At 43.8% G+C, this 143,726-nt stretch overlaps 3 protein-coding genes, 1 long non-coding RNA gene and 1 pseudogene across 11 annotated transcripts in view; 4 read left to right on the top strand and 1 right to left on the bottom strand.

Moving 5' to 3' along the window:
• LOC138915525 (ral guanine nucleotide dissociation stimulator-like) overlaps window positions 1-1,281 on the bottom strand; it is a 9,998-nt gene extending 8,717 nt beyond the window's left edge. For all 5 annotated transcript variants that reach the window (XM_070222231.1, XM_070222234.1, XM_070222235.1 and 2 more), the window contains exons 1-2: window positions 1,083-1,281; window positions 528-644 (exon numbers count right to left, since the gene is read on the bottom strand). In XM_070222231.1, coding sequence (XP_070078332.1) covers window positions 528-644; window positions 1,083-1,217 — 252 coding nt within the window. In that variant the 5' untranslated portion in view covers window positions 1,218-1,281. The remainder of the gene's footprint in view (window positions 1-527; window positions 645-1,082) is intronic.
• A 14,101-nt stretch (window positions 1,282-15,382) lies between these two features.
• On the top strand, window positions 15,383-25,472 carry LOC138915526 (ral guanine nucleotide dissociation stimulator-like). The gene is made up of 14 exons (XM_070222236.1): window positions 15,383-15,581; window positions 16,020-16,136; window positions 17,001-17,191; window positions 18,644-18,756; window positions 18,890-19,251; window positions 20,034-20,249; window positions 20,609-20,712; window positions 21,190-21,256; window positions 22,788-22,841; window positions 23,260-23,334; window positions 23,899-23,931; window positions 24,297-24,418; window positions 24,625-24,728; window positions 25,054-25,472. The coding sequence occupies exons 1-14, from the start codon at window positions 15,447-15,449 to the stop codon at window positions 25,209-25,211; spliced, it is 1,851 nt and encodes a 616-aa protein (XP_070078337.1). The 5' UTR covers window positions 15,383-15,446; the 3' UTR covers window positions 25,212-25,472.
• A 20,129-nt stretch (window positions 25,473-45,601) lies between these two features.
• On the top strand, window positions 45,602-124,988 carry LOC138915533 (large ribosomal subunit protein uL15m-like). 4 transcript variants are annotated; one of them, XM_070222241.1, is made up of 7 exons: window positions 45,602-45,686; window positions 48,500-48,687; window positions 60,912-61,037; window positions 119,003-119,161; window positions 119,762-119,927; window positions 122,414-122,537; window positions 123,037-124,988. In XM_070222241.1, exons 2-7 carry the CDS (start codon window positions 48,641-48,643, stop codon window positions 123,369-123,371), a joined length of 957 nt encoding a protein of 318 aa, XP_070078342.1. In that variant the 5' UTR covers window positions 45,602-45,686; window positions 48,500-48,640; the 3' UTR covers window positions 123,372-124,988. The 4 variants fall into 4 exon arrangements, 2 of the variants coding, with proteins under 2 accessions (XP_070078342.1, XP_070078343.1); XM_070222242.1 differs by lacking the exon at window positions 60,912-61,037; XR_011421586.1 differs by lacking the exons at window positions 48,500-48,687; window positions 60,912-61,037; window positions 119,003-119,161; ... (1 more) ...; window positions 122,414-122,537; window positions 123,037-124,988 and adding exons at window positions 92,591-92,659; window positions 117,673-118,450 and having other exon boundaries at window positions 45,617-45,686.
• Window positions 78,714-81,282, top strand: LOC138915539 (uncharacterized). The gene is made up of 2 exons (XR_011421590.1): window positions 78,714-78,921; window positions 81,037-81,282. It is a non-coding gene; the product is annotated as an uncharacterized lncRNA (long non-coding RNA).
• LOC138915530 (ligand-dependent nuclear receptor corepressor-like protein pseudogene) lies at window positions 110,200-114,191 on the top strand (annotated as a pseudogene).
• Window positions 124,989-143,726: the final 18,738 nt, after the last annotated feature.

Below are 143,726 nucleotides of genomic sequence, written 5' to 3'. Positions count from 1 at the left end.
TGCTCAGGGTCCTGTGGGTCGGAACTGAGAACCGCCCTAAGCCAGGGCTGCAGGACTCCCCCGCTCCCCCACCTGAGGCTTCATGTGCTCCTGACATGAAGGGAAATGTCTGGTGGGAACCTCAGCCCTCCCCAGTCGGGAGACAGTGCACGGGCAGACAGACGCTGTGAGGATCTGGCTGACTACAAGAAAGGACGCTGGTTTTTCTTTCTTTTACACGAAAGGGAGGTTTGAGACCCTCGTTACAGAGGTTTCAGATTCAGAAAATGGCAGATTTCAAAGATGCCCCTGGCCGAGTGTGAAGCGCAAACATCAGTGTTTTGTCTACTCCGCCTAGGGTTAGGAAAGAGCGACTTCCCACCCTCCTAGGTAGCTGGTGAGGAGGCGTGGAAGTCCAGATTCCTTTGGGACTGGGCCCTTGGGACACTCCAGTGGGAAAGCCCTGGGCGGGTCCAGGGGAGGGCTCCAGATTTGACTCTGGATTGTGGACACACCCCGGTGATCTCAGGGCCCCGGGTGTCACTCACTCTCCCCTCAGTCCAGCCCCGGGCAAGGTCGGTGGTCTGCTGCACTTGCCCCCTGTCCAGGGAGATGGAGCCGTAGGACCCATGCGCCAGCTCCTGGACCATCTCCTGGGTGGAGCTCTGCAAAGACAGCGTCCGGTGGCCGCGGCGGCAGGTAGCAGGGGCCTGCCTGCACTTGCCCACAGGGGGAAAACTCTCCCGCACACCGAGCACAGACAGAGGGGCATCCGCATAGACCTCCAGACAGGGAGCGAATGAGATGACACCTCACGGGCTTGGGATTCACCTACGGGTAGGGCGGCTTGGCTCCCAGCACTCACCTTCCATCCTGCCAGCCACCACCTGGGATATGAACACGACATACCGCCAGGCTTCCAAGCCCTAACCGTCTGCTCCCGTCCAGGGTAGCTCCACGCTCATCCCTGCCTTCCGTCACTCCATGCCCGCCAACACACACACACAATAAGGGTCAAGGGGTGTGGGGCTGCCCGCATGGGAGGGTGGGATCACACTTGTGGCCTGACCCGGAGTGGCCCGCCCTGGGCTGCCTTGTGTTACCTGAGGGTTCCTTCTTCCGAATGGCCTGAGGTCTTGGAGGTGCGGTCTCAGCCAGTGTCGACAGCGCTGGAGAAGACTGTCATTGTTGGCTCTCTGTGCGCCAGAGCCTCGCAAAGAGGGGATACATGAACACATCCTCCTGTGTCGAGTGTCTCTGGTCAAATGGGCTATGTGTACAAAATGGCTGCCTGGTGACCAGAGTTCTAAGCTCTGTTGGGGTCGGTCGCCAAGGAAGTGAGGTCATGTCTCCAAGGTTCCAGGATGGGGGGCCCTTCCCTCCATCAGACCCACCCAAAGCCCCCTCGGGGCTGTTGACCGCTCACCCTCCTTGCCCGTGTCATCTCCCGAGCTGTACAGAAAGTTCCATCACAGCCCTCCCCACAGCTCCTTGGGATCGGAACCAGCGCCCCAGCTTTGAAGAGAGAGCGCCCAGTTCGGATCTCCTTTTTCCTAGCAGTTCTGTGTCCTGGAAAAGCCACTGTGCCTCTCAGGGCCTCCCCAGTCTCCCAACCTGCACGATGGGATGGCGCTAGAAACACATTCCCAGGGACGTCTTCGGGTGGACATGTGATAACGCCTCCCATATCTGGGAGGTGGTGCCGCCTGGGTCTGGTCCCCGAACTTAGAGGTGGAAGAATTACAAGAAGGGGTGGATGCAGTCGGGAATACCTCTCCAAACAGGCCTGGATTCCAGCCGTGTGATTTGGGAAAAGTCACTGCCCCTTGGGGGCTCCTTGTCAGGTCTCTGCACCTTCAAGGGTTGGAAGTTCGAGGAAATTCAGATATTGTCATTCACTAGCATTCAACCTTTCCCAGTCTCCTGTTGGCCTTAGAACCAGACCCAAGCGCCTCATTGTCGGCCTATGTGGTGGGCAGCCTCCACCAAGGCTCCCAGCGCTCCCTCCCTCCTGCTGTGCACATCCTTGTGGAACCACTACATCCTGAGTAACTGGTTTCTGAGCAATAGAATACAGCCCAGCTGATGGAATGTCACATCCAAGTTTTAATTACAAAAACTCTGTCACTTCCCTCTTGCTTGCTTTCCTGAGTTCCCTCCCTTTATCTCCCCCTCTGTTTCCATCTCTTGCGCTCTCTCTCTGTCACATTTCTGGAAATGAGATAGCAAGTGGCGATGATTTCAGTTGCCCTATGTAGAGGCCAAGGGAGGCGAGATCTGAGGGAGCGCCCAGCCAACAGTCACATGGAGACTCAGACTCTCAGTCCCAATGACTCCTGACACCACCCGTGTGAGTGACTTGGGAGCAAATCCTCCCCTAGTCTAGCCTCAGTTGAGACTGAAGGTCCTGCTTCACGGAGACCTGGAGGCAGAGGCTCCCAGCTAAGCCGTGCCCAATGCCTAGACCACGGAAACCGGGAGAAGTTCAATATTCGTACTTCAGAGGTGCAACTTTTGGGAGCAGTGTTGTGAGAGAGAAACCCAAATGAACGCAGACTACCGGGTTCCCCGGTCTGGCCCCATTAACCGCCGCCCCTGCCGCAGCTCCTGTTGCTTCTCAGGCTCCCTCCAGCCGCCTGGGCAGCTTTCTGACCTCCTCTGCTCACGCTCACTTCTGCCCCAGAGTCTCAGCACCAACAGCGCCTTTCCCCCGACTCCCTGTTCCCGGACCTACGCAGGCGTGGCTCAGTCTTGTCCTTCTGGTCACAGCCTAGGTCACTTCAGTGAGGCCTTTCAGAATCTCCCAGGCACAGTCTCTGCCACCACACATCTCACATCTGGAAGCGTCTTCAATTGTTTCCTCCTTCTTGCTCCCATTTGGATAAAGTGAGCCCAGGACGAGGGGCTGTCTGCTTTGGCTGAAGGAGACGTAATTCCTTCTGGTTACCCCGGGCACACGGCTGTCTCCTCCAGGCTGAGTTTTTCCCACCACCAGTCCGTCGGGAAGGCGCACTAGCCTTCCCTCTCTCCCGTGGGGCTGGTGTCCCAGGAACACGGTGAGCCGTCCTCTCTCCCTGTCATGCAGCACCAGCCCCTCACCCCACGGCCAGAGAACTAGCACCCGGTCTGAGACTCCACCACATCCTGAATTCAGTTACTGCTGAGACCCTCCCATCCATTTGGGGATTCCCTGGTACCTCCTGAGGGCGTCTTTCCCTGAGACCCCACTCCCAGCCTGCCCTTGCTTATTCCAGTAACAATGGCCTTTCCTCAGAGCCCCCCCAGTCTGGAGAAGAAAGGTGTTGAAAGGTTCTCCGTGTTAATTTTCAGGGCCGGGGGAAATTGGTAGAAGTAATTTGGGTGTTTCTGTGCAATAGTTCCCAGGAAGAAGATTCAGCCCTAAAAAGAAATGAACTTCTGACACATGGTACAACGTGGATGAACCTTGCAAACCTTACGCTCAGTGAAATAAACGCAACCCAGAAAGACACCTATGATACGGTTCCCCTTACATGACGTGCCGAGCACAGGCAAATTCATCGAGATGGAAGGAAGAATAGAAGTTCACAGGGGCTGGAGCTGAGGGTCATGGGGAGGCAGTGTTTAATGGGGACAGAGTTTCTGTTTGAGATGATGAAAAGAAGTCTTGGAAATGAACACGGTGATGGTTGCGCAGTATTGTGAATGCATTTGATGCCACTGAATTGTCCACGGAAAAATGGTTCAAATGGCCAAGTCTAGGTTATGCATACTTTGCCACAATCAAAAGGCACTTAAAAATGCAGCGGGGGGTCAAGATGCAGGTTCTGGGGCCCTCAAGTCAGCATATGGGCCAGGTAGGTGTCCAGGGTCTGAGATCTTGGACCCTGGTGAGGCTCTGGAGTGGTCCTGATTGATGCTAGTTTACAAGTTCAAAGTAACAGGATTGGAGCAATTTCACCGATTGGGGGATAAGAAAGGAAACAACTGCATTCAGTCCCATCCAACGTGGAAGAGACCTTTTTCTTAATGGGAAGCAAATGTCAGTCCTTCAAGGAAGTCACTTCTCAACGTCTCTACCCCTCCCCAACCCCACCCGCTACTCCCAGAAAGACGCCGCAGTGCAGAGCTCGGGTACCGTGGTTGTGGCCTCATCCGTGAGTCATGTTTGGGGTCAGATCCCCTGTTTTCCTTCCCCAGCCGTGTGACCCTGGGCATGTCACTCAACATGACTGAACCTCCATTTCTTCAACCGTAAAATGGGGAGAATCATCCTGGTAGGGAAATTATGAAGGTCACAAGACTTTCTCAGAGGAGGTAGCACATGGCAGAGGCATTATGCTGAGAGCCGCGCCCCACAGGTCACACGTTTTCTGATTCTGTTGATACGACCTTCTCAAAACAACAGCATTATAAAGATGGAGAACAGATGAGTGAAGGCCAGGGGCTGGCCGGGCAGATGTGACTACGAAAGAGCAGCACGAGGGAGGGCTTGTGGGGATGGGACAGTTCTGTGTGTGGATTGCAGTGGTGGTGGCGCAAATCTGCATGTGTCATAAAATGGCATTGAACCGCGCGCGCGTGCATACACGCACACGCACACACACACACACCCCCCAGTGAGCTCACGTCAAACTAGCGACATCAGAAGTCTGCGGTCTGTGGGTTTAACACTGCCAATTCATGTCCTGGTCGTGACACTGTACTAGAGTCCCGCAAGATGTTAACCCCCGGCGGAAGCTGGTGGAAGGGTCCAAGGCACTCTGTACTATTTTTGTTGCAACTTCATGTGCTTTCATATTTATTCAAAGGGAAAAGTTAACAGTGAAAGACACAACAGGACACAGCCTGGCACGTAGTAAGTGGCAAACAACACGGTTCTCGGTGACAATTCTTTGCGATTGTAATTGCATGTTCATTTCCAGTCTCTCTCCATACACAGTGACCTTGGTGAGGGACGGACACACCTCACTAACGTCGTCTGCCCTCTGCCCAGCACAGAGCATGCGCCCACTCAATATTTGTCCACTAAATCCCCCGTGGTCCCTGCGCCAGGTGTTCTTACGTCCACGTTCACGGACCCTCCACGACAACCTTAGGCAGTGTTATTCTTCGTGCTGGGCAGGTGAGGAAACTGAGGCACAGAGAGGGAAAGTAAATTGTTCCAGGTCAACACACTGGACCGACGAGGAGGTGCCATGCCCTGCTCTGGAGGAGAGCAGAGGCTGTCCATGGCAGCTCCAGGGTCCCTCACGGCGGCTCCTCTCTGCGACTGCCAGGTCCTAACTTTGAGGCCAAATAGCTTGACTTCCTAGAGGGAGCTGGAGAGAGAAGTCACCTACCTGTGGCGCTGGGGGGGGGGGGGGTCGGTGGCACCAGTGGGTTCTGTGGGAGGAGCATGGAGGTCACAGCAGCTGAGGAGAAATGGTCTGGAGTGAGACCGGGGACTCCGAGGGGGGCATGGAGGCCACCGCGTGCATCTTTCCTATCCAGCCTGAGCCACTGATTGCGGGTCCTCTGGCTTCTTCTCCCGTGGGTGCCCTGGGATGAGGAGATCAGTCGCTCTCCCTAAGGGGCCTGCAGCACACGGTCATCAGAGCCCTGAGGACTCACCGCGGGGAGTGAGGGCTGAGGTCCGATGTGTAACCTGCTGTGAGAAAAGGAGACAGAATTGGCATGCAAGAGGGGCACGAATGTCCAAAATACAGCCCGAGGACCACCAGCCCCACCCACAACTGACACTTCCAGTCTACACGGTTCCACATTAGGATTTAGGAGCAACTATCTCTTATTCCTAAAAGGCTGACAAATCAAAGATCCAGTCCCTGTTTTCATGAGTTTGCAATTTATGTGTGAGATCAATGCGCTAACCTTGCTCGAACATGGGTTTGCAAATTGTGCTCTTCAGGTTCCAGAGGTATTTAGAGGTGCTGGCAGGGAGAGAGAGGAATAGCCAGACTCTTGAATGCCCATTGGCTTCAGAGGGATACTCTCTTTCATCTGACTGGAGAAAGGCTTCTGTGCCTCAGGCAAGGGGACGAATCACAGCCCCAGAGCGCAGAGCTGCAAAGGGAAGAGAAGGATTCACAAAGTGCAGGGCCTTGGGGTCCCTGAGCCTTGAGGGAGGTTGCTCAGCTGGAAGACTAGACACACAGGATGGCTCCTGAGGAACACTGGAGAGTGCACATCCTCCTGGGGCCCGTCCTTAGCTTCAGTATGGGGTTACCAAATAGATGCTCCCCAACGACGTAGAGGCTGTCGCTGTCCAGGATGAAGGAGCCCAGCTGAGTGCCCCCACAGGTCTCATGTCTCAGCTTCCGTGACAGCCCCTCTTTTTCCAGCTTAAGGCCCACAGTGTCAGGATGGTGAGTGAGGACAGTATCATCTCCGCCGGCTGTTGCAGTTTTCTCAGGCCTGGAGCTGGAGGGACACAGGCATGGGGAGGTGGGGACTCCAGGCAGGGGCGCTGAAACGCCTCCCTGAGGGAGGGGACAGAGACAGCAGGAAGACTGACGGGCAGCTTGGAACAGCCTTGGTGCTGGGGGAGGGTTGTAAGTGAATAGGACAGCCAAGGTCCCTGAACACAGAGGACGTAGCACCTCCAAATGTTGGTGTAGGTGCTCAACTCTGAAAGGACGTTCATGATACGGCAACGCACACCCTAACAACAAAGCATGCGGCAGCGAGCGGAGGAGGACTCTGGGCACAGGACCAGGTGAAGCAAGGCAACATCAAGTTGCTTAAATTGCAGCTCTGCCACTCACTTTCTGCATGCCTCTGGGTAAGTCTCCCAACCCCTCTGGCTCCTTTTCTTCATCTGTCCAGTGAGGTGAGAGTTCAGACCTCACAGCACTTAGCACTAGTAACTGTTCGATGAAAAGCGGCCATTTTCCTTAGGTATTAATAGGGCCCGCATTCTTGGTGTCAATGGACCTGGCAGGGAGAGAGACTGAGCCTTTTGAAGGCAACACTTAGGGCAAGCAGCCGTCCTGGGATGGAGGCGGCGATTGGGCTGTGTGGGATCTCAGAGCCAGAAACATCTCAGGGCCAGTGGAAAGGGAAGACACGCTGCATCACGGCTGCAGGACAATGGCGAGGACCTTTGGAGCTGGGTCGTTTCATCCTCAGACAAACGGGTTCACGACTGGGAGGTTCACACGAGGGCTGAGGCCACCCAAGTGCTCCTGCGGGGGTTCCCACGTTGAAACAATAGATAATGCTTCTAAAAGATTGATCAACATGCTCTTGTCCTGAGAAGAGTGGGGAGAGGCTCAGTAGCTGTGCACTGTTTCCTCATGAGATGCCTCTGTCCTTCGTAGTCCTTTTGGGGTTGCTTAACACTTGTCGTTTCAGCAGGTGCCCTTGCCCTGGAGGGAAGAGATAGCAGGGCTGCTGAGCGTTGGGCTAGAGTTTCAGTCTAGGGGGCCGGCCCCGTGGCCAAGTGGCTGAGTTTATGTGGTTTGCTTTAGTGGCCCAGGGTTTCACCCGTTTGGATCCTGGGTGCGGACCTGGCACCACTCATCAGGCCACGCTGAGGCCGTGTCTCACATAGTGCAACTAGAAGGATCTGCAACTAGAATAGACAGCTATGTACTGGGAGGCACTGGGGAGAAGAAGAAGAGGAGGAAAGAAAACAACGTTTAGCAAAAGAATTTCAGTCTTGTCTCTCCTGTGTGTGAGGACCTCCACATTCCCAATCTTTGTTCCTCATAGCTGTCTCATTTCATCTTTTCTCTCGGTTTCTTTCTGTCGTTAACCACTTCAGACACTTGTCTGTTCTACTAATGTCCTAACCTCTATCAGGCCTTTATCCTGCCTCTTCCTGCAGAGCAGCTATGCCTGGCACCTCACTGCCGTTCAAATCTCAGCTCAACCATCAGCTGCTCTGAAAGACCTTGCCAGACCACCTTCTATGAAGTAGCACTTCTGAATACACACCTGGCCCTCAGGTTTTCTCTTCCCATATCACCCTGAGTATTTCTTTCATGGAATTTACTATCATTTGCTGTATTCAGTCTTTATGCATTTGTCACCTTGGCGCCGAGTACCTAGTTGACACTCACTTTATGCTGCTTGCTGGAATGAATGCATGAATGTAGCAATGTCTGTACGTGTCCACATTTGTGGGTTCTATTTGAACAGACAGAAAATCTTTCTGGATCTTAGTCATGACTTTGACTCTAGCCCTGTCTCCTCATCTGGCCCCAATGTGGATCTGAGAGCCCCTGAGTTTCCAGGAACCTGATATAGAGGCTTGATTGATGCCGTGGAACCTGTCGTACCCCAGCTCTGAAGATTCATTTTTAAAATTGAGTCCATGGGGGCTGGCCCGGTGGCGTAGCAGTTAAGTGTGCACACTCTGCTTCAGCGGTCTGTGGTTCCGGTGAACTGGCCCACTCAGCTCCCAGGCGTGGACCTATGTACCACTTCTCAAGCCACGCTTTGGCAGGCATCCCACGTATAAAATAGAGGAAGATCAGCACAGATGTTAGCTCAGGGCAAATCTTCCTCAGCACACAAGGAGGATTGGCAGTGCATGTTAGCTCAGGGTTAATCTTCCTCAAAAAAAAGAAGAAAAAAGTCAAGTCTATGAGTCTTTTTCATGCTTGTGTCCTGACCCAGGCTGGGCCTCCCCATCCCTTAATCCTGCCATGTGAGTCTGGAGTCATGGGATATAAACTGGAGTCCTGAAATTTGAATTCCGCCTTCAGGAATTCTTTGTTTCGTGAGTCAAGACCCTGCACATTTTCTACATGCTGTAGACATGATGCACACTCTCCACTTCCTCACCGCTCCGTCCTGACCAGCTCAACCATTTGTGTAACATGCCTAGTTCCAGCAGAATGTTAAATATGTGACATGTGCTACAGACCAAGTTATGTCTGCGCGCCCCCAGAAGGATTCCTGAGCAGTAGAGCACAGTGGTCACATGGTTTTTGGGGGGTCTGACAGGCCTGTGTTCCGATCCTAGTTCCCTGCTTCAAGACTGTGTGTCCCTGACCAGTTGCTAAACATCTCTGTGCCTCGGCCACCTCATCGGTCAATCGGAAGGGCTCAGTTTGCTTTTCTGCAGAACCAATTTAGCCCACATTCTGCTGGATAGTGATTTGTTCTGAATGCTGCTGGGAAGTTCTCCTGCCGGGGCTGGCTCAGCTGATCTCAGCTGAGGCTCACTGATGTGCCTGCGGTCGGCCGCTGGCTGGCGGACCTCGGGTCTCCCGCACATTCTCTCATCCCCCAGTGGGCACCTTGGGCTCATTGAGCTGCTCCGAGTTCCAGGAGCAGCAAGAAATGGCAAGCCCTAGTGTACACGTGCTTCCCAAGCCTCTGCTTCCGTCACATTCACTAACATCCATTAGCCAAGGCCTGTCATGTGGCCGAGCCCAGATTCAAGAGATGGGGAAGTAGACTCTGCTTCTCACTGGGGAGAGGAATTTGTGTGAGGATGAAAATGAAAAGTGCTTAGCAAAGGTCCCGACATGTAGACAACAAGCGGTAAAGGACTCGCACCCTTTCTTACACCCAACTGTGAGAAGGACCCCAGCACGTGGGAACCCCCGCAGGAGCACTTGGGTGGCCTCAGCCCTCGTGTGAACCTCCCAGTCGTGAACCCGTTTGTCTGAGGATGAAACGACCCAGCTCCAAAGGTCCTCGCCATTGTCCTGCAGCCGTGATGCAGCGTGTCTTCCCTTTCCACTGGCCCTGAGATGTTTCTGGCTCTGAGATCCCACACAGCCCAATCGCCGCCTCCATCCCAGGACGGCTGCTTGCCCTAAGTGTTGCCTTCAAAAGGCTCAGTCTCTCTCCCTGCCAGGTCCATTGACACCAAGAATGCGGGCCCTATTAATACCTAAGGAAAATGGCCGCTTTTCATCGAACAGTTACTAGTGCTAAGTGCTCTGAGGTCTGAACTCTCACCTCACTGGACAGATGAAGAAAAGGAGCCAGAGGGGTTGGGAGACTTACCCAGAGGCATGCAGAAAGTGAGTGGCAGAGCTGCAATTTAAGCAACTTGATGTTGCCTTGCTTCACCTGGTCCTGTGCCCAGAGTCCTCCTCCGCTCGCTGCCGCATGCTTTGTTGTTAGGGTGTGCGTTGCCGTATCATGAACGTCCTTTCAGAGTTGAGCACCTACACCAACATTTGGAGGTGCTACGTCCTCTGTGTTCAGGGACCTTGGCTGTCCTATTCACTTACAACCCTCCCCCAGCACCAAGGCTGTTCCAAGCTGCCCGTCAGTCTTCCTGCTGTCTCTGTCCCCTCCCTCAGGGAGGCGTTTCAGCGCCCCTGCCTGGAGTCCCCACCTCCCCATGCCTGTGTCCCTCCAGCTCCAGGCCTGAGAAAACTGCAACAGCCGGCGGAGATGATACTGTCCTCACTCACCATCCTGACACTGTGGGCCTTAAGCTGGAAAAAGAGGGGCTGTCACGGAAGCTGAGACATGAGACCTGTGGGGGCACTCAGCTGGGCTCCTTCATCCTGGACAGCGACAGCCTCTACGTCGTTGGGGAGCATCTATTTGGTAACCCCATACTGAAGCTAAGGACGGGCCCCAGGAGGATGTGCACTCTCCAGTGTTCCTCAGGAGCCATCCTGTGTGTCTAGTCTTCCAGCTGAGCAACCTCCCTCAAGGCTCAGGGACCCCAAGGCCCTGCACTTTGTGAATCCTTCTCTTCCCTTTGCAGCTCTGCGCTCTGGGGCTGTGATTCGTCCCCTTGCCTGAGGCACAGAAGCCTTTCTCCAGTCAGATGAAAGAGAGTATCCCTCTGAAGCCAATGGGCATTCAAGAGTCTGGCTATTCCTCTCTCTCCCTGCCAGCACCTCTAAATACCTCTGGAACCTGAAGAGCACAATTTGCAAACCCATGTTCGAGCAAGGTTAGCGCATTGATCTCACACATAAATTGCAAACTCATGAAAACAGGGACTGGATCTTTGATTTGTCAGCCTTTTAGGAATAAGAGATAGTTGCTCCTAAATCCTAATGTGGAACCGTGTAGACTGGAAGTGTCAGTTGTGGGTGGGGCTGGTGGTCCTCGGGCTGTATTTTGGACATTCGTGCCCCTCTTGCATGCCAATTCTGTCTCCTTTTCTCACAGCAGGTTACACATCGGACCTCAGCCCTCACTCCCCGCGGTGAGTCCTCAGGGCTCTGATGACCGTGTGCTGCAGGCCCCTTAGGGAGAGCGACTGATCTCCTCATCCCAGGGCACCCACGGGAGAAGAAGCCAGAGGACCCGCAATCAGTGGCTCAGGCTGGATAGGAAAGATGCACGCGGTGGCCTCCATGCCCCCCTCGGAGTCCCCGGTCTCACTCCAGACCATTTCTCCTCAGCTGCTGTGACCTCCATGCTCCTCCCACAGAACCCACTGGTGCCACCGACCCCCCCCCCCCCCAGCGCCACAGGTAGGTGACTTCTCTCTCCAGCTCCCTCTAGGAAGTCAAGCTATTTGGCCTCAAAGTTAGGACCTGGCAGTCGCAGAGAGGAGCCGCCGTGAGGGACCCTGGAGCTGCCATGGACAGCCTCTGCTCTCCTCCAGAGCAGGGCATGGCACCTCCTCGTCGGTCCAGTGTGTTGACCTGGAACAATTTACTTTCCCTCTCTGTGCCTCAGTTTCCTCACCTGCCCAGCACGAAGAATAACACTGCCTAAGGTTGTCGTGGAGGGTCCGTGAACGTGGACGTAAGAACACCTGGCGCAGGGACCACGGGGGATTTAGTGGACAAATATTGAGTGGGCGCATGCTCTGTGCTGGGCAGAGGGCAGACGACGTTAGTGAGGTGTGTCCGTCCCTCACCAAGGTCACTGTGTATGGAGAGAGACTGGAAATGAACATGCAATTACAATCGCAAAGAATTGTCACCGAGAACCGTGTTGTTTGCCACTTACTACGTGCCAGGCTGTGTCCTGTTGTGTCTTTCACTGTTAACTTTTCCCTTTGAATAAATATGAAAGCACATGAAGTTGCAACAAAAATAGTACAGAGTGCCTTGGACCCTTCCACCAGCTTCCGCCGGGGGTTAACATCTTGCGGGACTCTAGTACAGTGTCACGACCAGGACATGAATTGGCAGTGTTAAACCCACAGACCGCAGACTTCTGATGTCGCTAGTTTGACGTGAGCTCACTGGGGGGTGTGTGTGTGTGTGCGTGTGCGTGTATGCACGCGCGCGCGGTTCAATGCCATTTTATGACACATGCAGATTTGCGCCACCACCACTGCAATCCACACACAGAACTGTCCCATCCCCACAAGCCCTCCCTCGTGCTGCTCTTTCGTAGTCACATCTGCCCGGCCAGCCCCTGGCCTTCACTCATCTGTTCTCCATCTTTATAATGCTGTTGTTTTGAGAAGGTCGTATCAACAGAATCAGAAAACGTGTGACCTGTGGGGCGCGGCTCTCAGCATAATGCCTCTGCCATGTGCTACCTCCTCTGAGAAAGTCTTGTGACCTTCATAATTTCCCTACCAGGATGATTCTCCCCATTTTACGGTTGAAGAAATGGAGGTTCAGTCATGTTGAGTGACATGCCCAGGGTCACACGGCTGGGGAAGGAAAACAGGGGATCTGACCCCAAACATGACTCACGGATGAGGCCACAACCACGGTACCCGAGCTCTGCACTGCGGCGTCTTTCTGGGAGTAGCGGGTGGGGTTGGGGAGGGGTAGAGACGTTGAGAAGTGACTTCCTTGAAGGACTGACATTTGCTTCCCATTAAGAAAAAGGTCTCTTCCACGTTGGATGGGACTGAATGCAGTTGTTTCCTTTCTTATCCCCCAATCGGTGAAATTGCTCCAATCCTGTTACTTTGAACTTGTAAACTAGCATCAATCAGGACCACTCCAGAGCCTCACCAGGGTCCAAGATCTCAGACCCTGGACACCTACCTGGCCCATATGCTGACTTGAGGGCCCCAGAACCTGCATCTTGACCCCCCGCTGCATTTTTAAGTGCCTTTTGATTGTGGCAAAGTATGCATAACCTAGACTTGGCCATTTGAACCATTTTTCCGTGGACAATTCAGTGGCATCAAATGCATTCACAATACTGCGCAACCATCACCGTGTTCATTTCCAAGACTTCTTTTCATCATCTCAAACAGAAACTCTGTCCCCATTAAACACTGCCTCCCCATGACCCTCAGCTCCAGCCCCTGTGAACTTCTATTCTTCCTTCCATCTCGATGAATTTGCCTGTGCTCGGCACGTCATGTAAGGGGAACCGTATCATAGGTGTCTTTCTGGGTTGCGTTTATTTCACTGAGCGTAAGGTTTGCAAGGTTCATCCACGTTGTACCATGTGTCAGAAGTTCATTTCTTTTTAGGGCTGAATCTTCTTCCTGGGAACTATTGCACAGAAACACCCAAATTACTTCTACCAATTTCCCCCGGCCCTGAAAATTAACACGGAGAACCTTTCAACACCTTTCTTCTCCAGACTGGGGGGGCTCTGAGGAAAGGCCATTGTTACTGGAATAAGCAAGGGCAGGCTGGGAGTGGGGTCTCAGGGAAAGACGCCCTCAGGAGGTACCAGGGAATCCCCAAATGGATGGGAGGGTCTCAGCAGTAACTGAATTCAGGATGTGGTGGAGTCTCAGACCGGGTGCTAGTTCTCTGGCCGTGGGGTGAGGGGCTGGTGCTGCATGACAGGGAGAGAGGACGGCTCACCGTGTTCCTGGGACACCAGCCCCACGGGAGAGAGGGAAGGCTAGTGCGCCTTCCCGACGGACTGGTGGTGGGAAAAACTCAGCCTGGAGGAGACAGCCGTGTGCCCGGGGTAACCAGAAGGAATTACGTCTCCTTCAGCCAAAGCAGACAGCCCCTCGTCCTGGGCTCACTTTATCCAAATGGGAGCAAGAAGGAGGAAACAATTGAAGACGCTTCCAGATGTGAGATGTGTGGTGGCAGAGACTGTGCCTGGGAGATTCTGAAAGGCCTCACTGAAGTGACCTAGGCTGTGACCAGAAGGACAAGACTGAGCCACGCCTGCGTAGGTCCGGGAACAGGGAGTCGGGGGAAAGGCGCTGTTGGTGCTGAGACTCTGGGGCAGAAGTGAGCGTGAGCAGAGGAGGTCAGAAAGCTGCCCAGGCGGCTGGAGGGAGCCTGAGAAGCAACAGGAGCTGCGGCAGGGGCGGCGGTTAATGGGGCCAGACCGGGGAACCCGGTAGTCTGCGTTCATTTGGGTTTCTCTCTCACAACACTGCTCCCAAAAGTTGCACCTCTGAAGTACGAATATTGAACTTCTCCCGGTTTCCGTGGTCTAGGCATTGGGCACGGCTTAGCTGGGAGCCTCTGCCTCCAGGTCTCCGTGAAGCAGGACCTTCAGTCTCAACTGAGGCTAGACTAGGGGAGGATTTGCTCCCAAGTCACTCACACGGGTGGTGTCAGGAGTCATTGGGACTGAGAGTCTGAGTCTCCATGTGACTGTTGGCTGGGCGCTCCCTCAGATCTCGCCTCCCTTGGCCTCTACATAGGGCAACTGAAATCATCGCCACTTGCTATCTCATTTCCAGAAATGTGACAGAGAGAGAGCGCAAGAGATGGAAACAGAGGGGGAGATAAAGGGAGGGAACTCAGGAAAGCAAGCAAGAGGGAAGTGACAGAGTTTTTGTAATTAAAACTTGGATGTGACATTCCATCAGCTGGGCTGTATTCTATTGCTCAGAAACCAGTTACTCAGGATGTAGTGGTTCCACAAGGATGTGCACAGCAGGAGGGAGGGAGCGCTGGGAGCCTTGGTGGAGGCTGCCCACCACATAGGCCGACAATGAGGCGCTTGGGTCTGGTTCTAAGGCCAACAGGAGACTGGGAAAGGTTGAATGCTAGTGAATGACAATATCTGAATTTCCTCGAACTTCCAACCCTTGAAGGTGCAGAGACCTGACAAGGAGCCCCCAAGGGGCAGTGACTTTTCCCAAATCACACGGCTGGAATCCAGGCCTGTTTGGAGAGGTATTCCCGACTGCATCCACCCCTTCTTGTAATTCTTCCACCTCTAAGTTCGGGGACCAGACCCAGGCGGCACCACCTCCCAGATATGGGAGGCGTTATCACATGTCCACCCGAAGACGTCCCTGGGAATGTGTTTCTAGCGCCATCCCATCGTGCAGGTTGGGAGACTGGGGAGGCCCTGAGAGGCACAGTGGCTTTTCCAGGACACAGAACTGCTAGGAAAAAGGAGATCCGAACTGGGCGCTCTCTCTTCAAAGCTGGGGCGCTGGTTCCGATCCCAAGGAGCTGTGGGGAGGGCTGTGATGGAACTTTCTGTACAGCTCGGGAGATGACACGGGCAAGGAGGGTGAGCGGTCAACAGCCCCGAGGGGGCTTTGGGTGGGTCTGATGGAGGGAAGGGCCCCCCATCCTGGAACCTTGGAGACATGACCTCACTTCCTTGGCGACCGACCCCAACAGAGCTTAGAACTCTGGTCACCAGGCAGCCATTTTGTACACATAGCCCATTTGACCAGAGACACTCGACACAGGAGGATGTGTTCATGTATCCCCTCTTTGCGAGGCTCTGGCGCACAGAGAGCCAACAATGACAGTCTTCTCCAGCGCTGTCGACACTGGCTGAGACCGCACCTCCAAGACCTCAGGCCATTCGGAAGAAGGAACCCTCAGGTAACACAAGGCAGCCCAGGGCGGGCCACTCCGGGTCAGGCCACAAGTGTGATCCCACCCTCCCATGCGGGCAGCCCCACACCCCTTGACCCTTATTGTGTGTGTGTGTTGGCGGGCATGGAGTGACGGAAGGCAGGGATGAGCGTGGAGCTACCCTGGACGGGAGCAGACGGTTAGGGCTTGGAAGCCTGGCGGTATGTCGTGTTCATATCCCAGGTGGTGGCTGGCAGGATGGAAGGTGAGTGCTGGGAGCCAAGCCGCCCTACCCGTAGGTGAATCCCAAGCCCGTGAGGTGTCATCTCATTCGCTCCCTGTCTGGAGGTCTATGCGGATGCCCCTCTGTCTGTGCTCGGTGTGCGGGAGAGTTTTCCCCCTGTGGGCAAGTGCAGGCAGGCCCCTGCTACCTGCCGCCGCGGCCACCGGACGCTGTCTTTGCAGAGCTCCACCCAGGAGATGGTCCAGGAGCTGGCGCATGGGTCCTACGGCTCCATCTCCCTGGACAGGGGGCAAGTGCAGCAGACCACCGACCTTGCCCGGGGCTGGACTGAGGGGAGAGTGAGTGACACCCGGGGCCCTGAGATCACCGGGGTGTGTCCACAATCCAGAGTCAAATCTGGAGCCCTCCCCTGGACCCGCCCAGGGCTTTCCCACTGGAGTGTCCCAAGGGCCCAGTCCCAAAGGAATCTGGACTTCCACGCCTCCTCACCAGCTACCTAGGAGGGTGGGAAGTCGCTCTTTCCTAACCCTAGGCGGAGTAGACAAAACACTGATGTTTGCGCTTCACACTCGGCCAGGGGCATCTTTGAAATCTGCCATTTTCTGAATCTGAAACCTCTGTAACGAGGGTCTCAAACCTCCCTTTCGTGTAAAAGAAAGAAAAACCAGCGTCCTTTCTTGTAGTCAGCCAGATCCTCACAGCGTCTGTCTGCCCGTGCACTGTCTCCCGACTGGGGAGGGCTGAGGTTCCCACCAGACATTTCCCTTCATGTCAGGAGCACATGAAGCCTCAGGTGGGGGAGCGGGGGAGTCCTGCAGCCCTGGCTTAGGGCGGTTCTCAGTTCCGACCCACAGGACCCTGAGCAGCCACTTGGCAGCCCGAAGCTTCCGTCCTCTCATCTCTAGAATGGGGATGTTTGTGTTGGATTCGCTGGTCAGTGCTCTTAATGCACGCTTTGGTGCGGGGCGGTCTGTCCTTGCCAAGCCAGCCAAGTGTCCTGAGGAACTCATCGTATAATCCTCCCCCCGCCCAAACTCAAATTGGACTTTTCAAGCCTGGAAACCGGTTGGCTGTGGGCAATCCTGTCCCTCCTCTGCACACATCCCTGAGGGGCTCACAGTTCCTGGGGGACCTCCAGACCTTGACTTCCTGGAGGTTCACGCTGGTGCTGGTGACTCTGTGTCCTTCCTCATCTCACCCAGCGCGGAGAGTCACTCGGGCAGCGGAATGAGGCCTGCAGGATGCGGGCCCTCCAGGCAGGCCTGCTGGAGAGGCTGCCGCCGTCCATAGGACCAGCCTTGGCGCCTCGAAACATGGCCAACGTCACCACCATCGTGTTTGACTGCACGGCTGTCCTCACCTCCCACGGGGTCCTGGACCACCTACTTGCTACGTGAGTGCCCAGCCCCTCCTCAGCACAGTGGTGACTCTGCCCACTGCCAGCTGTGTGTCTTGGAAACGGCCCTCCATCTCTCTGAGCTTCGATTGCTCCTCTGCAAAGTGGAGTGGGAGAGGATAAACTTCATCGGGTTCTGGTGGGCACGAATGGGATGAGCCACGGCAGGTGCTTCCCTGGGGCCTGGCTCTACAGAAGGGGCTGAGAGACGTGCCGTGGTTGTTCCTGGTTATTCTTTCCCTCTCCCCGATGAAGAGCAGTCTGCTCCCCCATCGCTGGGATGGGGCCTTTCTGAGTTTGCAAAGGCACACGGAAAGCACTCTGGCAGGGAGTGTGGGATTCCATCCAGCTGGTCGTGGGGCGGGTCCTTGGAGTAGCCAAGGAGGGGTCTCCGGGGCCGCAGAGGGGCCCCAGGCCCACTCAGCTACCGGGGATGCTTCTGGTTGGAGTTCATTCGAGAACACTGTATATTAAGCACCTGTGACATGCGGGAGCTTTAGAGACACTTGGCACAACGCAGTGAATGAAGCAGACACAGCCCCTGGACCCCCGCAGCAGCCTGAGACTCAGATAGTCACACACCATATCATCCACAGATCCTGTCCCCCGCCTGTCCCAGGGGATGCCCTCCTATGCTCCTTTACGACTGGAGGCCTCTTCCCACGTTCTCATGCATGATGGACCCCAGCGCCAACTAAAGACCTGAGTGTTCTTTGAGTGCCAGACGAGGGCCTCCTGTCTCCACAGAACAGGGCTGGGGGAGAACAAGAGGACAGAGGACTGTGGCTGGGGCGGGCCCGGCACAACTCTGATCTCACTCATCTTTTGATTCCTCTGGGAGGGCTGAGGTCTGATGGCTTCTACTGCAAGGGGATAGGAGTGAAAGAGAGCTGTGGGTGGGGTCCCAGAGCCCCTGGGAACCAGAGGGGAGGCTGGCTTGAGCTGTTCCCTGGCGACCCATCCCCACCACAGTCCCGTCTCCCTCCGCTTCCCCTTCTCCATATCCACCCCTTCTGACCACCACCAGCAGGCCCAGAAGAGAAGGGGTGTTAGCGAGCCGCTCACACATCGGCCTCAGTCCTCAGTCCACTTGCACAAGGGCGTGGAGGGCTGGGCTGGACTGTGTCCAGCCTCTTTGCGAGAAGAGTGGCAGTGGGAAGAAGAGACTCACACAAACCCCGTGTTCCACCTGCTGGATGAGCAGGCCTGCCACTGCCAGGATGGCCACACAGGAGTCAGCGCCGGGGTGGGACTCCCCCCTGGTGGAAAGGGGCAGGCACAGGGCCCAGACCCAAAGCAGGGTGCCTTGGGAGGACAGTGTGGAAGCGACGGCCAGGCCTCTGGCTCTGTGGCCCAACTGCTTCCGCCCAGTACCGCGTCTTCTATGGTGGGAACCTGGCTGGACCCAATGCAGGATTTCTGGGAGCCCACGCCCTTTCCCTCTTTCAGGATGCGGCTGGCCTCTCTGCGTGTCATCTGGCCTGGGTCGCACCTGGGAGGCCCTGCCTACCTTCCCCAGGTCCAGCTGCAACATCTGGGGCCCAGGAGGGCAGAGCTGGAAGGTGAGGGCACAGCAGTCTGGGAAGACTGTCTGCGGTGGGGTTCACGGGCTGGGGTTCCCTTCAAGACAGCGGAGTCTCTCCTGTCTTGTAAAGTCGGGTACGTAGGTGAAACTTTCTCTTTCTCCCGCTGCAGCGCCAGTTCCAGAGCTCCTGCCGGCTCTAGAGCCAGAGCAAGGGCCAGCTCCGGGGCCAGAGGCAGCTCCAGCTGTAGTTCCACCGTCCGCGCCGGAGCTGGAGGCGGCCTCACCACCAGCAGCCTCACCTCCAGCAGCCTCACCTCCATCGGCCTCTCCAGGGCCGGAGCGAGCGCCATCAGCTTCAGCCCCAGTGCCAGCTTCTGAGCTGGAGCAAGATGCGCCATTGACTTTTGGACGATCTCTGCCTCCAGCTGCCGAAGTCACCGCAGAAGCGAGCGCCGAGCTGAGAGAGGAGAGGCCTAAGCTGCTGGACTTCCCTCCGAAGCTGGTGGCCGAGCAGCTGACCCGGATGGATGCGGTGAGCAGCGGGGCTCTTGGGCTAGGTGGGGCCCGCCTTGGTGGGCCATCAGCTGCCCCAGACCTCCTGTTCCCTCAGCCGCAATCCAACGATGTGGGTGCAAGTCACAGCTCCCCCACTTACCCACCGGGTGACCTGGGCCACCTTCTGGCCCCCAAGTCCTTGCTGTCCCCACATGGACAGTAGAGAGCACACCAAGGGCGGGCACCTGCTGGGCAGAGTGGCTGTGCGGATGGATGAGGTCGAACAGAGAGGAAGCGGGGCAGAGAATAGCCCTCTGGTGGGGGAGGGAAGCTCACTGGAGTGCTGCCAAGTCCTGGGTCACTCACCCATCGGCCCAGGAGGCCTCAACAGCCTCCGTACTTATTAGACACCTAGTGCGTCCTTACCTACATGGAAGACAGGCAAACAAAGCCCATGGTTGTTGCTGCCTCGGGGGAACGTGCAGCTGAAAGGGGAGTGGGACCAGGGGGTGATGAGAACGGGTGGAAGATGCCCCTTGAGATGGGCAGGTGTGAGCCGTGTTCTGGTGCTTGGGGGAAGCAAGACTGGGCTGCGAGCCAATGGGACTTCTCTTCCCCGCCCCTAGTGGGTCCTCGGTCATCCTGCGCTGGGCGGCCTCAGCGGACACAGACAAAACCCAGAGACTCCCAGAAGCTTCAGGCCACCTCCTCAGGTTCCTGAGCTGCAGCTGACCAGTGCCTCCTGCCTGGGGCTGCGGGGGCCTGCAGACTCTGAGCTCGGGTGTGGCAGGGTCAGGTGACAGTCCCCATCCTCCCCAGGAGCTGTTCAAGAAGGTGGAGCCCCGCCACTGCCTGGGTTTTGTGTGGTGCCAGCGGCCCAATGGGAGCAAGGAGTACCTGGCTCCCACGGTTCGGGCCACTATCAACCAGTTTCTTCACGTGTCCGGCTGCGTCATCACGACGTGCCTTGGGGACCTCAGCATGACGGCCCAGGACAGGGCCAGAGTCGTCGAGCTGTGGATTCAGGTGGCCAAGGTCAGTAGTGGCAGGGCCCAGGGAGCCCCTCCCTGGAGTCAGGGGGACTGCCCCTTCTCCTCTCGCAGCTTTCAGCCTTGAAGTCGGTGGTCTGGGCCTCGGCAAAGTCCTAGGCCCCTTGCTGCCAAGGGCCTGCTGACCTTGAGTGCTGGTCCCAGTGGTGGGAAGCTCCCTTCCCGCCCTGGGTTGAGCTAAAATCTTCCTGCCCGCGAGCGTTACTCATCAGCTCCCAGGTGTGCCCTCCCTCGCTTCCCTGGGCATCTGCCTCATCCAGGACAGCAGAAGCCCACGAGGGGACACAAGCCAGAGGAAGCAGGGCTCCAGCCCGCCGTCGCAGCTCATTCCCTTCCCTTCCTCAGGAGTGCCGAGTCCTTGGAAATTATGCGTCCCTGCGTGCCATCGTGTCTGCTCTGCAGAGCCCCTCCATCAGCCGTCTGCAAAAGACATGGGGACGAGTTGCCAGGTGGGTAGGCCGTGCTCCATCCAAGCACCACCAGGGCGGACCAGACATCCCCCGTGCGACTGCCATGGACCCCTCATTCAGCTAGGACCATCTGGGAGGCAGCGGACCCTAGGGATGGGGACTGGCCTCCTTGCTCGGGTCTCTGAGACTCTCTGAGACCCTAGGCAGTGGCTCCCCCCTTGTCACATCCTGGATTGAGCCACACTGGAGATTTCCAAGGGTGTACTTCGCAGCAACGGAGCCCTCATCGGCAACCAACGCTGTTAGAAACAATGTGCTCAGTCGGAGTGGGAATGGAGGCCCCAGGTGACCGCAGGAGAGCCTCCACCCGAGTCCCACGGTGACCTCAGAGCTCCGAAGAACCCGGGGAAAACCCTCGTCCAGGCCCCAGGCCCTTTGAACCTTCCGGGTTCTCAGCCAAAGGCATTTCGCCTTCAACCGCCCCGGGTTTTCTTTCCTCCTTTCCTCTCCCCTCAGGAAGAGCTCTCGAAAGTTGAAGAGGTTCATCAAAGACCAGTGGGTGAGCAGGAGGCAGCTGGTGAAGGTAAGACGGAGGCTGCACATCTGGAAGGAGGGGGAGCGAGAGGGGAGGGGACCCGGCAGGATGAGCTTTGGTTCTCCTGTCACGTGAAGTTGGTCAGGAAAAGATGGACAGGAAGAGGGATGTGCTAGCTCCATGGGCAGGTGGGGGCAGTTTGGGACAGGAGGCCAGGGGCATGGGATAGAATGGTGCGGGCTGGACTGTTCCAGGAGGCTGAGGACCTGGCAGAAGGTGCCGGTGTCTGGCTTCCATGCTGCTCCATCAGCTGCCCTGCATCTTCCTCCTGGCCACTGGCTGGAGCGAGTGGGCGGGCTTCCTTTCTTCCGAAGTCAGCCCAGTCTGTGCTCAGGAAGCCAGGGCCCCACTGCTCCTTCTGTCTTCACTGTGCCTCGCAAGAAGGGCACCCTGCCTGCCTGAGGGATGGGCACTGCCGGATCCCACGGGCCGGGGGCACTCAGGGGCTTCCCAGCCTTGGGACGGACACTGGACCTGGGACAGATCTGTGTCCCCTCGGTGACTCCCCACTCTGGCCCCTAAAGTGGGCGCTGCAGACAGTCCCAGTGGGATGCTCACCCAGGTCCTTGTTGGCGATGACATGTGCCCCGGAGGGCAAGGGCAAGTGCCCAGGGAACTGATGGCTTCTTCAGGGATCCTTCCCGCCCAGACGTCAGAAGTTTCCTCGTAAAACAGAAAGGAAATGCCACCCCGCAGTGCCCTGGTCGCCCCCTCCCCTGCTAGTCAGACGTGGCATTCGGGGTCCCCATCCTGAGCGCATGAAGAAAGAATTCTGTGCAGGGGAACTCCCTGAGGGGATCCTAGGGAGCTGAGGGCTTTAGCAAGGCCTTGGCCTCGGCCTGGGATCAGAGACTCCTGGGCGTTGGGGCTGGCAGAAGCCACTTGACCAGGCCTCCTGAGACACCTCATCTCCCTCCATCCGTGGCTCGGCCCAGCTGGGGGCCCGAACACAGCCTGAGAGTCCCGAGGACAGCACTGTGGTCAGCGGCTGGGCAGAGGGTGGTGTGAAGGCAGAGGAGACAGGGGCCTGTGGCTGGGAGGGGGAGCAGCCTCTCCTCTGGGGCCCCCTGAGCAAGTCCCTGCCCCTGTGTGGGCCTTGGTCTCCTCATCTGGGAGCCAGAGGGAGATGAGCCGTGGTGCAGGCCTCACAGTGGGTGCCGAGGCTCAAGGGTGGGGAGGAATGTGGGGAGCTTGGACCTGGCTCCAGAGGCAGGCTTGAGCGGAGAGCAGTGATGACGGTCAGATGACGCTTGGGCCTCAGGAGACTGTGGGAGGCAGACAGAGTTCGTCAAACCTTCCAGACGAGGTAACAGGTTCAGGGAGGCCTGGGCGGGCCCAAGGTCACACAGGAGTGAGTGTTGGAGCTGGGATGGCTCTGGAATCAGAGCACCCTGGAGGCGGGAGCCGCAGGGGCACCAGGTGACTGGGGCCACATGTCCAGGGTCCCCGATCTGGGAGGGGTCTGGGAGGACACTTGGAGGGGAGCGTCGGCTCACTGGCCCTGTCAACACCCTGGCAGGAGGCGACCTCTATGTTGACCAGCCTGGAGACGGGCCCCACAGGTGCCCAGAAGGTAAGGGTGCCTGTGGAGGAGGGGCCCAGGAGTCGCAGGAGAGGGGACTCCCCTTCCTAGCCGGAGGTCTCTACCAGCAGAGAGGGAGCCTTTCTCCTCCAGCCCTGCTCCTGGTGCCACAGACCTGAAATGCCTGCATTGGAAGTGACCAGGAGGAGGCCTGGAACGGATGGGCGCACAACGGATTTGGGACAGGGAGGGGCGGGGACCACGTACCCTGGGTTTTGCCAGAGCCGGCTGCTGGGAGGTGCCTGGAGGAGTTTGGGGTTCCTGGAGGAGAGAAGAGGAGGAAATTGGGGGGAGGCCGCCTAGGTGGGTAGCTTGGGCTGGGCAGGAGGCTGGGGTGAGGAGTGGAGGAGAGGTCTTTGACGGCTCCTGAGAGCGGGATCTCATCACCGTCTCCACCCCGCTGGCACAGGGGCTCATCCCCTTCCTTGGCACATTCCTCAATTACCTACTGCTGCTGGACACCAACATGGAGGATTACCTGGAGGTGAGTGAGCCTGGAGGTGGAGCTGGGGATCAGGATTCGGAGATTTGGGAGGAGAGACTTGCACTGAGGCCTGAGCTCACAACCCTTGGCAGAGTCCTCTCGTGAGGGCCTCACAGCCACCCCGGGAGCTGGGTGTCATGGCCATCTTAGTGATGAGTGAATATAGGATCCAGGTGAGCCGCCAGTCCAGGCTGCCTGACTGCGGAGCTGCTGGAGGGTGTGTCTGAGCTGGACTCAGCCTCTCCCTCAGGCCCCGCCCCTGCAGGGAGTGAAGCCAGGCCCCTCCAAGGCAGGAAGCACACGAGTGGCTGAGCATCCCTTCCTGCCTGAGGCCTCAGTCTGTCTGTCTGTCAGAGAGGGCTGTCTTAGAATGTCCCTGAGCCATAGCCCCGTGGCCTCCTTGCTCTGGAGCTCAGAGTCTTGCCCGGGACCCATTCCCGTTTCTGGTAGCGCCTGCTCCCTGGTCGACCCTGCTGGTAGTGCAACCTGAGAAAGGGTGGAGACGGGGGCTAGCTATGGGCTAAGGGGGCTGTTGCTCATGGGCTTTGGCTCTCTGCCTTCCAGGGAAATGAGATCAATTTTGAGAAAAGGAGTGAGGTGAGCAGCTGTGGCCTCCCCGTGCGGAGGGTGGGGCTGTGGCAATCAGAGACTCCTCCGGGGAAGACCTTCTCTGGCCCGATGCCTTGGGCCTTGCTTTTCTTGGGAGAGTTCGGCACCCAGAGCTGGGAAAGGCGTCCCATTGGTGCGTGGGGGAAGGGGCTGGCACCAAGGACACCTTCCTGCAGGAGGAGCTATTTCAAGCCAACTGTGAGAACGAGCAAGTCCTGCACGGAATTGGAGGGAAGGAGGGTTCCCATGTGGGCCAAGACCCCAGACCAGCTCCTTGACCCTCTTCTCACCTGTCTGAGTCCCCAGCACGGTCCCCCACCCAGGCCCCGTCTGCATCATGTCCTTTCTCCCAGGAATTCAAAGTCACTGAGCAGATCTTCCTGCTCCAGGAGGCAGTCCATCTTTACCACATTGAGGCTGAGGAGCGATTTGGGGCCTGGTTCGAGGCCATGGAGCCCCTCAGCGAGGATGAGAGGTGAGGCGGGGCAGGAGTTGGTGAGGGCAAGGCGGACTCTCTCTGATGGCCAGCTCCAGGGAGCCCGTGCCCGTGGCTTCCGGGTCAGTCCCGGGGCTTGTCGCATGGTCACCCGTGGGGCCCTGGGACTCCAACTGCTGGCCGTCTCTGGGAGGGTCACCTGAGGTGTGGCTCCCGGTAGCTGAAAAGTCCCCTCTGTCCTTTAGCTACAGCCTGTCCTGCCACCTGGAGCCCCCACAGGAGAGGGCCGGCAAGATGCGCCGGTTTTTCCTGCCCAAGAAGAACCGCGCGTCTCTCAGCTCAGGGCTCGGTGAGTGTCCAGACAGGCAGGGACTGAAGCCAGGGGCTCCGGAAAGCTTCGGGCTAAGCACGGGCCTAGGGAGATGGACAGCCGGCACGGGGATCCCAGCTCCACTGCTGACCAGGCCTGTGAGGGACAATTCCCTTGACCTTTGTGGGACTCAGCTTCCTCTTCTGTGAAATGGGTGAAGCGAAATGCCAGCTCCCATGTCAGGGACAATGGGGTAGTGTTGACTGAACACTCAGGACAAGGTTTGGAGCAGAATGCAGTGGGGCTGAGGTGTTGGGCTGGGATACTGGTGTGACCCCCCCAATCATCAGTGTCTTCTCTTCAGTCACCAGACCCCTGACGCAGAACCCAGCAACAGTGGCAGATCCCGGTCCTTCCAACAGCTCGAGTGCAGCCTGCTCTTCAGCGGCGGGGACGCGGCTGGGAAACACGCGGGGCCCCAGGCCGGCTCCTCCCATGCTGATGGGGAGAAGAACATTCTAAGCCTTTTCCTGGGAGCCCTGGAGCCCAAGAGGGAGGGGACGACCCCACCCCACAGGCCTGGCAGCTCCACCCCAGCGCCTGTTTACCACTTGGGAAGGGGCCGTATTTCTTTCGTGTTAGTAGTTAGTGCTAGTTTTGAATTTGATGTTAAAATCCTGTTTCTGTTCCAGCCTGCGAGTCACGGTCTGGTTCTTTCCCCTCCTGTGCTCGTGTCAAGGAGACACAGACTCTCGCGTTCCTCCTGGAATGAAGAAATCTTGCAGGGTCTCGGCTTATTGTATGTGAGAGAAGGGAGAAGGGCCAGGCCCCTCCCTGGATACTGAGGGACACCTCCGCGCCCCCCCTTACTCAGAGGACGGCTTCATTTCAGTGTGGTTCACGTGGGCCAGGAGCAGAGACAGCACCCAGAGCTCCTGGCATTTAGAGGGTGGAGGTACTTTCACAGGCAGAGCAACAACCACTGGAATGCGGGTGTCTTTAAAATGGCACGGGCCAGCACCACGACCTGCCCCAGGACAGTGGCTGCTTTTCCACCCCTTTGGAGGAGAGGCCACGTTTTCGGCTTCTCTTGTGGAGGTTCCTCTTCACCAGATGTTAGGAACTTGTCGTTTTCTAATGAGGCTCTGGACAGCAGCAGCTCTAAGTGCAGAGAACGATGTAAAAGCTCAAAACGTGCATGTGGAGGGTCAAGGCCGGAGAAGGTCATGTGCAGATGGACTAAGGGCAGGCAGGACCCTCCCTCCCCCGGCCCCTCTGGGGGCTCCATGTTCACCCTTCACCTGGATTGGAATCCTCTGGGATCCTGGTCCACGGCTCTGAATTCCTTTCCCTGCAAGTTTGGTATCCAGGGGGACAGATCTGTGATGCAGCTTTGAAGGCTACATCTGGGCATCCTTCCCGACGCATCACTGCTCCTTGTCCACCAGGATTTCCTGCCTCCGTGCACTTCCTTCTGCAATTCTTGGAAGGGCAGAAATTCCCTCGAATGCCTCGGCCTCTCTGTCCCGTACCTCGTGGCCACTCCTCCCTGGCAGGGTCTGACGGATCACGGGTGGAGTCTGCTTTGCAAACATTAGATACCCTAATCCTGGCCAAAGAATGACCTATACTCTCCCTCGCTGCCCAGGGTGACATCTGGGCCCCTGTGGTTCTGAGGTGTGTGGTCTCAGGCAATCACCTGTTCACACACTCAGGCATGTTGTTTCTGACTCATCCTAACGGGGCAGGAGGACCTGAGCCTATAAACCATGCAGCCCCTCGGAGGGCTGTGTTCTCTTGCCCAGCCTTATGCTCCGTTTATGGTGTGGGTGTGAACCTTTCCCGTTGGAAGCTTTCAGAGATGAGTCGTGAGAGGAGGGTGGTTGAGGGGTCCAGCAGGGAACGCAAGCAAACGGATGACGGGTAAACACAGCCTGACAAAATTAAAACACTTAAATGGTTCCAGTCTGGTGGTGAGCAGACACTGCTCCGAGCTCACTCCAAGAACCCACCCGGTGACCAGGAGCTAGAGGGTTACCACCTGGCATTTTGAACGCCCCCCCCCCCACCCCACCCCGGGAAAGACCCTGTAAGACTAGGACCACAGGAAGTGCTTGGCCCTTCTGAGTTCTCCCCTCCTTTCTGATGGCTGCAAGTGTCACCCAGACACACAGCAGCGTGAACCCTGCCAGGGAGGCCTCCTCAGTACGGCCAGCAGCTGAGGAGAAATGCTGGTTCCCAGCAGCCCAGGCCCTTCTTGGTATGGCACAGCCATCCAGGAAGGTGACTTTCTAAATGGAAGCCGGAGCCGGCTGTACCTTCCCGCCACAGAGAAAGAGAAGTGCCAAGTCCCAAGGCTAGTCCAGGCCCAGGAGGAAGACACCGTGTCCAAGGGGTTTCCCTCACAGGGCCGTGAGGCTCCTGAGAGCCGACCCTTTGGTTGCAGTGCTTTGTTTGTCATGAGCCTACCAGACGGCAGAGGACAATAACTCGCTGCCTCTTTGGGCTTCCAATGGCCAAAAATGAACTGATCGCCAGCAAAAAGAGGCCCACATGTGCAGCACCTGTATCTCATCAGTCTTTATGTTACTTTGATATAAATTTTAGAGAGAGAGCTATATATATATGTTCACTCACACACAAATATATCATGCACTCTAACTTATTCCAAACAGAATCAAGAAATAATACTCATACTCCTCAAATGCACGGTTTTGCAGCTGGTTCCCTCTCGGTAGCTGGTATTTATAAGCACCTTCTTCCAGGACCCATTTCATCTTCCCTTCGCCCTCCACAAACCCCGCGGCTGGTCATGGTGCTCTGCCTGGTTAGGGGACCATAACCTGCCTTCCTGAAGGGTCTGGGTCATGGCAGTCCTACCTGGATTGGATTCTGCTCATTCCCTGGGGACTTCAAGCCCAGGACGTGCTAGCCCACAAAACTCGGTCAGGAATCTCCTGAAGTCCACACGTGGGCTTCCTCCTCTCCAGGCTGAGGAGCAGAGGGAAGCCCGAGTCCCAGAGGAACACGAGGGCTCCAGACAGTGTCTGCTTTGCATGTCAAGATGGAGAAAACTCAGGGGAAACTCTGAGGGTGAAGCAAGGCAGTCCGTTGTCATCATTCGCTGCACTGAATCCACCCAGACGGTTCCAGCAGAGGCTCCACAACAAGCAGCCCCAAGCACCCAGGCGGGAGGCCGGCTGCGCTGTCCTGCCTGGGCTTGCCCAGTACATGCATGGTCTACATATTTTGCAAATGACCACAGCTGAAGATGCCCAAGGGCTAAGATTCACCCTGAGCTAACATCCATTGCCAATCTTCCTCGGTTTTTTTTTTTTTTCCCTTGAGGAAGACTAGCCTTGGGCTAAGATCTGTGCCCATCTTCCTCTATTTAACACGTGGGATGTCTGCCACAGCATGGCCCGATAAGCGGTGTGAATGTCCACAACCGTGACCCGAACGTGCCAATGCCGGGCCTCCAAAGTGGAGTGGGCCAGTTTAAGCCCTGCGCCACCCTAGGTTATTTTAACACATCACTCTCAGAAACTGATAAATCTGTCACGTGAAGGTAAGCAATTCTAAAGAGGATTTCCATAATACTGCAAGCTCCATCCCTCCAATAGACAATCAAGTCCTAACAAGCAGCGGTTTATTGTCACGTTGCTGATGCCGGAAAAGGTCTCTGTTGACAGCACGATCCCTCAAAGGCCTTGTCCATTTCTGTGAATCCCATTTCCAGCACATAGAGATCTAAAGATTGAGGCAAATGTGGTCTTTCCTCCTTGCAACTCTGAATTAACATGCAATAAAGAGCAGAAAAATGGAGACCTGGAAGCAGACCTCTTATTTGAGAACAGAGATATACCAGCGCTTTTGAAATGATCTTTGGAGTCTACCGGAGTATTGCACAGAAGGAATGATCCATTCCGACTAGGTAGGTTTTACTGTGTCGCTGTGAGGGCGACAACGGAATCATCCCGCGAATCGGTAACTCTCTGTGACTTTCAAGCGCAGATAAATAATATACTTCGGAAAGGAAAATGCGAGAGCACCGTGAAACGGAAAGCCCTCCTTGCTCTACTCAGCTGAAATCCAGTCTCTCCTCCACAAGAAATCCCTGTCTATGCTTCCTATGTCCCACAGAGGAGTTTAATAAAAGAAAAGGATTGGTATGTCTTGAAGTTGCAAGAGCTCAAGCAAGAAAACGTGGGACCCTTCAAGGAGACGTCAGTGAAGTGCCGGGCTCCATCTCAGGGGCACCAGCGTCTCCTCTCTTTCCTGGTGCTGTCAGCACATCCTTCTTGGGCGCTCACTTTCTCTGCCTGGCTGCTGAGCCTGTCCACAATCGCTCTCTCCCGCCCTCTTCCCCGTCCCCTCCTGTTTGCTCAGATCTTCCACAGTCACCAGCAATTGTTGGCCGTGGAGCTATGGGATGCCCAGACCAGTTCCCAGAATCATCTCTGCCAAATCTGAGGAAGGGCAGGGGTGTGTATGGGACTGGACGGGGCACCCCATGCGAGCGCACCCCGCAGGAATTCACCTCTGCTGCAAGGTGCAATTTTGCAAGGCTACGGCAAGTTCCAAAGGGCTTGCCACTTCTCTCCTGCCAGCAGACCTGTTGGGGCTGGTGCCACGTGCTCTCCCAGTGACCCCTCACTGCTGGGTGGGATGGCATTCTAGTAACTGGCCTTCTGAATATGTAACTGCGCATCCTCAAAGAGATGGGAATTCTTAATCCGGGCTTTGGTTTGGGTTGATTCCCACGATCACGCAGCTTCCTCTGCGAAGACTTGACCATCATCACTTCTTTTCCTCTCGTCCTGTAAAAGTAATCATGAAACTGGACCCAAATGAGAAATGAAGCATGGCTTCTTAGGACAATTATCTCAGTTTCCCTGTACTTCCACCCTTCCTCTCTCCCTCTGGAGCTCTTCTGACCTGTGTCCCAGGACATCGTCAAGCAGATTTGGGTCAAGGACAGAAAGCTCAAGGTCAAAACTCAGGACTGCTCCAGATCAGTTTTCCTCCCCCGTCTCGTAACACCCCCTCCTTGTTTCAGTGTGATTTTATTCTCTTTTATTGCTCTTGCCATTCTCATCTGTGCAAGTCCTGGCACTCTCTCTGAGGACACGTGATCCCCCAGCTTACTATAGATCCCAATTCCCATCCTTTCTGTGTTTTCTGACTATTCCTTTGGTTAACCCATTGGCCAGTTGTTGCTCTTAGCCTCTTTAGGGTCTAAATCAATTGTGACATTATCAACTACCCCACTCTTAGCGACTCACTCCCAGGTCCTGACATTTACATAACCCAAACGATCATGTTCACAACTAAATAAGTTAGAGTCCAGCCCCATGGCTGAGTGGTTAAAGTTGCGTGTGTTCTGCTTCAGGGGCCTGAGGTTTGCGGGTTCAGATCCCAGGTGCAGACCTACTCCACTCATCGGCCACGCTGTGGAGGCATCCCACGGACAAAGGAGAGGAAGACTGGCACAGATGTTAGCTCAGGGTAATCTTCCTCCTAAATAAAGAAATAAACCCTTCAGAAAATGTATTCATCCACCACAAATTCCTGATTTCCAATATGTCTTCAAACATTCATACAGAAGATACCTGTTCCTTCAGATCGGAAGTGATGCCAGATCACCATGTCCTCACTTTAATTTCCTCGTGGACCTGTCAGTCCTACATTCCACGGACTGTGATCTCAATAATTTCCTTGAAATAATCAAAAATTCCTTACCACTCGTCTTATTTGTGTTGTAAAACTGGAAACCCGGGAGATCCTGATTATCTGCTTTGCCATTCTACTGCTAGTCTTATGATAACTGCTGAAGAAAAAGCACACAACACGATATTTTGTCATCACCATAAAGACAAAATCATCTGCATCAACTGGGAAGCATCCATAATGCCTGGACATTTTTTTTCTTTTTTCATCTCTCGGGTCAATAGCAAAAACACCAAGGCACTCAGTTAACAAATGGGCAAAGGAGTACAATAGCCATTTTTCCAAAGAAGACACACAAATGGCCAACAGCCACATGAAAAGGTGCTCAGCATCACTAATCTTTAGGGAAATGCAAATCAAAACCACAAGGAGATATCACTTGACACCGGTTAGGGCGGCTATTATCAAAAAAAGTAGAGGTGACAAATGTTGGTGAGGTTGTGGAGGAAAAGGAAGCCTTGCAACTGTTGATGGGAACGTAAACTAATACTGTAATGATGGAAAATAGTCTGGAGGTTCCTCTAAAAATTAAACCTAGCGTATAATGTAGCAATCTCACGGTATTGTGTTTTGTACTTCGAATTTCTAACAGAGTATATATTCTGTTAAGTGTTCTTAAAGCAAAATAATGATAATAGTAAAGGGGGTGGGAGAAAACTTTGGTAGATGATGGATATGTTTATGGCCTCGATGGTGGTGATGGTCTCATGGGTGGACACTTATGTTCAAATTCATCAAGTTGCATACGGAAAAGTATGACATCATTACCGATTCTTCTGCACCTTAAAACACAACATGTCCTCATCCAGAAAATGAATATTGACTACGTCTGGGGACAGACGTTAGTTAGACTTATCGTGGTGATTATTTCACGATACATGCAAATCATTATATTGTACAAATGAAACTAATATAAAGTATATGTCAATTATACCTCAATTAACAAGCGCACACATCATACAAGACTATTTGAACACTGTAAACGAGTTCAGTGAATCCCTGAAACTATCCCATCCCCAAATGTCACAGGAAGCAAGGAGGATGAAGTAAGATGGAAAGTTGTTGTGCAAAGCTGCATGCAAATTAAAATCCTTTAAGTTGCGTTCAGCTGCTGTCACTGCAAACCAAGACAAGCATGGACAGTCCTTGGTGAGTCAGCTTCCGGTCAGCTCTTCCCCAAGGCCCGGCAGTCATGCGCCCCTCCCCTAGTGGGTCACTCTGCTCTGTCCTCCAAAGTGGCCAGCAGGAAACCCTGGTAAGATTCTGGAGGACAGCCGCTTTCTATCCTAGATACTCACGTTTTAACAGACACTCGAGATGAAATGTCAAGACTTAAAAGCATAAGTGTCTATTTGTGTAGTGTAGGGTATAAGGGAAACCATAGGAGGTCTTTTCAGCATCTCTCAACTCATAATGCAAACATAGCCCTGTCTTCAGAAGGACTGTCCTTGGTCTTTGGTGCAGAGTAGGGCATGTCGCAGGTGGCACGAAGGACAGGTTGTAGCAGCACTATCCTCACTCCAACAGAACTATCTCACTGGACATGACCCCGTGGGTCTCCAAAATAAGTTACTGAACATAAAGAAAAAAACCTTTCTTGAGAGGGGCAATTTTACCGATCAAGGGAAAACTTCTGAATTTTCGCATCTTATAACAAATAAATGATATGTCCTATTCTATCCTAATGAGGTAGCATGGGTACTTCCATAATAAATACTTTTCATTTTCAGTTCAAACATGCTCAGCTGCTTTCAAAAACCAAAAAACCAAAACAGAAACCCAGGCATGTAAAATTAAGTGTTTTAACTTGATAAAGTACTAACACAGCAGTGGCTTCTAAGGGAAGAGCTTTCAAACGAAATGATCATTTTTGGTAATGACCGTAGAAGATGGTGCTATCGCTGTGAAAGGATGGAACCAATCCAGAACGAGCCAGCTTTTGATTAAGGACAACGGAATTGAATCAGATGCCAGAAATACTCACTTGGAAATCAAAGTCCCATCATCATCCCTGGAAGCATTTCTGGAACTTTCCCTTTGGACACAAATTTTTGTCTTCCAAAGGAGCAGACATAATACAGAGCAAATAGCAGACAGAGGAAGATGAGTCCCAGTTTGCCAGGCACCAAAAGGGAATTAGTGGCCCTGAGTCACATCTCTAGGAGCCCCACTGGGTGAGGGCTTTCACCAGGACCACACATGTCCACTCAGCAAGGGGAGTCCTCAGGGATGTTCACCTTACTCCCCAGCCCATCGAAACTGAAACAAGACAACCCAGAGAGAGAGAGAGAGAGAGCACATGTTAAATTCAATGAGTTGGGGGGCCAGCCCCACGGCCACGTGGTGGAGTTCCCGTGCCCCGCTTCAGCAGCCCAGGGTTCGGATCCTGGGCAGGGACATGGCACGGCTCATCAGGCCATGCTGAGAGGGCATCCCACATGGCACAACCAGAAGGTCCTACAACTAGGATACACAACTATGAACTGGGGAGGGGAGGTTGGGGAGAAGAAGAAGGGGAAGAAGAAGAAAAAGATTGGCAACAGATGTTGGTTCAGGCGCCAATCTGGAAAAGAAACAAAAAAAATCAAATGAATTGCTCACGTAGGGCACGCAAAGCGTCTAACTGTGAGGTGAAACAATGGAAAAACAAACTTACTGGCCTCCTGGCAGGAACCTTGTTCTTTAATGAGCACAGGCCTCGTGCTTCACTGTCTCATCCCCTGGGATGATGCTGTTTGGTGCGACAGAGGATGAACTTTCCCTGCAGAGGTCAACATGCATTTGTTTTTATAAAATCAGGATTCTGCTCTCTACTTTCATATCTCGGTTGTCAAATATCCACTGTGATTATAATCATTTTACAATTATTTGAGACAATTTCAAAGGTTACACAATATGCAATCAAAAGAATGTCCTAATTTGTTCCACAGTGGCCTGAAGGGAAAGTCACCAGACAACAGGCGGGGAGGGAAGGCTTACTTCAGCAGCAGTTTGAACAAAGGGATCTCGGAGGACCTGACGTTTTGAACTGAAACGGAGTATAGAGTAGGAATACGAGTGTGGATCCTGGGGCGGAGATGAAGGGTGACTGCTCAGTGTGCTCGCAGCAGCAGTGCTTGTTCTGTCAGGTGGTTCTGAGAGTTTGCGTTAAACATCACTCCCTGGATGTCAACTGTAGTCATCAGACGAGATCGGAGACTGAGAGGTGAAGGGGTGTCTAGTTGGCGAGGGGGAGTTAACAGCTTCCGTTGGAAATATGTTTGCTTAAGGTGCCTATAACATACACCTGGAGCATTATAGCTCAGAAATAAGATCTGGACGTGGTTTTTAGACATCGTCATCATAGAGATAACAGTGGAAGGCATTGAAGCAATAGAAGAAATGCACAAGAGTACTGAGACAACGTAGGGTCAATGGAGAGAATAGGGCTCACATTGAGTCCTGAGCTTTCGCAATAGTGCTGTGTGAGAAGGACCCTGTGAAGGACACCAGGGAGTGTGAGCTGGTTCACAGGCAGTCAGGAGCCTGAGATGTCGAGAAACGGAGGACAGGGAATCATTCCAAAAGAAAATCGTGGCCCGGTTCTGCGTTTGTTCCAAGTAATAGAAAGATGCAGAAACACTCTTTGGATTTAATTATGGGGAGATAGCTGTGATATTATCAAGATTGATTAATACACAGACCATTGTCTGAAGTGTGGGGGAGTGAGGAGCTGGTAATTCCATGAACACTGATCTTTCAGCTTCATTGTGAAGGGGAAGGAAGACGTGGGGCGAGAACTAGAGAGAAATGGGTTCAGGAGAGGCTGTTGTTTCAACAATGAAGAGATTGAATGAGTGAAAGGAATTCGATGGGGGAGGGGAGGGGAGATTGCTAGCAGAGAACATGACGTTTGGAATCAATAATAAAACTTCTCTAGAGAGGAGGAAGAAGGGAGACAATTAGGCTAAACCAAGGATCAAGATGAATTTTCAATGGAATCAGGAGAGGAGTCATTGATGGTTAAGAATGGTGGGATATTTGTAGACTTTGCGGCAGTGAGCTCAAGTATTTCTTGTAATGATCTAACTCATCAACATAGCAGGAGATGACCCCCTTGGTGGAAAGTGAGGGGAAAGGCAAGAAGTTTTTAGATTGGAAAGGCTCGGTGAAGGTCTGAACTGTTTCTGAAGCCCGGAAGGACGCACCAACTATCACGGCGCCGTAGGATGTAAAGGGAAGGAAAAGGAGGACATGTCGCTTCTCTCCTGTCAGGATGCGTGTCTGCTGGCACAGCCTGAGCCAGCAGCTGGGATGGCTGCTTTGTGTCCTGAGAAAACAGGGTCCGAGGTGGAAACCTACACCGAGGACCGGGCCGGGCAGTTCTACGGGAGATGTGCAGTGACATGTGGAGAGCCCGCGCTGCTCAAATCACAGCCTAATTTGCTAATGACATCTGAATCCCCCAATACACAAACACGCACTGTGGTAATGTCTGGTAACACCAGCTAAATTGACAGGAAAAATGTCACAGCTCAGTGTCATAAGATGGACACTGAGCATCCTGGCTGCTAGAGTATTTCGGGTCTTCGTTGTTGTCAATCTGGATGTTTCAGACATGCATCTCTCTTCTCACCACTGAGACTGTGCCTGTCGCCTCCTACTCAACCTCTGAGGCCCCACTGTGATGCCGTCGTCTTCCCTGACGCTTCCTCCTTGGCTGGTTCACCGTGTGCTCTCTGTGCTCCTGACGGTTTGCCCCTCTTTAGAGCTCTTTGCACGTGGACCCAGAGTTATTTCTTTACCCTGCATCTTTCTGGCTGGTTTGTGAGCAGGGTCTGTCTCTTATTCATCTTTGCAGCTCTGTTCTTCCACACAAGAATGCCAGCAGAAGTTGAGGGACATACCCTAAAGGGAAGACTTAGTGATTGTATTATTGGCGGTACTTTGATGTTTTGTTTTGATTTTGGTGAGGGTGCTAGAGGGTGGACTGCCAATCAGTGACAGTCCCAATCGCTCAGTGCTCAGCTTATTATTTTGACTTGAATTTTACTAATGAGTTTGTGTCATTTACTCAGTATACAACATGCTTGATTGGGCTAAATGAGGAGAATTCCATAACTCAGGACCTGCAGGGAGGCTGATGCATGCACAGCAATCTGCAGTACTGTCCCCAAAGTGGGATTACACAAGTCTGGGCAAAGTCCTCGGAGGACCAGGAGAGGGGGCCCAAGGAGGATGTGGTTGAAAACCAGAACAGTGATGACATCGCTTCACATTTTGCTCCCTTGACACCCTCAGACCTCAGGGCTTTGCTGTCTATGATCATTCTCAGAGTGCTGGGAAGCCCGGTATGTATCGCACTACTGCCGTCCCCACTACTGTAGATTTTGGTAGAGTGTTTACCTTGGCTTTAATTGCGTCTCTACAGAGCCAGCCACCTGGTGGTCTGCTCATGTCGGGTCACACTTGATATTTAGCCTTTTGTGGTCAGAGACAGCGCTGTCCTGTGTATTCATTCCTCTGGGGCCTAGAACACAGCAGGTGTCCAATCACTAGGTGGAAGGCATCCATCCTCATAGAGCCTTCAACTCTGTGCTTTGTAATTATCGACTTTAACAGAAAGATTTGAAAGTACAGTGCTTCGCAGTAATTTTCTGATATTGTCAAGAAAGACTGTCCCATCAAGAATATGAAGCGTATCTTTATGAAGTGTCTTTACTTGAATGGGGATTAAGTTGGCTGCCCTGGAGACATTTTCCTGTCATTTCTGTTCGTCTACTTGCTAGTTGCATTGTATCTTTGATAAGTACTTTCTCAAGATATTGAGCAGTGTTTGCTAAATCTTGACTTCTGTTTCTTTTATAGATAGTCACTGATGATTTTCTCCCATTCCTATCGGTCCAAAACTCTTTCATAAAGAACAGATTTGAGTATCTTCTTATTCACTGTGGAGGCTTTTGTGGTCATGATGTATATCTCATAGACTAGACCTCAGGGATATGATGCTTTTGATTAAAGATGAGTATTTATTATATTATTATGGTGTATGTAGGAGGAGAAAAATTGAGAAGGAGTGATGGTTTTCAGTTTCTCAGGTATGTGTATATATATATATATAAACATATATATTGAAAATTTTGGGGGCCGGCCCAGTGGCGCAGTGGTTAAGTTTGCACGTTCTGCTTCTCGGCAGCCTGGGGTTTGCTGGTTTGGATCCCAGGTGCGGACATGGTACCGCTTGGCAAAAGCCATGCTGTGGTAGGCATCCCACGTATAAAGTAGAGGACGATAGGCACGGATGTTAGCTCAGAGCCAGTCTTCCTCAGCAAAAAGAGGACGATTGGCAGTAGTTAGCTCAGGGCTAATCTTCCTCAAAAAAAAAAAAGTTTCTTAATAATGAACGTGTTACTTTTTAACTCAGGATAAGATAAAATTTAAAAAAAAGAAGCTTGTTTATGATATAAAGGTGGAGTTGAGAACTGGGATATAATGCAGGTAAGTCATACCCAATGGAATTTACTGCAGAGCCGTGTGTTTTCATCCCTCCATTGACAAGGTGGACATTCACGCGGGTCCAAGTCAGGCTGAGTTTGCCTGGTGACCAGCTCTTTCTTCTGACCATCACCTCTGGGATGTGAGTTGCTGTCAGTGGCCCTGCTGTGGGGACCAGGGCCGGTCACAAGGTCTGCTGCAAGCCCAGGAGAGTCCCCAGTGATCCTGCTCCAGGGCCAGAACATCAGCATACCGGTGACTCCGTGTGGCTTTGTTTCCTGGGTGTATCTTGTAGGTAGCCTTGTAGACTCATCGGGTCATATTCTGATCCCTGGAATCTATGACCACGTGGCTCCTCTTACTGAAGAGGAAAAAAAAAATGTACGAAGCCATTGACCTGGACCTAGAAGAATACCGGAATAGCAGCCAGGTTAAGAAATTTCTGTTTGACACCAAGGTATGATCACAAGTTGATGGATAATCTGAACAAAGAATGATGGTAACAAATATTTTCCCAAGGCTTAATTTACTGTGTCCTGTTTATCTGCACATCTTAGAACTGAAAGCAGATGTTAATTCCAAGGGGGACTTTCACTTTCAAGGCCACTTCCCTGTGGTCTAGATCAAGCAGACCTTTATCTGGGGTCCCACTGGCACCGGACTCAGGCACCTAACCGTGGAGCAATTGCTCATTTCACAGATGCGTTTTTCCAAATCAGTTTTCTGGACTCAATCCCAAGCCGGCCTGCAGCCGGTGAGCTGGGCTCCCTAACTGTTTAAAGATTGAGGATAGTCTGAGGTTATTCCAGCTCCATGACCCTAATTGTTCATTTTTCTAGACAAAACCAAGAGACTTAGGGGCTAATCTGTAGACTGCCACGTCACTGCTGCCTTGGTGTAATAAGTAGACCCAAAGCCGAAAGCGTTACTGGCAAATTTAGATTTTTTCCCTTTCCCTTCTCCTCCTCCTCCTCCTCCTTTCTAAAACGCTTGCCTGCTAGGGTGTTTGCTAGCTATGGCTGGTTCCTGGGGGAACAGCCAAGAGAGGGAGAAGCATGCAGAAGAGAGCGATAGAGTTTCTTATCATGAAGTGTAGCTCTTCCTCAGACTAGCTCTACAGCGGCCATAGCAAGATTGAAAACTGGCTCAAACATCTGCAGAGTTCTTTGAAGCCTTCTGAAAAATAAAATACATTTAGCACACAAATTATCATCGCAATGACTGGGATAGAAATTTATAACTGAACCCAAGTTTCTGAAAGGGCCCCTTTGCCATCTAGTAACTGCAAACTTCAGCGACGAGGGGCCCTCGCCAATGGGAGTGGCTTGGGCAGGCGAAGGCAGCAGAGATCTCGTGTCCTGAGGGGAAAGTCCACTTGTACTGTTTGTCCAGACATATCTAAGTGAGGCGATAATTAACTTGCCATTAACCGTGTCACAGATGTACAGAAATTGGTGATGCAAGCAATACAATTCAACTGAGTTTTAATTAAACATTCTTTCATATAATAAAATACTTTTATTTCAATTTAGGAGGAAATTCTAATGCACCTAGGGAGGTACCCATCTCTTTCTATTCACGGGATTGAGGGCGCCTTTGAGGAGCCTGGAGCTAAAACAGTCATACCTGGCCGAGTTGTAGGAAAATTTTCAATCCGTCTAGTCCCTCACATGAACATGTCCGTGGTGGAAACACAGGTAACAAACGTGCATTGTTCTTCTGTCCAGCAGCGCCGTTCCTGAGAGCCACATGCCACACAGTAGTGAGCAACTCAGTTGTTAGCATTGAAGTATCACTTTTTTCCAATACAGAAGGGACTGGAACAAATGTCAAGAAACCAACAGGATTTTTGTTCAGTAAAAATCTCTTCCCTCAATTATATGCAATTACAGTCATCAGACAAATAACCATTTGGAGTTGGAGTGATGGGAAATTTTTGAAAACTAAATGGTGCGTAAAAAGGCAAGATGGGTTTTACACACAGACGGAGAAGCTACTTGTCTACGGCTGGACTGAGCCGGAAAATCTTTACCCCCAGCGTTGGTTCGTCCATGATGTCTGAAATGAACCCCCTGAAAGCAGCCACCTTAATGAAAATGTTTGTGTCTGGAAGGAGGTGCGTGCCTGAAGTATCGACCTATCATCAGTGTACCTCAAGTTGCACAGAAGGTAGACTCTGAAGAAGGGAGCTCAAGGAATACCTCGGCGCCCTCTCTCCATCCACTGTCCGCTTTTATCGTCGTCTTAGCGCTAATTACATTCTCAAAGATCCTCCTTCCCCTCTGCGTCCCTCCGTCTTTTTGTTTCCATCTTCCTCCCTCCTTCCCTTTCTGGATGGACTGTTCCTCCTCCTCACAGCACACACTTTACATGAGCGCAGGACGGTCTTCGTCTTGCTCACAGCTATGTCCCAGCACCTAGAACAGTTCCTGCCACGTGACAGGTGTGCCTTAAATCTTTGTCGAAGGGATGAATATTTCAGAGTATGGAGTTTTTCTCTGGTGGATTTCCATAATGGCAACCGGAATGGAGCCCAGGGGAGAGAGAAAGATGCTGTCAATGAGCCTCCTTCACAGCTTAGCGTGAAATTGCTCCCACTTTTTGGAAATTTCCAAGTGTGTAATGTTCCCAAAATATTCCTTAAGATACTGATAAGTCCAAAAAGAGGGATATTCAAATTGAGAAGTTCTACTTGTGTTGTGTTTCATAATTACCTCAAACATTCATCATATTTGTATTACCCACAATATCATTCAAGGTTTCATAATTACCCAAATTCATAATAAGCCGACATTAACAGTGAGACACTGTGGTCGGGGAGGGGTGGGGACGGGAGGGGGGATTGGGGGGTCTCGGGAGGGGTGGGAGTGAGAGCAAGCATTCCTCACACTGGGCGCAGCTCTCCGTCCTGGAGACCCGGCTCACTCCGCGTCCTCCCTCTGGAAGAGCTGAGGGAAAATCAGAACGCTTGAATGCGTCAGCTTGGGATTCCAATCAGTTTCTTGATACAAGGCTATGAGAGCTACTCAAAATTTTCTCTTACAACTGAAAATGTTACCTTTAGGTAAAGCAGCATCTTGAATATATATTTTCCCAAAGAAATCGTTCCAACCAGATGGTTGTTTCTATGGCACTAGGACTACACCCATGGATCGCAAATATTAAAGATAATCAGTATCTTGCAGCAAAAAGAGCCATCAAAACAGGTTAGACTTATGCTATTTTGATTGCTGGTTTACACTGGGAACAAGGGGTGGTACCCGGTGGGGCTGTAGATAAAGCAGACACTTTTAAAACTTCACTGTGGACTCTCCTTTTATATGGGCTGCATTACTGACGGTAAACGGTGTGGTTCAGGGCTCTTTACACACACTGTCTCATGAATCCTCCCAACAGCCCTCCCCGGGGTGCAGATTAAGGCGAGAAGAGATTAAATAATTTGCTGGAGGGCACTCAGCTAGAAGTAGCGAAGCCAGGGTTCAAACTCACGTTCTGGAGACCTGAATTTGGGGGAAAATGATGGACTTGGAAACCTCCCAACCCTCCTTCTGCAAAACTCATGGAAATATTGGCCGATACATAAAAACTTTTAAAAGCACAGCTGAACTTGCACGAAAGTAAAGGAAGTCCTCTGGGGTTAAAAATGAAGAAGCTAAACTGTAGTGGAGCGAGCAAGCTGGCACCGGGCTGCCCTGTGGGGACTTGCTCTTCCCGGTCACAGAGCTCTGGGTTTAATGGCCTCCAGACCTCCTTGGAGCACTAACTCTCTGCGTCTATGAGTACAAGGGACACAGACATCAAAAATTAGAGGACAAGTCCAACACCGAGAGCCATACTTCTCTACACAATCATCCCCACTGCCCTCAGTTGTAGCAGTATTTTACCAGTAAAATTTGGGGGTGAAGAAAAGAGGAAGAAGAGTTAGGAAGTTAAATGGAATGCCAGCTGAAGAGAGATGTGTGATTGAAATGTCAAATTCAACAGTAAAGACATGAAATACAGGAAAATGCAGGAATGCATAAGGCACCTTTTTGTCTGTCTGTGTGCTAAACCAGTCCTGCCAACAAAGGACAGTCGTCTGCCACATAATGAGTTTTTCGTCAACAACGGACTGCATGTATGACAGTGGTCCCATAAGATTAGCACCATATCACCTAGGCGTGTGGTAGGCTATACCACCTAGGTTTGTGTGAGTACACAACAATTAAACCATCTAACAATTAAATCACCTAACGATGCATTTCTCAGAATGTATCCTGTCGTTAAGCAATGCACGAGTGTACATCATCTTTATTCACATTCACGCCTTGCTCTGTGGATCCAGAAGACACGGCATGTTCTCTTTTGTGTCTTCATTTATTTTTCATTCCCACTCCATCTCTGGCAACTTTCCCTATAGCCTAGAAGGTTTCAACTCATCTCTTTCTAGACCCCAGGATATCCATTAAAACTGTTTCCTGGGATACCTTGAAAGTTGAGTACAAACACTGCAACATTCAGGTGAAAGTTGAGTACAGCGATTTATTCATATGTTGGTTACAAAAGAAACACAAAACACCAAAGAAATGTGTTCCTAATATTTAATATTAGTGTTTCTAATACTTAATTCGTGAAGCAACCATAAAAGTAGGTAGGTACATCTTCTGTGGTACTCTGGCCAAAACACATGACCTCTTCCAATCGTGAAAAAACGTCAGATAAACCCAAACTGAGGGACATTTTACAAAACAACTGATCAGTACTCTTCAGCAGGGTCAAGGTCATGAAAGACAAGGGAAGACTGAGAAACAGTCACAGACAAGAGGAGACTAAGGAGCAATGACAAAATGCCGTGTGGGATTCTGCATTGGATCCTGGTACAGCAGAAGGGAAAGAGTGAAATTCAAATAAAGGCTGAGTCTAGTTAATAATATTATCCAATGTTAATTTCCTATTCTTGATAATTGTACAATAGTTATGTAAGATGTTAACATTAGGGAAAGCAGAGTAAGGAATATATGAGAACTCTCTCTGTACTACTTTCGCAACTTTTCTGTAAGTCTAACGTTACTTTAAAATATTATTTAAAAATATTTTTTAAAAGTAGATAATAGTAAATAAGGCAACCACAGTTTTCTTCTTGACTCTATTGACTATTTTAGAATATAAATTGCATGATATCAAGACGCTTACTTATCCCAGCCACCAAATTTCATGGTGGGAAAAAAAAAAAAAGAAAGAAAGATAAAGTGAACACGACATTTGCGGAGATCACTGGGGGTAGTCTTCTCATTAATTTATTCAATGCCTTCTTTTCCTGTGTTTCAGTGTTTGGAACAGAACCAGATATGATCCGGGATGGATCAACCACACCAATTGCCAATATATTCCAGGATGTTATCCAAAAGAGTGTGATGATGCTCCCGCTGGGCACTGTGGACGATGGAGAGCACGCGCAGAAGGAGAAAATCAACAGTGAGCAGGTTCTTGAGGGGGCTGATCTCTCAGTGTGCAAACCACAGGGTGTCCACATCAGTAACCTTCCGACATGCTGCATATTTTAGATTGAATTTATGTCATCAAATCTTCCTGTTTAAATTGTAGACTACTTTTCCTCCATTATTTGAATGGAAATAACAGTTTCTCTTTATTTCTTCTTTTGTTAGGTGGAACTACATAGAAGGATCCCAATTATTTGCTGCCTTTTTCCTAGAGACGGCTAAGCTGCATTAACAACGACGGGAACCTTCCAGCTTACATCTGAGCTGCTGACATATCCCCTCTCTCACATCCCTGGACAGGAATAGAATCTAAATATCCAGAGAATTTCTGTCCAGTAAACAATATTTTCCCTCTTTAATACGTCTTTGGACATTTGGACCAGTAATAAACTATTTTAAAGGTAGAGACACTGGAAATGGCTTAATGTCTCTGTTGCACACCTCTCTAAAGTCACAGCTACCTTCAACAACTTGATTTCCCCAAGTCTGGCCCCAGTAGTCCCCGGACTGGACTCATTCTGCCCTTCCAGCACAAGGATGGTTCTTCGATTAGACTTCTCTTGCCATTTGATTGGTGGAATTGCTCTAGTTTGCTGTGTCCTGAGGTGCTCAGGACACATAATCATTCATCCACTGACTGTCAGTACTTATGTCACCGTTGCTTTCACCACACATTCCTTTTATATTGTTAATAAAAACATTGGTCTACCCCACCGACTACCATGATTTCCCTGGGGGTTCATTTTCAGATGAGTTATTGAAGCGTGATACATATTCACTTCTTGCCTCCCCTTCACTTTTTCCTTTCTTGAAAAGTTTTGAAACAGAAATGACCAATATTCACACTCTTATGCCATTTGGGATTCCTTGTGAGAAGATGCGTCTATCTTTATTCTAAGCCTCTTTACCTTTGCTGTGAGTGACGCCAGCCCACCGCCCCTCCTGCATCCTGTTCTGTCTCACTACCCCATCGGTAGAGGCCACTCTCCCTCTGACACCTGCGCACGTGGAAATTCACCACAGCAGAATCAGCCCTGATGGAATTCTCTCACCCCGTTGGGATTTTACTCAGTGACTACATCTAAATTGTTCAAAGCTTTAAATAGCATCAATTTTAGACAGAGAACTGATCAACCTGACATCAGTAACACATCCCAAATTTAAAGCTGTCAGCTCAGGTTGCATTCATCAGTCATTTCAGTCGACCATCTTGTTTGGCTTGATTGGATTTGATGGTGTAAACAAATAAACAAAAGCACGTAAGTTTTCTACAGCTAAGTATAAGTAAACAAATCACTTCAGTCTTTATGAATTCACTATTTAAATAGCATTAATGGAGAAGAAGTTAAGGGTTTATTAAAAATGTTTCTCTTATGATTCCAAATAAAAACAAAGTGCCACACATTCCATCTCTTTGTGGGTGCTTGAAATGTCAGTTTTAAAGCTTGCTGCGTCATCTCTAAAACGGCTGGATCATGGGGCCAGCTTACCCTGCCTCTTGTCACAGAAACGGGACCCACCTGTGGCATCAGCCTCGCTGAGGCATCCATAAGGAGCCACTTCTTCTCTGGTGCTGGACAACATCAAGTCCTCTTGGTTAAATATTCGCAGGTGTTTGGTACTCGTCACTATTTAAGCACAGTCCATGCTCGCCAGATTTGGTTGAATCTTGTGAGGTTTTCAGATTCCGTGGACCTACCTGATGTATTTGGCAGAGGTCCCAAGGACTAACTGTACACGAGGTTTCTGACGCCAATTTATATTTTAACAAGGGTGTTCATAGTAGTCAATTAACAAAAGTTGGTTGTAAAATATAACCATTTCTGAGCAAGGGAACATCAGTTTTACCAAGTCACTAAATAAGAAGATGTATTTGCTGATCTGCATTCCTGCTGAATCTCTGAGACCTGCAGTGTCTTGGTCAATTATTCAGCTGCCACCAGGTGAGGAGAGGAGGAGGACGAATGAGGTCATTGAATCTAGGAGATTCCAACCCTGGGATGCCTGAGTCCAGAGCCGTGGTTTTCTGCCTCCCCGGGTCATGATGGGTCTCCCCAGCTCTCATTGATGGGTCCATGTTTTCTACCCAAACCCAAGCCATGTGGCTACCTGGGTCTTGCTGTGGTTTGGGAGCCAGATAGGAAGTATTTTCCAGATAGATTACATTCAGAGGGATGACAGAAATCCGCCCAGTGATTAGCCAGAAGACCAATTAACTAGTAATAAGAAGACAAAGAGGTTGGGGATAGAGAAATTTAAGTATTTGCTTTAAAAAATTTTACCAAAGAAGCATATGCACATGGATAAAGATGACCACCCAGTATACTTATTGGGAGTATATAGTGACATGATCAGGAGGGGACGTCATCGTATTGAAGGAGGGCAACATGTCAGGTTTGGGACTGTCCAGGTTTGGACTGTCAGTTAGATTTGGTAGATGCTCTTATGGAAGATAACGAGGACTGGGAATGTTCTTGGTTTTACGTTGTATTCATAAAAATAAACCTTGCGTGAGTGTGTGCTGGACAGTGCAAGAGCCCTGTGGTGACACACGTTCTCTGCACTTGCAGCTGGAGGAAGGCAGTCGGCCACAGACACACAAAGAACCTGGTCTGGGCTTCTTCTCGCTCCACATGTTCATTCCAGCGCATCCCTCCCTCAGCCTCTGTGTTAGCCAGACACCAGCCCAGCCCAGCGCAGCCCAGCCCCCTCTTCTGAGAACTGGACCCCGATCCTCCTGCATTTTTCATTAGAACCCGTTAGAATCCGAATTCGGCTCGTGGCTTCCTAGGGTCTGCGACTCTGAGGACCCCTGCTAGGAGCATCCAGAGGCTGTTCTCCTAACCCGGAGGTGCGCACGCGCCTGGCACAGCAGGAAAACCTCGCTCCGTTAGAGGAGGCCTCAGAGGCGCCGGGCATCGCTTGGGCCGGTGGAGGCGGAGGCCGGCCGCCCGGCCCGCAGGCCTCCGGCTCCCGCCCGGCCCGGGCGCGTCCGTTTCTCCCGCACCGCCCTCGGGGTTCTTTACCGCGGGCGGGCGAGCGAAGGGGTGGAGTGAGGAGGGATGGAGAGGGAGGAGGCGGGATCGCCCGGGGGTTACCCGCTCGGGGAGCCGCTGGAAGTGCCAGGTGGCCTTCCCGGTCAGACGCCGCCAGGCTCTCAGCCTGACGCGCGTCTCCCCTTCCTTAGATTGACTCCTTCGGCTTTCCGTTTTCCTCTTGGGGAGGGGTGGGACTTCCGGTTTCATCACCGGAAGACGACGAGCCGGAGGAGTCCGTCAGAGGGGCCAGCAGGAGCGATTGCGTCGGCAAACGGGTAAGTTATTCTCTGACCGGGCCGAGGGGGGAGGTTTGGAGGCGGGGACCGTCCAGCGTCTGCGCGGGGCCTGGGGGCGGTGGCTTGAGGGCTCGGGCCGGGCAGCTGGGCGCCGGGAGTCCCGCCAGGGCCCTTCGCTCTTCCTCCTCCCTCCTCCCCCCGCCTCCGCCCCTCCCCCGCTCGCCGGTCCCTCCCGACGCCGCCCAGACTCGCCCGACACCCGCCCGCCGCCCGCGCGGCGTCGCAGCCGCCCTGCCCCCGCCGTCACCTGCTCGCTCCGCGAGCCGGGCTCCCGGGGACCCGGCGGGCCTCCGTTTCCCCGCGTGCCCGGGCTCTCGGCGCGGAAGCGGCTCCCCGGGCGCCCCACGCAGCCCTGCACGCAGTCGGGGCGCTTCCGACCGCCTGGCTTCTCCGACTGGAACGCGGGCGCCCAGGCAGGGAGCTGCCCGGTGTGGGTTTCTAGTCCGGGCGGTGGTGTCCGTGGCTGCCCGCCCACGCCCTGTTTTCCCCAGCGCACCGATGCGCTGCTGCCACCCGCGCCTCCTTCGGTTGAGGATGCTGGTGCCCGAGAGCACCCCGCCTGGAAGTGGACGGTCCTGGCCACTCAGGGTCCAGCTGCTCTCAGCAACTAGCGGGAGACCCCAGGCTGCCGCACGTCGCTGTTGGCAGCAGCGGGATCGTCCCTGGAGATACCCACCTCTTCCTAGTGGGCGAGCACGGCCTGAGTGTGCGTGCCCGCTTTCTGGAGCTTAGTCGGGGGGAGGTGGGTGCCAGGAGCTGCTGACCCCTGCGGTTGCGTTGAGTTTTGAATAGCCTGTTTATTGGGTTGGGGGGTTCTGGCCTAGGACATCTTGGCAGGGTTGGCATCTGTGGACACATATGTAGGATTATTTTCTAGGTAATCATAGCCCGAATGGTGATTGTGTCGGGACTTTACAGTCCGTGCCGGTGGAACTAGTTACAGTACGCACCTGGTTTGCGGTGAAGCGTTAGTCCAGATGCAGCACTGCCTGGGGAAGGTCACTAACACGTATTGATTAGAACATCGTTAGGAGAGATTTTGATGCCTTTTGCTTTAATTAGCAAAAGGGAATGAACAGATATAATTGGGTTTTGAAATAAGCCTGTCACTATCAACAAGCATCCTGTTTCCTCCAACTTTGTTAAATGTACTTCTAGAGGCAGAATTCTGTGGAGGGAATGACGTTTTTCTGTTATTGTCCACATTAAAATGTTGCCATATTAACATTAATGCAAATTTTTGAACACTTCAAATAGTTATATTTTAACAGAATTTTGACCTGAAAAAGTCTATAACTTCCGTTCAAAGAGGTGATAATTATTTTGTTTGTTCATGTGAATATACCAAAGATGGAACTTTCACTGCAATTTTGTACTTGTATATTTGTGATAGATTTTTAACCCAGTTTTCAATTAGGAAAGATAAATTTTAACTTTTAAAAGTTTACCAAAATGTATAAACTTTCATGATTTTTGGATATTATGTCTATTTTATTTAATTACTTTGGCTAGTTCTACAGAGTTTACACACATTAATAGAAAAATGAAATTGAAGAAATGGTATAAACTTTTCCAGTGTGGTATGAGATTTCTAATTTTCATTTTTTCTAGTGTAGGAGTATTGATTTTTGTTTTAATATTTTCAATTTAAAATTCTAATTAATTCAGATTTCTCTTACTGAGTAGAAATGTGTAATTATACATTTTCTTCATTTTTTTTTCTAATGATCATATCTAAAATAATTGAATAGTGTAGTTTGGGGAAATGTTATAATGTTTTTACTGAATTTAGGTTTTCCCCCTCTATCCTTAATAGGTACTATTCTTTTTCCCACAGCTATTCAGACAGTGTGAATACTGTCCTCATGGGCCGAGGCAGCTGTACACTTAATAACTTTGGGATTGTCAACATCACCTCTCTTCTCTGAGTGTTATTGAAAAATTTGAGTAATATTTCTGTAACTATACCTCACAGTGATGCTAGCGTCAAATGAGATAATAAGAATGCTTTTTAAGTGGTAAAGAGCTATAAGTTTTACTACTGTATTTTTAGTATCTAATATGTTTACTAATGTTCACTAGCTTACAAGTTGACAATCAAAATGAGTTAGTCATTGTCTTTGAGTTTTGCCCTCTGCATTTTAAATCAATGTAGTGAACCTGAGTGGAGAAGGGAAAAACAGTCTCTGAAAATAAAAGTCAGAGCAGTCAAACTTAGTTGTATAAGAAGGAATAGTTCCAAGTTCAATGAATGTGATAAATCCTTCATTTTACTGGGTAATTGGGCAGAGTCTTTTAAAGTAGCACTCTTGTTATTTTATCTGATGTCCTGTCAGAATTAGACAAGTGGATATGAGTTGTTTCTGTCCATTCCTCATGGACCCATTTCATGGAGAGGGGGCACAAAACTTCAAAATTAAATTTGGATTTTAATTAGTATCCAATTGTAATCTTGCTTATTTTGGTTGGCAGAATAATGCAACTCCTCCTTAGCCCTATCCCTCCCAATACAAAAGATTCCACGTCCTAGTTGCTAGAATCTGTGACTATGTTATGTTACATAGTCTATGGAATATGTGGTAACGTGTAAAATGTAATAATATGTAGTGTTATAATTTAAAGCAAAGTTATTCGTTAAGGTCTATTTCAAAGTGAAATATTTTTTTTGGTAAGGTTGATTGGCCCTGAGCTAATGTCTGTTGCCAATCTTCCTCTTTTTGCTTGTACACTTAATAACTTTGGGATTGTCAACTGACCTAACGTCTGAGCCCATCTTCCTCTATTTTATGTAGGATACTGCGAAAGTGTGGCTTGACAAGTGGTGCTAGATCCGTGCCCAGGATTGGAACCTGCGAACCCCTGGCTGCTGGAGCAGAGTGTATGAACTAACCATTACACCACTGGGACGGCTCCAAAAGTGAACCATTTTATTAATGTTCATTCATTCTGTTTTTTATTGTGAACTTCAGAAGAACGCTAGGTGAGTGGTTTGGCCCTGGCATGCATCATGTATGTGTCCTGGGTTAGTGTTCTGAGGCCTGTATTGGACATCTTTAAAATGTGGTTGTTAGGGAGGCAATGTAGTTAGTGTTAGAATTCTTGGGGGTTCATATTCCAGCCTCTATGTATTAGTTGTAGGAAAATGGCCTTAGTTTCTTCCTCTCCAAGTGGAGAAATGATGTGTCTTTGAGTAGTTGATGAGATAATGTGTGTGAGCGTGGCTTAGAAACTATAAAATGCTGTCTCTGCACAGATTATTAAGACTACTCTACAGTCTTTAAATCCAGCCTTAATACATGCAACGTGAGAGTTCTGCACAACAAGAGGTCGGAAACATGGATTCTGTACCATGGGTTCTGTGGAGCAGGCAGAACCTTACCTTGCTGCCATATTGGTTTTGCCTTCTCTTACTTGAAAAACCAGACAGGCGCTTCCTTCCTTCTTTTTAGTCCCATTTGTAAGATTGATTCAGAATGGGAGTATAGGAATTAGTTTGCATTTTTCCAGAACTAATTTGTTACCTTTTTCATTTCTTGTCAAACATTTTAAGTTTAAAGAAAATGATTATTTTCCGTTTATTTAAATTCCCAAAATGCTTTATGTTCCAACAAATTCACTTCATTTAAAATTAATGAAGTTTTTGAAAAGTCTTTGTGCTAGGCACAAAAAGTAAACCATCCCACTTCTTGTCCTTGTAATCTTCAGTAACCCCAGCAGTCAGTCCCAAGATACTGGCTGCAACAGAACATTTGTCAGTGCCAGAGGTGCACGGCGGAGTAATTAGGTTGGCCTGGAGAAGTCACAGAAAATATCACAGCAACGTGGAAGACCCATGGGAGTTTTCTGTGCGGATGTAGGAGGAGAGGGCTTTTTAGGCAAAGAGGGCAGCTTGTTGGAAGGCACACCTGGTTGAGAACCAGTCAGCAGCCTAATGTGGGTCTTAGCAGGGCCTAAAAGAGGGAGAAGCGCCGAAAGAGGACAAGGTTTAGTTTGTCAAGGGCTTTGAATTGAAGGCTGTGTGCTTTACTTGGTACTTTTTCCTATGGTCAAGTTGAAACCGTCAAAGCTGTCAGATCTCCCACCCTCTGGTGTTGTCCCTTTTCCTTAATAGGTACCATTCCCTTTCGCACAGCTATTCAGACACTGAATACTGTCCTCAGGGGCTGTGTGAGAAGCTCGCTTCAGTAACTGAGGCTTTTCTGTGGAGGCCCCATTAGAGGAGGCTCTCTCCCTGGAGCCACTGAGGCACGCGAGAGGCTGGAGTTGATGACGTTCCACATAAGGCAGTAGAAGTAGAGTACAGAGGATAGAGTGGAGAGACATTTTTGATGTGGAAAGGACAGGATTAAGGGCCAGTGAAGGAGGAGGTGAGAGAGGGAGGAACTAAGAATAGTTTAGAGCACTGATCTTTGTGTAGAGAGCTGGCAGACTAGCTCCATGGAAGCAGGTTTGGGAGAGGAGAGCAAGATGAATTTGTTTTTGGTTGTATTGAGTGTTTGATATCTGTAGGTCATCCAGGAAGAGATGCTGAGATTAGAAGTAAGGTAGAGACTGGAAATAAAGGCAATGAGTCCCTGGACCATTTGAGGTGGCTGGAGAGCACGCAGAATGAATGAAGTAGACCAGGGAGGAAGATCAAGGCTGGGCAGGGGAAAGAAAAATACAAATAGCTGGGATTTGAGCATGTTCCTTCTTAGTATATGCCCGATGACGTCTGCAGAGTTTATCATTCCCTTTTAAATAGCAGGGGTCAGAACAAAGAGGACCCGAAAGGCCAGGTATTTGCTTTATTGGTGATTGTGTTTCAGCTCTGTGTGCTTTATGTTTCTCCTGTTGTACGATCAGTGTCTGAGTTGGTGATCTCTAAGCAGACGTGGAACCGTGAAATAGCATATCTCAAATTGCAGTCCAAGTTAGGAAAAAAACACACGAGGGATTTGAAATAAAAGATTTCCAAGATTCTCAAAATTCTAGGACTTTTTATTAAGTCTTGAATATACATTGAGTTGACACCTTCACAAACACAAACCCCTTTAGATTAGGAAATGACGTGGGAACGACGTTACACATTAAAAAAATCGGTCATTATATATTTATTAAAATCCTGAGGAAAACTTCAGATTTATCTAGAGCATTTTAGTATCTTACGTTCCTTTTGTATAATGCAGTGAAAATATCCATTTTGTTAGTATTATGTAATTAAAACATAACTTCTATTAAATTTTAAGTCTCTAAGTGATAGAGTTTTTAAAAAAAAATATATTACATAGTTATTTTTTAAATATCCTCCTCCAGTGAGCAGATTTGACCTAGGCATTTGGAAAACTTGGCTCAGGTTGTTTTGTCCTGATAATTAACATTAATCTTTAAATAACTCTTTTGGCTTCAACATGGGGGAAGTTTATTAAAAGGGAAATGTCATTTGCTCTCTTTTAATGAATAAAACAAAACATAATAGCTGCCAAATTTTGTAGTATGTGCACAAAGATACTATATTATAGGGAATAGCCTGTGTTTTAGCAATGTATGATGTCCTACTGTTTTATTACTATTGAGTATGTGACAGTGACCGTCATTGCAAATATTTTAAATTTAAAACAATTTACGCCCTGCGGATAGATTATTGTGCAATAGCCATTTCTTTCTAAATGACGGTTAATGGATTTATCCTTTGAATACTATGTTTAGCATAATATAGCAGAACTAAAAGTAATGATCAAAAGACCAAGATTAGCATGTGACGTTTCCTAAAGGCTTGAAATAACTTGGCATTATGTATTAATAACATTCAGAAAACATAGTCATGCCTTAACATATTAATCTGCTTATATATTTCAGCTGAGGTGGTGATTTTTACTTTTGGCCGTCTTATAGAAAAGCTTTTTGAAAAGTTAACTTTCTCACATCAGCTGAAGTCTTTAAAAAATCTGATTAGTATTTTATAGAGAATACTTTCTTGCCTCTTTTGAATAATATAGGCTAATCATAGGCAGTAGCTTCATATATTGTTGGAAGAAGTGTAATTACAAAAATTAACTTGTCATACACCACAGCTCAGCAAAGTAACTTTCTTATAAGTCCATGGTCACAGTATGTTTTTGCAATTCAGCATCTGGCTCTGTGGGATATCGATGGCTTCTATGAAGAAAAGTACCAGGGTGAGCAATTAAATGCAAAATGACAGCATAAAATATGATCATTATGGTTATACAAAAGACGCATTTATGAATTTTGCAGATAACTGTCATTTTTCTGCTCATGTTTTTCTGTTGCTTTGTTAGCTTAATAATTTTAGTACAATTTATTTTTTTCTTCTAAAAAATGAACACTGCCATTTTTATTATCCTGGCACTTGTTTATATGTCTTTTTTGTTTGTCAGTTTTGAAGATTAATGATAGTTGTTTCACTGTCTTTTGACACAGTACTTTCAACTTGATTTCAAAATTGAAGAATTTAAAAAAATTGCATATCAGTTGTATTATAAGAGTACCACTTCTTATGATTAGTAGTATTTTATCACGTGTGGTTTGAATAATAATCACCACCCGAAAGTAAGTTTTGCCAGTAGTTTCCTCGTAACATCACGTAGTGTTTTGAAGTATTTTTTATGGTATCAACTCTCTGATTTGGTCCAGGGTAAAACAGTGTTGACATAAGGAATCATATAGCAAAGTTGTTGTCTTTCTTTTGTCTCTTACTTGCAAAATGTATTCTACATGCAATGAAACTGCTGGACGTTGCGGAGAGGGAGTCGCTCTGGAGGACTAAGTGTCCGTGTGACCTTTGGAGCATGCCATTGTGTGAAGCTCCGTAATGTTAACCTCCATTTTGTTAAGTTCCATTATGTTAACCCCTCTTGGCTCCTCTGCAGCCCTGCCTGTCTTTCCAGCCTTACCTTTCACTGCTGCCATTTTTGAAAACCTATGTGTTACCCAGTTGCTCTCGTTTTCTTTTACTTGTGCTTATAGTATCCCTGTCTCCCGAAATACAGTAGTCCCCCCTTATGTGGGGGGGATACGTTCTAAGACTCCCAGTGGGTGCTTGAAACTGCATAGTACTGAAGCCTGCATATACGTTTTTTCCGACATGTACACTGCTGTGATAAACTTAGAAATTGGGCAAAGTGAGAGAGTAACAGCAATAACTTCTGTTTGCCATATCCAGATTTCCAGCACGACTGCTCTTACACGTTGGGGAAATTATTAAATAAAATGCGGGTGACTTGAACACCAGCACTGTGATACCTTGACAGGCGCTCTGATAACCAAGAGGGCTACTGAGTGACTGACAGGCGGATATCGTGGATCCGGTGGAGAAAGGGATGATTCACGGCCCCGGTGAGAGGGAGCTAGATGGCACAAGATTTCATCACGCTACCTAGAATGGCGAGAAATTTAAAATTTATGTATTGTTTATTTCTGGAATTTTCCATCGAATATTTTTAGACCTCTGCTGACTATAAGTAAGTGAAATTGCAGAAAGTGAAACCACAGGTAAGGGGGGGACCATTGTACTTTTTTTAGCCATTTGGTTAAATTCATCCTGAGCTTGAATGTGTGGTTGGAACTCTGTCCATTCTGTGAAGACTTTCTAATCTTAGCAGTCAACAGGAACTTCTTACTTTATGCTCTTGTGGCATATTTTGGGTGTCTGTTGTTATTATCAAAATATGCTTTGCAGATAGAACATAGCTTAAGTTTTTTTTAATAAGTTTAAAAAAATCGTATTTACTGAAATCCTACTATATGCTGAGTACTGTGCTGGGTTCTGGGATGCTAGTGAAAGAGTTTATTTCTTCTGCTCAAGAAGGTCACATGCCAGTTGTAACGCAGAGTAGTAAGAACTGTGGTGGGGGCAGATGGGAATGTGCAGGCAGAGGGCTAATCCAGTGTCAGGGTTTGCCGTCTGGTTCTTGGAGGAGGCAGCAAGCCTGAGGCCTGAGGACAGCAGAGCACAGCCATGGAGCACGCGCAGGCCTTGCCCACCAGCCATAACTGCTTAGATGGCTTGGTGGATGGACCTGAATCATTGGGGACTTATGTCTCATGATGTTCTTGTTTTTTGTTTTTTTTTTTAACTTTAATCATTTTCGTGAGAACCTTTGAAAAAATTAATTTCCTAGTTTTCGACTTTTGGAACCTCTCCATAACCTGATTTAATATTGTCTCAGTGACTTAGGATTATTATTTTGTGCGTTGTCATGTTGGGCTCTAAGAAATCATGTCCTCTGGGCATTTTGACCCAGAGAAGGGTGTTTTTAAATATCTGAATGTTCCCTGATTACTTTTAATTTTTTCTGTCTGCTTTTTCTAGTTTTTCTTCCCTTTTCCCATTTCACTGCTATCAGTGATCTTGTCTAGAGTAGCACAATTGCTCTCCATTATTTGCCATCGATAAGAAGCCAATGAATCAGGTTTATCAGTAAGTATCAGGAAGGGGTGATGGATCTGAGGAAGGAACTTAGAGACTCACCTTCAATCCCAGTACCTAAATTCAAACATCGTCTCTTCAAATATGTTTTGCTGCTCCAAGCCCTTTTGGGCAGGTTTCTTACTTTTAGCTAAGGCTTGGTGGGTGATGTTGCTGCCTTGGTGAGTTTTTGATAGCTGAGGTGTTCATGTTTCCCTGCATCACGATTCAGGTCATTTTGTTTTCGTTGCTCTCCTGATGTGGTCTAACTGTTTTGTCTGATTTCAGGAATGCTTTTAAATGGTTTATGTTTTAAGAATTAATAGACAAGGCTTATATTATCCATTTGTTCTTATATAACTTACTTCAATTATAGTATCAAAGCAGGCATTTTTTATTGTGATCAATTTTGAAGAAATTAGGTATATCAGTTTTATTTATTCATTATTAATTTCGTTAATAATCAAGTTCATGAATGATGAGTTTAGGAATCAGTGACACCCTCTGAATTAATTGCTTTGTTTATTTGGCAGTAAAGCAAAACTAGGACAGTATTATACATTTGCGATATGTTTCTATATTTAGATAGAGAGAGGTACTATGTTGTTATTAATGTTACTGTTATCTTTACCTTTTAAAAACAAATATATATACTAACAAACATGTCTGTGTGTGACTGAGAGAGAGAGTGTGTAAGTGTGTGTTTTTGTGTGTGTCCATACATATCTTTTAGCATTTCCAAATTGGCCCAGGTGATTCTAATCTAACCTTTCTGGTCAGAATTTTAAGTATGTAAAAATTCTGTATGATAATGGTAATAAAAACGCAGTCATTCAGTTTCATAGTGCAATTACTTATTGTGACAATTCTTGTTCAGGAAGAGTCTGTTTCCACCAGCATTGTTTTGGACAGAGAGATGGCAAGTGTAGACTATACTCCTGAGTCTGTTAGGGAGTGACGCTTTTTCTACTGTAGTGCTGTAATAGCTTTACATTTTGTGATTCTGTGGGCTACGCAGACGTGATGTGTTCAAGATGAATCAGACGATAAAACTGACTTGTTTTCCATCTGATAGCTGGTACTGCTTTCAGCAGTAAAACTGAATTATTTCTACAGATCGAAAAACAATCTATGAGATATGAGGTCATTTTCCTTATATAGCCATAGTTAAATGATTTGTTTCTATGACTGGTTTTTATAGTATAACCTGTTAAGGTTTTATCCCCTTATGCTCAAGACAGATTTAAGACTTAAAACAGACAAATTAGAAGAAACAAAACTAGAGATTTTTTAAAAAGTGTAACTTGTTTACAAAGTTTCCTCACCATTTAAATTTTATTCTTTCCTTTTCAACAGGTGTATAATGCTTATTTGCTTTAAAACCCTTGTTCATTCACTCACTTATTCTTTTGTTTATTTTATTGCTCAAAAACTTTATTGCAGAATAGTTTACATACAATAAACAGCATCTATATAAAGTGCACAATTTGATGGGTTTTGACAGTTCTATACACCTCTGAAGCCATCTACAGAATCAAGATAAAAGAACATTTCTCTTACCCCCTTAAGTATCCCCATGCCTCTTTGCAGCCCACCACCTCTTCCTGCCTGCCACAGGGAACCCGTGACCTGTTTTCTGTCACTGTAAATCAATTTGCTATATCTTGTCGTATGTGCTGTTGTCTGAGTCTTTGTGTGAACACGTGTTTTCATTTCTCTTGGGTAATTACCTAGGAGGGAAATGACTGGGGTAATGTGATGACTCTGTGTTTAACTTTTTAAGAAACTGCCATCGAGTCTTCTTTAATTTCTCTCAGTCGTGTTCTCTAGTCTTTAGTGCATAGGCCTTGCACATTTTTTGGTTAAATTTATTTTTGCACAATTTTCAATCAAATCGCATGCTGTTAATATTTAAAAGTGCAATTGATTTTTGTTTATTAACCTTTTATCCTTTGAATTTCCTAAATTCATTTAATTGTTCTAGTGTGGGCGTGTGTGTGTGTATGTGTGTATTTTACATCCTGAGGATTTTCTATGTAAACGAGAATGGAAGTAGTTTTACTTGTATTTATCCGGTATTTATGCCTTCACTTCTTTGTTCCTCTTCACTTTTAGTAAGTCTTCTTCCTAAAATCTGTTCTTAGATCTGGCATTCATCTACCCACTCTGGCTGTCCTGTGGTTACAGATTGCATGAGAGTATCATTTCCAGGTTTTATATTTTGAATATTTTTGTCTCTGAATGTTAATTGTGTCTTTTATGCTTAGCACATAGTTTTGATCTTTTAATACAATCTGATAATTCTTTTTAACTGTAGTGTTTATTAACATTTAATGTAATGTAGTTGGTTGGATTTATACTATTTTGCTCTTTATTATTCTGCGTCTCCTGTGTTTTCTTTGTCTGTTCCTCCTTTACTGCCTTATTCTGTGTTGACATGAATTCTGTCATCTTCTATTTATCTGGGAATGTCTTTACTGCCCCTTCATTATTAAAGTATAGTTTTGCTGGATATGTGATTCTTTATTGATGGTTTTTCTTTCAGCACTTTGACTGTATTATTATTCTGGCTTTCGGCCTCTGTTATTTCTTCTAAGTCAGCTCTTATTTGTATTTTTTTCTCCTCAGTGTGATGCAAAGTCACCTGTTGAACATGTAGCTGTTCCTTGTATGTGGTGGATTTGATTGCTTTCCAGATTTTCTTATTGTCTTTTTCTTTTTAGTAATTTGACTATGATGTTTGTAGGTGTGACTGTCTTCGTGTTTGTACTTATTCATGTTTGTTAAGCTTCTTGTATCTGTAGATCAATGTATTTCATCAAATTTAGAAAGTTTTCAGCTATTACGTTTTAAAATATTTCTTCTACCCCTTTCCCTCTTTTCTCTGTTATTGGGATTCTTACTGCACATTTGTTGAAATACTTCAAATTGTCCCATAGGTCTCTGAAGCTCTTTTCATTTTCCTTAAAGTTTTCTTTCATTTCCAATCTTCTGAGTCGATAATTAATATCATTCTATCTTTAATTTGACTGATTCTTTCCTCTGCCTTCTCAAATCTGCTGTTTTCCCATGTAATAATTTTTTCATTTCTCTTATAGTGCTTTTCATCTCTAGCATTTGTTTGGTTGTTTTTATCATTCTCATTTCCTTATTCGCATTCCCTATTTGTGGAATCACTGTTATTATATTTTTAAAAAATTTTTGAAAATTTGAAAGAGTTCTTAGAACCTCTTTACAGGAGATACTTGAAGACTTTCTCTGCTACATTGACATCTGGGCCAATTTTCCATTGACGTTTTTCTCTTCCTGAATCTGGACCATAGTTTATATTTTCTTATAAACACAGCTTATGATTTCTTTCTTTGTTGTTGTTGAAAATAAGACATTTTGTATAGTGTGATGTGGAAAGTTTGGATTTTGATGCACTTTTCTAGAATGTCTTTTTTTCCCTTAACTTGCATGGTCTTAAAAGCATAGAATTTTATCTCCCTGTGGTGTACAGACACTGATGTTTATGTTCAGTTTTTAAATGCTTGCTTACTTGTATTTTGCTTTACTCTCTGGGTGTTTCCCCTGTAAATGTAAGAATTAATGGTCACACAATGATTTGGGCAGAATTTGTAGTCAAACACCTTGAGCCCATTATGATCTTTGCCATCTGTCTTTCTGTTTGTGGGTGTACAGGGGGCACATTCAAAGTTTACCTAGTTACCAAGCCTCTGTTCTGGGGCTTTTACTGTCTACCACGTTCCCTCGAAGTTTCTTTGCTTAGTCAACCAGGCATGTGTGGGGAACTTCATCTGGTCCTTTTATTGGCCTTTCATTTATAGGATCTCCTTGCTGAGTTTCTTGCTAGTCTGACAGTTGCCCAGACTGGGCTCATACCTCTGTGGACCAATGTTGTGAGATTTCTTTGGTTGCTTCCCACCAACTTTGGTCCCTTCTGGCTGACAGAGCGATAGAGGTTTGCTGCCTGCTCCAAATAGCTTCCTCCCTCCACCGCCTTAGCTCATAGCTCCTCTTTTTGTGCCAGTCATGTGTTGGTAGAGCTAGCATGCTCTCTCACCAAGTCGCGGGGATGGTAGTCTCCCAGGCAAGTGCTCCTTTCTCAGCCTCTTACCTAGGGCTTTGGATAAAGTGCATTTTCCACTCGTTGCCTGAATATGGTTTTCAGAATCATAAAATTGTTGCTTTTGACAGTCCTATGCAGTTTTATACTTGTATCTGCTGAGAAGGTCCACTGACTTCTTTATTTTGCCAAAGCTGGATATTCCTGAGTAAGCCGTTGTTTCTTCAGAAGTGTCTTCTGCTCCGTTTTCTTTCTCTCTCTCTCTTTTCCTCTGGGACTCTAGCTAATTAGTTATACATTAGACCTTTTGTAGTCCTCAGATAGGACCCTGAGAGTCTCTTTTCTTTTTTAAATTTATTTTTTATTTATTTTTCTGAGGAAGAGTGGCCCTGAGCTAATGTCTGTGCCATTCTTTCTCTATTGTGTATGTGGGATGCTGCCACAGCATGGCTTGATGATGGTGTTGTAAGTCCTCATGCGGGGTCTGAACTCATGAACCCTGAGCCGCTGAAGCAGAGTCCGTGAACTTAACCCCTACACCACCAGGCTGGCCCCTCTTTACTTTTTTTTTTAATTCTGTCTTTTTCCTTAGATTCTTTTTGTTAGATGATTGCTGTTGATCTGTCCTCAAACTCACTGATTCTTTACTTTGTCATTTCCATTTTGTTATTAAGCCCCTTTTTTTATTCTAAATATTTTATCTTTTGTTTCTGACATTAACATGTGGCTTTTTAAAGAATAATGTTTATTTCTTTGCTGAAATTTATTATTTTTTTTTCCATTTGTTTCAAACATATTTTCTTTACTTCACTTAATATTGTTGTAACAGCTACTGTATGGTTCTTTTAAAATAATTCCATCATTTTGACCATCATGTTTGCCATACATCTTTTTGCTTGAGATTTGGACACGGTTTTCTGACTCTTCCTAACTCAAGTAATTTTGGTCATTTTGAATTTTATGTTGTGTGGTCTCTGGATTTTGTTGTGTTGCTTTAAATATTGTTGGTGTTTTCATTTTAGCAGGCGGATGACTTGACTACGACCACATCGTTATCTGTCATGTCTGCAGTAGTCAGCCACTCCTATCTCATTCCTGGTGTTTAATTGCAATCTGCTTTCACTCTTGTTCATACATGGTTTATGTTTTCTGGGTTTATTCATAGATTCAGGTGTTCCTTTAGCTCTCTCCTTTATGGTATTTACTTCTTACTCTTCTGTGGCTATCATTGCATTCGGACACTTTCCCTCTGATCCAGAAGTACAACTGGTTTTTCCCTTGTGATTTAGCTGCCTGTCTTTCGTCAGTGGTCTCCGACCCTGGATATCCTCTGGGTAAAGCCTCCCAAAAGGGGAGGCGTGCTGGATTACCTTTTGACATTTGCTTGCTTTGGGCCTTGACTCCACACTAAAAACTTCCAGCTTTTGTTTAGTCTCCAGAGCCATCACATAGTTATTTTTTTAGTATTTTATCCAGACTTCGTAGCTGTTATTTGTGAAAGGTTTGGTTTGTTAGAAGCTTAGTATTTTGTACCAGAAGTATATGAAGTGAAAGAAAAAAAAACCAAACCTCTTTTTTTTTTTTTTCCAAATTGAGGAAGATCAGCCCTGAGCTAACATCTGCTGCCAATCCTCCTCTTTGTGCTGAGAAAGACTGGCCCTGAGCTAACATCTGTGCCCATCTTCCTCCACTTTATATGTGGGACACCTACCACAGCATGGCTTTTGCCAAGCGGTGCCATATTTGCACCCATGATCCAAACTGGCAAACCCTGGGCCGCCAAAGCAGAACGTGCACAGTTAACTGCTGCACCACCGGGCCAGCCCCCAAACCTCTTTAAAAATAGTTCTAAATTTTGTTGTCAAGGCATTATATGCTCGTTGTAGGAAATTGAGAGGAATTAATAAATTCTAATGAATCTGAAAAAAAATTACCCATATCCACTTTAATATTTTGATTTTTTGGGGGGGTATTACACAACTGAATGTGCTATGCATAATATTTTAAAATCTGCTTTTGGTTAAAATCATGTGAGAAGTGTTTTTCTTTGTCATTAGATATTCTTGGTAGATATTTTTATGGCAGTATAATACTTCGTATGCATGCATATGTTGGTTTATATGACCATTTTTTAATGCTTGTTACGTTGGTTGTTCAGTTTTTTACTTTTATATATGACCCTGTGGTGGACATCTTTTTGTATACATCATTGCAACCTTTTCATATTATTTTCTTAGGACAGGCCCCTAGAAGTAGACATACTGGGTTTCAAAGTGAATGATGAGGTTTTAAAGTTGTTCTTAGATACAACTGAATTGCTTTTCAGAAAGTCTGACCCATTTGACACTTGTGAGTGCTGTCCAGCTTACTGCACCTTCTAACCATTAGCATTAGATTTTTGGTATTTTCTCATTTAATGGATGGAAACTCTCATAATCTGCTTTTGGCAGTTTTTGATGAACTATTTTGGCCAAACTTCTTTATCTAATTTTTAAAAATTTACATCTCTCTGTTTTAAAATGATCCATTCATGTTCTATGCCTATTAAATGTATGTTTCAGTCTATTGTTTAAATAACTGCTTTTAAAACTATTTTAATGGTAGATGAGACAGAACCTAATTTTGTACCTGTAATACTATTAACTATGAAAACAGTTTTTTAGTATATCATTTCTTTTTGACTTTCTCTTTGAATATCTTCATGTTTGCGTCTCCCCTTCCTTAGATTGACTCCTTCGGCTTTCCGTTTTCCTCTTGGGGAGGGGTGGGACTTCCGGTTTCATCACCGGAAGACGACGAGCCGGAGGAGTCAGTCAGAGGGGCCAGGAGGAGCGATTCCGTCGGCAAACGGGTAAGTTATTCTCTGGCCGGGCCTGGGGGGAGGTTTGGAGGCGGGGACCGTCCAGCGTATGCCCGGGGACTGGGGGCGGTGGCTTGAGGGCTCGGGCCGGGCAGCTGGGCGCCGGGAGTCCCGCCAGGGCCCTAGGCTCTTCCTCCTCCCTCCTCCCCCCGCCTCCGCCCCTCCCCCGCTCGCCGGTCCCTCCCGACGCCGCCCAGACTCGCCCGACACCCGCCCGCCGCCCGCGCGGCGTCGCAGCCGCCCTGCCCCCGCCGTCACCTGCTCGCTCCGCGAGCCGGGCTCCCGGGGACCCGGCGGGCCTCCGTTTCCCCGCGGGCCCGGGCTCTCGGCTCGGGAGCGGCTCCCCGGGCGCCCCACGCAGCCCTGCACGCAGTCGGGGCGCTTCCGACCGCCTGGCTTCTCCGACTGGAACGCGGGCGCCCAGGCGGGGAGCTGCCCGGTGGGGGGAGGTTTCTAGTCCGGGCGGTGGTGTCCGTGGCTGCCCGCCCACGCCCTGTTTTCCCCAGCGCACCGATGCGCTGCTGCCACCCGCGCCTCCTTCGGTTGAGGATGCTGGTGCCCGAGAGCACCCCGCCTGGAAGTGGACGGTCCTGGCCACTCAGGGTCCAGCTGCTCTCAGCAACTAGCGGGAGACCCCAGGCTGCCGCACGTCGCTGTTGGCAGCAGCGGGATCGTCCCTGGAGATACCCACCTCTTCCTAGTGGGCGAGCACGGCCTGAGTGTGCGTGCCCGCTTTCTGGAGCTTAGTCGGGGGGAGGTGGGTGCCAGGAGCTGCTGACCCCTGCGGTTGCGTTGAGTTTTGAATAGCCTGTTTATTGGGTTGGGGGGTTCTGGCCTAGGACATCTTGGCAGGGTTGGCATCTGTGGACACATATGTAGGATTATTTTCTAGGTAATCATAGCCCGAATGGTGATTGTGTCGGGACTTTACAGTCCGTGCCGGTGGAACTAGTTACAGTACGCACCTGGTTTGCGGTGAAGCGTTAGTCCAGATGCAACACTGCCTGGGGAAGGTCACTAACACGTATTGATTAGAACATCGTTAGGAGAGCTCATTTGATGTATACTCTGTAGACTTCATGTAGCACGGCAGCCGTGTAGGGTCGGAATTACTAGTCCCTTTTCACAAACTGAGACTAAAGTTAAACAGTTTGACCAAAGTTAAGGTCAGGATTAGCGTCTCAAGTGTTTGTTACTCATTGTTTTTCAAGTTTGCTCCATGTAAGGTTACTGACTCCTGCTGGCACGTCTGAAAAACACTGAGGCAAGGCTCTCTAGTAGCTGGTGTCTTCTTGCGTGACATGTAAGGCAGGTGTGATTATTACTGATAATACACTGGCTCCTGGTGCCTTTTTTAAAAAACCTGTTTATTTTGGAATAATCTCAGATTTGCAGAAAAGCTGTGAGATAGCACAGAGAGTTCCTCTTGTATTCAGCCAAGCAGAGTGGCTCCACTTGAGCAAACTGCTTCATGCCAGTCACCATTCTAGGTGCTGGAGAGAGTAACACGCTGCCCTAGATGATTTCAAGGTCTGGTGGAAGAGACAGATCCATAAACAAGTATAGTGCCTTTTGCTCAGTGCTGAAATGGAGAGAGGGGAGCACAGAGTAATTTATGTCTGACTGCCTGGGAAGGAGTGGCGCGAGCTTGCAGGATACAGCATTTGAGTTAGGTCTCAAGGATTAGTGGGTATTCACTTGATTGATGGGACATTTCTGCCCACATTCGTGCTACCTAGGTTTGTGTTCGAAGAGAACTCTCTAACCTTTATAAAACGGACTCTTCTTATTTGATTCTCCTCTCTCCCTCTTTCTCACATCTCCCCTGAGAGGTTTTTGTCATAGTTTCCACAGGCTGTGAGAAGAATCGCGGTTTATAAATCCATGACTAGGAGATGAAATTAAGCTGTGTTTCTTAGTAATGGAAGTATCTAGATCTGTACGTTTTAAAATTCTTTCTCTTTCATAGTTGCTGAGTACTTCAGTGGTCTGATCACACACGTTCTTTATGCGAGGTTGGAGCACAGTTCTTCTGAACTATGCCCACAGCAGAGGGGTATTTTGAGTGAGTGTGTTGGTCATTGTGGGCTGCTCTAGGAAAACACCATAACCCCAGGTGGCTGAAACAACAGTCATTTACTTCTCCCAGTTCTGGAGGTTAAGTCCAAGATTAAGGTGCTGATTCCTGGTGAGGGCTCTTCCTTGCTTACAGACAGCCACCTTCTTGCTGTGTCTTCACATGGCAGAGATGGAGAGAGAACTCTGGTCTCTCTTCGTCTTCTTCTAAAGACGCTGATCCCGTCTTGGAGACCCTACCGTTCTGACCTCATCTAAACCTAAGTACCTCTCAGAGACCTCATTTCCAAATACCATCACATTGGTGATTAGGGCTTCGGCATCAAAATTGTGTGTGTGTGGGGGGGGGGGGGTGCACAATTCAGTCTGTAGTAGGTGGGTTTCTTGGAATTTTTGTTATTATGAGGAATTGCTCCAAAATAGACTTGATAGAGAACTAAATAGGAAACTGTAAAATTAGCATTTATATGGCTTTTGCTACAGCAAAGTAGTAAACAGAATTTTATTTAAAATCAGAAGAAATTATTGTAGCTATGTTAAGTCTGATTCAGAGGCTGGTGGATGCCAAGAAGAAATTTTAATTGTTTCATTTGGATTAAAGAGAGAAATACGTGATGAAATACTGCAGTGGTGTTTTCACTTTTAGGCCTTATACAAATGAATGCTTTCATGGTTATCAAATTAGGGTGTAAGGACTGTGGTAGTGAGCTATTGCAGTTCCCTCACTGATCAGGAGGCTGAGCCCCACAGAAGCTGAGCGGCTAATGCATTGTAGAGGTGTTAGTGGCAGAGCAAGGATTGGAATCAGGCCTCCAGATTCACGGGGCCAGTCTTTCTGCTGTTCCATCAGTGGTTCTCAAACTGATGGTGCATCAGAGTCAGCTGGGGGGGCTTGTGAAAACGCAGATGCTGGGCTGGGTCTCTGAATCAGCAGGTCTGGACTGGGACTGAGAATTTGCATTTCTGACAAGTTCCTGGGTGATGTTAAAGCTGCTGACTCTGAGGGCACACTTTGAGAACCCCGGCCTTCTGTGATGTTGCCTTTGACCTCTTCTAAGAGGATAGTAAGTAAACGTCTGTGGGTTTATACCAGCTTGACCCTTCCTTGACGTTCAGAGAATCAAGTTCTTTAATTTTGTGTTGTGTACTGTAATGCACCAACAACATAATGATTAGATGGAAAAAAAGTACTAGAAATGGAGTATGTTTTAGAGTCATTTTGGCATCTTCAGGGATAATTTTTGGAGATAATTGTAGAGGTCAGAACCGCTTATGCTGAAGGGGATGCACTTGAGCTCCTAGCAGCAATCACACTAAAAAGGGTGCCGGTATTGATTGCTAGATTGTATGGGAGTGAAAAGTTCCTTCCAGTTTTGTTACTCTATGTTTTTCTTTGTCATTTTGTGTACTGAAATGTTCTTAATGTATCAAAATCTTATCAGGCCCCAGCACAGTTCCATGCCCATAGTAGATGTTAAATAAATATAAGTTGAATTGAATTAAAAAAGATTAATAGGGAAAATGAGGTAGATTATTTATCTGGAGAGACTTCAGTGCCCTAGGAAAGTTAGTCGGCTCTCTAGATTATCCCAATCACAGGTTTTTAGTGAATACTTACAGATTATTCTGGTTTACGCCTTATTTGCAATTACTGGGTTTTTTTTAGCACAATTATTGGAGGAGGTAGCATAGTTTTTTTTTTCCTTTTTCTCCCCAAAGCCCCCCAGGACATAGTTGTAGATTCTTCGTTGTAGGTCCTTCTAGTTGTGGCATGTGGGACACCACCTCAGCGTGGTTTGGTGAGCAGTGCCATGTCCACGCCCAGGATTCGAAGCAACGAAACACTGGGCCACCTGCAGTGGAGCGCACGAACTTAACCGCTCAGCCACAGGGCCAGCCCCGAGGAGGTAGCATATTTTTATGTAAGAGTTATTGAGTGATCCCCCATATCTCTTTATCATTCATCTGAAGTTACTTTTACAAACTTTTTACTTTGAAATAATTTTAGAAGTAGAAAAAAATGGCAAAAATAGCCCGGAGAATTCGTATATACCTTACACCCAGCGTCCCTTTGTTAGCCTCTTATGTAACCATAGTGCGGTCATTGAAACCAGGCAGTTGATAGAGTTAATCTAAAGTCTTCTATTCGGGTTTCACCCGTGATGTCTTTTTTCTGGTCGAGGATCCAGTCCAGTAGCCCACACTGCATTTAGTTATGGTGTCTCCTTGGTGTCTTCCAATTTGTGACAGTTTTTTATCTTTCGTGACCTTGGTACTTTTCCAGAGTACCGGTCAGTTATTTTGCAGAATGTCCCTGAGTTTGGATTTATCTGGTGTTCTTTCATGATTAAATTGAGGGTTAAGCATTTGTGACAAGAATACCACAGTGGTGAGGTTGTTCCCTTCTCAGTGCATCATATTGGCACATGTGTGATGTAGATAGGTCTTATCGCTGGTGAATGTTAACTTTTGATCTCTTGGTTGAGGTGTCTGACATGTTTCTGTGCTCCAAAGAAAAAAATTTTCCCTTTGTAATTAATGACTCTCGTAAGTTTACTGATTGTAGTGCAGATGTTTAAATGAAATGAATATAGAATGTCAGAATCCTTTGAGCCTGACCCTAATTATGAGATCTTTCTTATCTTGGAGGCTTCATTATTATTTGTTAGATCCCAACATAGTAGGGAAGGGTAAAGCTGTAGACTTGTAGAAGAACAGTTATTTGTTCAAGAACTTGTACCTGATCTTGGTCAGTCTTAGTCTTGAATTGTCAACAGCGGAAGCTCTTTGTTCCAATTCTTTTTCTGTGGTTCTGCGATCTGTCTCGCATCTGTCTTCCAGTGGATGACTTTCCATAACTACATTGCGTTTCTTAAGATTCTCCCTAGAGCATTTTTGTAGAAGATTTGTGTGCTTCAGTTCATCACAAGGCAGTTGCTCCAAGTATCCTCTTGTTGACCCACTTCCTAGTCCATACGGCTGAGTGTGTGTGTTCTCTTTGTAGACTATGCTGATGAGGTGCTGCAGATATTACATAGATACACAGACACATAGAAATGGTCTGTATTTTCAAAACGTATATCCCTTTAATATGCCAACAGGAGTCAGTTGGAAGATATGTATGTGGCCTGTCTCCCTCCCCCTCATCCCCCTCCAAAGCTTGTAAGCTCCTTAGAAGCAGGGAACAGATCTCTTTTTGTTTACCACTCACTTGCTTGGTGCTTGGCATACACAAGGCTCTCCATAAATATTTCAGAATAAAAGAATATCATATGTGCATCTTGTTAACTGGTTTTAGAAATTACCAGACTATTAGAAACATCTTTCCACATTAACACAGCTATGTAATCATCATAGTATTCCACTATAGTCATGCCTTGCTTAACAATGGGGATACGTTCTGAGAAATGTGTCAGTGATTTTATCATTGTGCAAACATCATAAAGTGTACTTTCACAAACCTAGATGGTCGAGCTGTTGACACGAATAATCAATAGTCATTCTACAGCGGGGAGTTTTATTCGAGCCAAGCTGAGGACTGCAGCCTGGGAGTGCAGCCTTCGTAAGTGCTGTGAAGAAGAGTGATTTTTCAGCACCATTATATACCATTTCCAAACAGACATACATCAAGTGTGACAGGGGTACATTCTCTCAAGGGTTCAAGGAGATACTTTGTTATAGATTAGTACATGCACAGTGGGTCAGCATGACCCCAGTGTCATGGGAAAGGACACTCACCTTCAAAAAGTACTGGTGTCATAAGAAGAGAGGCATTGGTTCTTACCTTCAAAGAGTACATTCTGGGGCCGGCTCTGTGGCTGAGTGGCTAAGTTCGCGCACTCCACTGCGGCGGCCCAGGGTTCACATCCTGGGTGCGGACATGGCATCACTCATCAGGCCACGTTGAGGCGGCGTCCCACATCCCACAACTAGAAGTGCCTGCAACTAAGATATACAACTGTGGGGGGGGGGGGCGGGTTGGGGAGATAAAGCAGAAAAAGAAATATTGAAAAAAAAGAGTACATTCTTTATTTTGGGACAATATACAACGAACATTTGACAGGCTGTAAGTCAGGCTTCTTTGGTTTAAATAAAATTTAGTCCAAATCGCATTTAAACCACAACGGCTTCCCCATACACCTCAATATATAAAATTTTCTTCTATCATAGCCTCCTACACATGTAGGCTCTGTGGTACTAATCTCATGGGATGGCCATCATCTACGTGATCTACTGTTGACTGAAACGTCCTTAGATGGCGCATGACCATATATGGATGTGCTGCAGCAGCTTCGTCTGTAACCCATCCTGCGTTGTTGGAGATTAGGCTGTTTCCAATTTTTTCTATTAGAAAGAGTTCCATGGTGAATATTCCTAAATATGTATTTTGTTCAGTTGTTTCCTTAAGATAAGTTCTGTAAAGAGTCATTGATAGCTCAAAGAAGATATGTATTTTAAGGCTTTTGATATATTGCAAATAACCCTCTAGAAAGTTTGTATAGATTTATATTCCAGCCAGTACTGTTGAGAATGCTCATTTTGCCACACTTTCCCCAATGCTCAACTTTCAGTTTTTTAGAATAAGACTAAATTTAGAGTTAAAAAAATTTGTTTTTTGTTTTTACGATTTGCACCTTTGTTTTTCTTCTTCTTCTCCCCAAAGCTCCCCAGTGCATAGCTGTGTATTGTACTTGTAGGCCTTCCTGGTTGTGCTCTGTGGGACGCTGCCTCAGCATGGCCTGATGAGTGGTGCCATGGCCCTGCCTGCAGCCAGGATCCGAACTGGCAAAAGCTGGGGCTGCTGAAGCCGAGTGTGTAAACTTAACCACTTGGCCACAGGGCTGGCCTCTTTTTTTGTGTGTGTGGTATTTTTAAGGATTCTTCCTGGAGTATGGTGGGGTGGGGATCATAGTCTGACTAATTTGCTAATAACCCTCCAAGTTTTCCGTATTGAAATTATCCAGTTTTTGGTTTGCCTCGATGAGAGAGCAGAATAAACCTCAATAAGGTAGGGGTTAACAGGAATCATTATCCTCTCTGAAGTTATAGTTGGTCATATCTGTGGGCCTTAGCCAATAGGAAACTTCTTGAGAGTGGGATACATTTCTAATTCATATCATTCAGAAAAATCAACTACAGGTGAATTAAAGGCTTAAATACAGAAGGCAAAACTATGAAATTTTTGGAAGACAATGTAGGACAGTAATTGTGTGAGTCTAATACAAGGAAGAGCTTCTTAAACAGATCACAGAAGGTGTAGACCATAAAGGAAAAGATTGACCGCTTTGACAGCATTAATTTGACAGCTTGTGGTTATGAAAAGAAACCATCAAGAAAGTGAACAGACAAGTCACAAGTGAGAATAGATATTTTCAGTACGTATTATTGAGAAAGGATTGTATCTAGAAAGGTAAACAGTGACAAATCAGTAAGAACAATAGAAAAATGGGCCTATGACCCAAGTAGGCATCTCACAGAAGAGGAAACCTGCATGCAGAGATTCTCGACTTCATTAGCAATTAGGGAAAGGCAGTTTAGGACCAACGTGGTGTATAGTTTCATAACATTGGGTTGGCAACAGTGTAAAAATCTGACAATGTCTGCTGTTTAGGAAGGTCGGAAATAACTGGAATGCTTACACACAACTGGTGGGATTGTAAATTGGTACCATAACTTTGGGATTACCTAGTAAAGTTAAAGATGGATGTACACTTTGACCCAGTGATTCTACTCCTGGGTCTTTATCCTGGAGCAGTGCTTCTAAATTGTGTTTTCAGCATCTCACAGGAACTTCTTATAAATGCAAAATTTGGGGCTCCACCCTAGACCTATTGAATCAGAGGCTTTGGGGATGAGCCAGCTTTCAGTCTTAACAAGCCGTTCAGGTGGTTTAATGCATGCTAAAATTGGCAAACTGGTGCCCCAGAGAAACGCATGTATGTGAGTGCCTGAGGACATGACAAAATGCTCACAGTTGCACTGTTTGTAAAAGGCAAAAACTGGAAGCAGTGTCCATCCGAGGAGAATGGATAAATTGTATTCCTATAGGAGTGCAACTGAATGGATTTTAGCCACCTGCACCACTGAGGATTATTGTCAGGAATATCATATTGAGGAAAAAAAGCTACTTCCAGAAGAATGCACATAGTATTTTTCCTTTTTTAAAGTTTTGAAACATGTGAAGCAAAAGTCCATACTGTTAGGAATACAGATATGGCAAAGTAATAAAGCAGATTAATTACAAACACATTCAAATTAGTGGGTAGCTCTATTAGAAGAGAGAAGGTGATAGGGATCCCGAAACGGAACTGAAAGATAGGAATTTAATTTTTTTTTTTTTTTTTTTGGTGGGGAAGACTCGTCTTGAGCTAAATCTGTTGCCTGTCTCCCTCTGTTTTGTGTGTGGGATGCCTCCACAGCATGGCTGATGAGTGGAGTAGGTTTGTATCTGGGATGCGAAGCTGTGAACCCAGGCTCCTGAAGCTGAGTGTGCAGAATTTTAACTGCTTGGTCATGGGGCTGGCCCCCTGAATTTAATTTTCTTAAACTGTGATCTGTACTCGGGGTTTTCTTATGTTATGCTTAGTGCCTCGCACATATTCAAATTATTTTTTGTACCTGCCAAATTTTTAAAAAACATACACTTATGTCTTTTCTTTTTGCGAAGTCTGTCTACACAGGGACTATTCAGTTTGTATGAAAAAGATCTGGTGGGGGTGATGGTGGAGAAGATATGTTCTTGCAGCATTATGGTCTGAAAGTACTTTCAGCAGTAGGGATATCAAACAGAAGATTGTTTTTGATGATGATGATGGTTAATACTTGCTGAGCACTTGCCAGGTGCCAAACACTAGTCTAAGGACATTACGTACTGAGTTTATCCTCAGTTAACTGAGGATTGAGCCTCACAGTGAGCATATGGGGGTTGGTACCACGACTCCTCCTGTTTCCTAGGGGAGGAAAGGTGTGTGTGGATACAGAGGTGAAAACGGTAGAGGCTGGCTGACTCCTAACACTCTGTCAGACCTGGTCAGAGGGAGAGGACAGCCAGACAAGACTGTTATGCCTGAGAGTGTTGGAGTTTCGAGACAAAAAGGAAAAGTCAAAATAGGAATGGGAGTGTGGAAGACTGTGGAGAGGGAAGGCTGTATATACCCGCATTTTTGAAGTTGCTTTCTTTGTCTTAGTAGGTTTGTTTCTAAACCAGCGTATATGACTGTCATTCTAGCAGATGCTGAGTCCCTAAAGCAGAAAAGTAATTGGATTTTGTTTTTAGTTTTAAGGATTGCATCTTCCAGTTCATTAGAAATTGGTAAGATCACACCATAGGATTTGGGAAATCTTACTTCTTTGCTTAGGCAGTTTGGTTGCTAAAAAGGGCACTTTTGGGGACTCTCCCTTTGCCTATTGTTTTCTAGCCTTTGATAATTGTTTTTGTATCATAATTATCTCATATTATGAGGACTATTTCTTAGATAAACATTGGTTATATTGTAAACTTTATTTTAAGCCACCGTAGTATGACAGTCACTCCTTAAAATTAACAAATACAGAAAAAATTAAAAGATGTTCCAGAAGCCATAAGTCAAATTATATGAAACCAAATAGCACTACTGTTTTTGTTTGGTATTCAATTCAGAGTGCTCAAATTGTCTAAACCACATGAACTGTCAAGCATTTGTAATTGTGTAATGTCATGCTTTCCAGCAGAGTCAGCCCCTTACTAAGCTGACAGCCAGGAGAGTCCTTCCATAGCAGGGATGTCTGCATTTGAGACACATGTAGTGCTTGTTGGAGATCCGAACATAGGCTCCTTAAAACAAATTTTAAGTACTTCAGCTCTTCTAGTTTCAGATGCGTTTTGCTGAAGCTGGATAATCTCAGTCTTAATTGCCAGTGCTTTTCAATGTGTTTCATGTTCCTATTTCTCTTTTATTTTCTCTTATATGCTTTTTTCCCCCCTTTAAACAGAAACACGAAAAGTTTTAAATAAAAACAAGTAAGGTAATAGGAAGCCTAATAGGAAAAAGATATTTATTGTTTGATGCATTTGGAATAATAGCAGTGTAATCATCAAATGTAGCCAAAGCCCAGCATGCTTGTCAGTTACTAAGGATAATGGAAACTTTGTGTTTTAAACCTAGAGCAAGCAACAAACCACTTCTTTCAAAGTGTGTAATTCACTTGTGATTTCTGCTGATCGTGGATTCCGGACCAGAATTTGATGCGTATTATTGGATCAATTATTCTAGAATGAGAAATCACAGTTATAGAAGTTCATATAACTATAAAACCATTAGAATTTAAACTAAGGTGGTAATCTGCTTTTACAAATAGCTTAGACAATTTAGATCATTCGAGGAGAGGTAGTAGGAATTATAGTCTTTCAAAAAATGAGACCAAATGGTTTTCATTAAGAATCTTCAGGGTCTGTAATCTGGTTTTCCATATGGGTGGTGTTTAACACCCTAGGATTTCAGGGTGGGAGGTGGAGGCAGTGTTTGCTAAAAGTGACGTTCCTCAGAGTCATTTTGCATGAGAGATTGTTTTGGAATCCCTGTGTGACATCCCTATTGAGTGCGTTTGTTTACTCTCCTTCCTCATTCACCCTTCTTCTCCTTTTTTCCCCTCTTCTCCACACTTCAGCTCTCTGTCTAGTAAATATATGTTAGGTTTATATTATTTTTTTTTGAAGTTAGAAGGGACTTTACTCCAGGGGGTCCCAAATCTGGCTCATCAGAATCACTCAGGGAGCTCTCTGAAACTACAGATCCTTGTCCTTACCCCAGACTCTCTTAATCAGGATCTCTCCATGGGTGGGACCAAGGGATTCATGTTTGGCTGATTAGCTAAACTGATAAACGATTGGTATTGTCTGTGGCTCCCTTGTGTTACAGACGTGGAGGTAGTAAGTCCAGGCATGCTCTTCCAGGGACAGTTGCGTTTCTCAGAAAAGGTTGTCGAAGGTCTTGCAAAGCCTTCATTAATGGTAGAGTGACAAGCGATATGATAATTTTTGGGCATTGGTATGTGGCAGAGATGGCTAGCTGTCCATCTAAATCGGTTCTGTCCTTCCATAAGATACAGTTCTACAGCTCCAGGTTTCACTTTTCATATTCCCTTGCGGCGAAGCAGGTATGAGTGGAAGTGGTAGATGCCCCTGTCCGGGAGGGGGAAATTTCCCCCTTATTCCTCTTGAGTTCTTGTGGCTGGCCTCATAGTAAAATGAACACAAGACAGATTAAAGAGAAAACTCGAATGTAATGCGTACACGTGGGAGATCCTAAAATTAACGCTCAGAAGTGACCAAAGCAGGCAGCTTTTATACTTTTTACACACAGAAACACTAAATTTGTGAGGATTTGACAGGACAAAGATACTTAGGTTTGGGTGCTTCATTAGTAAGCAATCTAAGCAGAGTTTGGACTTGTGGTGGTAAATTAGTAAAAAAGTAACAAGGTGTGTTTATACAGGCCTCTCCGCCCTGAATTCCACCCCCTCCCAGCCCCACCCTTTTTGCTTGAGGAAGATTGTTCCTGAGCTATCATCTGTGCCAACCTTCCTCTGTTTTATGTGGGATGACGCTGCAGTGTGGCTTGATGAGCGGTGCTAGGTCCGCCCCGGGATCCGGACCTGCAAACCCTGGGCCGCCGAAGCAGAGCACGCCAACTTAACCCTTATGCCGTTGGGTCAGCCTCGTGAGGAAGCTGTTTTTCACATGGGAGATTCGTTTGCTGCTTTCAGGGGGAAATGGAAAGGGTCAAAGTGCAATTTTTGCATCAGCTGCTTCTCAAATAACTAAGTCAAAATAATCAGTGTGCCCTTGTAGCATATTTTGGGGGCAGTCTGCCCTGGGTCCCAACACTGCTTTTGAGTCAAGATTGCAAGACTACTGTTAGTTATGTCTGACCAGATACTGAAAGTCAAAGGTCAGCAGATGGAAGCAGAGCTGGTTGGGACATGGAGAATTGTCTCAGAGCACGTCTCGATGATACTTCATCAAGAGTCTGCTGCTTCCAGGCTTGCTTTCTTCAGTCAGCTGAATGCAGGGAACGAGGAAGCTCCAGGGCAGAGCTGCAAGATGGAAGGAGCCAGGATCCCTGAGTCGGCCTGCAACAGACCGCCTGCTGACCAGGAACACCTGCCGTGGAAGTTTACCAGAGCGAGAGAGAGACTTCTGTTGTGCTTTGGCCAGTTGTAAGTGCACGTTTTATACCAGTATGGTATTAGGGCATTATCTTCTTGTTAGATGGATTCTAGCCACTGTATCCAAATCTCAAAGGAAAGGCAGGTTCTGAGTATGTAGAAAATTAGTATTCTGCAGTTTTCCTTCTCCACGTGTATAATTCTGTTATCTGTTCCTCAGAATGTAGACGTGTGATGTGACAGAGTTGGGACGTTTTATTAGGCTGCAGTACTTTCTTAGAGGTGTAATCTGAAGGAGGCTACTACTCATGTGAAAACTGGTGAATGAGGATTTGTGATGCCAACTGTGAAGGTTGCCAGCAGTGGAGGAGAGACTGATCTTCAGAGCACTCTCGTTTAATAATGATCTTAGGGCTAAGAATTATTAGTTTTTATTGATTTCCTAGAATTTACATAATTGAAAAATTAGCAAATGTATAAGGTATGTATGATGTGGCATTTTCCAAACTTAAGTCATTTCCCTACTCCTTCATTGTTTTTGCTGTGTTTTATACCACAGCATTTTATCTCACTCTTGTTTTTTGTTTGTTGTTCTGTTTGTTTGGTAACGTCTGTTGCCAAGCTTCCTTTTTTTGCTTGAGGAAGATTCTCCCTGAGCTAACATCTGTGCCAGTCTTCCTCTATTTTGCATGTGGGATGCTGCCACAGCATGGCCGATGAGTGGTGTAGGTCTGCACCTGGGACCCGAACCCACCAACCTGGGCCACTGAAGTGGAGTGTGCCGAACTTAAGCACTACACCACAGGGCCGGCCCCTTTCTCACTTTTTTTTTTTTAAACTTAGCATTGTCATAAGAAGTAATACATGTGGAGTCATAGATTGGTGTGTTATTTTTTCCTAATATCTATTTGAATAATACATACTTATTTAAAAATCCCAACATGTGGTAGATAACTTTATTTTAAACGCCACTAGTGATATTTCTGTCATACTTGGGAAATACTGTTCACATAATGAATATTATTTTTTAGGATCTTCAGTGCTTAATCCATAAAATCCTAATAGAAATAGATGCAGTCACAGGAAACTAGCGGACGTACTGTGTCTGACAGGGCTTTGGTTACAGCTTTTTCCTATCACAGATTAGTATTCTGTTTGATTAATATCTACATTTGTTTGTGACTGAGGGACAACGAAAACAGTGTATTTAAATAATTTTTGAACAGTGTTAAGCAGGATGTGCTTCTAAAGTTAGTGAGGAATGGGCCTAAGGAAGTGCTAATGACCGTGAAATTAAGATACAAAAATCTTGGAAAATACTGATACTTATGGTAGAGAAAGAATTTGATAATCCCGTGATCCGAGGGTGAAGAAGATAATGAGGCTTGACCGGCCCCGGGGAAGCGTTGTTAGATTAGTGACTTAAATTTCAGGTATTGAGGAAAGAATTCCAGTAGGGAAGTTTTTCGCATTTTCCTCCTCTTCTCCTTTTATTTGCCCATATCTTTTTGTTCACTTGAGAGTATGTAAGATGTTGTCCTGGGGACATTTCCTATCAGTGTCAGCAGGAAAGAGTACTTTGTTGGAGGGGTGCCCTGGCGATCCTTGGTAGCTGAGGAAGTACCCACGTGCTGCTTCTCTCCCCTCTCAAATGGTTTTAAAGTTCTAGAATTTACCTAAACCATTGGATTTATATATAATTTGAATGTTAACTTCTTCCGTCATTTTGGTAAGTTTGTCCCTTGGTGTATAAATTAATACTTTAAATTTGTTCTAAAACATCTGTGTTTAAAGTTGAAAAGCAAGTTGCTTATTTCAGGTGTTCCAGAACTTTGTAGATGAGTCTTATACACTATAGACAGTGAGCACATTGAAACTTAGTCTTTTTGGTTTTCCTTTTGAAGAGTCTAACTTCATATATAGTCCTGTTTTCGCTCCTGACTTCCTTTACCCATTTTTTATGATTTGAATCATTAACACCCTATACCAGCAGGCAGGATAGTAAAAGCAGGCAAGGTAAATAAAGGAAAAGTGATAGAACTTCAGATGAGTTAATTTTGTAATTTGTGTTAGATCAGTTAAAACAGGAGTATGTTAAAATAGTCAAAGAACAATCATTTAAACTTTGGAGATTTTTTTGCCCTTTTCTCACTTAGAACAATTAATTGACAGTGAGATGTGAGAGACACTGACAGAGCTTTAGTGAAAAGCAGCAAAATGGAATTCAGAAGGAGAATTTAGAGGGAAAACTTGAAAATGGAAATGCAGTTTTGCTAGGTGAAAACTAAGGAAAAGGGGATCAGGAAAGTTACAGAAAAATGATAGCATTCTCGAATGAATGGCATAACGTTTATAGAGAGAACCTGCTGAGATGGTGAAAGAATCTAGAGATGTGTGTGATTGCAAACCTCCCCCCTTTTTGAGCGAACAGACCGTTTAAACTAAATTAAGAAAAGGATATAAAGTCTGTTGTTTGTTTTAATATTTCATGACTGATTTTATAGATGAAATTATATTTTACAATAAATAGGAAGAAGAATTTATGTAGCCTGTTCTATTTGATGTGAAACAGCAAATCCCGTCTCTCTGTAGCTGTGAAGAAAATTCGTTATGATGTCTTTAGTTGTAAGAGATGGTTTCATTGTGATTAGTTACATTGATAATAAAACAACCTTTTCAAATGGCATACGACACGAATGATCGTGTGTGTCTGCTTTTAATGGCATTGAAATTTTTCATTTTCTGTTTTACTCATAGAATTTTCCTTTTTTTATGCTGTTTTCCTGTTCCAATAAGAATTTTCTTCCTTTTAAAAAAAATCAGAACAATTAGATGGAAATATTAACAAAGCATTAATTTTAAAAATACATTTTGAAAGGAGATATATTGAATTTTAACTTTTTGTGTAAAATCTTTCCTACTACACAAGATAGCTTTGTCAGAGGTGGTTAAGATCGCCATAAAATTGACTTTATTACTGGATCAATTTAATGTATTTGGAAAATAGTACTTGAAGTGTAGGAACATTTTAATAAAAGAAACAGCCAAGTAAGAAAACTGTGCTAATGTTACAGTTTATTTTTGTCCCATGACTTGTCACGTTATGTTGCTCTTACTACATCCTCACGAGTAGTGTTGGGAAGGGGAGACTCTTTGATAATGAAAGGGGTGAGGTCTGTTTATTCTGTTACAGTCACCATGGCTTGATCCCTATTAGTATGGCTTTTTAATGATTGTTTTAGCTCTAACTTAAGCGCTAAACAAATATTCTAATTTTTAACTTGCAGGCAGAATCAAATTAGGTATTTGAAACAGAACATGGGTATCCCCTGGAATAGGAACAGTATTCTCTTCTGACTTGAGTGCGAATTTTTTTCTCTCTGTCGATAGTTTTATTTACTCTGACCATTTGGGCTTAAGAGCACATAGTTCTAGCTTGTCTTGGGTTTGTCCTTGGACTCTGGCTGGGGAAGGTTATTTTTAGAAGTAGGCTAGACATGGCATGTGAGATGCTTTGGAGGTGGAACTTAATCAGATGTGAGTCCTGTGACCAGAGGCCCCTACATCTCCGAAGTTTGAATGCCTCCTGCTAGGTGAGGGTGAGGAAGTTTTGTATTCTGTGTGGCCAAAAGGATTGTGACTCATTCAGCCCCAGTGGCATGTGGCTGTATAGGTGTTTACTGCATGGGCTGCCCCATCAGGTTTGGGGAAGAGTAGAAATAGAGGTTGCTAACATTTCTGAGCTTAGCTGGACAGGAACTCATGGCTACTGTTATCTTTGAGGCAAGTTGTTTGCTATAAATGATTCTAGGGGCCAATAAGAATGAATGCCTTCATCCAAAATGAGGTTTTTCAGGAAACATGAAGACATTTCTTTTATTCCATACAAATCTAAATTTGAAACTCTCTACCTCATGTCTTTGTTAGTTAGCTCTTTAATAATTCTTGATTTTAGTATCCCAGTTTTTCATTGTAAGCCGTGTCAAGTCTGGTTTTGGTAGTGGGAGAGGCATAAATGTAAATGTCAGTTTATTAAGTTTTGAAATCTTTCAGAAGTTTGATGGGAATTCTTCTCTTCAACCAGTATACTTCGTGGACCTCCTCCCGTGTACCTTAATACTATTGTGATAGTATAGAACATTCTTGTTAAAGGTTGGAGGGTATAGGAAAGGAAATCTATGTAAAATATATACAAACGAGGGGTGAACTTGAGCCCTATCTACTCTTGCCAAGGTGCAAAGGAGAGAGAGGGCATTATATTAGTTATCTACCGATGTGTAACAAATTATGTCAGAACTTAGTGGCTTAAAGCAAATAAGCATTTATTATCCCCCAGTTTCTGTGGGTCAGGGTGTGGAGTAGGCTCATTACCCAGTTGGTCGTGGCTGCAGTCAGGATTTTGTAGGGGCTGCAATCATCTGAAGGCTTGCCTGGGGCTGGAGGAGCTGCTCTCCAGGCAGCTCACTCCCATGGCTGTTGGCAGGAGGCCCCAGTTCCTCTTTGGCTCTTGGTAGGAGGCTTCGGTTCCTTGCCCCCTGGGCCTCCATGTGCACAGGCTGCAGAAGTGTTCTTGCAACAGGTCCCCCACTTCCCTGGGCGGAGTGATCAAGAGAGGGGGCAAGCAGGATACCGGCACCTCTGTGACTGTGTCTCCAGAGCCGAAAACCCTCACTGCCACTGTTTTCTGTCCCTTGCAAGCACTTGGTCACCAAGGCCAGCCCACACCAAGGGGAGGGAATTAGGCTCCACCTTTTGAAGGGAGTGTCAGAGAATTTGTGGACTCATTCTGAATCGCCACAGGCATTTTCCTAGTGGGGGAAGGTAGAGTTAACAGACTTACCCTTAGGAATGCAATGCAGCCTGTCCCTGGCACGTTGATGGAGGTGGGTTTGGCTGGACCCGAGTGTTCAGGAGCTGATCCCATTGTGAATAAACAACTATGTTACACATCCATTTGTGGTAAAATTGCTTCTGATGTTACCAATAAATGGTTTTTAGGGTGTTAAATTTTACTCTTTTGTCATGGAAGAAGTTATTCAACTTGTGACTGTTAGCATTTTCATAGAAGAGTGATTTTTTTCTTTGTAGGATCAGATACTTTATTTTGTGGTCTCTGTTACAAAGTGATGTTTCTGATGGGAGAGTGTGGTGAGAGGAGGATTACATAAAGCACAGCTCCCTTTGGTTCCCCTTAGGTTATGCACATGGTGTTTTGTAACGACAACGAATACTACAGTTTTCTCCTGAACAGACTATATATGGACTTGGTGGTACTTTATTAAATCAGGTAATCGTATAAGACATATACTTTCGATAAAAGGTCCAATTGAAAATGGTAGATTAAGAAAGAGATCTGAGCAGTCCGCTAATTTCCGTTTATTCCTGTCTTGCTCAGCTCGCAATAGGCTTGTAGGAAGTCTTACGTGTCCTACCTTGCCCTTCCAGGAGGAGACTGTGCTGTAGGATCTCCACAACTTCTGGAGTTCGTCCTTTTTTGACCTCCTCAAAGGGAAAGGGCAAAAGAGCATTGGGAGCTTTTATAAATGCACGTGTGTGCACGCCAGCCATGCTGCACACTATCCCCTGTTGTGACTTTACCATGGGCCTGGTGCCAACACGTGCTAACTGCACACTGCTTGCACCACTAATTTGGGTAAGTCTAGGAGGGGTGAAGGGTGAGATGGCGTGGGACGGAGGCAGGGAGAAGGTGGTTTCCTGTGTGGGTGGCCTTGTACCAGTGAGAGAGGATGTCTGTGAGTGTGAGAGTGTGTGTGTGTGTGTGTGTGAGTGAGTGAGAGAGGGTGTGAGAAAGAGACAGAAAGCAAGCTCAAGCTGCCTTAATGTCTACTGGTTAGAAAAGAGAGAAGAGATGAAAAGAGAAGTGAAGACTGGAACAAAATAAGTGAAAACTGGAACAAAAAGGAGGGAAATGAGGGGAGAGACTTCATGTGTGCTGCCCATAGTCAAGATAGCATGTGAAGTGGTTGAGAACTGTTAACGTTTCCTGGAATAATTTCTTTAAAATGCTGAAAGAAACTTCCTGTGAGAAGCGGCCACCAGGTGTCATCAGAGGGCTGCTATTGATTTGTTTTGTTCTTGTTCTTAAAGAGTATTGGAGTGTTTCGATTTCTTTCTTGCAAGTGTGTTTTTTTTTTCTTCTTTTTAAACCACAGCAGAGACTGTTTCAGTCAGAGCGGGGACTTTCTTTTGGGAGTTTCTTCCTGGGCTAATAATTTTTTATGGGTAACACTGAAGATCAAGTTACAGGTAACTTTTTAGTCAAGGAACAGCTAGTTGAGAGTTTGGATAAGAGTTGATAGTCTAAGTGGAATTGCATATTTGAAAATCTTTGTGGAGTTGGATGTTGTTGAATTTGCATAGGCAGCATGTGCTTTAAGATTTGGGAATAACATATCTCATTATTGTAGTCTGAACACCTGCTATGTCTTGTGAGTCTTGAAACCTGACTATGGGAAGAAATTCGAGGCTCATTTTCTTTCTCCAGTGGAACAAGTCCCAGTTCTTTCAGAGAGGACAGAGATGATGCCTTTCTTAAGGGCCAACAGTGAATCCCCTGCTTGTTCTGTTGTTTGCTTTGTTCTTGAGGGAATTAACGATGCTTTCTGGTACACAGTAGGCTTGCAATAAGTGTTTGTTGAATGAGTAAACGAAATCTGTCTCCAGAAGAATGAGCCCTTAAACTGTCCGTCCCAATTGGGTGATTTTTGAATTCTTCTTTAAGAAAGACCCCATCCCCTGTCTCCGTTGGTTACAAGGTACTTGTTCGAATAAGCTTTCTGATGAAGATTTTTCCTTTTAATTTATATTTGCATAAATTTCCTCATTTCTGTTTCATCTTCTGTAGATCACTATAAGATACTTTTCTAGATCACTTTAAGATACTTATTAAATCACCTTGCACTCCCGCTTACTGACATCATTCTAGTTCTGGGCTTTATCAGTTAAACTATTAGAATGTACTTTTTCTGTCTCGAGGCTTTCTCGACCTATACTATGTCCTGTGTACTGAAAAATTAACCTTCCTTAAGCGGTGCTGTGTTTTGGTGACTCCCCACTGACGCTACTGGATAAATCCCAGCTTTGAAGTCAGAGCCTTCTGTGGTCTGGTCCGGGCTGGTCATTTGCCTTTGTTTTAAGTTGCTGTGCAGTAGACAGCCAGTGCTGTCGCTGTCTGGACTGCTCACGGCCTTGCACACTCACTGTGTGTGTTTTTGGCTTTGCCTAATCCCTTCCTTCTACTTGAGATGTTTAACTCTTCCTATCTGCTTCTTCAACAGAAGACAAAAACGGTTTTAGTTTCTTCAAGGTTTAGCTGAAATAACATTTCTACTATTTTAGCCAGCTATTCTACTTGGGAGTAGGATCTCTTGCTCATTATACTGCTATAGATCTTGGTGTGTATCACACACGTGATCCTATTTGGCCTTGTGTGAGTTCCTTTGCGTATATGTCACATGGCTTCTAATAGAATATGAGGGCAAAGAATGGGTTCATATCAGTGTCCTTCCTTTCATATGCTAGGCACTCAATATATATTTGTTGAATGTTTGTTCTTTCTTGCTATAATGAGATGATGAATTGACGACCTCAGATGTGTATGGATGAGATTTGTGCACCATACAGCTTTGCGAAATGTGAAATTGCCCTATAGATGAAGCGCAATCTGTTCTTTTGTGTATTTTACTAAAGAATGTCAACTGAATTCCTGGGGAAGGGGAAATGCTGATATGTCCTCCCCTGTCTTCAGGACACAGATGGCCCAGACGTGTTTGTGGCTCAGTGAAGGTGAGGGAGCTGCTGAGCTGCCAGTCCACAAAGATTGATGAAATCTGAGAACTTCAGAGGAAAGAGCTGGCGTGGCACCAAGGCCATTAGCATATGGAATCCTTATCAAGTGTATCTCGGCTTACTTGCACATTGAATTTTCAGTTAGACTTCTTTTAGTTTACTTAATTACCTGCTTATAACAATTCAAATAAATCCTGAGAAGTTATGTTTTGTGTAGCTAGGGAGCTGACTTCATGTAGATTAACACTGGAGTCCAAAATCGGAGAGAAGGGAAGAGTCTCACGTATAAACTTCACATTGTGTCTTTGTACTCAGTTCATTTTGGGTTCTGTCTAATGGAATGCAGTGCCTTAAAACGTTACATGGTTGTGTTTTCAACTAGTTTTATCTTCTGTAGTATATTTATTTTCTAGAAGGATATATTTTAAATGTTTTGGCACCGATAAAATGTAGAGAAATGTAAATATAATGGCAATTAGACAGTTTCATTTTTAAGATTAGTAATTTCTCTTTCAGTGAAGAGAAGGTGAGTCAGGTATGGTAATTTTTCTATTTAAAATGGGGTACTAGCATTATAGCATATGCATATATATTTTTCTTTAAAATCAATGAGTATTCAGTATTGGTACTAAATTTAAACCTGGTTGTTCTTTAACATTTTCTAAAATTGATCTTCCCTTAATGGGCTTTCCGTAGATAGGACATAAGTTGAGCCTCATGTTCAGTGATTTCTCTCCTATTTCGGAGCCCAGTAAATCTTCACTATGGCCATCACTCCGTCACTTAATCCACTTCATGTACTTACACTCTCAGCGATATCGTAGATTCAGTGTTCAAAGCCTAAAGTTCAGCCAAGTTCCCTCATTAGAATTCCCACCTTTGGTTAGTCTCGTCATAGAATTTTGAGAGAAAAGACCCGAAGCTCACTCTTCTACATGAACCTCATAAGAGTTAGCATTTCCTAGCTTAGAATGGAACCAGGGACACGGTATGAATGTCAGAGCCTTAGGACTTCTCCCCTCCTCACGCCTGAATTGTTGTAAGTCATTCTAGTTCTTCCACGTGGGATGCTGCCACAGAATGGCTTGATGAGCAGCGTGCAGGTCTGCGCCCAGGATCGGAACCGGTGAACCCTGAGTCACCGGAGCGGAGCACGTGAACTTAACCAATCGGCCATGGGGCTGGCCAGCTAATTTTGTATGTAAACTTAATTCTCGGTCAAGATGTCCTGGATGCTCTTGGTATTTTTAATCTCACATTGTTCATTTTCACTCTTAACTTCAGTCTACAGAATATGTCAAAATGGGGGCCCACAGAGAAGCTTTCTACACTGAAGTTTTTTTTCTTGGACTGATTCTTCAGGCCTAGAAGCTCTCTTTATTGGGCAAGTGACAGGGTAGCAAGTTCCTCTCCGGCTCTCAGTATCAAGAAGGGTTTGATTATAAAAGAGAGCTTCTCTAAACCTGTTCAGGAAAATAAATAGTAAAATATAAGTCTATCATTTTCATAGGACTACCTCATTGCCAGAAAGAGTCCTACAATCTTTTCCGTGTTGTCATGTACCTCTACTTAAAGGGCATAAAAGAATATCAGGAATCACTTTGAAGAATTAATCTAGCCCAACTCACCCTTATAAAGAAGATTTAATAGTTTATTTAATAGTTTATTTGACCACCTACTCAAAATTTGTTTATCTTCAGTTTTCCTCTAATTCTGCAATGTTGTTACAGTTTTACCTAAGTTTCAAACAGATAATCACAATTTAAATTAAAAACAAACACTTCACAATATAGGAAAAGCCTGACTGAAAGATAAATTGTACATCTCAAGTTAGCACAACAAAATGTGTTTGATAAACTGCCAAATAAATCTTTGAGTTGCCTCCCCGACCCTTGAACTGATTTTTTCTCTTAAGGGCATAATTAAGCTTTCATTCAGAATGCCGTATACCTCACATTGCGATTATTGCTCTTATCAAAATCAACCAGTTGTTCTCCTCAACTTGCCCTGAAATTTTAACTCCTCCGGAAAGCTCTCAGTTGCACACTCTCTACAAACATTCCACCCATCTCTGGTATCCAATGCCCACAGCAACTCAAGGAGGCGTTTGCAATTTTAATACGTTCCAGAAACAGGAGTTGAAAAATGACGAATTCACGATGATGAGAGGAAATTCTGGAGGTTTTTAAAAAAGAAAAGATTCTATCATATTACTGGACTGTAAGAAATATCACTAGCAATCTTTTTTCATACAATCCTAGAGTTCATTAACATTAAACCTTTGATCATGTAAGTAGAGTTGCATGACCCCATTTCATTACTGTTATTAAAAATAATGGTACCTACCCTGTATCTCCCAATCCATGAAGGAAAATCACCTACAAGAGAAAAAATTAATAAACAATGCCCAAATAAACCCACACAGAATTGATACACACTAGCGTTGGTCAATTCTGGATGCCAGAATTTCAGAACACTACCTTCAGCAAATCAAACTCCATAGAGCTCTCTTCAGTGGGAAAAATACTTAATTTCTCTCACTGTAGTTCCGAAGATAATTAATGTGCGGCCTTAGCACTTAAAGAGGTCCCAGTTAGACATTCTTAAGTGCAAATAACATTCTAGGAAAAATAGTTTGTTTCAAGTCAAACCATGCAAGTCTCATGTAAACTGTAGACTTTTTCCATCACAAAAAGGAGCTTCCGGGGTTAAAAAGACATTTGAGCTCCTCGTACACGGTTTTCTAAAAAACAGCACCCTGTGATGTCATAAGTTGCCAATCTTCAAACTTCTTTAATTCAGGACACGAGTGCAAGGTAAGAAAATAAAGTCATTTTCTTGAGGACTTCAGACTTCCCTCACCCACAAACAAGAGAGAAACGAGCAACGGAGCCACCTCGAGTTAGGGTGCCTGGCCGCTAACGCCGGTCCCTACAAGCTGGGGACTCGCTCCGCAATGCAGAGGGCTCGGGGCTGACGGGGGCGGGCGCGCTGATCCTCCGGCCCGGCCGCAGCCCCGGCGCCCTCCCGACACCGACCACCCCACCCCACCCAGCCCACCCCGGACCCGGCGGAGGGAACCCACCCACCGGCCGCCAGGCGGTCAGCGACGCCAACCCTGCGCGAAGGGCAGTGGTGAGCAGCGGGCCGAGGGTCCCCTCCGAGCCCCGGCTGCCGCCACTCACCGCAGCAGTGGCCTTCCGGGCGGCGGGGATGATGGCGGGAAGCGGGGCAGACATGTTATTACCGCACATACACCGGCTCGACCGACAACGCGCGTCGCAGGCGGAAGGGAGAGAGGGCTCCCGGCCCGCCCCACCGGGCGCGCGCTCAGGTGTCGGCGGCCCGGCGGCGCTCTTTCCTGCCGGGCGTCCGGGACACCCTGGGGGAGACGCTCTCAGCCCCAGCGGGACTGCGTGGTCCCTGGAGCCTGGGCTTGCCTTCCGCTCCTGGGGCGCTGTAGTGAAAAGAATGAGCCCCAAAGCCAGTCATCCGCAACCCCACGTACTCCTTCGTTTCCTGAAGCTGGGGTGGACTCGTTTGCGCTGGGAGAGGTCGCTCGAGCTTTCGCTGTATTTCCGTTTGGGGCTACACCAGTGTGCAGTTTTGGAGTCGACTCCCCTCCTCCTTTAAACTTCAGCTGAAAGAGAAAACATTCAGTTGTCACCGAGAATGCACAACTTATTGATCGATGGATAGTGACATAGTACTGATTTAAGCATGAGACTAGACGGTCCCTTTTCTGCACAGGTGGGTCAATGCATATTAAATACATGGTATGATCTGGGAAAGCGCAAGAGATAGAAACCCCGTAGAACCAAAATGGCCAGACCTTCTGAAGTTTATCGTTCAATGGAGAAAGTTAAATGATATACACAGTCCTTAGGGAGTACAGTGTAAGATAGGGAAAGAAGCTGGTGAACAAAAGGCTTTAAAACACACACACACACACACACACACACACACTCACTCACACTCACTCCACTTTAATTCATAGGATAACCAGAATGCAGTCGTACTGTTTTTTATCTTTCTTGTCTTGGATTTGAGTGCTGAGAATTTGGGGGGCTCTCCGAAATGTTAAATTGATGCTGATTTATTGAAAATGATAATGTGACATTTCACTTATGAGTCTACAATTATGTCAGGCTTTTAAGTACTTGGTTGTGATTTAAGTATTTGGTTGTGATGTTAATAGAGACTAAAACTATCTTTAGCTGTTATGTCAACCTAAATGAAGCTGTCTGGGGGGCAAGCTCAAAAAATGAGTTTATTTGGGAATAGCCGAGGAATTGCAATTCTGGACGTGCAAACTATGGTGAACCATAGGCAAGTTGGAAGAGACAAGGGGAAAGTTAGTTTTTATTAGGTGTTAGGAGGAAATTAAGGAGGGTTATCTAGAATAAAAGTTCATTGGAGAAGAACAAGAGTGTAAGGTTGTGACAATGCGTTGTCGCTGCGGCAGGGACGGATCTTCCTTCCTTTTCTTAAAAGCAGGAGATGAAATTCCTAGGTGAAGATGTCCTCCGTTGCACCAGCAGAAAAGTTACATTCTTATCATCACGGATAAGAAGTTGGGACTGAGAGAATTTTATACAAATAGGCCTGGTTAAAATAATTCTTATCGTCCATCTTCCTGCCAGTTAGGCAGGCAGCAGTGAGTGGTATGTACGTGAGAGGTCCCCCTTCAGGGTTTCATGACTCCATTTTAAAAGAGGTTTTCCTTTATTTTCACACTTACTATGAACAAAACATGTTCCAAGACACTACTAGTCTGAGTTTTTCTGTGATGTAATATGTAGAGTTCCAGGTGCCACCAGCGGTTCTATCAACTGACTTCCGTTAGTTGGGAGTAGGACAGCTCAATTTTATCTAGAGACATGCACAGCATAACAGCGTTTGGGTCAAGGACGGAGGGCATATAGGAGGGTGGTCCCGTAAGATTAGTACCATATAGCCTAGGTGTGTAGTAGTCTATACCATCTAGGTTTGTGTGAGTACACTCTATGATGAATTGTGTAAGTACGCTCAATGATGAAACTGCCTAACACATTTCTCAGAATGTATCCCCATCATTGAGCAATGCGTGGCTATATTTCTGTCATCCTCCCCTCTTAGCCAGTCCAAATGCTGCTATTCCTGCAAGATTCACCGAAGTCTTTCATCCTCTAAGGAACCTTAGTGTTCTAATTAATCTCTTTGTCCCCCAGATAAGAGAAAGAAAGAAATATAGTAATAGAAAAAAGACAAAATTAGCATTATTTTCAGAGGATGATGATGCTAAGGTGTTTAAAGCAAAAGCCAACTGAGTAAATTTGAAGATCGAATTGGCTCTATCCAACAATTCATGAATTGAGCAGCATCCCAGCTAGCAAATAGAAGGGAGGTCCAAGGAGCTATGCAAAGTGGAAGGCTGTTATGGGCAGAAGGGACGGAATAAAGGAAGTTTCTAGCAAAGAGCAGATTCGGGCAAGATCACCTTCCTTTGGGGAAGAGTAGTGTGGGGATCTATGAGGCAGATTACTCACTCATGCCGACCAGGTAATTCCAGATTGACTAGTTAAAGGTCACATTCCTGTGAGAGACTGAAAGTGCAATTAAGTCTTGATTTATTGATGTGGGACTTAGCACAAGTGACACCATTTTGTTCCTGTTTTTTCTTTTTTAACAGTTCTCCCCCTTTGCGTGAGACTCTTAGCATAACTTGAAAGATGTGATCAAAATTTAAGGCATTAGTGCCACTCTCAGCTACCGCTCTGTTGGTCTCGCAGCTTTTACTGTTTCTCCGTGTTATAGTCACAGGTCATGAGGTTTTCTGCCGAATCCTGTGGTATTCACAGGTCACGACTTCACATTCATTTGCTTGATGGTTAGCAGCTGCAAACACGCATTTAAAGCTTTTGAGAGAATACGGTGCATCAGGGAGATTACTATGACTGTTACTGGTAGGATAATTCCCATGTCTGGAGTGCACTTCAGAGCCATGGTCCCCAAGACCCAAACCAATCAAAATCCAATAAGTGAAAGAAATACTCTGTTGAAGGAGTCACCTTTTTAAGCCAAGTGGCGCACTCAGTGATTTTATGTAACTAAATTTCAGCTTCCCCAGAAGTGTTAATCCAGGTGCAGCGGGTGGTGGCCACAGCACAGACACATCCTTGCTCAGCTAACAAATGATCAAGGGCTGTCATATTATCAAGAACTACTTTGAGCTGAGAGTCTAGAGATTTTCATTGGGCAGCTATTGCTTTAGCAGCGAATTCTGCAATACTTTCAAGAGTTAAGGAGGGATTTCTGATCACAGCCTCATTTGTACTCACTCCTAACAAAGGAAGTAGGGACCTGCCGAAAGAAGCACATCCTGAATCATGAAGGCCTCCTGGCAGGTCTTTTCGAATTGGATGATTAGGGGAGTTGACCAATGAAGTGTCTTAGCCTATTTGAGAACAGTTGAGTGGCACAGTTAGATAACCTAAGGGGCATTGCCCAGTTATGTGTTAGCCATCTAAGCATTTATTGGTCCAAGGAGAATGATCACCACCACCGATGAAATTAAATCCTGTTGGGGCGTAAACCATTACTGCTCAGGTGGCATTGTTCATGGGTTCCAGCATCATGAACAGATTGGAGTTTTTGATGATGAATCCAGCTGTCTGAAAGGTTGCTCTCCCTTAGTAATGGCTTGGGAGATATGATGGTGACATTATCTTGCCAGGCCAATGCCAGAGTAAAGGAAAGAAAGAGAGGAAGACAGTGTTTCATGTTTAGTTAAAATGGGAAATCTTGATCTGGTGTCTTGGGTGGAAGCAGTCTACGTCAATGTCAGCTGCTTCTCCTGCTCATCAGTTTGATTCAGAGGTCTTCAGTGTTTGTAAAGGACCAGAGGTCAGGAGGAGCTTTCTTCCACTGTGAGATGTGTAGCCAAGGTTTAAGTCCTGGAGGTTTGGCTGCCATCTGGGTCGGGAGGAAGACCTAGTATATTCCTTTCCAAGGAGATTCAAGGACAGTCTTTGGTCTCAGTGATTCCAAATCAGAAGGATGGGAGGAAATAGGAAACATTCGGTTGGAGAGTGGTAGCCAGATATTTGAGAAAATTAGAAGAATTTAGGATCCAGTTCAGTTTACAGGTATATAACAAAACCTCAAAGACAATTAACAGGGTTAGAATCTAAATATCTACAAAGGTGCAAACATAATTTTTCTCTCTACAATTACCCCATTTTTTACCAAAGATAATCACAGTAAAACTAATTTGTTTGTATTAAACTTGGCCTGATTATTTACATGAGTGTAGCAAGAATGGTGATTGACCACATAAGCTCTTTTAAGACTGCTTTGCTGGAACTTTTTATAAGGAATCTCAGATTTGACTCTTTCAAAGCCTCTGAGGCCAGGAAGCCAAGCCAAGTTTCAGGCAGTTCCTTACAGCTGTCTGGTCATGTCTGAATCTATGCATATCTCTCTCAACTATGACATTCCAGTCAAAGCCTTGGTAACATAGCCAATGTTTTCAATTGTACCCTGTTAGAAGGAGAACAGATTCTTATTGAAATTATGCAAGTAACTTACTGTATTGCCATGAAAAGAACACTTGAGTTTCTAAATTCTGGAGGGATCATACAGGGAGAAAAAGTAAATGTTTCCTCTTTGTTTACAAAAGTATACTTTACCAATTGTAAATCATAGGTAGCTTAAGAGAAAAAGTTTCCTTAAATCTGGAAAAACAAAACACTAAAGAACCAGAAATGTTTCAAACAAGAAGTCGTAAAAATTGTAACTATCCTTCTCAGCTTATTCAGTCCCAGGTTATTAATTCTTGTTCTGCTTGAACCCAGTTGTTTCTTTTAGTTCTGGAAATTCTTTTAATCTTAAAAACTAATTCTAAAATTCATAAACATGTAGGAGTATCCAGGAATGTTAAAAAAGAAATAGAGTAATTGGCAGTTTATTGAAGGGGATTAGAATGCACCACCCAAAATATGCCATATGGATTATTTTGAGGTAAGGCCATTGAGAATCAACAGATACAGAAAGAAGCCTTCTTGGAGATTCTTTATCTGACTAAGAGCAGAAACTTCTAAAAACTGAGGGCTGCCATAAGTCTCTTCTCCTAAGGGAGTTTTATGGCTATGAAGAAGACAGAAAATCGGCACCAACATGAGCCTGCACAAACAAATTTTAATAAATAACCTTTATCTTTCCTTAGTTTCCCCCTATATTTACCTTCTCACAATTTACCACCCTTAGAAGCTCAAACCTCTTTTCCTTTGTCTTGTCATTTCTTCACAAATTTATTTCCCTTTGTGAAAATGGTAACAGTCTGCCTCTTTAGGATTTTCATGTCATTTCTGAGGCCCCTCCACCATATGCATATGAAATAAACCTTTTTCTCCTGTTAATCTGTCTTTTGTCAGTTCAATTTGCAAGACCCCAGTTATTGAACCTGAGAAAGTAAAGGAAAAAATTTTTTCCCTCCTCATCAACATCATCTAGAATTACAAAAATTGCAAGAGTAAATTACCAATGTAGGAAAGGATAAGCAGATCAGGTCATTTACTGAATGCCCTTAGTTACTCAGATTTATTTCTAGAACAGAATTAAAACTCCAGGAAAAAAAAAAAAGCACACGGGAGAAATAAGTACATATTAGAGGTGGCATTTCAAATCAGTGGAAAATGATAATTTTTCAGCAAATGATATTAAAGTAATTGGCTACATTTGGGAGAAAATTCAGGTGGTTCCTCCATTATTCCTCCCACCAAATTTTAGTCAGTATCCAGAAATTCAAATGACTAGCATTTACAAGGAAGTGCCCAACTTTTCTAATAATTAAAGAAGTACAAATTAAAACAATTTATTACTTTAGATCCATGATATTGGAAAGAGTGGAACAAGCTTAAATTGCGTACACTGCTAATGGTGTGTGGTATAAAAGGGAATGACCCTGAAGAACAATTTGGGAAGATCCAGTAAAGTGGCAGATGTGCATAGCTATGACCCAGCAACTCTACTCTGGGGGCCTACTTTGGAAACCCTCACATGTACGTACACAGAGAGACATATAAGAATATTAACTGCAGCGCTCTTTCTAAATTGAAAACTGAGAACAACCTAGACACTCATCAACAAGAAAACGGATAAATTCATTTATATGTGAAAACACATTAAAGTACCATATATTGTTTCTTTCCGATGTTTTAAGATATGTGATGTACAATGAACTGCACATACCTAAAGTGTACAATTTGATAAGTTTTGTCTTGTTATATACTACTCAAACTATAACCACAATCAAAATAAGGAACATATCCATCACACACAAAACTTCTCTTGCTCCTTTGTAGTCTATCCCTGTCTCTTCCCTCTGTGCCCCATCCCCAGGAGACCTCTGATTATTTTGTCACAATAGATTTGTTTGCATTTTCTAACACTTCTTTCTCTCAGCATCACTGTTTAGAGATTCATCCATGTTGTTGTATCAGTTGTCATTTCTTTTATTGCTAAGTAGCACCCATTATATAGATATAACGCAATTTGTTTATCTGTTCCCCCGCTGATGGGCTTTTGAGTTGTTTGCGGTTTGGGGCTATTACAAATAAAGCTGCTATAAAGAATCTTGTACAAGTTTTCATGTGCATGTATGTTCACATTTCTCTAGGAGTGGGAGTACTGAATCAACTGGAAGGTGAAGTCTTGACTGTTTAAGAACCTGCCAAAATGTTTTCCAAAATAGTTAGTTTAAACATCTGATCAAATCTTTTGCCCATGTGATAAACTGGATTGTCTTATTATTATTGAGTTGTAAGAATTTTATGTCTATTCTAGATACAGTTACTTTGTCAGATACATGTTTTGAAAACACTTTCTCTCAATCTGTGGCTGGATCGTCTATTTTCTTATGTGTCTTTTAAGGAACAAAAATTTTTAATTTTCATGAAGTCAAATTTATTGACTTTTCTTTTATAGTTTATGCCTTTTATTTTAGTTTATGCTTTATTTAAGAAATTTTTGCTTAACCCAACATCACTAAGATTTTCTCCTATATTTTCTTCTAGAAAATTTATAATTTTGGCTCTTATATTTAGACACTTATTATGATCCATTTTGAACTAATATTTCCATATGGTGTGAAACAACGATTAAGACCTTTTTTTGCGTATGGCTCTCCAATTTCCTATCACCATTTATTGAAAAGATGATCATTTCCTCTTTGAATTCTCTTGGCTTCTTTGTCAAAAATCATTTGTCCACAGGATAGCCACATAAAAAGAATGAAGTTGTACAGCTATCTCATACCATATACAAAAATTTACTCAAATGGATCAAAGAGCTAAATGCAAGAGCTAAACCTATAAACTCTTACAAGACTACGTAGATTTAAATCTTTGTGACCTTGGATTAGGCAATGGTTTCTCAGATTTGAATAGACATTTCTCCAAAGAAGATATACAAATGGCCAATAAACACATGAAAAAATACTCAACATAATTAACTAATAGGGAAATGCAAATTAAAACCAAATGAGATACCACTTCACATCTGCTTGGATGGCCATAATCACCAAAGACAGGTAAGTGTTGGCTAGGGTGTAGAAAAATTGGAACATTCATGCTGTTGGGAATGTAAAATAGCGCAACTGCTTGGGATATTTTCCAAAGTCTGGCAGTTCTTCAAAAGGTTAAGCATAAAGTTACCCAGCAATTTCACTCCCAAGTATATAACCAAGATAACTGAAAATGTACGTCCTCGCAAAAACTTGTAAACAAATGCTCATAGCAGAATGATTTGTAAAAGCCCCAAAGGGGAAGCAAATGTCCATCAACTCATGAATAAATAACCAAAAGGTGGTATATCCATACAATGAAATATTACTAAGCAAGGAAAAGAAATGATACATGCTACAACATTGAAAGCATTAAACTAAGTGAAGAATCCAGTCACAAAAGACCACATATTGTATGATACCATTTATGTGAAATGTCTAGAATAGGCGAGTCCATTGAAACAGAAAGTAGATTGGTGGCTGCCTAGGGCCAGGGTAGGAGGATTCAGGAGGAAATGGGGAGTGACTGCTAATTGATACAGGGTTTCTTTTGTGGGTGACCTAAATTTTCTAAAATTAAATAGTAATGATGGTTGCGCAACTCTCTGAATATACGAAAAACCATTTAATCGTACATTTAAAATGCGTGAATTGTATTGTATGTGAATTATATCTTAATAAAACTGTTATTTTAAAAATCTATTGTCCATAAATTTGTGAGTCTACTTCTGAACTCTCTATGGTGTTCCGCTGGCCTGTGACTATTCCAATACCACGTTGTCTGGATTACTGTCTCTTTATGATAAGCTTGGAATCAAGTAGTTTTAGTCCTTCTACTTTGCTCTTCTATTTCCAAGTTGTTTTGGCTATTCTATATCCTTTGTAGTTCCATATTCATTTTAGGGTTGACTAATGTATTTCTTCAAAAGAACCTATTGAGATTTTCATTGAGATTCTCTCAAATCTACAGGTCAATTTGAGGAAAAATGACAACTGAGTCTTCCGATCCATGAACCAGTATCTCTCTCCATTTATTAAGGTAATCTTGGATTTCTGTCAGCAATGTTTTACACTTCTCAGTGTATAGTCCTGAATATCTTTTCTCAAATTTATTCCTAGAAAATCCATGTTTACGTTATTGAAAATGGTACTTTAAATTTCAGTTTGACCATTTCTTGCTAGACATAGAAATGTAACTAATTTTTGCATATTGACCTCGTATCTGCAATGTTGCTAGACTCACTTAAAAGTTCTAGTAGCTTTTATTTGTAGATTCCTCAGGGTTTTCTTAGACAATTATGCACTTGAAAATAAAGACAGTTTTACTTCTTTTCCAATCTGCATGTTTGATTTTTTCTTTTGCCTTACGGTACTGTCTAGGACCTCCAATAGAAGTGGTAGGTAAACATTGTTGCTTCATTCCAGATCTTAGGGTAAAAGCATTCAGTCTTGCATCCTGAAATATAATGTCAACTGTAGGGTTTTTGTAGATACTCTTTATCAGGTGGAAAGAATTCCCTTTTATTCCTTGTTTGTTGAGAGTTATTGTACTGAATGAATCTTTGTGCATCGAATGTTTTTATATATATATTAAAATGATTATTTTTTCTTTAGTTTGTTGACATGGTAAACTATATTAATTGATTTTAACATTAAGTCAACTTTGCATTCCTGGGTTAAACCCCACTTGGTCATGATATATTTTGTTTTTTCACTCAATTCATGATAAGTTGTTTGTTCAAAAATTGTGAAGAATTTTTCCATCTATTTTCATGAGGGATATTGGTTTATAGTTCTTTTTTCTTGTAATGTCTTTATCTGGTTTTGGTATCAGGATAATGTTGGCTACATAAAGTGAGTTGGACAGTATTCCTTCCTCTTTAAAAGTCTGGAAGATTTTGCGTAGAACTGGTATACTCCCTCCTGGGATGTTTGGAAGAAGGTGGGGGGGGAATAGGGAAATGCTTGTCAAAGGGTACAAACTTGTAGTTATAAGACAAATAACCTTTGGGTCCTATTGTACAGCATAGTGATTATAGTTAATGATACTGTATTGTATACTTGAAATTTTTTAAGAGAGTAGTTTTGTTTGAGGAAGATTAGCTCTGAGCTAGCATCTGCCACCAATCTTCCTCTTTTTGCTGAGGAAGATTGGCCCTTAGCTAACATATGTGCCCATCTTCCTCTACTTTACATGTGGGACGCCTGCCACAGCATGGCTTGATAAGTGGTTCCCATGTCCGTGCCCAGGATCCGAACCGGTGAACCCTGGGCCGCTAAAGCAGAGCACGCAAACTTAACTGCTATGCCACTGGGCCAGCCCCAAGACAGTAGATCTGAAGTGTTCTCACCACACACAACAAAAAAGTAACTGTGATGGATGTGTTAGTTAACTTGACTGTAATAATCATTTCACAATGTATGTGTATATCAACGGTTTGCATTGTACACCTTAAGTACATGCAATTTTTATTGTCAATTATACTTCTGTAAAGTTCGAAAAAAAATGTTTAGTAGAATTCAGCCATAAAGTCATCTAGGCCTGAAGTGGAAATCAATTTCCTTAGTAGGCATAAAGCTAGTTATGTTCTTTATATCTTTTTATTAAGGGTAAAAAACAGCTTTATTGAGATATAATTTACATACCATACCACTCACCCATTACAAGTGTACAATTCAGTGGGTTTCGATATATTACATTATTGATTTTTTAAAATTGTGGTAAAATATATTCAACATAAAATTTGTCATTTTAACCATTTTTAAGTGTACAATTCAGTAGCACTAATTCCATTCAAAATGTTGTGCAACCTTCACCACTGTTTTCAAAACTTTTTCATCACCCCCAACAGAAAGTCTGTAATTGTTAAGCAATAAGTCTCCACCCTACCCTCTCTCTAACCCCTGGTTATGTCTAATCTACTTTCTATTTCTATGAATTTGCCTATTCTAGATACTTCATATAAGTGGATTCATACAGTATTTGTCCATTTGCATGGCTTATTTCATTTAGCATAATGTTTTCAGTGTTCATCCATGTTGTGTCATGTATCAGATCTTTATTCCTTTTTATCATTGAATAATATACCTTTGTACATATACACTACGTTTTGCTTATCCTTTCATCTGTGGATGGACACTTGGATTGTTTTCACCTTTTGGTTTTAGTGAATAATGCTTCAATGAACATTGGCATAAAAATATCTGTTTGAGTCCCTGCTTTGAATTCCTTTGGATATATACTTTCAGCTTTCAACATCTGACCATGATGCGTCTTGGTGTAGCCCTCCTTTCATTTCTCCGACTTAGAGTTTGTTGAGCTTCAGGGATATATATTGTTTTTATCATATTTGGGAAGTTTTCGATCACTACATAGTCAATATTTTTCTGCTCTTTTCTCTCTCTCCTCTCCTTCTGTTACTTCCATTACACATAGGTTGGTGTGCCTAATGGTGTTCCACAATTCTCTAAGGCTCTGTTCATTTTTCCTCATTCTTTTTTCTCTCTGCTCCTCAGATTGCATAATCTCCATCAGTCTGTGTTTAAGTTTTCGGGTTTGTCCATCTTTCGGTTCAGATTTATTGTTGGGCTCCTTTAGTGAGTGATTGTCCAGCCACACCCTTGATGTTCTCTCCAGAACAGATTTTCTCATTTTTTTGTAATGTAGATAGGTTGAGAACTTTCAAATCTTCAATTTTGGTTTCTTTTTCTAACTTGCACCTCAGAACTCTTCCAGCCTCTACCCATTCCCCAGTTCTAAAGCCACTTCCACAATTTTAAGTATCTGTTACAGCAGCACCCTACATCCTGGTACCAAAATCTGTATTAGTTTGCTAGGGCTGCCTTAACAAATTACCACAGACTGGGGGGCTTAAACTACGGAAATTAATTTTTTCACAGTTCTGGAGGTGAGGAGTCCAAGATCAAGTTGTGGGCAGAGCTGTTTCTTCTGAGGCCTCTCTCCGTGGTTTGTAGGTTACCGTCTTCTCCCTGTGTCTTCACGAGGTCTTCCCTTTAGACGAGTCTTTGTCCAAATTTCTTCTTCTTGTTTGGACGCCGGTCATCTTGGATTAGAGCCCATCCTAATGACCTCATTTTAGCTTAATTACCTCATTAAAGACCTTTTCTCCAAATACAATCACATTATGAGGTACTGGGAGTTAGGACTTCAACATACGAATTTTTCAGGAACACACTTCAGCCCGTGACATACTTCCTGGTATGGAACCTGCATCCTGTCAGCAAGCTGGGGTGTGGGTGCTCAGGGCCCAGTGTTTTCAACCTGCTCCTACCTGTGGTAGAGTTCCACCTTCCAAGTAGGGGCTACTTGGGGTAACAGAGCCCCAGTCCTCTTGGCTACATTTGCCTGGAATAGAACTTCTGCAACATGAAGCTGAGAACGTTAGACACTGCAGCAGCCTGCTCTCCCAGGGAGAAACTCTCACCCTAGACTGCGAGCTAAGAGGAGAGAGAGGGTCTCATTTTCTTGTAAAGCTGGATCACTCCGACTTGTAGGAGGGGTGGAGGTAGGAGTGGGACATGGCTCAAATGGCACAGACTTGCTGTTCTTACCCAGATTTACTACATTTTCCTGAGTAAATGTTTTTTAATTTGCTGTATGCCATTAGGACAATTTCCAGAAAATTTAAATTTAAAAATAATAATAATTTTTACCATTTTTTTTTTGAGGAAGATTAGCCCTGAGCTAACATCTGCTGCCAATCCTCCTCTTTTTTTGCTGAGGAAGACTGGCCCTGAGCTAACGTCTGTGCCCATCTTGCTCTACTTTATGTGTGGGATGCCTACCACAGCATGGCTTGCCAAGTGGTGCCATGTCCACACCCAGGATCCGAAGCGGCGAACCCCGGGCCGCCAAAGTGCAATGTGCGAACTTAACCACTGTGCCACAGGCTGGCTCCAATTTTGATCATTTAAATGATCGTTTCATGGGGAAATGTTCTGCCGAGCTCCTTATACCACCATTCTGGAAGTCCTGTCTCTATTACTTCTTGAGTCAACTTGGCTAGTTTGTGTCTTTCAAGGAATTTGTCTATTCAATCTAAGTCATTAGTTTGTTGGCGTAAAATTGTCTACTCTATTCCCATATCACTTTTAATGTTTGAAGGTTCTGTAGTGATGTCTTCTCTCTCTTTCCTGATATTATTTATTTGTGTCTTTTCTCTTTTTTATCGTTATTGGACTTGCTTGAGATTTGTCAATTTTATTGATCTCAGACAAATCGTTTTTGGTTTAATTGGTTTTCTCTCTTTTTGTCATTTTTGGTTGTTTTTTATTTTTATTGATTTCTTCCTTTTATTTACTTTTTTCCTACTTATTTGGGTTTACTTTGCTCTTCTTTTTCTGGCTTCTTAAGCTTTAACCATAGTTTTGAGAATTTTCTTCTCTTCTGAGTTTTTAATGCTATAAATTTTCCTCTAAGAGCTGCCTGGGTATACCCCACAAATTTTGATATGTCATGCTTTCATTTCCATTCTATTCAAAATATTTTAAAATTTCTTCTGGGATTTCTTCTTTGATGCATGAGTTATTTAGAAATACGTTTAGATTCCATATATATGCGGATTTTTCAGTTATCTTTTTTTCTTTTTAAGATTTTATTTTTTTCCTTTTTCTCCCCAAAGCCCCCTGGTACATAGTTGTATATTCTTCGTTGTGGGTCCTTCTAGTTGTGGCGTGTGGGACGCTGCCTCAGCGTGGTTTGATGAGCAGTGCCCAGTCCGCGCCCAGGATTCAAACCAACGAAACACTGGGCCGCCTGCAGCGGAGCGCGTGATCTTAACCACTCGGCCACGGGGCCAGCCCCTCAGTTCTCTTTCAAATACTGTTTTCTCTGAGTTTGAAAATTTTTGTAATTGAGGTCACATTGGTTTTTAATATTGTGTAAATTTCAGGTGTACATCATTATATTTCAGCTTCTGTATAAGTTACATCATGTCCACCACCAAAAGTCTAGTTTCCGTCTGTCACCATATATATGTGCCCCTTTACCCCTTTTGGCCTTCCCCCACCCTCTTCCCCTTTGGTAACCACCAATCTGTTCTCTGTTTCTGTGTGTTTGTGTGTTTGTTTGTTTATATTCCACATGAGTGAAATCATACAGTATTTGTCCTTCTCTGTCTAACATTTCACTTAGCATAATACCCTCAAGGTCCATCCGTGTTGTCTCAAATGGCACAATTTCGTCTTTTTTATGGCTGGGTAGTATTCCATTGTGTGCATATACCACATCTTTATCCATCATCTTTTGATGGGCACTTAGGTTGCTTCCCGGTTGTGGCTATTGTGAATAATGCTGCAATGAACATAGGGGTACATGTATCTTTTCAAATTAGTGTTTTCGTCTTCTTTGGATATCTACCCCGAAGTGGAATAGCTGGATTGTATGGTAGTTCTATTCTTAATATTTTGAGAAATCCCCATACTGTTTTCCGTAGCGGCTGTAGCAGTTTGCATTCCCACGAGCAGTATATGAGGCTCCCCTTTTCTCCACATCCTCTGCAACTCTTGTTATTTCATGTCATTTTAGTAATAGCCATTCCAATGGATGTGAGGTGATATCTCATTGTAGCTTTGGTTTGCATTTCTCTAATTATCAGTGATGTTGAGCATCTTTTCTTTTCTTTCCTTTTTGGAGAAGATTAGCCCTGAGCTAACTTCTGCTGCCAATCCTCCTTTTTTTGCCGAGGAAGACTGGCCCTGAGCTAACATCCGTGCCCATCTTCCTCTATTTTATGTGGGATGCCTGCCAGAGCATGGCTTGAGAAGCATTGTGTAGGTCTGCCCCCGGGATCTGAACTGGAGACCCCAGGTTGCCAAAGTGGAAGGTGTGAACTTAACCGCTGTGCCAACGGGCCGTCCCCTGAACATCTTTTCATGTGCCTGTTGGCCATCTGTAAATCTTCTTTGGAAAAATGTCTGTTCATATCCTCTGCCCATTTTTTGATTGGATTGTTTGTTTTGTTGTTGTTGAGTTGTGTGAGTTCTTTATATATTTTGGAAATTAACCCCTTATTGGATATATGACTTGCAAATACTTTCTCCTAGTTGGTGGATTGTCTTTTCATTTTGTTGATGGGGAAGACTTTTAGTTTGATGTAGTCCCGTTTGTTAATTTTTTTCTTTGTTTCCAGTGCCTGAGGAGACATGGTATTCAAAAAGATACTGCGAAGACTAATGTTGAAGAGCATACTGGCTATGTTTTCAGCTAGGAGTATTATGGTTTCATGTCTTACATTCATCTCTTTAATCCATTTTGAGTTGATTTTTGTGTATGGTGTAAGATAATAGTCTACTTTCATTCTTTTGCCTGTGGCTGTCCAGTTTTCCCAACACCATTTATTGAAGAGACTTTCCTTTCTCTATTGTCTGTACTTAGCTCCTTTGTCGAAAATTAGCTGTCCGTAAATGTGTGGTTTTATTTCTGGACTCTCAGTTCTGTTCCATTGAGCTGTGTGTGTGTTTTGTACCAGTACCATGCTGTTGTGATTACTGTAGTTTTGTAGTATGTTTTGAATTCAGAGATTGTGATACCTCCAGCTTTGTTGGTTTTTCTCGAGATTGCTTTGGCTTGTTGTTAGTTTCTAATGTAATACCATTGTGGCCAGAAAGCATAGTTTTTATTATTTGAATTCTTTTACATTTATTGAGACTTTCTTTACGGCCAATCTTACAGTCTATCTTGGTCAGTGATCCAGTTGTATTTGGGAAAAATGTTAGGTAGAATGTTGGTTGATAGAGTTATTCGGGTCTTCCTTTACTGATTTTTCTGTCTACTTCATTTGTCATTTATTGAGAGAAGGGTATTGACATCTATAATAGTGGCTATAATTGTGGATTGGTGCAGTTCTTTTAATTTTATCATTTTCTGTTTTATGTATCTTGAAGTTCTGTCATTAGGTGAATATGTATTTAGTGTTGTTGTTCTTTTCCGTACAATTTGACAGTCTCTACCTTTTCATGACAGTCTCTATCTTTTCCTGTTTCAAAAATCTCTGCCTTTTGATTTTTTTTTACAGCATTCACAGTTAAAATGATTACTGGTTGTTGTGATTAAAGTGGTTAAATGTACCATTGTGCTATTTATTCATTCTCTCTCTTATTTGTGATCTCTTTGTATTTTTTTTCTGCCTTCTTTTAGAAGGCAGAAAATTTTACATTTTCTAATTCCATTTAATCTCCTTTATTGACTTGTTAGGAATAAGTCAATATTCTTTTCATGTTATCTGTACTCTTTGTTTTCTTTATTTTATAAGTTGTTTTAGGGTTTATATTAGACATCTTCCACTTATTACGCTCTACCTTCTGATCATATTATTATCCTTCATGTATAGTATAAGCTCATTACAATAGTTTACTTTCATTTCACCTTTCCTAGATTTTAGGTTATTGTGGATATACATTTTATTTCTACATATATTAGTAACCCCACATGCATTGTTACATTTTTGTTTTAACCGGTCAGTAATGTTTTAAAGATGTTTAAAAATTAGGGAAAAGTGTATTTTGTATTTACTCACAAACTTTGCGTTTCCAGTGCTCTTTATTTCCTTGTGTATATCCAGAATTATAGTTGGTGTCATTTTCCTTCTGTCTGGAGGATTTTCTTTAATATGTATTATAATGCTGGGCTGCTGGTGATGAATTTTAGCTTTGATATGTCTGAAATAGTATTTATTTCATTTTCATTTCTGAAATGTATGTTTACTGTATATAGAATTCTGGGCAACCATTATTTTTCTTTCAGCTCTTTAAAGGTGTTGCTCCGTTGTCTTCTGGCTTTCATTCAATCCAGTGAGAAGTCTGCTGTAATTCTCATTTTTCTTCTGTACACGTGTCTTTTTTTGGGCTGCTTTTAAGTTTTTTCCTTATCACTGATTTTAAGCAATACGATTATGATGTGCATTGGTGTAATTTTCTTTGTTTCTTCTGCTTGGGGTTCATTGAGCTTCTTGGAAATATGAGTTTATGGTTTTCATTAAATTTGGAAAAATTTCATCCGTAAGTCCTTCAAAATTTTCAGTCCTATCCGTCTCCTCCTTTTTGGGAGTGCAGTTATATCTGTATTAGGGCACATGATGTTTTTCTATAGCTCACTGATATTTAGTTTTTTCCAATCTTTCCTCTCTCTCATTTTAGATGATTTCTGTTGTCTTTAAGTTCATTAATCTTCTTCTACAGTGTCTAACCTGTTGATAATTTTAACCATACTGTTTTTCTTCTCAGACATTGTATTTTCACTTCTAGATGTTTATTTGTGGTTTGTTTTGTTTGTTTCCTTTTAGATTAACAAAGGTTGTTTTACCATGCTAAAAATATAAAATATACCATCTTAACCATTTATGAGTGTAGCACAATTCAGTAGTGTTAAGTAAATTCATATTGCTGAGGAATAGATTTCTTTTACATCTTCCATATCTCCTTAAAATGCTCATCTTTCATCCTTTTTGAACATATGAACTATATTTATACTAAGTGTTTAAACATTCTTGCCAACTGTTTCTGTCATCTCTGGGTCTGTTCGTATTGATTGATTTTTCTTTTCATTTTAGGTCTTATTTTCCTGTCTCTTGCATATCTGGTAATTTTTTTTTGTCAAGTGCCACATAGTGTGAATTTTATTTTCTTAGTTGTTGGAGTTTCTGTATTTTTTTCCTAAAATATTTTCAGGCTTTGTTTTGAGATTCAGTTAAGCCATTTGTAATCAACTCTGCCATTTTGAGGCTTGCTTTCTTGCTTTCTTAGGTGGGTCCAGTACAACTTTTAGTATAGGACTAATTTGGTCCCAACACTGATGTGATACCCTCTTGAGAATGTCCTTGTATTAGGAGGTTTTTTTTATTTGGCTAGTGGGAATATAGAGTATTACCAGCCCTGTGTGAGTTCTGGGATGGCTATACTTGAATCTTTCTCATGGTCTTTCACTGGCCTTGAGTAGTTTCCTCACACACCTGCATTGATCAGTACTCATTTGGAGCTCTTCCTGCGCAGATCTGTCTTCTCTCATACTTCATCCCATAAATGCTCATAAGATTTCCTTGTATGAGCTCTGTATCTTTAGCTCCTGGAACCAGCAGGCTCCGTTTGGGTACTTCCTGCCTGCACATAGCCTAAAAATTCTCTCCAGGCTGTAAGCTGGGGCAATAATATGGCTCACATCTTTTGTTTCATTTCTCTCAGAGATCATTATCTTTCACTGACTGTTGTCTAATATCTGGAAACCACTGTATGTTTTGTCCGGTTTCTTAGTTGTGTGTGGTGGGAGGATAAGTCTTGTTGTTTTCTTTTTAATCCAGTTGTGTTTACCCCATCATTGCTAGAACCCCAAATCTCAAAAATACTACATATTGATAACAGATACATACAGATGTAGTAAAAGTACAAAGAAAAGCACAAGAAGGATAAATTCTAAATTCAGAATAGTGGTTACTTCTGGGGAAGCTGGGAGAAAGAGGAATGTGATTAGGTATAAAAAGAGACCTATAGGGGGCCATCCCCATGGCCGAGTGGTTAAGTTCATGCTCTCCACTTCCACGGCCTGGGGTTCGCTGGTTCGGATCCTCGGCATAGACCTACACACCGCTCATCAAGCCATGCTGTGGCAGCCTCCCACATAGAAGAACTAGAATGACTTATAACTAGGATATAGAACTATGTACTGGGGCTTTTGGGAGACAAAAAAGAGGAAGCTTGGCAGCAGATGTTAGCTCAGGGCCAATCTTCCTCACCAAAAAGCGTGCAAAAACAAGACCTATGACTATTTTTATAATATTTTATTTCATAATCTGGGTATTGGGCACATAGGTATTTGGCTTAGTGTTAGTCACATTTAATATCAGTCCTGAAATATTTCACAATTGAAAGATTTCAAACAGAACAAAGGATTAAGTTTTTTAAAAAGACAAACTGAAAATGCTAGAAGAAAAAGCAGGTATGTCTTAGTGGTGTCTATAACCTTTTACTCCCTCTACAAATGGATGTATAATATGTAAGAAATAGTCTTCAAATTAATATTATCAATCATTCATAAAAAACATTGAGCCGGTCTTGTGCCCATTTCTTTGATTTTTGCTCTGAGAAGTTGATATGGAGAATATATGTATTTCCAGACTGTTCTTGACTTTTAGAAAAGTTTAAGGCACCTTGACTGAAGTGAGCAAACTAGAATCCTGAGTAGGGACAATGAGGTCACATTCTGTGGATTCATTCTTCCAGGTCTGCAAAACAGTAAGAAACCATTTCCTCAGTATTAGAGGGATCAGATAGCAGCAAGACTCGGAAAGCTTCACCAAACTGTCTTCTGTTTCTACCATATGCCTCCCAGAGGAACCAGAACTAGCAATTCTAATGGCCTTGCACAGTTGTAGGAGAACTCCTGCCACTACCATGCATGTATCTATGACTTTCCCTCCTTTATATTTTCCCCTGTGAACATGAAGGACTATAGTAGTAGTTAATTATGTTTTCCGAATATTTCTGATTCTCTGCCTTCCAGGACGTGGTAGGACTGCGATTCCCAGATTCTTGGTTTGGGTGGGGTCATGTGAATAGTTCTGGTTAATAAAGTATAGGTGGAAGAAATCTGTGTCACTTACAGACTAGAGCTTTTCATTGCTGGTGTGAGGCCCTTCAGAATCTTACTTCCTTTTGTCACAGCAACCTGCAAGTTTCAGTTTGGTGGCTGCTCTCTCAGCCTGGGTCCTGGAATTAGATAAAATCTAGAGTTCCCAGATGATCCTTGATGAGATTATGATACAATCAAGAAATAAACCTTTGCTGAGAAAGTGCTAAAAATTCCTTTGTATCATTCAGTTCAAATGTCCCTTCAGAGAGGCAATCCTTGACCACGCAGTCTAAAACCCACCGCAAATATCAGTTGCTGTCTAACACAATCCCCTGTTTAATTGTCTTCATAGTACTCTTTACTTTCAGAAATGGTTTTATTTATCTGCACTTCTTTATTCTATTCCCCACCCCCTGCCAAAAAAAGCCCCCAGATTACTCCATGAGAATAGAAGACTTGCCTGTTTCATTCACTGCAGTATTCCCAGCACTTTGAGGATAGAGAGACATGAAAGAATCAGATTAGCCTAATTTTTACAGGCCATGGTAAGTGCAATGTGAAGTCACTGAAGGGTAATGAGACTCTGACTACTTTTGGAGAATGGACTGGAAGTGGGCAACAGTGGAAGTGAAAGTAGATCAGTCAGTAAACTCTAGCATTGTTCTAGGCAAGATAAAGGGGGGTTGAACAAGTATGGTGTTTGTAGATCAAAAAGATAGGTCTTGTTTATGTGGGAATTAGGGAAGAGAAGCATCAAGAAGACTCTTAGGTTGCTGGCTTTAATAACTAGATAAATGGAGGTGCCATTTAATGAGATGGGGAATATAAGGGAAGAGCACTTTGGGGGGACTGTGGCAGAGAGTTGGATATCTAGAATTTCCTTCTGACTATGTTATGAAGACATCCTAGTCAAGATATCAATTAAACAGCTAGATACTGTCCATGAAAATAATCCATAAGCAATCTATAAACGAAAATATGGGTGAATTTGTTCTGAGCTGAAATCTGAGGACCATGGCCCGGGGCCTTTCTTCCCACAGGAAGAAAGGGCACCAAAGAAGTGAGATGTACAGAGTGGTTATATACCCCCAAGCAGGACGTTTCACATATGATTGAAATGTCCCTCCCACAATAGTCACAAGATTGCCCTGTCAGCACAGCACTTGATGGACACAGCAGGTAGTAGGTCTGCTATCTCAGAGGGCGTAGCAGGAGGCAAGTCTATTGTCTCGAGTTGGGCAGTCACAGGTGAGCACAGCAATCAGTTTCTAGCCTAAGGAAAGAGGCTTAAGCCTTAAGAAGATGCCAACTTTGGGAGAGGGAGGGAAGTTGCACCTTTATCTCAAGGGCCTTTGTTCTTGCCATAGGGAATATCTAAAGCAGATATACAATGCATGCTCAACAGCCACGGTCAGGCCCTTTTGGAAAGACAAGGTCAGGCCGAATTAGGTTTACACCAAATGGCTTCCTCATATTCTCCAATATATCCTATTGCTTGCCATTTTTATTTGTCAATACAAACAAGTTGAACTCAGATTTGGGATGCAGATATAAACCTGAGAATTTATAAACCATTTAAGATCACCTGTGTTGGGGAAGTGGGAGAATTCCCCCCCCGCCTTTTCCTTAAGGTTCTTATGGCTGGTCAAATAATTTAAAAGGCAGGTTAGCAGGAGAAAAATCAAACAAAGTTTAATAGCATGTATACATGGGAGAAACTCAGGAGAAACAGTAACTCAGTCATCTGGCTGAGGCTGCCTGTTTAAATTTCTTCAGCTACAGGAAAGGAGGATGTTGGGGGTAGTGATCTGGAGCTTCAAAGGGGAGGAAGGCAACTCCTGGAAATGGAAAAGCAAATGTTTGGTAAATAGAACTTTGATAAGAATGGGCTTAGCAAGGATCCTCCCAGTCTACCAGATACCCAGAGTCATCTAAGGTGATGGCTTGTCCTGGGGACTGGCCTTTATTTTAAATTTCTTTTAGGCAGTTGGGGAGAAGGTGGAATGTTCTTCCTGAGTCTTCTGAGCTTTTATTTTCTTCAGCTTGAAATAATCCACATACCAGAGTGGTGCATCTTGGGGGGCGGGGGGGGGGGGGGGTCATGCCCTGAACCCCATCACCTGCATAGGAAAAATACATTTCAACATTTTGGGGTTAGATAGTATATGAGGAGCCACTAAAAGTGAGAGAAGCATGGGCTATCCAGAAACCCAACAAGAAAAGTATTTCAAGGAGCAAGTGCTCAACTGCTTTGAATGCTGCTAAGAACTCATTTAAGAGAACAGAGAATTTATATTTTTTTCAGCTTTATTGAGGTATAATTAACATTAAAAAAATATACATAGTTAATGTATACATTGTGATGAATTTGGACAATATGCTTACACCCATGATACCATCACCACAATCCTGGTAATAAATATATCCATCACCTCCAAAAGATTTCTTACGTCCCTTTGCTTTTGTGTGTGTGTGTGGGAAGAACATTTAACATAAGACTTATCCTCTTAAGTTTATAATGTTGTAGATCTCTAGAACTTATGTATCCTGCATAACTAAAACTTGATGCTGAACAGCAACTCTCCATTTTCCCCACTCCGGTCCCCTGGCAACCACCAATCTATTTTCTGCTTGTCTAAGTTTGACTATTTTAGATACCTCCTATAGGAGAAATCATGCTATATTTGTCATTCTGTGACTGACTTGTTTCAGTTAGCATAATATCTTTTTTTTTATTGAGTTAATGATAGGTTACAATCTTGTGTGATTTCAGTTGTACATTAATGTTTGTCATTCGTGTTGTAGGTGCACCATTTCACCCTTTGTGCCCGCCCCCCACCCCCCCTTTCCCCTGGTAGCCACTAATCTGTTCTCTCTGTCCACATTTTTAAATTCCTCCTCTGAGTGGAGTCATACAGAGATTATCCTTCTCTAACTGGCTTATTTCACTTAACGTAATTCCCTCAAGGTCCGTCCATGTTGTTGCAAATGGGATGATTTTGTTCTGTTTTGCAGCTGAGTAGTATTCCATTGTATATATATACCACAACTTCTTTATCCATTCATCTGTTGATGGGCACTTAGGTTGCTTCCATGTCTTGGCTATTGTAAATAATGCTGCAGTGAACATTGGGGTGCATAGGACTTTTGGGATTGCTGACTTCAAGCTCTTTGGATAGATACCCAGTAGTGGAATGGCTGGATCGTATGGTAGTTCTATTTTTAGTTTTTTGAGGAATCTCCATACTGTTTTCCATAGCGGCTGCAGTAGTTTGCATTCCCACCAGCAGTGTATGAGGGTTCCATTCTCTCCACAACCTCTCCAACATTTGTTACTATTAGCTTTAGATATTTTTGTCATTCTAATGGGTGTAAGGTGATATCTCAGTGTAGTTTTCATTTGCATTTTCCTGATGATCAGCGATGATGAGCGTCTTTTCATGTGCCTATTGGCCATCAGTATATCTTCTTTGGAGAAATGTCTGTTCATGTCTCCAGCCCATTTTTTGATCGGGTGGTTTGATTTTTTGTTGTTGAGTTGTGAGAGTTCCTTATATATTATGGATATCAAGCCTTTGTCAGATATATGACTTGCAAATATTTTTTCCCAGTTAGTGGGTTGTTTTTTTTGTTTCAATCCTGTTTTCATGTGCCTTGAAGAAGCTCTTTAGTCTGATGAAGTCCCATTTGTTTACTCTTTCTGTTGTTTCCCTTCTCTGAGAAGACATGGTGTCCGAAAAGATCCTTTTAATACTGATGTCAGAGAGTGTACTTGCCTACGTTTTCTTCTAGAAGCCTTATGGTTTCAGGTCTCACCTTTAGGTCTTTGATCCATTTTGAGTTTATTTTAGTGAATGGTGAAAAAGAATGGTCAGTTTTCATTCTTTTACATGTGGCTTTCCAGTTTTCCCAGCACCGTTTTTGGAAAAGACTTTCTTTTCTCCATTGTATGCACTCAGCTCCTTTGTCGAAGGTAAGCTGTCCATAGATGTGTGGTTTTATTTCTGGGCTTTCAATTCTATTCCATTGATCTGTTCACCTGTTTTTGTACCAGTACCATGCTGTTTTGATTACTGTAGCTTTGTAGTAAGTTTTGAAGTCAGGGATTGTGATGCCTCCCGTTTTGTTCTTTTTTCTCAGGATTGCTTTAGCAATTCGGGGTCTTTTGTGGCCCCATATAAATTTTAGGATTCTTTGTTCTAATTCTGTAAAGAATGTCATTGGGATTCTGATGAGATAGCGTTGAATCTGTAGATTGCTTGAGGTAGAACGGACATTTTAACTATGTTTATTCTTCCAATCCATGTACATGGAATGTCTTTCCATCTCCTTATGTCGTCATCCAATTCTCTCAGAAAGGCCTTGCAATTTTCATTATATAGGTCCTTCACTTCCTTGGTTAAATTTACCCCGAGGTATTTTATTCTTTTTGTTGCGATTGTGAATGGTATTCAGTTAGCATAATATCTTCCGGGTCCATCTATGCTTTTACAAATGGTAGTATTTCCTTAATTTTTAAGTTTGAATAATGTTTAATTGTGTGTCTATCTCGCATTTTCCTCATTTTCTTTATCCACTTGACTATTGATGGACATTTGAGTTGTTTCTATATCTTGACTATTGTGAATAATGCTGCAATAAATGTGGGAGTGTAGATATCTCTTCACAATCCTAATTTCAAGTCTTTGCATATATACCGAGGAGTAGAATTGCAGGATCATGTGGTAGTCTATTTTAATGTGGTTTTTTTTGGTGAGGAAGATTGACCCTGAGCTAACACACCTGTTGCCAATCTTCCTCTTTTTGCTTGAGGAAGATTGTCGCTGAGCTAACATCTGTGCTAATCTTCCTCTACTGTATGTGGGATGCTTTCACAGTGTGGCTTGACGAATGGTGCTAGGTCCATGCCCAGGATCTGAACCTCCGAACCCCAGGTCGCCAAAGTGGAGCACACGAACTTAACCACTATGCCGTCGGGTTGGCCGCATTCTTCCTCTATTTTTTGTACGTGGGATGCCACCACAGAGTGGCTTGATGAATGGTGTGTCGGCCCACACCTGGGATCTGAACCCATGAAACCCCAGCCGCCAAAGTGGAGCGAATGAACTTCGCCACTATACCACCAGGCCAGCCTCTATTTTTAATTTTTCTTTTTTTTGAGGAAGACTGGCCCTAAGCTAACATCTGCTGCCAATCTTCCCCTTTGTGCTTGAGGAAGAGTGGCCTTGAACTAACGTCTGTGCCAGTCTCCCTCTATTTTATATGTGGGTTGCTACCACAGCATGGCTTGACAAGCGGTGTATGTCTGCACCCGGGATCTGAACCTGCAAACCTGGGCTGCAGAAGCGGAGAGAGCTGAACTTAACCACTACACCACTGGGCCAGCCCCTACTTTTAATTTTTTGAGGAACCTCCATACTGTTTTCCATAGTGGCTGCACCATTTTACATTCCCATCGACAGTGTACAAGGGTTCCAATTTCTCCACATCCTTGCCAACACTTGCCATTTTTTGTTTTTTGGTAATAGTCATCCTGACATTTGTGAGGTGATATCTCAATTGTGATTTTGATTTGCATTTCTTATCAGATTTGGCAATATGGAGGTTATTCATAGGAAAACGTATGAATCAAAGAGGAGGAAAAGAGAGTCCACGTAGAACTCTTTCAAGAAGTTTTGCTATGAAAGCTAGCAGAGAAATAGGCTCAGCTAGAGGGATTACGGGGTAAAGAAAAGTGGTGTTTTGTCTTTGTTTTTTTAAGATGAGCGATATTACAACATTTTTTATGATGAAGAGACCATCCAGCCTGAGGAGAGATTGATGATGCAGTAAAGAGAGGGGATAAGGAAAACAACTAAACCCCTAAGTGGGTAGCAGACATAGGAGTCCAGATCACAGCTGGAAAGACTGAAGATCAACAGAAGAAAAGCCACTTCCTTCTCTTTAATATGATGCAGAAGATAAATGCAGTTGTAGGAAGGATTGTACATTTAGTGGTGGGATGTGGGAGAAATTCCCTATCTCGTGACTTTTTTCTGAAGTGTAAAGGAAAATCATTGGCCAAGAGAGAACATACAAAATAGTCATCGCGGAGAGCGAAAAAGTAAGTTTTCTAAAACCCTGGAAAAGGATGACCAGCTTAAGGTTTGTGATCAGGAATTTAAAGAAAGCTTGTCAACCTGAAAGCCAGTTCTTTGTGGCCAGGAAAGAGGGCAATAATGAAAAGTGTTCTAGAGAGAGCAAATACAGTGATTGTTGTAGCTTCTTATTTACCCTAAATGATCACTTAAAGTGTATAAGTACATTATAATCTATAACAATGTTAAAGAAAATATATAGCTAACAGAAGTTGGCAAGTAGAAGGAGCAAAGAAGTGTGAGAGGTTAGGTGTGTGAATATCTTCATCTCGCACAGAGTGAGGAGCTAATGTATAATTTTGAAAGTTGAAAATCCAAAAAAACAGATGTTTGAAGTACTTACCTTACTTAAATTATACGGTTTATCATAAAATAACTAAAATACTAAGAGGAAATAGTTTAAATTATCTAAATCCTCACCTGTCATAAGTGAATCCACAATGTCAAAAATTGATAAAACAATTAGTGATTGAGATCCTTTAATTTATAAATATGGAGGCAGTCACCGGAAGAAATAAAAAACAAAGTGAAAAGTAATTGCCTGTGGAGAACTTTTGTCCCTCATTATTATTTTGTATGACTTGATTTTTTTCATAACAAATGTATGCGTTAGTATACTTTAATAAAATTAAAACAGAAACTATTTAGCTGCGAATGAAGGCCTTGAAGTCAGGGCCAAGCTTTGATACAACTGGGTAGGTTTTGTCGAGGTGACATTTATTTCCAGCCCCTTCCCGTGCCCTCTGATTGGCTCTCTCGGAATTGGTTTTCTCCCAGTATCAAAGGGATTCACTGCCCTCCTGCCCCTGGCTTCCTCCCGCCTTCACTGAGGAAAAGCACATCTCTGGTTGTTTTCTGCTCCTCAACTTTGATCACTACAAAATGAGTCTATTCTTGGTCTCATTCTTAAAATGATTTGTTTTTGGCGCTCCGGGGCTCGCGCCCCTGCCTCGTGCCTGCGCCGCTCGTATGTAAATGAGGGCGCGTGACGCGGGACGCGGATGGACAAGGGAAGAGAGAGAGTGGCCGCTGCCCTCGCCGCCCGGTGCCGGAGCCCTCGGTGCGCGGCGGAGAGGAGAGGATGCCGGCGGGAACTCGACTCTTGGCGCCACCGTCTCATGCACTGTGTAGGTTTTGAGAGTATTTTAGAAGGGCTTTATGGACCACGGCTACGAAGAGCCCTGAGTTTATTTGAAGGATTGTCTACCATCTCTTGATTCTTCACAGTCAACACCAACAGAGGAACTGTCATCTCAGGGCCAGTCCAACACTGAAAGACTGAATGCCAAGCAGAAAATTAGCTAAATGCACTCTTTCGAAAGAAAGACCTTCCTCAGAACTGTGATCCTAACATTCCCCTAGTTGCTCAGGAATTAATGAAAAAGATGATACGTCAGTTTGCAATTGAGTATATTTCAAAAAGTGGTAAAATTCAAGAGAATAGAAATGGTTCAATTGGACCAAGTCTAATATGTAAAAGTATTCAAATGAATCAAGCAGAAAACTCCCTTCAGGAAGAACAGGAAGGCCCCTTAGACCTCACTGTGAATCGAATGCAAGAACAAAATACTCAGCAAGGGGATGGAGTGTTAGATCTCTCTACAAAGAAAACCAGCATAAAATCTGAAGAGTCGTCCGTATGCGATCCTTCTTCTGAAAATTCAATGGCTGGGAGACTACAGAGAAACAGAGAGGACTATGTGGAGAGAAGTGCTGAGTTTGCAGATGGTTTGCTCTCAAAAGCTTTGAAAGACATTCAGTCTGGAGCACTGGACAGAAATAAAGCAGGCATACCTCAAAAAACTTTACTTCTCCGCTTCGAAGCCTTACCAGCAGGGAAGCCTGCATCTTTTAAAAACAAAGCTCGAGATTTCAGTGATAGTTACTCATATAAAGACAGTAAAGAAACTTGTGCAGTGCTGCATAAAGTAGCCCTGTGGGCAAGAGCTCAAGCAGAGCGCACAGAAAAAAGTGAACTCAATCTAATTTAAAGAAAAAAATGAAAGCCTACAATATGAAACTTCACGTCCTACTGTACAGTTAAAAATTCCTCAACTACGAGTAAGTTCTGTTTCAAAACCACAACCTGATGGTCCTGGTCTGCTGGATGTTATGTATCAAGTTTCCAAAACCTCTCCAGTCCTAGAAGGATCAGCTCTCCAAAAACTGAAAAATATACTCCCTAAACAGAAGAAAATAGAATGTTCTGGGCCCGTAACTCACTCAAGTGTTGACTCTTACTTTCTACCCGGGGACCTCTCTCCTTTGTGTCTTAATTCTAAAAATGGAACAGTTAATGGAACCTCTGAAAATACTGAAGATGGATTGGATCGAAAAGATAATAAGCAGCCCAGGAAAAAAACGTGGCCGTTATCGGCAGTATGATCATGAAATAATGGAAGAGGCTATTGCAATGGTGATGAGTGGCAAAATGAGTGCTTCCAAAGCACAAGGAATTTATGGGGTACCTCACGGCACTTTAGAATACAAGGTAAAAGAAAGATCTGGAACACTGAAGACTCCTCCTCCGAAGAAACTCCGAGTACCAGACACTGGGTTATATAATATGACAGATTCAGGGACTGGCAGCTGCAAAAACAGCAGCAAGCCTGTGTAGATTACTTGTTAGGAAAATGTTTGTACGTGTGTTTGTGTGTGTGTGTATGTGCACAGGTGTGTGTTTGTGTGTCTATATACACACACGTGGGAATTACAGATGCTCACTCTGACAGGAGACATGAAATTTTGCAGTTCAAAAACCACTTACATGCCTTTTGAAAAAAAGTTTTATTCAGGGTTTTCACTGTGGACAGAATTATATAGTTGCTTACTTAATTCTGATAGTTTGTATTTAATCCTTGTATAAATAGGTGAAAAAGATTGAGGTTTTCTTTAGTAGTCAATAGCATAAAGCGTTGTGGGAAAACAAGTAATTGTCAAGTGAAACATTTTTATAGGTGAAAGACCACCCCAGCCATTCAGTTAAACCATCTTATAATGGAAATATGATATTAATAGTTTTTAAACATTTTTACCTAACATACTTAGAGTTACTGTAAGTACGTCAACCAACCAATCAGAGTTTAAATACGCAGCTATCTCCATACTAAGAAAAATTAATATATACAGTATTAGGACACTACAGTGCATTCTATGAAATATGAAATGCACTCAAGTGCATCCACCAGGAATAGACAAGAAAACCTTAAATGATATGTATAATGAAATTTAATATTTATCATTTAACAGTTGTTGTAGCAGGAAGTTGGGGTTTATAAGGTATACACTTTTTGAAAAAAACTGACACATTGTTAACCCCAGGAGCTATAAAATCCTTTAATATAAGATGGAATACTAAGAACAAAAAGTAATTTAAATTTAATTATTAAAATAATTTAATTTTGTTTTTCATTTGAAAAATAAGCTAATGTGTAAGATTAGAAAAGAAAGTTGGAATGCAACTTAGAGCATGTTTATAATGGGCACAGAAAAAGCTTGAGAATGATCATTTTGGTTTAAATGTGCTGGTTGGTTGATGTTACGACTACTTTAAATTTTAAGGATTGTGATAGACTCCTACTATTGAAAAACCTCAGTGTAACTTTAATATATTTGCTGCTGTGACATTTCAAAACATTTTCAGTTTATCAAAAATGAATTACAGATTTCATTTTGGTGGGCGATACATTATCGTTTTGCTAATAACCAAATTTGCAGTTTGTTCAGGGTCTTAAATGGATTTACAAATATTTAACACTGAAGCTGTTTTGAACTTTCAGTAATGTAAACTCTACTAATTGGGCAGTTAGAAGCTGGGCAGTGCATTTTAACTTTTACTAGCCTCATAAAAGAGACCAGTAATTTTTATATAGCAGTTTTAAAATGTGGTTCAGAGTATCCATGTTGGATTTATGGAGTATGCCGTTTTAGTGGTAAAATGTTATAAAGCATGTGCCTCCATATAAAGATTGGGGATTTGCTTCATATGTTCACAGTTCTCCGAGTGCCCCTTTGCTCTGTTAAAAGTCAGGTTCTGATCATTTTTCTAAGCCAGTTTTCCTAAGTCCAAAAGGAATACTTAAAGCTGAATTTAAAAAATAAGTGCACCTTGTCAAATACTTGTGTTTTTACACTTGTGTTTGTGTGTATCTAATAATCACATATACATGTAATACTAAAGAGATTTTCAGCTATTACATTGAAAAACTGCTTACATATGTATAAGGAAACTGAAGAGAGGGAAATACACAACCAAGTAGATATTTGGTCTCTTCGATCTATACTGAACCCTCTTCAGCAATTAATGTTACCTGCATGCTAGGGTATGAATCCTCTCGCTCTTTTTTATTCCCCCAAGAAAGTATACATAATAGATTGCAAAACAGCAGATGTCAGGGTCATCTTTCTTTTTAAAGAATTAAGCCATATTTTGTGAGGGCCAGAACTTGGATGATTTAATGTATTTCCCCTCCCCGCCCCCCGCGCCCCCAGTGAAAAGCAAAGTTAATGTTTCAACACAATTTTATTGACCTCTTTATACAGAATTTTACTTGCAAAAATTTGGGGGCTTGAAGGCATTACATAATATTTATATTGTATTGAGCTTTTTTATTCCTCACACTATATTTACATTAATAAATTGATTGAGAAGTTTATAGTAAAGGGATACTTACAGAACACTTTTATATCATTTAAAAGATGACCTGACCAAAAACTTGACAGGATTCATAAAATCAGGGATCATTTTGCTATTGACTTCACAGTGCTCAGTAGTTTTATAGGTAATATTATAGTTAATTTGCCGCGTTTTAGTACTTGTATTATTTATTTTTGGTCAGAAATAGTAAATTAAATATTTTTTGATAGTTTGTAGGTAATGATCAACTCCTAACTTTTAAGATTTTTTTATTTTTTCCTTTTTCTCCCCAAAGCCCCCCGGTACATAGTTGTATATTCTTCGTTGTGTGTTCTTCTAGTTGTGGCATGTGGGACGCTGCCTCAGCGTGGTCTGATGAGCAGTGCCATGTCCGCGCCCAGGATTCGAACTAACGAAACACTGGGTCGCCTGCAGCGGAGCGCGCGAACTTAACCACTCGGCCACGGGGCCAGCCCCCAACTCCTAACTTTTTTTTTTTTTTTTTTTTTTAAAGATTTTATTTATTTATTTATTTTTCCTTTTTCTCCCCAAAGCCCCCCGGTACATAGTTGTGTATTCTTCGTTGTGGGTTCTTCTAGTTGTGGCATGTGGGACGCTGCCTCAGCGTGGTCTGATGAGCAGTGCCATGTCCGCGCCCAGGATTCGAACCAACGAAACACTGGGCCGCCTGCAGCGGAGCGCGCAAACTTAACCACTCGGCCACGGGGCCAGCCCCCCCAACTCCTAACTTTTAAAAGAAACAAAATGTTTCTAGTTACTGAGTTCACTTTTGATCATACAAACTTGGAAAGGCAGGGAAATTTATGGCTTCCCCTTCCCCCCAGTGATTCCATTAAGATATTCTCTATGTTAAACTTTCAAAGTACTTTATAAATTTAGTTACCAGTTATTACTTATTAATTGACAATTTTCTGAAAAATCCAGTTTCAGCAGACTTTTAATGAAGGTGAAAGCAACCATTATGTGCTTTCTACTTATTTGAATGTTCCTCAAGTATTTTATATTTTAAAAAAAAAAGAAGGAAAAGAAAAAACGGTGCCTCTGTTTTTAGAAAACTACTGCTCAGTAAAGTTGTTTAAACCATTTCTGGTAGCTAATGATAATTTTATATTAAATTGTATACTAACTTTAGTGAGACTGATTTTTTTAGTTGTTTACAGTACAAATACTTGTATTTGTTTTTTAATTGCAGTATTTCCATTGTCACAGTAATTTAGTAAAACTCTGGCTGCCTTGATTTTGACAGATTTTGTTAATATAAACTGATTGTTAGGCAATTAGTTATATTTATGCATAAATCAATTGCTCTATGATTCATGAATTATTTATTACAATATTTTCTAATGAATTCATGTATCTGTCTTGTGTTGTACTGTAATTCTGTTCCTACTTTGTGTTGTTATATATCTAAATCTGATTGTATGAATTTTAATTGTTCAGTTAACGTGTTTCTTGGTTGTAATTTGTAGTAAAGCTCTTCAGTGCTTTTGCACTTAAATTTAAAAAATAAATAAAAAATAAAAATGATTTGGTTTTGGCTCATGGTAAAAATCAGTAATAATCTAATAACTGAAATTCCCTTCCTTCTCCTGTTCCCATCCCTGCCAAATATTATTTAATGTGTGATCTCATTTAGGGAGATTAGATGGGAGAGTTTTATATGCATGTTTTTGTTTTTTAATCTCAGAAACAGAGGGTTAAATTGATCAGATGCTTCACTTCACGGTGTATTAGTATTATGGTTCATACCAAGTACCTCATGTGATAAATTTATCCCCTTTTATTTTCATCCCCCTCTCTCATTCTCTACCCACCTTGAGAATTTTAACTCTAAATAATGAGCTCAAAAGAATTCATCTCTGTTGGCAGACTGTTAAGGCACTGGGATAGGTAGGGGAAAATTATTTGGGAGTGTGTGAGAAAGAGGCCTTCCCAAGGAACTTCAAATTACACCATCTTTACAGGGCTTGTTTTATTCTTTTTACATAATGATTCAGTAGTCACTATCAACTGGGACTGGAATTAGGATGGACTTTAAATCTCTTGTTGAGATGTTTTCTTATGGCAAGGTCTCATTAACATCATTTAAACAGAGTATAGCACAACACCCCAAGCAGGTGGGTGCTTAATAAGTATTATCATGCAATGATAATGATGATGTAAAACTATAGGCTTCAGGTAAGGGTTGATGACTTATTCACCACACACCTTAAACTACATTCTTAAAACACAGATGAAACTCATTAAATTATTTTGACAGTTTTATATGCTTCATCAACATGTTGGATATGGGATAAACAAACGGCCTACAATTAACTACAAACAATTATTTCCACTATTATTAACGGATGTTCACCAATAACATTATATAACCTACACAACAAAGAGCATCTACTTGCAAGAAATGCAGCACATTGTTTTTTATTTCCTGTATCTCATTTATTCAATACACATTTTTTCCATGAGAAACATTATTGGTGTTAACACTCATCCAAAAGTTCATTACTTAATGCAAACGATTTTCTAGGTAGAGAAAAAAATTGTATATATTTCTGTAGATGAGGGCACATTTTGCAACATATTTTGTAATTTTCCTCTCAGAAGTATGAAAATTCTAAAGAAAAGATTATGAAATATATTGAAGTGAAACCTCTTAAAGGCAGGAACTAGCTTATTTTTTTTCAGTATTTTCTTTTGTACTTCTAAATAGAGTCTGGACTTTATCTTCACATTGTTTTATAGAACTCATATATCTGTATTTTTCTTGAATTTGCATTATTAGGTCCACAAGAGACGTACTTTTTTTTTTTTAACTTTTATAAAATACTCAATTTGGGAAAGTCTGTCCTACTAGATTTCAAACAACGTGGGAGCGAGATCTTGTTTGACTTCATCCACGTATATTTTTCAGTAACAGGTTTCAGTGTCTTGCTCATAAATATTGCTTAAATAAAGCATGAATGCAAATTTTTCTTTCTGTAGTATTTTATACTTGTTTTAAAATAAGTTGAAAAGGGTTTAATTAAACATAGAAGTAGCTCCCCTCCAAAAATTTCTCTCCTTCACTATTTGTGATCACTAAGAGGAACCAGAAAGAAAACTCCCCAGCGAGACAAGTGAAATATAAAAAGAATAAGAGAAAGAAAAAGAAAGGAACCTTGTTTTCTATACCACATTCACTTAAGACAAAAATAGGGAAGCTATTTTTTAGCTTGAAAATAATGTTATGTGTTCTATGCTGCAGATATTCAATTTTATATCCTAGGAAACACTACTGTTCTACTAGGAGGCAGTGTAAGTGTGAGTCCTGGCTCTGCCGCTTGTTGTGAGACCTTGGTCAAGCTACCCGACCTTGCCAACCCTTACCGTCCCGGTCCGTAAAAGGTAGTAACATCTACCTCCACAAGCTATTGATCGAATAAGGCTGACAACACAGCGATGACACGTGCCAAGCGCTCCTATGGCACCTGTCATCACGAGCAGCTCAGTGAAGTTCGTATCTCAGCGACTCGGTGGGTCAATGCAGTACACGTAGAAGCACACTGATGGGAATGCGTAGGTTGAATTTCATTACACAGGTTAGTATTAGCCAGGCATTTTACTAGCTGGACTCTGAGTATTGTTTAATCTCACTGTGTTTGATTAGCCAAATTCAAAATTAGTAATTCTGCGCTCAGGTTATCTCATTCTCCACGGCGCGGTCAGAGAAGACGCTGCCTCTTGAGGACCGCAGACCGCAGCGTTTGCAGTGCGCGTTTGCTGTGGCGGAAGAGAACACCGGACGTTCAAGCCCGGGCTCAAGCCACGATCTCTCAAACCATGAAGACATCCGCAGCGAATTTACAAAAAAAAAAAAAGGCAGAGCAACACCGACATGTCAGTCTTCTAAAGCTTCCGAAGCCGCTGCCGGATTCCAGGGCGCTGGCGCGCTCGCGGCACTGCGACAGGGGCGGGGCCGCAGCCGTAAAGCAGCGCCCCAGACCACGTGGGCTCCGACGCGGCCCGGTGCCCTTGGAGGCTCTTCCTGGGGGGTCATGGCAGGTTCGGTGCAGGGCAGTGGGTCCAGGGCTCTGGACCTGCTCCGGACCCTGCCCCGGGTTAGCCTGGCCAACTTAAAGCCGAATCCGGGCTCCAGGAAACTGGTAAGTGGCTGGTGGCGTTGCGGGCAAGCGCTGGCGCACGGGGCGATGGAAGCGGCCCTGCACTGCCCGCGCTTTCCGGGGACTGCTTACTCCAGAGGGTATTGGGATGGAGGTAGGGTTTCTGAGTCCCTGTTCTCCTTAACTGCAGAGGAAAATCTTCTCGCGTGGTGTCAACTCGTAATACGGTTTATGCTTAAAAGCATAATTATGCTAGGGCGTAGGAGCGAAGTCGCACTGCAAAATGATTGTCCCGTTCAAAATTGGAATTAAAATGAAGGACTTTTCCAGTATAGCTTCATGGGAAAGAGTTGAATTGATTTATTCCGTTAGATGTCTCTTCAAATCACTAAATACAGCCAGAAAAGCTGTTAGGTGACGTACTGTAATTTTGAAAATCAGTTCGTTGCCTTCGTGAAGTGACAGGAAGTAAATTAAGAAAAATGTTTTCTTTATAAATTAATCTTTAAATAAAATAATGTATGGGTAGCAATGACATATTTACAATTCCAAAATAAAATTTCTTAACTATCATGTAAGCTTTGTTTGTTGTGGATGTTTAACTCTAGGTATTTTTCCGTTCGAGCCTGTTGTAGAATCCTTATCCCCATCCCATCCTTGGAAGTTTGCCTTTGAAACACAGCTTGCACTTTGGTTGCAAGAATTAGGTACATCTTCAGAGGCAAAGATGCTGATTTAGAGTGTTTGGACGCTAGAGCAGCTAGGACAGTGCTTGGCACAAGGTAGTGTTAGCTAGTACTGGTTGGTTGGATGAATAAATGGTGTAACAAAAAATATACAACGAAAAGATGAGATACAGTTTATAAAAAGGCATCTGTAGATCATAAAACTTTGTTCTTTCCTTTAGGAAAGACGACCGAGGGGGCGGAGAAGAGGTAGAAGATGTGGCAGAGGCGACAGATAAAGGAGAACGACAGAGAGGAACCCGGCCCCGACTGGGCTTTGAGGGAGGCCAGACTCCATTTTACATACAAATCCCAAAATACGTGTTTAATGAAGGACATAGGTAGGTTGCTTTGCTTTTTAAAGTAGAAAGCCCTGTTTTTCGCTGAGAATCACCTAAAAAATAGCTTGGTAGAAATTGATAGTCACTTTGAAGCAAACTTTTGCCCCTGTTCCTCTGAAGCATCTTTAGTCGTGCAATTAGTTTGGAATAGTAGGGAAAATAGCCCAGACATTGAGACTGCAAAATGGAGATAATGATGCCTGCTCTCCTGGTTGTTTAGAGGCTTAGCAATAATATATATAAAAACCTGGCTCATTGTGATTACCCAATAAAATGACAACTACCATGGTTACTTTGAGTTCCATTAATGCATAATTCAGATAGTGGGTTAAATTTTCCCCAAATTTGTTTGTTGATTTGTGTGAATGAGTGAAGTAAAATGCTTAAGAGGCAAAGTATTTTTAGCAAAATAAAGGAAATACTGGTTTTGTTTCGTTACCAAAAATCAAGCAGTATAACGTTTCTGTTGTAGTCAGGAGGGTCTTATTTTGTTACCATCTAAATTGTTGGAGGAAAATAGAGAACAAAACTTTTAAGTTGATTTGGAGAACTTAGAGGAAGAGAGTTGAGTTTTCCAACTGTTACTTTCTTGTTTTGTAGCTTCGGACGCCACTATCAGCCTTTGAGTCTCAACAGGCAGCAGTATCTTAGTGATTTGGGTCGAGTTGATCCTACTCAGCCTATTGACTTAACCCAGCTTGTCAATGGGAGAGGTGTGACCATCCAGCCATATAAAAGGGATTATGGTGTCCAGCTGGTAGAGGAGGTAAGTCTGGATTAGTATTTTTGGAGTTAGATAGGAGGCTATTTCTGATTTTCATATAATCTATACTCTGCCTCCTTTGTTTTTATCCCTTTTGAATTGTTATAACCATTACATAGTGGTGATTGTGTTTATACTCAGTTGTGGTTTTAGAAAGCCAGCATGATCACGTCGAGGGGCCTCTGTTCCCATGGTCCGGGAATGCTCTTCTCCCGTGTGTCCGTTCAGCTTGTTCCCTCCCTCCCTTTGGTTCTCTGTTCAGATCTGATAATATCAGAAAGGTCTTTTTTGATTTTCTTTTATAAAGGAACACTCAGCCCCCACCCGCTTCCCCCACAGTCGTACTCTGTCTGCATTACTCTGCCCGAAGTATTTTTTCTTTGAATATATGAACACCTGACATTTATTACTAAGTAATGCATTTATTTTTCATTGTCTTCCTCAGTGTGATGTAAGTTCTTTGAGAGCAGGTACTGTGATTCATTCCTATGTTTGCAATATTGGAAATATTGGCTCATGATAATAACTCAGTATTTATGGAAGAAAGGGATCAAATCCAATTCTAATCGCAGTAAAGGACTTTTCTATTTATAGACATTGGCCAGGCATTTCATAAGCAAATAAACGTGTTGTTAATTAACTGCTCCTCCTCCTTGTTGTCAGTAATGTAACTGTGTGAGTAACTTAGTGTCCACTAGAGGGAGGCATATGTTTATGGAAAAACCTTTTAGATTCCTTTGAAAAAGTAAACCTTACGGATAAAGGATTTTCAAATAAGATGATTTGAAGATAGATTACCAAATATGCGATTAAGTCTCAGTATCCTACTCTGGGTGTATAAGGGAATGCACATGTAAATTGACATGGAAAAATCCGTGACCTCTTCAGCTGTTAAACTGCGCATCCCAGCAACTCACAGGTATGTGTCTATTAAACTAACAAAAATAATCCTGAAAACGACACCAGGGCAGTGGTTGTGTAAGTACAGTTCCACATCGTTTACAGCGCTGTAAATTGATTTCCGATTTGTAGTAAATAGTGGATAATAAGACTTTCTGATCCTTCAGCATAAAATTACCAATTTGGAAAGACATGTTTTCAAGGAAAAACAAAATAAACCTAACTGATAGAAAGACATTCCTAAAAATGCTTTTATAATACTTAAAATACTGCAACTAACCCCAATGTCCAAGGATGGGGAGTGGTCAAGCAATCTATGGAATAGTAATTAAAAATCACAAATTATAGGGGCTGGCCCTGTGGCCTAGTGGTTAAGTTTGGCGCCCTCCCCTTCTGTGGCCTGGGTTCAGTTCCTGGGTACAGACCCACACCACTCGTCGACGGCCATGCTCTGGCAGCAACCCGCAGACAAAATAGAGAAAGACGGGCAACAGATGTTAGCTCAGGGTGAATCTTCCTCAGCAGAAAAAAAAAAAAAATCACAAATAATATGGCAAGACCTTACTTTATTGAGTCAAACGTACCATAATTATTAAAATGCAGGTCGGTATCATAGATGGAAAAAGTGTATCTTAGAATTGATGGAATATTTTTTAAATATATTAAAGGTTCATAATTAATAAAAGGAACTTGATTGGGAGCCAGCTTGTTTCAACCACACCAAAATAGGAAAAAATTCTTATCACTACAAAAAGAATGGTAATGATGCCATCTTTTTATTTTTGTCAGAATCTGTTTTGAAATTAAAATATAGCACATCCTAACTAAAGTGATCAAAAGTAGAACTTAAAAAAGTTCAGGACTACATTTTTCAGTGTTGACCATGGTAGGGAAAGGTAAACTTATTTTCTGTCAGTTTAGAGGCTGTAGTAAAGTCAATAATGAATGCAAAGTGAATTTCTGTTGTCCTTTGCTCCCTTTTTTCTTAGAGGGGGTGACCCCTCCAAAGCTCAGATATTTTATTCTTTCGCTGATTCTAGCCCACTCGTCCCCCTCTTTAACCTTCTCTTGGCCTCTTGCTTGTTAAGGGATAGGAAGATAAGTCATGATCTGTATCCTACAGCATAATGTTGTGGTTAAGAACACATACTGTGGCTGGACTGTCTGGGTTAGAATCCTAGCTTTGTGATTTTGGGCAAGTTATTTAACCTATCTGTGCTTCAGTTTCCCCATCTGTGAAGTTGGTTTAGCAATAATTCTGTCATAGGGTTGTTATGAGGGTTAAACAGCCAACTATTACCGAAGTACTGGGAATGGGTGCTTATATTGGTGTCTACGAAATACATCAAGTGAAAATATAGTCATCTCTGCCCACAGGGAAGGAAAATTGGTAAAAGAAGGGGGCCTAGAAAATGTAAAAGAATTTGATGTTATTTGATAGGACCTGGAAGCAGAAGTCTTTGAAGTAGGAATTGCTGTTACATTGTGGGCATTTTGGAGGAGGAAACACAGTGTAAAAAGGAAGCTTGCCATAGTTAATTTACTTTTAGCCAAGCTAGCTACTCACAGACTATTTTGACGTGTTACAGGGTGCTGATACCTTTAAGGCGAAAGTTAATATTGAAGTACAGTTGGCTTCGGAACTAGCCATTGCTGCAATCGAAGAGAGTGGTGGTGTCGTTACTACAGCCTTCTGTGATCCCAGAAGTCTGGGTAAGCTTGCTCCGCAGTCATTTTCTTCTCTCCCTCTTTGTCTCATGCTGGCTGCATGTGAGGATTGTAAAAGTCCTCATGGCTGTTTGACTTGCCGTTTGGACACCTCTGTTTTCTGTTTCAGGATTTCTTATTAGTGCTGTGGCTGGTGGGGCTCTGTCCTCTGATAGACCTCAGCCAGTAGGTCATAAAAAGGTTTTGTTTTTGTTTTTGAACACAGGGCTTAAATACAATGTTACCTATGTCTAGAAACTCACTAATGGTTGGTAACCCAGGAGTAACTCTGACTTTCAAGATACAAACTTTTGAAAATTAAGCATTTCCATTTGTTTACTTAAAACAAGCTTATTTAATTAAAAGAGTTCTTGGAATTAAGTTCTCATCTTGGTCATATTTAAAAATTAATGATTATAAAATACCATTATTAAAAGAAAACCATCATGTAAATAAAATAGTCAACATTTGCCTTTCTCTTTTTTTAATTTAAAAATTGTTTTAGAAATTCTATGCAAACCTGTTCCATTCTTTCTGCGTGGACAACCCATTCCAAAACGAATGCTTGCACCTGAAGCACTGGTGCCGTATTATACTGATGCAAAGAATCGTGGTGACCTGGCGGATCCGGCCAAATTTCCTGAAGCAAGACTTGAACTCGCCCAGAAGTATGGTTATATTTTACCTGACGTTACTAAAGATGAACTCTTCAAAGTTACTACTCGAAAGGACCCAAGGCAGATTTTCTTTGGTCTTGCTCCTGGACGGGTGGTGAATATGGCAGATAAGAAAATCCTGAAACCTACAGAGGAGAATGTCCTCAAGTATTACAGCTCATGAATTCCCTTCCAAGAAAGCAGAGTTGGAAAAGAGGACTGGAAAAGGAGGCCATGCGATAAAACAAAGAATTGGTGCGGTCACTGTGTTTGAGTGATGTCTACGACCTGGCTCTCAATAATACTTTCATCTTGGTCATTGTATTATTTCTTATCATAGTCATTATCAAGGAAAGTCTGCCTAGCAATGGCTTAAACAAATTAGTTTTTTTCTTATTTTTTATCACCTAAGAAGAATTGGTAGTGACGGTAATAGCCATAGCAGTTCAATAATCTTGCAGTTTCTGTATCTGCAATTCTCATGGCCTCTCCCCAAGACCCTAAGATGATCACCATGGCTCCAGTAAGAATAACCTTAAAGGGCAGGAAGAAGCGGGGAGAATGGTTCAAGCTATAGCTGCCCTGTTCATAAGGAAGCAAAAGTTTTCTCATGACCACCCCTTGCAGACTTTCATATACATCTTATTATCCATAGCTGTGTCATTTGATTCCCTCTAAGGGCAATGAGGCTGACGCACTGAGACTTAACTATGCCTGCCTCTACAGTTGGTAGATGGGAGAGGCAGAACATCCTTGGGGATGGAAATTGATTAGCCAACCACTAAGGACTGCCAACGTCATCAAAAAAGTTATTCATTCAGTATATATTTGTTGAATGTCAAGTATTCTAGGTTCTATTTAAATAACATAATATACATATATTTTATAGGGTACTTGATATTTACAAAATATATTTTTATAAATATAAAATAATTAAAAATACTTTAGAAAAGGTGCACTACTTCAAAAAAAGATCATAATAGAAGTTTTCAATGTACATTTTTTAAAATGTGCTTTCAAAAACTGTACCTAGGCATTCTGGAAAATGTAATGAAAACAGGTATTGCAGTTTGAATGGTACTACGCTAGAAAACAGAAGTAAATAGTTGTAGCAAAAACTTGTAGATATAAAGATGTTTCTGTGAGAACATAAAGGGCTGATGTACCCATAATGCACATGACAGAGGGTTTAACAATGTGCTGCCAGGCACCGTAGCTTTTATATACTCGTTGATCCGTTGCTGCTGCTATTAAGTTGGTTTTTCTTACTAACGCAATAGGATAGACTTAGGGTAGATGATAATAACACATTGTGTTCTGTGAGAAAATATTGGGCCGTGGAAAAGAGAAAATTAAAAGGGGCGATTTAATTTTGAAGTTACATATATGATCCTGAAAGAGATAGAGAAACAACAGGAATAGTATTATCTTATAATAGCACATCTATTTATTTGGTAAATTTAAGACAACTGTTTAATAGTATCTTTATTATGTTCAAGATTATCATTATTATGTTTAAGATATTATTATTATGTTTTTAAGACATAATTTTCACTCTGAGCTCATTAGTAACAGTATAACAAAAGTTGAGGCAAATTCATTTTTGTTTTCAATCTGAAAAAAGTCACTTTTGGAAGTTTCAAGAATGGAAAAAGTGCTATAAATGTGTTTCATTAAATTGTTCTTTTAAAAATGTATTTTGAAAGTCTACAACAATGTATGAACACACCATTTTACTATTAATTTCTTCTCCTGTACATATCCGTGAGACCAGAATAAAAATGGACTATTTTCCTGGCTAGATATGCATTTATTTCATAAAGGAGCTCCTAATTGCGAAAATACTTGGGTGAAACCATCATCTCCATTCTCTGGATCCATTCCCAACGTCAGATGGAGAGACGAATGTGACTGGATTTCACCTGTTCAGCTTGTAACCCCAACCTTTGTCTCCACTTGGAATAAAGTTGTGTACTTTCGCTATCAAAAGGAACTTCCCATTCACCATCTGGCCCTTCAGCAGTCCCCTAAGCACTAAAAATAGAAGTAAGACTAAACGGGTGAAATTAATTTTAATGATTTGTTTTACTTAAGCCAGTATTTCCAAGTATTGTCATTTCAATATGTACGTAGTGTACACTTAGTAATGAGATATTTGATCTTCTTTTTTTGTACTAAGTTTTCAAAATCTGGCTTTTACAGCATATCTCAATTCAGACTATCTGCATTTCAAGTGTTCAATAGCCACATGTGGCTAATGGCTACTGTGTTGGACAGTCCAACTCCAGAGTATCTGGGATTTAGCTGCTCTGTTTCCAGTTGACTAAAGCAGCACAGCTACCGTGACAATCAAGTTCGGTGGTGGGTTAAAATAGTTCTATATGAATTGATGTGCATAATGAAGATGCATGCCTAATTAAAATACAAAACCACCTCCCCTTGGAGAGAAATCAAGCAGGTACCATAAGCCAAAACATAGACCACACATCAGAAAATATTTAGATAATCATCACAAATCTGCTTTTAATTTTGAAATATTTGAAACATAACCAGCCAATATTAGAAGACTAACAGAAAATATTTGAAGTAATCCAATAGTACAAAATAGAGGCAATAAAAGTTATGAGTATTTAATAAATGTTGTGTTTAATAACATGGATAATATAGCCATGAAGTATCTTTAAGTAAAAAGAGTTAGAAGACACTGTGTCTGATATTACTTCATTTTGGTAAAATAAAAACATTTATCATTATTTGAACAAATACATAGTAAAAAACATTGAAAATGCTTATTTATGTTTTCTAAAGGCACCATTTTTTGTTCATAACAAAAAATAAAATAAGGCATGGCACTGTGCATGAGTAGCTAATCTGAAAAACCTTCCACTGTAAACGCCTGGATATGCAAGACAAATTATATCAAGCATTCTTGTACCTGCAAAATTGAGGTCATATAAAGGAAAGCACAATGCCTCGTTTTCCACAAAGAAGGAGGAGTTCAGAACAAGCTCAATGAGCATCCAGTGCTGAGGCTGGTGTACCGCTTCCCTAAGTTGACGGGTATGTGAGGATGGGTGGGGAGCTTCTCTAGAACCTAGAGGATTGGGTTTTACTATCCCTACTGGAAGAGGAACTCTGTACTGGGACCCTGAAGGATCCGTGTTTCACAATGAAACCCCTACAGTAAAACTAACCCTCAATGAAAAACTTGGCTGAAATAGAAACCCACAAACACAGGGAGTTGACAGGCAAGTCTTTGTTTTTTTCTTGACTCCAGCTGGGATTCCTCTAAGAATTTGTCACTAAATGTGTGCCATCCAGTTGGTGTGGCTTCAGTGTCCACCACAACTGTACCTAGGAAAAGTCTAGCCGAAAAATAAATATAAAAGTATATTCTAAATTAATTGCATTTCCGTAGCAAGAGAAACTCTACACCCAGGCTACACAACAGTTTCAAGATAAAGCATTATGAAGTTTTAGCTTCTAGTATAAATATAAATTTACAAATCCTATATTGGGGTTTCTATTGTTAGATAACAAATTCTTACAAAACTACTGGCTGAAAACCACCTTTCCATATACTTATGGGTTCTGTGGGTTTAGAATTCAGGAAAAGCATAGGAGGAAGCTTCTACATGTTGCATGGTGTCTGGGGCACAGGCTCGTGAAGACTTGACAGGTCAGGGTGACTCCGTGGCTGGTGGCTGGAATCAATCAGAGGAGTCTTCACATGTCTGTGAGTTGATTTTGGCTGTAGTCTGGGTCCTCAGTGAGGGTTCACAGGAGCACCAGCATTTGGCCTCTCCGTGTGACTTGGGATTTCCACTGCATGGTGGCCCCAAGGTTCCAAAAGCAAGCGTCTTTGCAAACAAGTCAGAATCAACATTGCCTTTCATGACATAGCTTCAGGAGTCCTGCAGCATCACATCTGCTATATTCTATTTGTTAAAAGTGAGTTACTTATATCAGCTGAGATTTGAAGGAAGGGGACACGGAAACTGCCCTCAATGAGAAGAGTGTTAAAGGATTTATGGACATATTTTAAAAACACCACAGTCTGCATTTGGGCTACAAATTATTTAAATTCCTCTCACTTGCAAAACATACTTACCTTCTCCCAAGACCCCTCAAAAATTTGATTTCATTACAGCATTTGGGTCCGGTTCAAGGCCCAGGATCTCATAATCTAAATCAGATCCAGGCCAGATTAAGTTCTTCAGATACAGTCACCCTTGATATGAAGACCTGTGAAGCAAAGAGGTAAGTTTTCTGCCCCCTCTAGCCACACCCCTCTTCCAAACATACACATCTGTGGGGATACAGGCATTGGATAACTGCTACTGATATACCCACTTAAAAAGATGGCAAAAAAAAAAAATTGTTATGTAACAGTGATACAGTGTCAGATACATATGCTGTGTATCCACAGCAATTCTGAGGTACACCCAGGTGCATGCTGGCAGTTCTCTGATGTAGGCTCAGCCCTACTCTCTGGAGGGTTTTTTTCTTGCTTTTGTTTTGCTTTCCCCATGGTGCTTGGCTTTGACTTCTGGTTTCTTGGTTCTGTACTCTGACAAGCTGCACGGTATTTCCATAGATAAAGCATGACAAATTATGAGCTAAAGATACCAAGTTATAAGGCCCATTATGAAAAAACCTAACATGATTGAATGTAATTAATATCAACTGAAAGTAGGTTTAGAATGCTAAGAATTTATAAAAGTGGTATGATAAATTATAAAAAGCATATTTTAAATGATTAAGACACAATCTTAAAATCTGAAAAATAAGATACCACGAAGGGGTAGGTATAAAAAAGTAGAATTTTATAAACAAAAGTTTTATTAAAATTTAAAACACCTTACACGGGTAAAATAACAGTTTAGATACAACTGAAGACAGAATTAGTTAACCAGAAGAAAGGACTAAAGGGAATGCAGATTAGAGTGAAAAACAAATATGTAAGGTTTAATGAGCTTGTGGGATAAAACTGTATGGTCTAACATATCTAATGGAATGTCTTTGAGGAAAGGAAAGAGGCAATATATGATGTGAAAATGATTGAAAATATTCCAGACTTATCTTAAATCGTTAGATCCCAGAAGTATAATTACCCCCCAAAAGGATAAGTAACAATAAATCTATACCTAGAAATATTCTAAAGGAAATTTCAGAGTCAGATCTTACAAGCAGCCTGGGGAAAAAAGACAGGATAACTACAAAAAACAGTAAGCTTGACGTTAAAGTTAACATCAATAAAATGTCGAAAGATAATATTATATATTCATGGTGCTCAGAAAAATTAACTATCATTCTAGAATTCCAAGCCCAGGTAAACTACCATTAAGCGTAGGCATGAAATAGACATTTTCTAGAGAAACCACGAGGCAGGAGGTGTCTACCACTTATAGACATTCATAAAAGAACTTACAAAGGGTGTCATTTAGGAGGAGGGAAGTCTCCACACTAGGAAGGAATAGGATACTAGATCCAATGGGGATCGAAGAATCTGTTAGATACATGGGTAAGTCCAATTAAGGTTTACCCAAGTTCTGGAGATATAAAAAATTATGGAAAAGAAAATTGTGTAAGACAGGAGGCAGTGGAGTAACTGGAAGTAACAGATAATAAGCATCTTGTATATCTTGGGAGGAGACTAATCATAACTCACTTTAGACATTCTTAAATGAATTACGGTTATTAAAATTGTTAAAATATCACAAAAGTCAGAGAGAGAAGATAAAACTCTGTTTCAGGAATATAGAAGAGAAGGGACTTTGAAAATTCTCTCATGACAAAAGCACTTAGAATATTGCAAACACCATTGTAAAGGTATACTGAAATGCTCATGATTGAAAGTGTAACACCTCGGCTCCAAAAACAAAGAGTGAATGGACAGCTGGAGTGGAAAGTGAGAGCTGACACAGCTGCTGTGCCAGGAGGCACGTCTGTATAGTGGTGACCGAAGGCATGGCTGATAGTCGTCCACAAGACAACGTGTAAGTTCTACACTAGGGCTGAAAGGGAGCACCGATGCTTCAGCCGTGCTTGTGGCAATTGTTGATAGTGGTGATCAAAGGGCTTGAGTGCTAATGGTCACATAGGATGTGGGAATTTGAGCAACAGATTTGAGCATGAAGCCTGGACTTGCAAAGGATCTCTGCTCTCCGTGTAAATGTGGACCAAAAGAAAATGCCCACCTTCAATAGGAAATGAAAAGAAATATTGTCTGCTTCAGTTCTGGCTGTGGAAAGGGTAGAAAAAAAATTTTCCCCCTAACATTTTATGACCACATGCTTCCATTCACATGGATTTTTGTGCTCATATTTGTATTGCTTTACTTATGAGGTCTGGGAACTCAGACGACACAGGATTTCTGAGATAAAGTCGCACCAAATGGAAACTTTGAATCTAAAATAACAAAATACAAGAGGAAGCAAGCTATCATGATGTCAGCAGCAGACAGAAACAAATCGCATCACTAATCTGTCAAGAAAAGCAGAATAGAATTATTGGACGGAGACTATGTGGTGTAGACTGGCTAGCTGTTCTCTCAATGTATTTCATCTTCCTCTCGGATTCAGAGATGGAGTCATTACATCTCCAAGTTTCCCTTATGGTTGGCTATGGCCATATGACCAAGTTCTGGCCTATGGAATGTGTCACTTTCAGGCCTACTTGATAGAAACTTCCAAAATACAATCCTCCATTCTCAACCTTGCAGAATGGAGAGAACAGTATGGGTTTGGAGGAGGAGGATCCAAGATGTATACTCAAATAGGCACAAGGAAGACCACTCAGCCCCAAATACCTGTTGATCTGATTTCTGTTTGCAAGCAATATATGGCACAGAGACTGATTGCGTTTTTGCAGCAACAGCTAGCACTAAACAAATCAATAAACTATAAAATATGTGTAAGTGATTAAACAGATAAAAGAAGGAATTGAAAATAAGAAAAAGAAAAACTCTTTCAGTAAGGACCAGGCAGATTTGGAAAAGAACCAAAGTGAATACCTATAAATTATATGCGTCATCTTGTATATCTTGGGAGGAGACTAATCATAACTAACTTTAGACATTCTTAAATGAATGACAGTTATTAAAATTGTTAAAATATCACGAAAGTAAGAGAGAGAGAAGATAAAACCCTGTTTCAGGAATCATATGAAAGCCTGGGGGAGGGTGTGGTCTTTACTCCCAGGGATCATCATCTGTATTATTGATCCTTCAGCCAGTTGCAGCTATGTGACAGTGAGGTCCAGAGACGGTCCTCTGCTTCAAGCAAATTTGGAACTATTCCCTTTAGCGGCTGCCACTCTGATCCTAGATTAATCCATAAAAGCTATGATCTTAAGCATTTTCCATCAAGCTAATGAAGCTCAGCCATCAGGGTTCCTACACTTGCTTGCACTCCTTAAGGGCCTTGGGATAAAATCCAGCAGTTTGTTCACCTGGTCAGAGATTTTTTTGTAACGTTGAAATAGTTTTAAATGCAATTGACTCCTGTCTCCAACTCTCAACTTTCCCTACATCCCATATTCTCTCGTATCAGAAGGCTTGAGAACGACAAAGCTGACTTAGGGTATGACTAAATTTGGCTGAATGGCACTGATTTTTGTGGTTTGCAGTCACATCTGTATTAAGTTATTTAGAACAGATGTAGCAAGATGACCACTCTCCACTGTGCTGATTCATCCTGCACCGTTGTGACACAACAGTGTCACAAAATACGTCAGGTGCAGCGCATGTCCTTTTTTTCATTGGAGTAAAGGCTTCTACCACAGTTCCTCATGCTGTTGACTATTTCAATATTTTACAATAGTTTACATTTTCTTTGGGAATTTGGCTATTATGTGGAATATGTTGACTACAGAGCAACTTGAGTTTTTCTTTATCATTTAAATGTAATAAGATGCTCATTATACAGCTGTTCAAGCCTTGTAAGGTGAGTACAGCAAGGTTCTGAAAACTAAAACATATTTTTGCTGAATTAGAGGAGAAACCCATTCACAAATGAGATGCAAAATATGTATTTAAAAAGCTAATAAAGTTTGAATCCTCTATCTTAACTGAAATGACATTTGGAAGAGTTTCAATGAACCCTGTTAGAAGTGGCAGATTCCTGGTTGGGTGTAGGAAGTTGCTGTGGCTGGGTGGCACGGAGGCTCCAATATTTCACATCCCTCGGTTTCTGTGCCCTTCGCCATGTGACTTGCAGCGTCTGCCAACTCAGCCCTTCGAAACAGGCCTAGACTTGTGAGCTGCTTTGGTCAACAGAGTGGGCAAATGTGCCAGTGTGCCAGTTCTGACCCTAGGCCTTCAGAAGCTGTGTGTGCCTGTGGAGTTGATTTCCCCTCTGTCGTGATCATGAGAACACGTCTGTGTAGCCTGTTGGGGGATCAGGAACCATGTGGAGGAGAGATGCCTCACTCCCCCTAGAGGACATTCCAGACCAGCCAGCACCCAGCTGACAAGCCAGCTGAATGCGGACACCTGAGTGAGCCCAACAGAGCTCGGCAGAGCCCGTCCGAGACCAGCGCAAGCAGCCAGCTACCCCCGAGACTGTGCAGAAATGGTCAGTAACAGGTTTTTTGTTCTACCCAAGTTATGTTTTGAAGTGGGTTTATTATGCTCGTTATTGTGACAACAGATGCCTGACATAGAGGGATGCATTCTTTGTTTTTGTTTTTATTAATGAAAGAAATAAGAGGAAAAACAGCTAAGAATTAGGGAAATATGGGAAATGTAATAAAATGAGCCCTAAACTTCATAGACATTATTCAAATACTGTAGTGGGCTGCACGGTGGTCCCCAAAAGATATGTCCACATCCTAACCCCTGAAATTGGTGACTCTTACCTTATTTGGAAAAAGGGCCTTTGCAGTTGTAGTTAAATTACAGATTTGAGATGAGATCATCCTGTAGGATCCAGGTGGGCCCTCAATCCAGTGACAGCTGTTCTTATAAGACACACACAAGAGAAGACAGACATAGAAGAGGGGGCGACGTGAGGACAGAGACACATTGGAGGGATGTGGCCACCAGCTGAGGAAGCTTCAGCCACCAGAAGCCACAGGGGCGTGAAGTGGATGCTCCCCGCAGTCTCTGCAGGGAACGCGGCCCTGCCGACAACTGGATCTGAGAATCTTGCCTCCAGAGCTGGAGGAGAGGACATTTATGGTTTTTTTAGGCACCAAGTTTGTGGCAACTTGTTACAGTGACCCTAGGAAATTAATGCAGGTACCCAGAAGTAATTTGTAGTCAAAACATTTTAGATTCTGACCAAGCCGCTGCCTCAGAAACCACACGAGCCTCTTATTGTCTGTGATGGTCTCTAGGGAATGAGCTGGTCAGAGTCAGGAAGGAGGGGCTCGAGACCTTCCCATCTGTTCACCAGCAGCGATGCCCTGACACTCACCTGAGCAGGGAACAACGCTTCCCCGGGCCGTTCAAGCCTCATTATCTTCTTCACCCTCGGATCACGGGATTATCCAATTCTTTCTCTACCACAAGTATCAGTATTTTCCAAGATTTTTGTATCTTAATGTCACGGTCATTAGCACTTCCTTAGGCCCATTCCTCACTAACTTTAGAAGCACATCCTGCTTAACACTGTTCAAAAATTATTTAAATACACTGTTTTCGTTGTCCCTCAGTCACAAACAAATGTAGATATTAATCAAACAGAATACTAATCTGTGATAGGAAAAAGCTGTAACCAAAGCCCTGTTAGACACAGTACGTCCGCTAGTTTCCTGTGACTGCATCTATTTCTATTAGGATTTTATGGATTAAGCACTGAAGATCCTAAAAAATAATATTCATTATGTGAACAGCATTTCCCAGGTATGATAGAAATATCACTAGTGGCGTTTAAAATAAAGTTATCTACCACATGTTGGGATTTTTAAATAAGTATGTATTATTCAAATAGATATTAGGAAAAAATAACACACCAACCTATGACTCCACATGTATTACTTCTTATGACAATGCTAAGTTTAAAAAGAAAAAAGTGAGAAAGGGGCCGGCCCTGTGGTGTAGTGGTTAAGTTCGGCACACTCCACTTCAGTGGCCCAGGTTGGTGGGTTCGGGTCCCAGGTGCAGACCTACACCACTCATCGGCCATGCTGTGGCAGCATCCCACATGCAAAATAGAGGAAGACTGGCACAGATGTTAGCTCAGGGAGAATCTTCCTCAAGCAAAAAAAGGAAGCTTGGCAACAGACGTTACCAAACAAACAGAACAACAAACAAAAAACAAGAGTGAGATAAAATGCTGTGGTATAAAACACAGCAAAAACAATGAAGGAGTAGGGAAATGACTTAAGTTTGGAAAATGCCACATCATACATACCTTATACATTTGCTAATTTTTCAATTATGTAAATTCTAGGAAATCAATAAAAACTAATAATTCTTAGCCCTAAGATCATTATTAAACGAGAGTGCTCTGAAGATCAGTCTCTCCTCCACTGCTGGCAACCTTCACAGTTGGCATCACAAATCCTCATTCACCAGTTTTCACCTGAGTAGTAGCCTCCTTCAGATTACACCTCTAAGAAAGTACTGCAGCCTAATAAAACGTCCCAACTCTGTCACATCACACGTCTACATTCTGAGGAACAGATAACAGAATTATACACGTGGAGAAGGAAAACTGCAGAATACTAATTTTCTACATACTCAGAACCTGCCTTTCCTTTGAGATTTGGATACAGTGGCTAGAATCCATCTAACAAGAAGATAATGCCCTAATACCATACTGGTATAAAACGTGCACTTACAACTGGCCAAAGCACAACAGAAGTCTCTCTCTCGCTCTGGTAAACTTCCACGGCAGGTGTTCCTGGTCAGCAGGCGGTCTGTTGCAGGCCGACTCAGGGATCCTGGCTCCTTCCATCTTGCAGCTCTGCCCTGGAGCTTCCTCGTTCCCTGCATTCAGCTGACTGAAGAAAGCAAGCCTGGAAGCAGCAGACTCTTGATGAAGTATCATCGAGACGTGCTCTGAGACAATTCTCCATGTCCCAACCAGCTCTGCTTCCATCTGCTGACCTTTGACTTTCAGTATCTGGTCAGACATAACTAACAGTAGTCTTGCAATCTTGACTCAAAAGCAGTGTTGGGACCCAGGGCAGACTGCCCCCAAAATATGCTACAATGGCACACTGATTATTTTGACTTAGTTATTTGAGAAGCAGCTGATGCAAAAATTGCACTTTGACCCTTTCCATTTCCCCCTGAAAGCAGCAAACGAATCTCCCATGTGAAAAACAGCTTCCTCACGAGGCTGACCCAACGGCATAAGGGTTAAGTTGGCGTGCTCTGCTTCGGCGGCCCAGGGTTTGCAGGTCCGGATCCCGGGGCGGACCTAGCGCCGCTCATCAAGCCACACTGCAGCGTCATCCCACATAAAACAGAGGAAGGTTGGCACAGATGATAGCTCAGGAACAATCTTCCTCAAGCAAAAAGGGTGGGGCTGGGAGGGGGTGGAATTCAGGGCGGAGAGGCCTGTATAAACACACCTTGTTACTTTTTTACTAATTTACCACCACAAGTCCAAACTCTGCTTAGATTGCTTACTAATGAAGCACCCAAACCTAAGTATCTTTGTCCTGTCAAATCCTCACAAATTTAGTGTTTCTGTGTGTAAAAAGTATAAAAGCTGCCTGCTTTGGTCACTTCTGAGCGTTAATTTTATGATCTCCCACGTGTACGCATTACATTCGAGTTTTCTCTTTAATCTGTCTTGTGTTCATTTTACTATGAGGCCAGCCACAAGAACTCAAGAGGAATAAGGGGGAAATTTCCCCCTCCCGGACAGGGGCATCTACCACTTCCACTCATACCTGCTTCGCCGCAAGGGAATATGAAAAGTGAAACCTGGAGCTGTAGAACTGTATCTTATGGAAGGACAGAACTGATTTAGATGGACAGCTAGCCATCTCTGCCACATACCAATGCCCAAAAATTATCATATCGCTTGTCACTCTACCATTAATGAAGGCTTTTCGAGACCTTCGACAACCTTTTCTGAGAAATGCAACTGTCCCTGGAAGAGCATGCCTGGACTTACTACCTCCACGTCTGTAACACAAGGGAAGAACAGACAATACCAATCATTTATCAGTTTAGCTAATCAGCCAAACATGAATCCCTTGGTCCCACCCATGGAGAGATCCTGATTAAGAGAGTCTGGGGTAAGGACAAGGATCTGTAGTTTCAGAGAGCTCCCTGAGTGATTCTGATGAGCCAGATTTGGGACCCCCTGGAGTAAAGTCCCTTCTAACTTCAAAAAAAATAATATAAACCTAACATATATTTACTAGACAGAGAGCTGAAGTGTGGAGAAGAGGGGAAAAAAGGAGAAGAAAGGTGAATCAGGAAGGAGAGTAAACAAAGTGCACTCAATAGGGATGTCAACAATCTGTCATGCAAAATGACTCTGAGGAATGTCACTTTTAGCAAACACTGCCTCCACCTCCCACCCTGAAATCCTAGGGTGTTAAACACCACCCATATGGAAAACCAGATTACAGACCCTGAAGATTCTTAATGAAAACCATTTGGTCTCATTTTTTGAAAGACTATAATTCCTACTACCTCTCCTCGAATGATCTAAATTGTCTAAGCTATTTGTAAAAGCAGATTACCACCTTAGTTTAAATTCTAATGGTTTTATAGTTATATGAACTTCTATAACTGTGATTTCTCATTCTAGAATAATTGATCCAATAATACGCATCAAATTCTGGTCCGGAATCCACGATCAGCAGAAATCACAAGTGAATTACACACTTTGAAAGAAGTGGTTTGTTGCTTGCTCTAGGTTTAAAACACAAAGTTTCCATTATCCTTAGTAACTGACAAGCATGCTGGGCTTTGGCTACATTTGATGATTACACTGCTATTATTCCAAATGCATCAAACAATAAATATCTTTTTCCTATTAGGCTTCCTATTACCTTACTTGTTTTTATTTAAAACTTTTCGTGTTTTTGTTTAAAGGGGGGAAAAACGCATATAAGAGAAAATAAAAGAGAAATAGGAACATGAAACACATTGAAAAGCACTGGCAATTAAGACTGAGATTATCCAGCTTCAGCAAAATGCATCTGAAACTAGAAGAGCTGAAGTACTTAAAATTTGTTTTAAGAAGCCTATGTTCGGATCTCCAACAAGCACTACATGTGTCTCAAATGCAGACATCCCTGCTATGGAAGGACTCTCCTGGCTGTCAGCTTAGTACGGGGCTGACTCTGCTGGAAAGCATGACATTACACAATTACAAATGCTTGACAGTTCATGTGGTTTAGACAATTTGAGCACTCTGAATTGAATACCAAACAAAAACAGTAGTGCTATTTGGTTTCATATAATTTGACTTATGGCTTCTGGAACATCTTTTAATTTTTTCTGTATTTGTTAATTTTAAGGAGTGACTGTCATACTACGGTGGCTTAAAATAAAGTTTACAATATAACCAATGTTTATCTAAGAAATAGTCCTCATAATATGAGACAATTATGATACAAAAACAATTATCAAAGGCTAGAAAACAATAGGCAAAGGGAGAGTCCCCAAAAGTGCCCTTTTTAGCAACCAAACTGCCTAAGCAAAGAAGTAAGATTTCCCAAATCCTATGGTGTGATCTTACCAATTTCTAATGAACTGGAAGATGCAATCCTTAAAACTAAAAACAAAATCCAATTACTTTTCTGCTTTAGGGACTCAGCATCTGCTAGAATGACAGTCATATACGCTGGTTTAGAAACAAACCTACTAAGATAAAGAAAGCAACTTCAAAAATGCGGGTATATACAGCCTTCCCTCTCCACAGTCTTCCACACTCCCATTCCTATTTTGACTTTTCCTTTTTGTCTCGAAACTCCAACACTCTCAGGCATAACAGTCTTGTCTGGCTGTCCTCTCCCTCTGACCAGGTCTGACAGAGTGTTAGGAGTCAGCCAGCCTCTACCGTTTTCACCTCTGTATCCACACACACCTTTCCTCCCCTAGGAAACAGGAGGAGTCGTGGTACCAACCCCCATATGCTCACTGTGAGGCTCAATCCTCAGTTAACTGAGGATAAACTCAGTACGTAATGTCCTTAGACCAGTGTTTGGCACCTGGCAAGTGCTCAGCAAGTATTAACCATCATCATCATCAAAAACAACCTTCTGTTTGATATCCCTACTGCTGAAAGTACTTTCAGACCATAATGCTGCAAGAACATATCTTCTCCACCATCACCCCCACCAGATCTTTTTCATACAAACTGAATAGTCCCTGTGTAGACAGACTTCGCAAAAAGAAAAGACATAAGTGTATGTTTTTTAAAAATTTGGCAGGTACAAAAAATAATTTGAATATGTGCGAGGCACTAAGCATAACATAAGAAAACCCTGAGTACAGATCACAGTTTAAGAAAATTAAATTCAGGGGGCCAGCCCCATGACCAAGCAGTTAAAATTCTGCACACTCAGCTTCAGGAGCCTGGGTTCACAGCTTCGCATCCCAGATACAAACCTACTCCACTCATCAGCCATGCTGTGGAGGCATCCCACACACAAAACAGAGGGAGACAGGCAACAGATGTTAGCTCAAGACGAGTCTTCCCCACCAAAAAAAAAAAAAAAAAAAATTAAATTCCTATCTTTCAGTTCCGTTTCGGGATCCCTATCACCTTCTCTCTTCTAATAGAGCTACCCACTAATTTGAATGTGTTTGTAATTAATCTGCTTTATTACTTTGCCATATCTGTATTCCTAACAGTATGGACTTTTGCTTCACATGTTTCAAAACTTTAAAAAAGGAAAAATACTATGTGCATTCTTCTGGAAGTAGCTTTTTTTCCTCAATATGATATTCCTGACAATAATCCTCAGTGGTGCAGGTGGCTAAAATCCATTCAGTTGCACTCCTATAGGAATACAATTTATCCATTCTCCTCGGATGGACACTGCTTCCAGTTTTTGCCTTTTACAAACAGTGCAACTGTGAGCATTTTGTCATGTCCTCAGGCACTCACATACATGCGTTTCTCTGGGGCACCAGTTTGCCAATTTTAGCATGCATTAAACCACCTGAACGGCTTGTTAAGACTGAAAGCTGGCTCATCCCCAAAGCCTCTGATTCAATAGGTCTAGGGTGGAGCCCCAAATTTTGCATTTATAAGAAGTTCCTGTGAGATGCTGAAAACACAATTTAGAAGCACTGCTCCAGGATAAAGACCCAGGAGTAGAATCACTGGGTCAAAGTGTACATCCATCTTTAACTTTACTAGGTAATCCCAAAGTTATGGTACCAATTTACAATCCCACCAGTTGTGTGTAAGCATTCCAGTTATTTCCGACCTTCCTAAACAGCAGACATTGTCAGATTTTTACACTGTTGCCAACCCAATGTTATGAAACTATACACCACGTTGGTCCTAAACTGCCTTTCCCTAATTGCTAATGAAGTCGAGAATCTCTGCATGCAGGTTTCCTCTTCTGTGAGATGCCTACTTGGGTCATAGGCCCATTTTTCTATTGTTCTTACTGATTTGTCACTGTTTACCTTTCTAGATACAATCCTTTCTCAATAATACGTACTGAAAATATCTATTCTCACTTGTGACTTGTCTGCTCACTTTCTTGATGGTTTCTTTTCATAACCACAAGCTGTCAAATTAATGCTGTCAAAGCGGTCAATCTTTTCCTTTATGGTCTACACCTTCTGTGATCTGTTTAAGAAGCTCTTCCTTGTATTAGACTCACACAATTACTGTCCTACATTGTCTTCCAAAAATTTCACAGTTTTGCCTTCTGTATTTAAGCCTTTAATTCACCTGTAGTTGATTTTTCTGAATGATATGAATTAGAAATGTATCCCACTCTCAAGGAGTTTCCTATTGGCTAAGGCCCACAGATATGACCAACTATAACTTCAGAGAGGATAATGATTCCTGTTAACCCCTACCTTATTGAGGTTTATTCTGCTCTCTCATCGAGGCAAACCAAAAACTGGATAATTTCAATACGGAAAACTTGGAGGGTTATTAGCAAATTAGTCAGACTATGATCCCCACCCCACCATACTCCAGGAAGAATCCTTAAAAATACCACACACACAAAAAAAGAGGCCAGCCCTGTGGCCAAGTGGTTAAGTTTACACACTCGGCTTCAGCAGCCCCAGCTTTTGCCAGTTCGGATCCTGGCTGCAGGCAGGGCCATGGCACCACTCATCAGGCCATGCTGAGGCAGCGTCCCACAGAGCACAACCAGGAAGGCCTACAAGTACAATACACAGCTATGCACTGGGGAGCTTGGGGGAGAAGAAGAAGAAAAACAAAGGTGCAAATCGTAAAAACAAAAAACAAATTTTTTTAACTCTAAATTTAGTCTTATTCTAAAGAACTGAAAGTTGAGCATTGGGGAAAGTGTGGCAAAATGAGCATTCTCAACAGTACTGGCTGGAATATAAATCTATACAAACTTTCTAGAGGGTTATTTGCAATATATCAAAAGCCTTAAAATACATATCTTCTTTGAGCTATCAATGACTCTTTACAGAACTTATCTTAAGGAAACAACTGAACAAAATACATATTTAGGAATATTCACCATGGAACTCTTTCTAATAGAAAAAATTGGAAACAGCCTAATCTCCAACAACGCAGGATGGGTTACAGACGAAGCTGCTGCAGCACATCCATATATGGTCATGCGCCATCTAAGGACGTTTCAGTCAACAGTAGATCACGTAGATGATGGCCATCCCATGAGATTAGTACCACAGAGCCTACATGTGTAGGAGGCTATGATAGAAGAAAATTTTATATATTGAGGTGTATGGGGAAGCCGTTGTGGTTTAAATGCGATTTGGACTAAATTTTATTTAAACCAAAGAAGCCTGACTTACAGCCTGTCAAATGTTCGTTGTATATTGTCCCAAAATAAAGAATGTACTCTTTTTTTTCAATATTTCTTTTTCTGCTTTATCTCCCCAACCCCCCCTCCCCCCCCCCACAGTTGTATATCTTAGTTGCAGGCACTTCTAGTTGTGGGATGTGGGACGCCGCCTCAACGTGGCCTGATGAGTGATGCCATGTCCGCACCCAGGATGTGAACCCTGGGCCGCCGCAGTGGAGTGCGCGAACTTAGCCACTCAGCCACAGAGCCGGCCCCAGAATGTACTCTTTGAAGGTAAGAACCAATGCCTCTCTTCTTATGACACCAGTACTTTTTGAAGGTGAGTGTCCTTTCCCATGACACTGGGATCATGCTGACCCACTGTGTATGTACTAATCTATAACAAAGTATCTCCTTGAACCCTTGAAAGAATGTACCCCTGTCACACTTGATGTATGTCTGTTTGGAAATGGTATATAATGGTGCTGAAAAATCACTCTTCTTCACAGCACTTACGAAGGCTGCACTCCCAGGCTGCAGTCCTCAGCTTGGCTCGAATAAAACTCCCCGCTGTAGAATGACTATTGATTATTCGTGTCAACAGCTCGACCATCTAGGTTTGTGAAAGTACACTTTATGATGTTTGCACAATGATAAAATCACTTACACATTTCTCAGAACGTATCCCCATTGTTAAGCAAGGCATGACTATAGTGGAATACTATGATGATTATATAGCTGTGTTAATGTGGAAAGATGTTTCTAATAGTCTGGTAATTTCTAAAACCAGTTAACAAGATGCACATATGATATTCTTTTATTCTCAAATATTTATGGAGAGCCTTGTGTATGCCAAGCACCAAGCAAGTGACTGGTAAACAAAAAGAGATCTGTTCCCTGCTTCTAAGGAGCTTACAAGCTTTGGAGGGGGATGAGGGGGAGGGAGACAGGCCACATACATATCTTCCAACTGACTCCTGTTGGCATATTAAAGGGATATACGTTTTGAAAATACAGACCATTTCTATGTGTCTGTGTATCTATGTAATATCTGCAGCACCTCATCAGCATAGTCTACAAAGAGAACACACACACTCAGCCGTATGGACTAGGAAGTGGGTCAACAAGAGGATACTTGGAGCAACTGCCTTGTGATGAACTGAAGCACACAAATCTTCTACAAAAATGCTCTAGGGAGAATCTTAAGAAACGCAATGTAGTTATGGAAAGTCATCCACTGGAAGACAGATGCGAGACAGATCGCAGAACCACAGAAAAAGAATTGGAACAAAGAGCTTCCGCTGTTGACAATTCAAGACTAAGACTGACCAAGATCAGGTACAAGTTCTTGAACAAATAACTGTTCTTCTACAAGTCTACAGCTTTACCCTTCCCTACTATGTTGGGATCTAACAAATAATAATGAAGCCTCCAAGATAAGAAAGATCTCATAATTAGGGTCAGGCTCAAAGGATTCTGACATTCTATATTCATTTCATTTAAACATCTGCACTACAATCAGTAAACTTACGAGAGTCATTAATTACAAAGGGAAAATTTTTTTCTTTAGAGCACAGAAACATGTCAGACACCTCAACCAAGAGATCAAAAGTTAACATTCACCAGCGATAAGACCTATCTACATCACACATGTGCCAATATGATGCACTGAGAAGGGAACAACCTCACCACTGTGGTATTCTTGTCACAAATGCTTAACCCTCAATTTAATCATGAAAGAACACCAGATAAATCCAAACTGAGGGACATTCTGCAAAATAACTGACCGGTACTCTGGAAAAGTACCAAGGTCACGAAAGATAAAAAACTGTCACAAATTGGAAGACACCAAGGAGACACCATAACTAAATGCAGTGTGGGCTACTGGACTGGATCCTCGACCAGAAAAAAGACATCAGGGGTGAAACCCGAATAAAGACTTTATTTTTTATTTTTATTTTTTTTTAAAGATTTTATTTTTTCCTTTTTTCTCCCCAAAGCCCTCCGGTACATAGTTGTGTATTCTTCGTTGTGGGTCCTTCTAGTTGTGGCATGTGGGACGCTGCCTCAGCGTGGTTCGATGAGCAGTGCCATGTCCGCGCCCAGGATTCGAACTAACGAAACACTGGGCCGCCTGCAGCGGAGCGCGCGAACTTAACCACTCGGCCACGGGGCCAGCCCCCCAAATAAAGACTTTAGATTAACTCTATCAACTGCCTGGTTTCAATAACCGCACTATGGTCACATAAGATGCTAACAAAGGGACGCTGGTTCTAAGGTATATAGGAATTCTCTGGGCTAATTTTGCCATTTTTTTCTACTTCTAAAATTATTTCAAAGTAAAATGTTTGCAAAAGTAACTTCACATGAATGATAAAGAGATATGGGGGATCACTCAATAACTCTTACATAAAAATATGCTACCTCCTCGGGGCTGGCCCTGTGGCTGAGCGGTTAAGTTCGTGCGCTCCACTGCAGGTGGCCCAGTGTTTCGTTGCTTCGAATCCTGGGCGTGGACATGGCACTGCTCACCAAACCACGCTGAGGTGGTGTCCCACATGCCACAACTAGAAGGACCTACAACGAAGAATCTACAACTATGTCCTGGGGGGCTTTGGGGAGAAAAAGGAAAAAAAAAATATGCTACCTCCTCCAATAATTGTGCTTAAAAAAACCCAGTAATTGCAAATAAGGCGTAAACCAGAATAATCTGTAAGTATTCACTAAAAACCTGTGATTGGGATAATCTAGAGAGCCGACTAACTTTCCTAGGGCACTGAAGTCTCTCCAGATAAATAATCTACCTCATTTTCCCTATTAATCTTTTTTAATTCAATTCAACTTATATTTATTTAACATCTACTATGGGCATGGAACTGTGCTGGGGCCTGATCAGATTTTGATACATTAAGAACATTTCAGTACACAAAATGAGAAAGAAAAACAGAGAGTAACAAAACTGGAAGGAACTTTTCACTCCCATACAATCTAGCAATCAATACCGGCACCCTTTTTAGTGTGATTGCTGCTAGGAGCTCAAGTGCATCCCCTTCAGCATAAGCGGTTCTGACCTCTACAATTATCTCCAAAAATTATCCCTGAAGATGCCAAAATGACTCTAAAACATACTCCATTTCTAGTACTTTTTTTCCATCTAATCATTATGTTGTTGGTGCATTACAGTACACAACACAAAATTAAAGAACTTGATTCTCTGAACGTCAAGGAAGGGTCAAGCTGGTATAAACCCACAGACGTTTACTTACTATCCTCTTAGAAGAGGTCAAAGGCAACATCACAGAAGGCCGGGGTTCTCAAAGTGTGCCCTCAGAGTCAGCAGCTTTAACATCACCCAGGAACTTGTCAGAAATGCAAATTCTCAGTCCCAGTCCAGACCCGCTGATTCAGAGACCCAGCCCAGCATCTGCGTTTTCACAAGCCCCCCCAGCTGACTCTGATGCACCATCAGTTTGAGAACCACTGATGGAACAGCAGAAAGACTGGCCCCGTGAATCCGGAGGCCTGATTCCAATCCTTGCTCTGCCACTAACACCTCTACAATGCATTAGCCGCTCAGCTTCTGTGGGGCTCAGCCTCCTGATCAGTGAGGGAACTGCAACAGTTCACTACCACAGTCCTTACA

Source organism: Equus caballus, chromosome 9, assembly GCF_041296265.1.
Source record: "Equus caballus isolate H_3958 breed thoroughbred chromosome 9, TB-T2T, whole genome shotgun sequence".
NCBI classification, from domain to species: domain Eukaryota; kingdom Metazoa; phylum Chordata; class Mammalia; order Perissodactyla; family Equidae; genus Equus; species Equus caballus.
Note: the sequence above shows the minus strand (reverse complement) of the source record. Positions and strands in the feature narration are given on the sequence as shown.

Bases quoted from the DNA above. Each gene is read 5' to 3' on its own strand.
- LOC138915526 (XM_070222236.1), top strand. From the start codon at position 15,447: ATGTGTTCATGTATCCCCTCTTTGCGAGGCTCTGGCGCACAGAGAGCC. The intron at 15,582-16,019 runs GTAACACAAGGC...CTGTCTTTGCAG, and splicing joins TCGGAAGAAGGAACCCTCAG to AGCTCCACCCAGGAGATGGT. The intron at 17,192-18,643 runs GTGAGTGCCCAG...TCCCTCTTTCAG, and splicing joins CTGGACCACCTACTTGCTAC to GATGCGGCTGGCCTCTCTGC.
- LOC138915533 (XM_070222241.1), top strand. From the start codon at position 48,641: ATGTTCATTCATTCTGTTTTTTATTGTGAACTTCAGAAGAACGCTAG. The intron at 61,038-119,002 runs GTAAGTTATTCT...TCTTTCCTTTAG, and splicing joins GCGATTCCGTCGGCAAACGG to GAAAGACGACCGAGGGGGCG. The intron at 119,162-119,761 runs GTAGGTTGCTTT...CTTGTTTTGTAG, and splicing joins GTGTTTAATGAAGGACATAG to CTTCGGACGCCACTATCAGC.